The 144179-nt window shown below is 29.8% G+C and overlaps 1 protein-coding gene across 1 annotated transcript; it reads left to right on the top strand.

The window, feature by feature from the left end:
- Positions 1 to 40056: 40056 nt before the first annotated feature.
- Positions 40057 to 103422, top strand: LOC116771453 (neuropeptide CCHamide-1 receptor-like). The gene is made up of 9 exons (XM_061523389.1): positions 40057 to 40257; positions 78220 to 78407; positions 80009 to 80235; positions 98756 to 98886; positions 99367 to 99555; positions 101367 to 101470; positions 101652 to 101789; positions 101969 to 102082; positions 102313 to 103422. Exons 2-9 carry the CDS (start codon positions 78232 to 78234, stop codon positions 102368 to 102370), a joined length of 1137 nt encoding a protein of 378 aa, XP_061379373.1. The 5' UTR covers positions 40057 to 40257; positions 78220 to 78231; the 3' UTR covers positions 102371 to 103422.
- Positions 103423 to 144179: the final 40757 nt, after the last annotated feature.

Consider the following 144179-nt stretch of genomic DNA (forward strand, 5'->3'; position numbering starts at 1 on the left):
GCATCCAGACGTATAAAAACCTGAAATTCCTCGCGTCGACTTCCAGGGCATTCCACCAACGATGGACTAAATAGATTGTCATACTAAGAGAAAATCGTCTAAATCTGCACAAGGACCTGATGGTATCCCATATATAGTATTTAAAAAATGTCCATCGGTTTGTAAACATCTTAGAAATATATACGGTAAAATCTGGTCAAGGAAGCAAATCCCAGAGTCCTTCGGGAAAACAATTTTTGTCCTCATTCCCAAAAAATATCGGGTTACGGATTCGAAAGATACTAGACCGATAGCCTTAACAAACACCGTAGCTAAAATCTTTTTCTCGGTCCTGCAAGCGAGAATGACGCGGTTCATGCTCAATAACAGGTATTTTAGGCCAAATTACCAGAAGAGTTTTTTACCTGGGATTTCTGGATGCCTAGAAAACAACACTTTGCTGTCGGATAGCTTAAAAGATGCCAGAACAAGCGAGAGGCTAATAGCAGTTTATTGGATAGACTTAGAGAAGGCGTTCGGGTCGATACAACACGAGCTAATGCTATTCGCACTAAAATGGTATAACTTTCCAATAGTAGTTAGTGATATGATCGCGTCATATTACTCAAAATAAAAGTTTTCTATAATATCTAAAGAAGGCGTTTCAAAATGTTTGATATATATAATGTAGGATTATTTCAGGGCTATTGTTTGTCTCCAATAATATTTAATATTGTTATTAATATTTTAGTAGATAAACTTATAAGCAACGAAGAAAAATGGTGTATCGGTTCAAGTTCAATAAAAAATACACAGAATCCATCTTAGCCATCGCTGACGATCTCGCAATACTGACATGTAACCCCAAACACTGTCAAGTTCTATTAGATGAGGTGGATAAATTCTGTGAGTGGACGGATGGATTGAGTACAAAACCAAATAAATGTCACTGTCTGTGTCTCGGTTGGCGGAATACAATATACACCTCATATGATCCGGGATTATCGTTAGGCGGTCAATGCGTTTCTACGGTTACGGAAAATGCTCATTTTAAATTTCTCGGTCGTAAGATTGATAATATAGGTCGCATTCGTTGTAAATTTGTACGCGGTAGAAGTAGGAGCGAGAGGTATAACAGCCAAATCTCTCTACAACCTGCTAAAAGACTTAGGCCTGCCAAGAACTAACATCAGTTCATTCTTGGAACGTTCGTCGAAGGCAGCCCTAGCAGGTTCGTTTCATATTTGGTTAGGTAGAGAGAGGAGCTTGGACAGTGGAGGTGAGCATTTAAAGCACGTTAGATAGGGGCCCCTTAAACCTACTCCTGGGTCGCAAGTCCCAGGCACTGTTGAAGCTCCTCTCCCTGCAACGCGATGGAACCGGCACTCGCACAGTGAATCCATGGAATGTTGAGAGGTTTCGTCTCATTTAATAGATTACTTTTACCACGTCTACTTGCAGTAGAAATCATTAAACATGATATTAGGTATACGATAATAACAATCTCCTTACTGTTTAGAAACTAAGATTAAATTCAATAAGGGCATGTGAAATACTATGACTTCACAGTTTCTTAGACATCATACACAAAACTGAAACAGATTTGGTTCTTAATAGTCTAAGCGTTACAAAGATCTTTTGTATTACTAAAATTAATCATACAATTAAAAAAAAAGTAGTACAAAGTAAATCCAGTATATCTTTTTCTCATTCCTAATTTAATCCCAGTTATTCCGAGGGATTCGTAAATTTATATTACGGCTTATTGCAACAAGATCCCTCAGACTATGAAGCTTTTACTTAGTTTCTGACTATTAACTATAGATTATTATTACATATAACATTTTCTGGTCTATGTATTTTTTAATCCTATACAACACAACCTTTACAAGTTGGTTTTGTGTTGAAGTGGTAAAGGAATTAAAACACTTTCCCCCCTTTCATTTCCCTTACAATGCAATACTTGATCACTGAGTTTTGTGAGCCAGTGTGTTTTCTATAATGAAAAATTGCAGTTTATAGGACAGTAAGATATATTTTTTGACGGAATATAGTTATTTATTTTTTCAATCAGTGAATAACGTCATTGTTAAGAATTAATCAAGAATTAAATATTCCAAGAAATTTCTTGGAATTCATTAGGAATATTCGAGCACAATGATAAATGTACAAGATTTTATATTTACAAAATGAAAATGAAACAACGGTTTTCGGGTAAGTACGCGATTTGATTATTTTATTTTAGATCTTCCAGACGGATTACCTTACAGCATCCGTGTTTATGTAAAAATAATATAATAGAAACAAGCGTTTGTATCCGAAAAGCATACTTTCATTTTAACTATTGGAGCTGTTTTGATTTTGATATTTTTCATATATTCGAAAATTAAAAAACACTGCCATAAAAAAATGAAAAGTTTAGAGGATTAAATTTCAAGATTTTTAACAATAACTTTTAGTGGGAATAAGTAGGGTGTAGTAAAACAATTTTTATGTTTATCCGAAACTTATGATGTAGCGTTAATGATAGATGGGAATTTAGAAAAAAAAAAGTATTTACAAAATAAAGAGGAAAAACTGTAAATATAATAGTTCAGAAATTCAAAGGTTTCATATAAATTAACTTAACCGTGAAATTATAACATAAAATTAGTTTTGATGCGTAGATTCATCAATCTTTAGCAGGCACAAGGGGCTTAAATGAAAAAGGACCGCGGGACTATTCTTTAACTCAAAAAAAACGCTCAGTTTAATCACATTATATTTAATCATATCTTACAGTATTTCTTGATTTCCGCTAAATTATTCAGTAACCAGAAGCTAAAATAATATATGTTAAACCAATATCACAGCATCATCAGAACAGTACTTAGCTAATAGTTATACATATACTTATACGAGTATAGCATGGTGTCTTTCCAATTGCATTTGGATATTCACTTTGCATATTATATATATCGGCGCTATCAGCTTGAATGACGAATGCAACATGAAAATAACTTAAAGCTGTCATCAATTATTATAACAACTTATTGGTCGTCGTTAATATTGTTAAAAGTAAAACGAAATCAAAGACTGTTTAAAAGGAGAATAGAACTACGTTTGAATTCTTGTATAAATATGACGTCAGGACGCACGACAGCAGACTGCAGAGTTCAGCGAGTGCGTATCTTAAAGAATGTGATTATGAAGAACCTTCGAGAAATACAAGAACATTTAGAAGAATTGAAGTTTCATTTTAAAATATCTGGAACGTACTGAAACAAGTGACATTAGTGACGTCAGCGAGGCTGGCGTCTCTCTCTGTTTAAACAATTAATTTGTAATAAATCTGATATAAATTATATATCTCTTTGTCATAAAAATTATTTGATGAAGGCAATTTGAAGGTTATTAAGATATTGCATAGCTTTTATTTTAATCAAAAAATGCCCTAAAGAAAATAAACCTAACACCGTTTTTTTTATTTCTAAGGCAGCAAACAAACAGATGGCCTACCTAATGGAAGTCCCTGTCACCCATGGCCATCAGCATCATTCCTTATGTTACAGATACTTTTCCGACTTTGATTGCGGAAGAGGGAGATGAAAGTTTTGGAAAAGGAAAGGGTGGGAAAAGGAAAAGGGTACCCGCTTCTCTCACTCATCAGACGTACCGCATCCAACAAAAATTACTTCACGCCGATCTTCTGTGAGAGGGTGGTTCTACCCACGTTGAGCCAGCCCATGTTCAAGCTATGTTTATTAGACCATAGCTAGACTCCTATAAAAACCCACCTATCGTTGAATGGCGTTTCAGTTCGGCACATCTCGCTACCGTGTTTTGTGTGCGTGGGACAATTGATTCATAACTGATAAAGTCATAACTTTTTCTATATCTAAGACACAATGCTAGACATTGTGCTCTTTGGACGCGTCCACGAGTGAGTTCACTTCAAAGTGTATGCATTTGGAGGTTAAATTTAAACTTGCTTAAAAAAGTACTCCATGAATAAAATATATAATTATAATTTCATCATTTGATAATAAATTCTAGCTTGTGTGAAAATGTGTGAAGCATTGCAATAGCTCCATTTTCATTTTTGATATTGTATTTATTTATCTAACATAGATATATAGATTTAATTTACTATTGTCATCTTCCAGAAAATCTGAAAATTAAAAAAAATGAATGTTCTTGCATTTTTTTAAATAGATAAGGAAAAATGTTTCAATTTACATGTGTAGGGCTGTGTATGTAAGTATTTGCTAAAGTAGTAAATGTTGAATTAGGATACGGGTATGCGAAGGGAATACAATCAAGCAAAGTCAAGTCGAAGATATCGATTAACGAGCTTCACTGTTTATTAGTTTTGATTAAAAAGAGTAGTCGTGTTATGACCGTACAGAGATGGAATTATTAAATAATGGAGTTTGTAAATAAGAGATTGTCTGATTTGAAGGAAATAAAATTATGAAGAATTTACAATGTACAAATACATATTAAAAACGAAGCTTTCGATTATTTAAATGATGAAGAGAAACATTGTTATTATATTTTTGCTGTAGACCAACTTGAACAAATACAGTGGTTTGTATTGAAAGGTAATGTCAATACGGCTACAAGAAACCCTTTAACGAAAATGAAGAGGAGTTGTCTGTGTTTGTAAAGGGTTTAGCAGAATAAATATGACGAGTCGGCCCCCAAATGGAGAAAACCTATTTCAAAAGTTACGCTTCAATATCGACTTGATGAGTAAACGTTATTTATGTAAGTTTTGTGATCAGATTTCGTTTTGACCTTGAGATATAGGAAAAAAAATAACCGTTGCGCATAACTATCATTTTTGAATAATATATGTATAGCAATATATCTCAAAGGTAATTAAGCTAGTGAAATGAAATCACTGCGAGGCTTTGGGTTACTTTCCAGAATTTTCATATATATACATTATTTTTTTTAGAATAACGTTTTATATAAATAATAAATAAATAAGTTAGCATTTTCTTTTTGTATCTTTGATTGTTAAGCTTCTGTAAACGCACTATTGGTCATAAATATTGCGTAAAATAAATTGGTGCCACACTTAGAAAAAAAAATGTGATTTGCTCTTTACAGTAAGTACTCTTGTGCTATAAAGCCCATATCAAAATATGTTTTAAAGTATAAGTAATTTTAGATACATAATAACAAACAGTGCACAATATTTATAACTTTTGTCAATTTTATTACTTTTCGTGTAAAACATAAGTTTCTTAACCGGTTTTCATTGACAAATTTATCCTCCTATACCCAAAAAGTTTTTGTTTTAATGTACTATAAAATAAAATTTAAAACTTATAATTTTTATAAGGATTCCCAATGAAAAGTATATCAAGGAATGCTAAACAATTATTTGCCTCTCATTCTGTAGTAAACTGAATCTTGCTATACAATACTTGGGACATACTGTTTATAGGAAACCCACACTTACGGATAGGTATCTCAATGCTAACTCACACCACCACCCCATCCAGTTAGCTACCGTTAGCAAATCTTTGTTACAAAAAGCTCAACACCTTTATGATGCTAAAGGAACATATCTCAGACATTTAAAAAAAGGCGCGCGTCGAAATCGGCAGTGTGTAAACACACAATGGATAAACCACACCACTACGTTCGGTTAGATAAAATACTAATCCAACTTCTGGGACCCCCTCCTTAAAAATATAAAAACCCATCTCCGTGACCCCACCGCAGCACAAAATTAAGAAATCATTGGCGGTAGATGATAAATAACAAGACCAACTGGCAGACTAGTGATCTGATAAATATTAGTTTCATTTAAATGAATACTCGCGAAAGTCTTAGATCTCATTAGATCTTAGAAAACGAGATGAATCATATTCAGAAATCTTCATTCTGTTTTTTTTTACATCTTGTAATATTTAAGCTGTTTTAATTAAAAAAAAGTTTTTCGGTCTTTTTCTGATCATTATCTCTTTTAATGTTCATGACTGTTGTTTATATTTCCGTAAGGATTTATTATAGTATTGCATTCATAAAAAGATTATAATATGAGGAGAAGACTACTAATAATAAACAATTATGTTATAAATACACATTTAAGTATGAGAACTAAAAAGAAGAAGCGAGAAACTTTTACTTCAGACTTAATGAACTTTGCGTCGTTAAACGAACAAACTACTTCTGAAAGGCTTTAAGTTGTTATAATTGTACATCATTTTGATATTTGCCTCTTGCTTAGTGGCAACAAAGCGGGTTGTTAGCTTAGTTACGCTTCAGTCTTTTACTTTGAAACAAGAACAATGCAATTTAAATTATATTCCAAAGTGGTCTTCTACATTAACAGATTATTTAATTAGAATAAAAGGTAAAATCTCGACATGGGGTGTTTTTTATTTAGTGAAAGTTTTTGTTTTTCTAGTATTTAAAAGATAAGAACAATTCACGTTTTTAGCTCTTATAAATATTTATGTCTGATTCCATAAGGGAATCAGTTTTGATTCTCTCTTACGTAAAAGGTTCTATTTAACTTGAGGACTATAACCCTAATTTTGGTCGACATAAACTCGATCCAATTTATCTCAATTACAGTTTTAATCTTGTTTGTTATCGGGTACTTGTGATAACATTAATTAATTGGTATAATGAAAAAAAAATATTGAATCTCATTTTGGACTGACGTGTTAAATTTCCATACATATTATATATAGATTTAACGGAGGTTAGGCATTTTTTTTAAAGTTTCATGAAGAAATAAATCATACAATTCAGTGGTAATATTAATGAAACAAAAGCACCTAACAAACGTTAGATTATTAAAGCATTAATTATACAGCGCATGACGAGATGTTTTCATTAAATAATGTGAAGGTGAAAATCATTTATTATTAATGACAACAAAAAGGCAATTTTATTACAATATTTCCATTAATTTTACGTGTCAAGTTGTTTTAATCAATTTAATGATGTAATTTGAAAGGTGAATTATTTTTATAGCATGTTTAAGTAATAATTAGTATGATTATATAATAATTTTTTAAGCAATTACCTGAAAATAAACACTCCACGTTGCGTGCAAGTAAATGCTTTTGGAAGTCATTGGGTCATGGTAAATAATTGTATCAACGTCGGAAAGCTTTTAAAACTATTATCACAGTGTTTTTCTAAACATAACCTTTGATTTTATGAATTGATAATATTTTTTTTATTGTAACCTAAAGCTCTAAGATGTAGTGTAATTTGTTTTAAGGACAGCTACAAGTTTATACTTCTAGGTGAAAATTTTAGCATTGAATTCTATCTAATGGGGAATATTTAGAGTACATTAACACATCCAACAAAAAAATAATCAGCTTTCCAGTTACATTTAAGAGTGCACTGAAAGATATCTTCAGATAAAATTAACTGGCCGTTATTGTTTACTAATTATTTATCTCCATTAAAGGATTAAGAGATGTTTATAGTGTACTATTAATATAATGAAAAATATTTGTGTAAATGTATTATAAAAATAATTAAACTTTAAAGTGGAAGTTTTTTTTTTGCTAAACTAAGTTAAAAAGAAAGTAACTGAAACTCTGTAATAAAATTCATATTTCGCGAAGAAAAGCAAAGAAATACATATTACGTGAACATCCCTTCTTTTGTATGATAATGTACTTCCGGCCGCGTATATTGTTAAAAAGGCAACAATATCGAAATGATTGTATATCCTGCTCGCAGGCATAGATTATATATAACCATAGAAAATTTATATAAAAGGCACCTAAAAATAATTTATGAAATTCTTAAAGAAGTCAAAGCAATTGATCTGTAATTGAATAAAAAATTTCTGTCATTCGTGGCTAAAGGAACTATAATATCATTAATGTATTAACTAAAGTATTGATAAGTCATAGTGAATATCACGAGGTACCTCATATACGGGTTAAATACACCAAAAATGGTTTAAGTCGGTAACAATTTATTCCTTTCTGCCTACGATGAAAGACGCTTCGTCGATACTAAGTATTCTAAACAGTAAATGAAATAGAGAAATGAAAATAATGAACCTTTGGCGTTGAAAATTGTCTTCCAAACAGTAAAAAATACGTTGTAAATGTAATAGATTTTTCCATGTATCTATAAAATATATTTAATAAGATTTTCCATACCACAAAACAGATTTGAACTGTTAGTAAAATTTTCTCATTGAAACTTTCTATAGTCAATGCAGCCGTAACAAAGATTATTTTGAATATATGTTTAAAAGCATAAATGATCCCATTTAATAACACTTTGACCTCTGTAAACTTTATTCCAAAAGAGTGGCTGAGAGGTTCCGTGCTTAAGATAAAGATAAATAAAAGGTCTGATATTCATTGTTATACAAATATATTTTTCTTATTTTCGTCACTAAAAATATATAAAGACTAAACATATTATGAAAAGAATCAAATTTATCAAGATTCCTGTCTCTTTTGTTTATTTATAGGTCAAATCGTTTACAATTGCAGAACGTTAAGTCCGTTTAGAAAGTAATAATTCAGTGAGAGTCTTACGCTCCGTTTTAATTACTATATTATTTGATAACAAACACTTCTAATCCTGCTTCATTTACCGTCTGGAATATTTTTTATATTGCTATTTATATTTTTAATATGTTTGTTGGGTGAATTGTGTTAATGATTGCGAACTTTTAACTTTAATAAAATAATGTCTTTACTTGTAAAGTGGTTTCATAAAAGGAATATAAAATAATAAGTAGGAACCATTTACAAAAAATACCCACAGGTCTCATTGAATATCTATAGCTAAGCCTCATAAACAATAATCTGTTAATATAAAAAACAAAGCAACAATACAATACTCCCCAAACAGACTGTTTCTTTTGAGAGTGAATGAGCAAAACTCTAAAGATTAAAATCTCATCAACACATAATAAAAAAAATTTATGATATATTTGCTATTAAACTCAAAGTTTCTACAGAGGACATTTATTCATTGTTCAGTTCAGTAATTTGATTCAAAATAAAAGTTACTCGAAAAGATTTTTTTGTGTATTTGAAATTGGTGCGGTGATAAATTTTAAGACTCTTTCCAAATGTCAACATTTCTACCAGGATTCTATACCGCTTGGACCAGCTTATTGTCGAAATGGCACATGTTTGAAGACAATGGAGAGTATCTCCGTTCCTTTTTTATTTAACTATAAAATATTATATAGAAAATAAAACTTTGTCAATTTTAAATCGATAGCCCTGGCGAAAAGCGCAGCAATTTAGGCTTCAACACTTGTTCCAGTCAGAAACTTTTTACACGCTTCTTTGCGGTATGAGTTACTGCATACTGAAACATACACTAATAAAATTTACTTATAACTAAACCATGCATTATTCTGTGCTTTCTTGTTCCTGGAATAAACTTGCTTGTTATTCAATAGCCTTCAAACTATAATCATTCCGAGTCTCGCACACAGAGGTCTATCTACTAGCCTAGAAATAGAATAAGTCTCAGCTTACTAGTATACAATTGGCACCCTAATACTCTTTATAAAATCTTATGTGTGTGAATATGTATGTATGTACCTGTGATCAGAGGTATGATTCTGACAAAACATTTGAATATAAAATGTAAATTTTTATTCCAATAAATATAAAACTTTTTTGTTCCAACAAAATCTCTGTCAGAACTTTTAAAAAATATTCGGGAAACTTTCAATTATCCTCATTATTCAGAACTCCTTTTTTATTATAACTGAATCATTGTTTCAATGAGGGGCGTCAATATTTTATATCATATTTTACGTAGGCATTAAACTTGGCAAACAGATTCGAAGAGAATTTTCCAACTTTACTAAAGTTACTTAAATTTTCAGAACTAAATCTGAAATAAAAATTGACGCCAGTTAGATGTTAGCCAACAATGAGACTAATGATTTAATTAATTTTCTAAAGTTACCATTCTATGGAAATGTCTAGTTTGGTCGGAGCATAGTACCGTCATCATAGTTTTCATAGTCTACTCTATGCTAGTAGTTTTATATTAAAATCTAGATGACACGAACTTGTACTAAGTGTGATACAAGCAGTCGTGCCAATTACTTTTAATTTAATCACAATAGATTCAGCCAAACAAAACAGAAATAAGGGTTCTATCAACGTAAAGTGGTTCTATACATATTTTTTTAATTTCATTACAAGTAATGAGTTCTTAAGAAAAAGGTTTTATAATAGATATGTTCACGAGGTGTTTTTAAATTAATGGTAATCGTAAAAAAAATAAGATATAAAGGAAATTCGATAATTCTTTCAAACCGTTGACGATATGTCAAGTACTTAACATAGAATCTATCCCGGTTGTCTCTACGTGGCTGTGTTTGGATTTCAGATATATCCAGATTTAGATTATATCCGTCCCACGTGTTCCGAGATAAATTTTACATTCATAAACAGAAACTATATCATAAAATTTAATTTCACAACTTTTACGTGCATGTTAACTATAGAAGGAAGTGACATCAGAATTAAATCAAAAATCGTTACGTAATATTATAAAAGTTTAATTATTAATTTATCATATATAATTTTGTGATCAGGAATTAATTAAAATAACAGTATCTAATATTCCATATGGAAATGTTCTGCGGGGACAGTAGCAAATTATAATAAATTTACGAATGATATCAATGTTACATGGTATCAGATTAAATTAGTTATAATTATATTGTATTCACTATATTAAAATCTGTCTATGTAGATATCAAATTTAATATATTACTTCAATAAATTTATACGGAAACAGACATTCACATTCTGATACTATCATAATTGTACTATGCATTTAGCTTTATTTTCACTTAATATGCTTAATGTTGTGCATGTAATGAAAATGTTCAATCTCTCGGCTATTCTACTAGCTTTTATCTATAAAATACGCAAATTGTAACTTATCTTTTAATTTCACAATTATCACAAGGGAACCGCTCGAATAGGATTTTTTTTTGTATGAATCACTGTAACGCCTCGTTTTAATGATAAATTATATATATATATAATAATTAAAATAAATTAATATTTAAAATAAATAAATAAATATATATATATATATATATATATTTATTTATTTATTTATTTTAAATATTAAAGTTGGCGAGCTCGGGGAAGATTCAATACAAGTTTTTCTCACAATTGGTGATTGTGTTTCCATTTCAAAGTGAAATTCTATCTATAGGGGAATATTTTCAATACCTACATAATAAGACGTGTTTGTGTTTCAGTATGTGGGCGTCTGTAATAGAGTGCAGACATAAATGAAAATAAAATTTTTTGCTTTATATTTTTTTTAAAGATGTTATTTTAATATGTTACGAATGATTAAGTTAAACTAGAGAGTAATCACTCCACTGATTTACGCTGTCACGTCGTCACAAATGACGTCATTCTATATCCCATAAAGCTAAAAGTTTAAGAAAAATATTGTTTAAATTAATTTACGTGTAGGTTTGTAATCCATATACACTGTTAAAATTCTCAAAATAATGCTAGTTTTATTGATTATTTACTTAGATATGCGTGTTATGTTAGTGTGCACAGTCACAGCGGGAGTTGAACAGAATCGCACAAAGTGATTTTAGAGGCCTCTAGCTCTTAATTTAATTGAGATGATTTTATAGAATTGAACTGAATTTAAATTATAGTAGTTAGACAAAACTCTCAGTATTCCATGGATTCACTGTGCGGGTGCCGAGTCCATCGTTTTTAGAGAAAGGAGTTTTAACAGTGTCTGGGACTTGCGAACCAGGTGGAGGTTTAAGGGGCCCCCATCCATCTATACCAGCAGTAGGATACTGAACAATACTTTGTACCTTAAAACGTATCTTCGATTCATTTGATCTAAACATAAATTATTGTCAGCGATAAGATAGATCAACGTTAACCAGTCGTTCACATCGAGCATATAAAATGCTTCAAAAAATTACAGTAATATTTAACCAGTCTGTTCGTTTATAAACATGGATACATTTTGTGTTAATGTCCACAGTCATGGATTTTTTTAGCAAAGTTGTATTGAATATTATGTACATATTAAGCATCAGCAGAACGAACTTTGAGTTATATTGGAACCATAAATAATCTGAACGGATGACATCTCAGCGTCCTGTTGAAGTGTAAACGCGATGATTTATATCTCAATAAAATATTTCTTTTTTGTTAAATTAAAATATGTCTTAGTTTTCCATAGTATTGCTCTGGATGATTAATTGGTTGATGATATTTCATTATCCTTTGTTTATTTTATAAAATATTTATCAAAAATAAACATTCTACTTCTACATCCACTTTTGGTACCTATATAAATAAACATTCTTGCAAATTTTAAAGGTATATTGATTATAGTAATGGTTTACTATTGGTATAGTAATGTTACTTGACACTAAGTTTCTTACCTGAACTTAAATCACTTAAATATTAGCTTTGAACATAGTTAAAAATTTACACATATTTATTTCGTTAAATTTATTTTAAAAGTTGAAAAAATTTCTTCGGATACCCATAAGGACGCAATCATCATATTTCTAACTTCAGTCTCGTGGAAGGGAGATTGGTTTTCATTTAGTTAATATAATTTGTGTATATAATTAATTACATCTTTCCTATAAATAATATTAAAACTTTATATTCATTTAAAATCATTGCTTTTTATTAAAACGCATAAAATTTTACATGTAACTTAAAATTTGTATTTAAAAAATTCAATCAGGAGCAGAATTTATCAAAATAATCTTTGTTTTATGAAGGTATTTTTGTAACAAGTTATTATCCCTTCTTTTTGATTTCGTGCACTAGACTCAAATAAACTGATATTCTTGATCTAAACATTGCAATTTAATTAATATTTAAACATACTCTCTATCAGTAGATTACATCAGAATATTTAGTAAATTAAAATAATCTTAATTATCAAGTTTAGAAAACCCGTGAAGTTTTTTATAATATTGAAATATTGAAAGTAACGACAGCAGAAACTTTTGTTCTTGAATAATTATTTTTGGTATAGAAACTAGTTAACATGGATTCAGAGTGAAAGTTGGTAGAAATACAGTTACCGTTTTAAATTTATATGTGTTTAAATCACTTTCGTAACGAGAACAGTCAATTAAGATTATAATATATAAAGAAGTAAGATCATCTTCATCAAAAATAACAAACTTTGCCGTAGAAAAAATGTGTAAACGTAGACGGGAAACATTATTATTAAAGTTTATGACAGAGTTCCGTCACTATTTCATCTCATAATGTTCGCCACGAGTTCCGCAGCCCACAATTAATTAGGATTTAGGAAAATTGTTACAAATAAATTTTGGTAAATGTTATAAGATTGCTAATTATAGATAAGATTTCAGTTACCTGAAAGGATTTTATGCTTGGGAATTCAGCTTCATATCCGTCTGTGATGGGGAAGTTAATTAACTTTGGCGTTGAGGTGTAATTATCAATAACAATTTGGTTATAAGAGTTTTTCAATCGTTTCCCTTGCTCAGTAATATTTTATAGAAATTATATAATTATATAACTCTAGATTAAATGAAGTTTGATCTTGTGTCTTTATAGACGTATGACAATGTATAGTTGCTAATTTTTACATCTTTATATTAAACAATGAACTGTTATATAGATTTAAGCGACATATTGTGAAGTATGCTTTTTAAATTTGTTTTATTGAAAATGTTCGAAATGATATAAAAATATACAATACATAATCTATCTTGGTGCAGGCTACAGTCAGACAACGTTCCAGGAAAAGTTAATAAACTTACTTAGACCTATGAGACGAAACTTCTCAGCATTCCATGGATTCTCCATGCGGTTGTCCGGTTTATTGCGTCGCAGGGAGAGAAGCCCTACCAGTATCTGGGACTTGTGACCCAGGTGTAGATTTAAGGGAACCCTGTCTAACGCGCGTTAACCGCTCACCTCCACCATCCAAGTTCTTCTCTCTACGTAATCAAAGTAGAACCGTAAGTACTAGGGCTGCCTTCGAAGTACCTTCTAAGAATGTAAATGCCCAAGACTTTTAATAGGTTGCAGAGAAAGATTCAGCTGTTATACCTCCCGTTCCCACTTCTACTGCTTACAAAGTTACGTCGAACCTATTTCTAGTGGTAGTTACTGACCTCGTAATACTTATTGCTCTTGATGGCATGGTCTTTGGGGATGTTGGTTTCCAAGGAACCGTAAGCTCTATTTATACAACGCCCTTTAAATTTCGTGAATACATAAATAGGTCTGGTTTAGACGCCGACGCACAGATATCCTCTGGCATTTTATATTGTTTGTCATGCGTATCGATCATTACAGTCCAATCCGGAGCCACTGAATTAAAAAATTACAAATGTTAAATTTATTACCTATACTTAAGGATGTTTATTACTTTCTTTAGATTTATAAAACGAGTATGTTATGTCTTATTTGATATAGGGAATTCCCTGCAGCGAGTGAATATAGAAAAAAACGCCAGTTAACGACATTCCGTATTCTTTAGGTTTTTTAAACAAATGTCTAGTAAACGTAACATAGAGGTTAAAGAAGATAAGAATAATTATAAATGCAATATGATTGGAAATTCAAATGGTGAGCCTTAAAGCCGGAATCGATTCCTTGTAGATAACCGTATTATAGTTAAAAAATATATAAAAAAAAATTAAGAGAGTTTTGCTGTGTGAGGTACGATTTTCACTAGTAATAATAAGAAATCCCTAATAAAAATTAATTACCGCTAATATAGTGTGTAATATAACATAAATAAATATAAATAGAGTGCTAACTAAAAGAGTGACATATTATTTAAAAGTCAACTTAATATTTTTTAAAGTAAGTGTTTTTTTATATCGAAGAGAACCAGAATCCAAAATATTATTTCTGAGTATTTTAAGTTAATCATTTTATTCGAAAAGCACAAGTCACATTTTGATAAATAAAAAATAGTTCTTCAAAATCGTATCACTTTTGCTTGAATATGAGTAAAAATGGGTAATATACATATACTGTAAACAAATAGTTGTTTTGAGAACCTTTTGCTTTTATAAAGTCTTTAGAATATTTATAGAACTTAGTGAAATACTAAAGATTTAAAATTATAATAAATCTCAAAATTAATATTTACGAGGAAAATACATTATCTTTTTCATAATCAAGAAAAAATTTGCGTTGTCTTTAAAACCAAAAAAAATATTTGTGAAAAAGGTCCTCTCACAGCTTAAAGCAAAGCAATTCAAGGCTGAAAGCTTGTCACGTGAAGGAATTTAATATTGTTCATTATACTTCAATCGGCCGGAATTCAATCAAATCAAACTTATCGGCGATCAATGACAATAGACTAATATTTCAGCAGACTAACTTTTCAGCAACCGTGATCACGGGGCATTCACATCTCGTCTGCTCGTGATCACGGTTGCTGAAAAGCAACCGAAACGTCGGGAGTATGTAGTTGTAACAAAATTAAAGCACGCGTGGTATAACCGAAAAATATTAGTTTCATTTAAATTATGATTCATCAGCCTGAATTAATACCGCAATTACTTGTAAAATATTTCTCTTGGTTAGGAAAGCCTGAAAGATTGTGTAATAGAATTACTGTTTGATAAAAAAAAAATGCAATATTATTGGCTACTATCTCTTAATAATTATATCTTTTTTATAGTACGAAGTAAATGTAAAAGTATGTATTTTAAATAAGGATCATTACAAATAAGTAAGAGATATAACTGTTTAATTAGTCCATTCGATATTGATATTAATGATTAACAAATTATTTTTCGTGTTTAAATTTTTTTCCAGAACAGATTACACTCAAACTAATATATGACAGTTTCAATCAAGGTTAGTCTAGACTTCTTGTAACGTTGACCGGATAATCCGTATTCTTAGTCGGCGGCGGTCACCGAGATGAGACTCAATTTAACGTTTCCATCAAGACGCTATATTTATATCGCTGCTTGTTTGCATTTAGAAATTTTATATAATTGTTGCTAGAAGTTAATTTATTTGCACATTTTTATTACCTAATTTATCACCTCTATAAATATACGTATTAGAAACCAATTGTATATCAAAAATATTTGCATTTAAATTGCATACAATATATTTTCAAATTCAAATTTACGTAACATATGAATTTTGTGTCGAGTGTCTAGCGACTCCTAACAAAACAAAAATAACTTTAAAATCACTTTTTTACAAAGAGATTAGTTACCAACTACAGTTTACTTTTCACATATGCCAAACGATAATAATTCTAAAAAATATCGTACAGAAAAGTAGACAGAAATCTCTTATATTCCACTCTTTTATTTTTGTACGTAAACAAAATATGTTTCCCCAAAGTCTATGCTAAAAATTACTAAACTATATTTCTTACTTAACAAGTGCTACCAAAGTGACCCCACCAGATGTTGCTACTCCGACCTAAGGAGACACGTTTACTATTAAGTTAGTTTTTTAGTTTCACTTTGTCTTGTTACATGTTTAATTTCTACAGTTTGAAATAAAATAATTCATTTCAAAATGTCGAATCGGCAATTTTTCGCATCTCTTTTTTCAAGGGATAAACAAAAGCAAGTCTAATTAAAAAAAGGTAGAATTTATAACGAGTGATATTTAAAGAAATCAAATTTTTTTTTGTCGTATAACTAACGCAAAAATTTTTGTTATTTAAGATATGAGATAGGATATTTATCATATTTTAAGTCAATTCATATAAACGTTTTTTATTATCCTGAATATTCACGTCTGTCATAGTCACGTCATTAGATCTTCTTTACTTAAATGTCTGCTCAAACATCTTATAACAAGTTTAAAGAAGATAAAAAAAATATTAACTGACCACGTGCTTACAACTATGAAGATCGTAGATGGATATGGGCGGAGTAAGCTACATAACATCATTTCGCTTACCAAAAGTTTGTGTCGCCGTACTGCATGGTAAGCATTTCCCGTTTTCCATTCATAGATCTCCACACACGATATCGATGTAGATACGCTTTAAAAAGTTAATTTAACAGTTATGCAAAAAAAAAAAATTTTCTAAATTGCTTAGTTGTCTTCTGAATAATGACTTAATAATATGAATTATTAGAAGCATTTTGAATCCGATATTCTAAAGGATATTCAAATCAGATCGTGGAAATGAATTTTTAATTATTTATTTTTACATTTAAGTTTCAGCTCAAAGTTGATTTCATGTTAAAAACATATTTTTACGAGGTAAAAGATGTTTGCCTCTGGCACATGTCTTTTTCTATTTTAACTAAGTCAATGTAAACAACCATTAAAAAAGTTTTTCTTTGCTCTGCTTTAAAAATGTTTACTTAATTATTTTCAAATTTTGCAGACATTCTTATAAATTACTTTTAATATCATTGAATTTTTTATTCTCTTTGATTTGATTTATTACTTTTTTTAAAGGCTAACTAGATTTTGGTTTTTCAGTACAGACACTAGTAGATACTCCTAAATTATACGAACTATAAATAAATAATTGATATATTTCATCATCATCATAATCACCAGCCTATCCTAGCCCACTGCTGAGCAAAGGCCTCTTCTGACATGGAGAAGGTTTGAGCATTAATCGCCACGCTTGCTCAAGATGGGTTGGCGATTTCAATCTTATAATTTGAAATTATAAGACCAGGTTTCCTCACAATGTTTCCCTTCACCGTCTGTCAGTGGTGTCTAAATACTCTAAGAAAGTATATATGACTCGGAAGAGATCATATTGGTACTTGCCAGGTTTCGAACCCGCGCCTTCACGTATGAGAGGCGGGCCTTTAACCTCCAGTCCACCAAAATTTTTTTTTGATTTGTTTGATTGATATATTTATAAATAATATATTAGTGAGAGTTTTTTATTCTTTAAATTTTCATAGATTTTTTGCCGTCTAAAAATAATATCTTTTTTTAATATAAATTTTTATTTCAATTAATATTAGTTTTATTAAAAGATCTAAATCAAAAACATAAATAGACAAGTTTTCAGTGGTAAACACTATTTCTGAGAAAGTAATCTCTTTTGATCAAAATCTTTTTATTCCTGGAAAATACAGTTTACTTTATAGCATTTTCTGCTAGTAATATGTTTGGTTGCGTTGGTTGGAAACAAGGATTGAGCAATATATGTAATAAAACAATATCAAATTTAATTGCTGTTTTTCTAATAACTATATACGGAAAATCTATATAGAGAATGTTACTGTATACATAAATAAGATATTTGTGAACGGACGTTAAAAAAAAATTACGGTTTTTAAAAAATATTACCTAATATTAACTTCTCTCAAAATTTCGTTGGCTTTTTAGCAATCGGATTTATGGAAAGACAAGTTGAAAGTGGCTTTCTAACTTAGTTTAAGTTACAACAGTTAGTAATGAGTTAGTTTTAAATAAAGAAAAATACCTTAATTTATTAGATATCTAAACGTTCTTCCTGCAGGCGTACATACCCGACAAACATGATAATATGTTGTATGTAATATGATAAGTAATATGTAGGTATAATTTTAAGCATATTTGATATTTTGAAATTAGAATACATAAAGATCTGAAAGCTATTAGTTAATAAATCTGTGGTTACAAATATAAGGATAAGTTTTCCAAGATTTTGAACTTTATAAATTTCTTTAATTTAATAAATTTGTTAGAAATAAATTAACCTGTGTTAGACGAACGATAACTAAATATAAAGGATGGATTTAAGTCGGTTTTGTCCTAGACTTAATTAAAAATAAAACAAGTTTTTAGTCATGTATATATTTCATAATAGTCGTGGTGGCCTGGAGGTTAAATGCCTGCCTCTCATACCTGAAGGTAAGGCTTTTCCGAGTCATATGTACTTTCTAAGAATATTAAGACACCACTGACAGACGGCGAAGGAAACATCGTGAGGAAACCTGGATTTATAATTACAAATTATAAGTTTGAAATCGCCAATCCGCCTTGAACAAGCGTGGTGATTAATGCTCCAACCTTCTCCATGTGAGAAGACGCCTTTGCTCAGCAGTGGACTCGGATAGGCTGATGATGATGTATATTTTTATCGTAGAAACAAAAAGAAATCAAAAGGGAAGAAAAAACTTGAAATAAATTTATGTAGCAAATTAATCCATAAATCATACGAGTGTAGTATCCCAGGGATTTTTTAAGATTTCCTTGTGTAATTGAATTAATCTGTTACTTCTGATTCATTGAATAGTAAAATAAAAGTATCAAGTAATAAGCTTTCAAATTCATAACAAGTTGGTAACTTTTTATCTTGTTTTCAGGATGAAAAGTGAAAAAAAAGCCAGTGTTAATGTTCCTTTTAGACACATATTATTTTTCTTTTATTTTTTTTTTCATTTAAAAATATCTTTTACTTACTTAATAATTTAGTTTTAATGAAACCTACCAAGTAATGCTATTACTTAAAAAAAAATTTGGTATATTTTCGTCATCTTAAAGTAAGATTTATTTGCAATTGGATAAAAATAGAAATGAAACAATTTAGATGGAATTAATATAAAAAGATTAACTATTGTTGACCCTAGGGACCCAGAAGTTGTGGAAAACTCAAGGGTCAAAATGATGAAGCGATTAATGAATGCTGTTATTCCGTGTCTTTCGACACCGCAAAGTATTTATTTTAAAAACAGCATATATTAAGGACAAATTTCAAAAGTGTATATTATATATATTTATATTATATTGTTCCAAATTAATTCTTATACAATATAATTTTAATTTAAAAATCCTATTTAAAAATTCCAAAAAAATATATAATTCAAACTGTTTTACCTAAAATAACTTTATTCCAAAGCAGTTTTTTAAAGTAATAAAACCAACGACACGTATTGCTTCATCTAGTCTTTAAAATAGCTTTTAAATTTGGATTGATCCATAAAAATCAGATCACTAAACAAGACATCCCTATAAAACTATATTATCAAGACCAGATGGCTCCAACTGAAAACAATTACACTGGACTATTTTAAAAACAAATGAAATGTTACTGTAGTGAAAGAAACTATAAGTACATTTATATATAAAGTTTTTGTTTTCTATAATTGAACAGTACCAGTTTATTTTATTTTTTTACTTTTGAATTTGAATCATATCTTTAATTAATACATGTTAATACAATTAATTTTAGTTTTACCTGAATAATGACAAAACGGTTTCTTACATAATATAATAAATAAAACTTTTATAAATTCTAATTTAAAGATACATGGATTTTTTTTTATTAAAATAAATGTATTAAATGAGAGTAGTAAGTTATACCTAAACTAGTGAATTAAAAACTCTAAGTAAAAGCTATTTGATAGATATCATTTTTTTATTAATATCTTATGTGATCTATAAAATATGAAAGTAAAAATATAATATTCTAAATATAAACAAGAAGAATTCAAGGAAATCTTTCTTAATACTTAAATGTCCTGTGAATATAATTATAAAACTGGTCACGTATAATCAGGACTGCCTGATCTGTCCATTAACGTTAAAAGTATGACTCGTTACGTAATACGAAGTCTTTTTGGCATGGTTACTTTATTTACCTTCCTTTTAAGCTCTTTAATTTTAAAAGAGCACTTCAGTTCTACTTTTATAAATACGAAAAAAATACTCCTGTTGACTTTTAAAGATGTTAAAAAGGTTTTTGTTTACAAAGCTTTGCATGCAATGTTATCTTTTTCCTATCACAACTTGAAATGTTAGATAGTATGAAAATATTTTCATATGCAAAATACTATAATCTCTATTTATAATACGTATACTATGTATATAAAATATTATTAAAATCATCCTCCTAAAACTCACTTCTATACAGCTATATGGAATATCCTGTACAGATACTACAGCGTCGGGTTGTCGCCTCTGGATTTCGTCACATCACCTAATTATTCGCAAGTTTCGAAACTCAATCTGATAACAAAACATGATCGTTATAATATTTGCGTTGTAATAAAGACGTGGTTGTCCATGAAGGGTGAGAATTCCTAGCCCTAATAGTCTGGTCTCAGTTTGGATACCGTGTCTGCATTAAAGAACATATTTTTGTTAGTTGGGACATGTAGAATATATAAAAATGTTTTATTTGACTGCTTACGCGTTATTATAATTTTTTTTTGGTTGAAAAGAAGTTCAACATTATCGTTTTATGTAACGAAAATATGTATCTGTAAGGGTCAAGTAATCTTGTTATAGAAATCAATCTTTAAGAAATACAAAAAAGGAATTTTGAATATTGTGTTGATATTCATGTTAACAGACAGTTCACTTATATTTATGTAGGAATAAATTTAATATGAGATCAGACACAAAATAAATGATCAGATTTTAGGAACTAAATATTACACTTTAGTAATCACACAGATACTTCTTATAAATTACATTTGAATAGAGAGACTCAATCGTTTTTAAATTGATTAAGAGATTCTGCGAGGTATAGACGACGGATAATTTTACTCCAAGAAAAATAAATGGTATGCCTGCTTCAAAACCTTTTAATAGGGTTTCGGAGATAATCTGCCTAGATTTTTATAAAATTATTTCAATAATTGCTCTAAAAATTCCCTAAATATGAGTAAAACAAAAAAAAAAAAAATTCTTGAGATAAATGGGTCCTTTTCTAACGCTAATGTATAATACATTTAAATAATTTTCTCCCGAGTACATACCACAGCATTTAAAATTTTCGTCCTCCAGGATCCTTCATAAGTGCTCTTGCGTTGCACAAAAACTTTTTCATATGCCCACCTTAACTATAAAATTCCTTTGACAATTCTTCTTTGTCCAAGGAGCTTTACTTTTTAACTCACTTCTGTTTTCAATTTACAAGGAATGTCTGAGTGTACATTCTTATACTACACCACATTATGTTAATAGTTGCATATATGTCGGGACGTGACGACCCCATCGCCCACCGGGGAACCGGTGCAATCAGTCTCGGGGGGGGAGGACCTCGACCTCCGTGTGGGGTCTTGGTCCAGGGCTGGGGGTCAGCCCATGGAAGAGGCGGCCGTTCGCGGTTGCCGCGTTTGGCGTCGGGACGTGACAACCCCATCGCCCACCGGGCAACGGTGGGGTATATGAGGGGGGGGTTCGCCGCTGAATGCGGTGAACGGAAACTCAGGCCTCTTCGGAGGTCAGGGTCGCTTGATGGCTGGTCTCCGCTCTGTCTGCCGTTGGACGCTTGCGCTCGGCGGTGGGTGGTTGGAGACTGGCCGCGTGGGCTTGGGTGGGAGGGGTAAGGGGTTAACCCTCTCGCGATTAAGCAAGCTCGCCAGGCGGGGGGACGCTCCTTGTCACGTGGAGTGAGCCCTTGGGGGGAGGTGGCCGTTCGCGGCCTGCCGCCGGATCGTCGCGGATGCATGCCTTGAGCGATTCCCGCGTCGATCCACCAGGCGGTGAGGAGAGTGACTGCTGGTGTTTTAGTGGGTACCATGGGCCCTTCTGGCCCGTGAATCCCACATAAGATCCTCCGTCTCCCCTTGACGGAGGGGTAGGTATAAAACCTTTCACCGCGTTAACAAAAAAAAATAGTTGCATATATTCTCCCGATGCTTCGGTTACTTTGCAGCAACGTTGATCAAAGGTAGACGAGATGAAAATGAAAAAAAAATCGGACTAATGTAGCTTAAAATATTAAAAAAGCGAAGTAAATCCGAAAATATTAGATTTATTTAAATAATGCCTTAATTCACCGCCCGATACTTCAATCAAAGGAAAGTTATCAAAGTGGTGTAAGAAATATATATGCACAGACCAGAAAAATCTCAGTAAAGGTTGATAATCCTAATAGAAAATTAATAAGTATAACTGAACGTGCAGATTTGCTTTGATTTGAAGGTGCTTTGTCCTGGTTTCCATTCATTAAGTAACCTGCGACAATATTCTCGTTAAAGCCATAAAACGACTGATATGTGGCATATTGCTGACGGAAATAATGTAAAAGAGGCCCTAAATGAACTCAAATTTGATTTCAATTACATTTTAAAATGGTACCACGATGTCTGTTTAGTTTAAACACAAACAAAGCAAATTGGCTTGTATAAGTAACAGTAAAAATGGAAGTACTTACTTACTTCAAAGATATGGGACTGATACCGTTTCCTTGTGACTGCAGAGAAATTTATTTCGATGGAAATGATTTACTTAAGGCTTGTTATTGATAGTTAACCCGAGCGAAAACTGCATATAAATCAAAAGAAGCTCCAATCTGACAATATCGAATTTAATAATCATCAAATGCATGGTTTCATCAACATTTTGTTAATGCGTGAAAAAGCGGAATGTGACATACTAATAGAGTTAATGAAATTCCAAACGTAATTGATATCTTATACGTACAGACAGTATAATAAAAGGTCAAATAATAAATAAAATTTTTTTAATACCAGAATATGTCATATATTGATGTATTCTGTTTTAGAAAAGTTTAGTGGAGTATTACAGTTGTTACGTAAAGAGAATATCATAATGTATTTAGTATTTTGTAGCGAAATTATCTATCAATTAAAAAATATATATGATAGCCTTGTCATAATATTATTAATAATAAAGTATTAAGAAGAATATTATTTTAAAATATAATTAACATAAATGTGAAAGTAAAAATGTATCAAAATTTAGACTCACACTTGCAAATATATTAAAGCAAAAAAAAAATTATACAATTATAAGTAAGGCTTATGGAGCCATAACAAAAATTGTTAAAGCGTCACCTGTGTTCTCTGAAACTTTCCCCACGAATAAGTGGCGTGAACCATAAATATCACTGCTTGACCGGTTACGATAACACCCGTATTATCCGTACACCTAGTCACCGAGAGAATCATTGTCTTCCATTAAAACTTGTCTCATCAATGTGTCCGATTAATACAAGTTGAATGGTTGTAAACACGTTTCCCACGTCATAACTTTTCTTGCTGAAAGATTTCAGATGCATTGAAGAGTCTTGGGCAGAATAATTTAAAATAAATTAGAAAGTCAAGAAATCTAAATTCCGAAGAAAAATGTTAAATGTTTGAAACTGTTAGAATATTTTTAAATATTCAAATAAATTATAGCGCGTCTACAAAGCAACTTTTATTTCGATTGTTGGGTATTAAGTAAGGATTATTTTATTTTTCGGATTTCAATAATGTTGGAAAGAGGCATCCTAATAAGAAATTAATAGTATACTCTAGTAATGTCTACATTTAACTAAAATATTTTTATTCATTCTGCTATAAAAATTCAAAATAATTTATCATAATATATTTTCAATTAATATCGCTAAAATCTAGAGCGAACGAGTAACAATAAATCTTATACTATCTAAGATAAGTAAAACTCTTATAGGTGTCATTCACATTTTCATTTACTTTCCTCAGTATGCGTAAAACCTGCACAGAGATGATCAAAACTTGCACATGTACACGCCCTTATAGTTCCAACAGTTTCACTCAAAACAATCTTTCTTAATGTAACAGGCACCGATAAATACTCAATCGAGTACCATGAAAAAAAGTCAACTTATTTTATATTCATTAAAATATTTCTTTTCATTATAAACCCTGTTTATTTGTTTCGGTAACTAGAAAAAAATATATATATTTTAAGTTTTCGAAACAAATCTTAACTCGACTGCTTTGAAACATAGAATTGCCGACCACCAAATTTTCTGCAAATACCAGCACATAATCACGACATAATTTGTTTCGCGGTTTATCAAACCTTTCGTACCAAAGGTTTGCTAATAAATATTTAATCCATTATGTAAATGCTACAACCACTGTAAGGTGTATTACGCATTATTAATTATATGGAAATGCATAGCGATATCTCAATACTCTCTAAAAGTTAATCCTGGTTGCTGCAAAGGAACTGAAATATCGGTATTATGTAGTTTATAAAATACTAAAAAAAATCGTAGTATCATCCGAAAACCTTCGTTTGATTTAAATGAGTAATCACTTAAATCCATACTCCTATATATTCTACAAAACTCTTAGATTATTAATATAATACAATGTTTATTGGAAATACATTGTGAAGTTATTGCAGCCGGAGATAAGTCAGTAATTTTAATTTATGTTTGATTTAATTTTTTTTTTAAATAAATTTAATGCTACAATTTAGTTATTTATCTCACTTCTTACATTGTATTTCTAGTATAACTAGATCTTATAAATATAATGAAAATGTGCCGGATCGCTATGTACATGAGAGATATATAAATAAAATATGCAGATTTGTATAGCTTTGCGTGGCTCTCTCCCTTCGTAGGAATTCTAGCAACCTGTATGCTTTGTTGTCCAATGGCTGTCACTCAAAGATTGTGAACAGTATTATTGTTAACTATTTTTTAATGCCAGAATGACACCGATAATAATCAAAATTAATTCAAAAGACATAAAAAAAATACTGCCCGAAGTAACTCTATTCTGCTCGGAAAAATTCGTCGGTAGAGGTAGTAAATAACAGAGATTTTCTTTATTTTCCACTTTTGTTTTAATGATTCATGATAATTTATTTTTATTAAAAAACCTGATCACTACAAGTAGATACTGATCGATACTGGTCCTTTAAAACGTTAAATAGTCCTCAAAATAAACGATAATAAAGTATATAGTGTTAGTTTATAAATTTTTTTTTTGTTATTTTTTGATACAAATTCCATTTTGTCCATGAGAAAATAATTCAGTTTATGCACTCTTGCTTGATATACATTATAATATGCTATGGCATATTGTGAGTTGTCAAAAATAGCAAGCAACAAGAAAAAATTTGCATTATATTTTTGTTTATTTCAATATTTGAGGACAGGTACATGTTGAATGTCATGTATCTAACAGGTTATGAACCGTTACCTTTACCATGGCTGTTAAAAAATTCATGTCATTACTACCATTTATTATTACAACAGCGTTAATATTTTGATGATAGATCACTAAAAAAAGCAGTTCGCATAGCCAATTTTTTTTGGAAAAGTAAAAACTTTCTCATTGAATCGTACTTAGAATTTTTTTTCACTATATTGGAAGTGTACAAACAATAATTTAAAAACAATACAGATAAGGGTATATAAGAATCATACAGGGAGGCAAACATTCTGTCTCATAACTAGCTTTCATAGGTTTGTATCCTGAGCTCATATAATCTCATAAGTTGAGCACTAGAGGGTGCACATAGAAGTAGCAAAACGTCGAAATCATATTATCACATAACTTTACACCTCAAAACAAATTATAAAAGCAGAAATATTTCTGTGATCGCAAATAAATGATGTATTAAATTTCTAAATAATATAAGTAGAAGTAAATTATTGATTTTTTTTTAAATTTCCTCTTATTCCAAATGTTGCCCATTAGCGCAGTCCTCGGCATTCCCAGTCCTGGGCATATCTAGTGCTCCGACTTTTGCCTTAAAAAAGTTCCATTTAACTTCGCTTTTAATGTTATAGCCATAGAATTGAAGTTGACTCATAAAATTAATTGTATAGTTCTGTTGATTAACGAAAAACAAATATTATTTTAAAGACATTCTCATTAAGCAAAGAGATAACAATATGAATGAAAAATAAAGGGCAACAGTGAGATGTTATTAAATAAAATGAACATCATAAAAGCAGTAACGGCAGATAATTGAAAAATTTTGCGTTTGTTTGCCCTCGTCTCTATTCCATTACATGAATAAATGTTATTGTATCTATAAATCTCTTCTAAAATTTATATTAAATATTTTCTTAGAATCGTCATATTCTGGTTTTGTTTAATTACATATAATGTTTCGAAAACCAGAAAATTCAGTTTACAAATACGGTGCTTTTAGTTGTGTAATTTTTTTAATATTTTACATCTGATAGGTGAATAAATATTTCACTTGTTTCTTTTATTGTTAACAATCATTAAGTTTTGTACTAGAGAACTTGTGGAAACGGAGATAATTTATTTTTATTTAAGCAAAAATATACTGAAAGTGCAAGCTATAATATATTACTTGATATTGATGTAACAATTTACATTAAAGAAATATTTTGAGGTGAATTTATGTACGGACATATTTGTGTTTAAAAGTTTTATTAAGTATATTTAAAAATAAATAATTAATTAGGACATCTATGGCAATTTCACATCGGACTTGCCACAGATGAATACTTTGTTTAAACGTGGGTAGTATGTAGTTTTAACAAAAAATAAAGAACGCGTAGTGTATCCGAAAAATATTAGTTTCATTTAAATACTTTATTAGTCTGAGCTTGATTCTATAGGGACGAGTTTTACCGTACACGAACATACTTATATATATAAACTAGACCGTAGAAAAATTAATTCCTGTAGCCTGCAAAATCTCTAATTTAATATTTATAAGTTATTCACCACGGTCCTCGAGTGTTTTTGATTAAATAAATTTTATTATAATTAAACAAATATTTGCTATGAAAAGTTGTCTATGAATTTTTTAGATGGCACCTTTTCTATATTTATATATCTAGGTATCTTTCTAATACTAATCTTTCTAGTACTTTATAAAAATCATTTGAAATCATGGCCATTTATATCGCAGAGAAGTAATTCGATTGATAAATTTATTACTTCAAACAAACAAATTCATTCAAAACAATCCGTGATTCGGAATGTTTTTTAGATATAAATAAAGCACAGAAAATTCTTGAACAAGTTAAATTAAGATAATATAAATAGCACTTGTGTTAGAATCTTAGAAGGCTGTTTCGTGTTTCTAAAAATTAGAAGGCCAAAGTGACATAACGACTGATACAGATTTTAGCCAGGATATAATGAGCTTTACGAGAGAAACAAAAGCTTGGAGAGTGTGCTGTTTTTTTTCAAAACCAATTACACGTTCGAACATTCCTTGAAAAGCTATATATATTATTAAAATGGAAAGGATCGCTGTCTATTCATTAAATATACAGACAAGAAAGATATAATTAGAGCTTTTATGACGCAATTAGAACCCAAAATCATGATGGTTGCAATTTTTATCGGTTTGTTGGTGCCTCCGTGGAAGCTTATCTCAGAAACTGCTAAATAGATCATTACGAGATTTTCACTTAATATAAATCTTTGTAGGCTTTACTTGACATTCATATAAATGGTAAATAACTGAAGTTAAACATTATTATTTGAGAAATTTATTATCAGAAGTGAGTTGCTCGGAGATATATGAAATTAATAATGTGAAATAGGGCTCAGATTAGGCTGGAAATTCGTAGGTCGAACAAAGAAACTAAGAGATTTTTAACAACCGAGCTCAGAGTCGTACATTTTATATATAAATTTCAACTATTCAGTCATTGTATGTATTTAATAAATGCTGATTTGGTTCCAAGTTAGATTAAAACGTCTTATAAGTTCATTTTTACTTATAAAAAAATCTTCTTAGCAATATCATCAGTGTATAAGTTTTAATGCCCAATTTTAAAACAAAACAATGGTCTCATAATCCAAAATAAACCGAAAGATGTATCCAAAAAATGACTACCTAAAGGCGCTATCACACTAACAACTATGATTTTACATTCATTTCTCTACTATTCTTTTCTATTTTTTGTTGTACAGAAATCGGAATCAAAGTAATATTAAAAAAAAAACAAAATATTCTTAGCTATGTCTATGGTATCCACGGTGTGAAATGGAATAACAATAACAAGGAAGAGAAAACGATCTTTAATACAGATTCCGCTGACATTCAAAGCTAAGCGGAATATCTTAAGAATAAATCAAGTGGAATTTATAGCGAGAACCCCGAATATTTTTTATCTTTAAATGTATATTCGTGTAAATAGCTATTTTAATGTTAATGTGAAATAATTTTGGCTGGAGAATATTTAAACAAGAACCCTTTATATTGTCTTTTTATTATATTTTATAAACACTAGATGATAAATTCACTTGTAATAAGTTTGTCTTTTCATTTTATTACGATTTCACTGACTTGACTTTGTCACATTTGGAATAAACATAAGAAACGACGGAAACTGTATGAAATCTTTAATTCGACTTAACGTGATTGACAAATCAATTAATCTTTTACTTGAAATCTATCAATCAAATTTACATATAAAACGTGATAAACTAAATGCAAAAGCTTTGCTTGTTAAAATTTTAACGAAAACATTAATTATGTTTTACAAATACTTGACTTTGAAAAATTTTATATATATAAACAAGAAAAAAAAACTTTTGTACATCCAACAACTTTCTATCATGTTTTAAATGTAGGAGAAATAACATGGGAATAAATATAATAATCGCCTTTAAGCTTTGATGTTCCATTCCTTGTGAATTCGTTTTATCAGGGTAAATAAGAAACATTTATTAGAGAATGTCCGACCCCAAAAGTATACATTTAAATTATTAATTTTATTACAAAATCCTAACATCCATGAAGTTCTAGATGTACCAATGATATTATACTTACCTGTATTTCAATAAACACCGTCATGACAACAGCCGTTACTAGTACTTACCCTGTAGAGATTTGATATCTTCTCGATTCAGTCAGCGGTAAACTGATGAGTGTAGAGTCTCTTAACATTGTCTTTGGGATGCAATGCAATTCTTTCTAAAGCTCTCTATGATCCGAGAAAAACAAAACAAATCAGCTAGATTAGTTCTCATATAGCCCAAGATAAGATTAATTCTTGTTAATTGCGATTCTTTCGTTGATTTTAGATATAGATGTTAGATTTATTCTCTAAAATTATTATTATTTATTCTATAGTTAATTAACATACTTTTTAGTGTCTGATAATGCTGCGTATAATGACATGGGCGCAACTAATTGTTAAGTAAACATTGTTTATCTCCGGTATCATTAGATTGAGATGTTCGTTAAAAAAAAAAATCATCATTATATGTTTTATCAGTCAAATTACTTAATAGAACGGGCTAAATGTATTCATTATGTATACATTCTCATAATTGTATATGCTATTCCTAAGAAAAAGGCATCTAAATATTATAAATATTTGTTTGGATTGATAAAGAGATAGTGTCAGTCTCAAATAAGAACGCATTTATTGTTTTTAATATATTTTTGATAACATGTGGCATAAACGCAAAGAAAAAAATAAAAACTCAAAACAAACTCATTGCCATAGATATCGATGCCATTCTGGAATGTAATAAAATTAAACTATTTTTGAATTCAAAGAAATTAAAGTTAATCTACAACGAATGTTATTTAGCATACCAAGGCGTTCAGATAGGTTGAAAATATTATTTAATTATTTAATACTATTACAAGTATTCAATATAACGTACAAAAATTTAAATCAGCGAATGCTGTTTGGAAAAATTATTATACTTTAACAAATTAAAAATAATACTAAACGGCCTAGTGTTAGTAAAGTAAACAATAAGGCACTCAGAGTAAACACTGCTTCGGGCTAAATACAAACGATCGCTACACCCTCATTTATTAAGAACGCGCCTTGATTTGAACAAAAGAATTAGGGTGTAGTTTGATAAGTAGCGCAAGTAATTAGTACCTCGCTAAAATAATGGCATCCTGTGATAATTTCTTTGCATAGTAAATTATTGAAAAATAATACCATAAGGAGACAAAAAAATAATCTTTATACTTAGTAACTTATACAAAGAGGAATATCCTTCACCATATATGCCTCACAGGTTTTAAATGATTTCAATGATAGCCTATAACGACTTGAATGACTCTATGCTTAGAAGAAAAAAGCTTTTTTACTTTGAATTATTAATATATTACACGATAAGCAAACAAAAAAATTTTTTTTTGAAAAGTCTATAGTTTATATTGTCTATAAAGTCTTTTATTGTCTATTAAGTCTATATTGTCCCATATAAATTGTTTTAAATGGTACTAGAAAATCTAACTGTAATGCCACTAATATATAATTTATAGTTTTCTAATATTCCTTTAAAAATTGTGTCAAAATCGCTTAACGTGTTAAAAGGAAGTATTTTTAGAGTAACAAAAAGCTTTTTACATATATTAAAGAATTTCTGAAGTTAATTTTATTTTTCATTACTGGCTTTTAACGTCACAGATATGTCAACTCAAAAATAATCAACACCTCAGTTCATGCGTCCAGAATATAATTGCTAAGCAAAATTTTATATTTTATTAGATGGACTGGTATGTGTTCATACAGCAAAACGATAATCCTATAATGTAAACTAAAATAAAATCGCATAGGGTTATATAATAAAAATCAGATCATAAACTGGCGGTTATCCTCTTGAGTGATTTATTATCCCTAGATCTTAGTGGATGCTAGAAATTAAGATATTTTGATGTTTTTTACGTTTAAGATTGGTGAGGTTTATAATAGTTTTTTTATCCTGTATTTTTTTTATAAACAACTGGACGTATACAGAGAAGATACCGTAAAATTTTGCCAAACAATACTTAAATCACTTTTCGAAAAAAATATGTGCTCCTTCAGTCACTTTTCCCTTTTCTTTACGTATCTTGTAATACAAATTTATATACTTACTTAGTTCCTAGTGCAACTGGTTGAAATTTCTTCTTTAATAACGGTTGTCCAATTTAAAAAAAACCGCTTTAAAGTAACATTCGGATAAAATAAAATAAAAAAAACTAAAATAAATAAAAAATAAAAATAAAATAATATATCGTAATAAAATCTAATAGTAAATTCGATAAAAGTAGGTTTATTCTAAGTATAATAAAAATGAAACAATTATAATCATTTAGATAAATGTAATCATAAAAATACATACCTAATAAATATAGTCATTTAGATAATAAACACATATAAAAGAAACTTACGACACTATTTATTTACAATTAACATATCAAATCAAAAAACTTATATCTCGAATCATTTTCCCGAAAGTATCAGGATTTAACCACGACATCGTCTGATGGGAGCCATTGGTGCCAACGTATTCGCCCTCGCTGCTTCAGTAACCTTTTACTTCAATCTCTACTGTCACATGCGATGGTTGGACTAAAAAAATTGGGGTGACATTCATACTCATATTTGAAAAGTTCCACATTAATAACCTTATTACAAATTATATTCCATACTATACCCGAGTTTTCTTATGAAGAATTAGTAGGTTGATTTTCATAGTGAGTACAGAACATCCATGCCACTAACAGAAGAGAGATAAAACATTATTGTAATATTTTATACTTAAGTATAATTTTCAATGGCACTCTTTAATCCTATTCTTGAAGATAGCCAAATTATAAAAAGCAAAACACAGCCACAAGTAATTTTTTTCAATTTCTTGCTGTACGCATGAGGAACAAGGAAGCTTCATTCATGACTTCAATATTATCAATAAAAATTAAGTTACCTCAGGCTAAGCGAAATATTAACAAGGCAAAGTAATAACCACATAAACAGGCGAACAATAATTACAAAACAAAAATGTACTAATACCACTCCGTTTTAATTGTAAAATTGTCAAATATATCAATTTAGTATTTAAATTCCTGTGTACCACGCACTTTGTTTATTTTTTCCTCCTCTTGCAAGATGTATCTCATAATCAATTAAAACGTGTAATCAAAAACCAGTAATTGTATATTCACTTAATTGAAAAGTATGCTTTTACCGTTTTATTACCGGAACGCTGTCAGTAAAACTTAACGGAGCTTCAGTACTAATTAACTCTTAAATATAAACATCACTACTGGAATACAGTACTAGTCACATAAAAAAAATACTGAGAATATCAGTTATCACTATATAATTTATAGTAAGTTAAGAAGAACAGACAACATTTTCGACTGTTCTAAATATCCACATAACTATGTGGAGGAGCCAGCAGTTGGGGTAGAATAAGTCCATACGCTTTTGGTATCTGCTAATAGCACAAAGGTATAATTGAAAATTTTACTCCACATTCATTTACGACTTGTTCTAAATATAACGCTTTATTTTTCTGTGTGTAAAAATTATTAAATAACTTCAATGAGACAGATGCATAAATTTGTTAACCACAAAATGTAATATTTATTTGTTTCGCTATATTTTTTAATACTATGGACATTATAAGCTCGGGACAATAACTTTTAATGCCGTGCAATTTCCTTTCAAAATTTATATTAAAAAATAAAATATTCACGATACACTTACATATTAAAGACTTGTAAAATTTTTTTTTTATCTAAATGGAATACAATGTTTGATTCACAAATTATAATATATTGTTTGAAAATTATAAATATAGTTCACCAAATTCAAAATAGCATGCACTGTGTCACATTTAAAGTGATAGAGTGATGCTAAATGTAGTATTTTATTTTATAAATTTAAATTATAATATCTGACAAATATCTCATATAAAAGCGTTAGTTTCGGAACTGAATTCATTAAAATTTTATTACGAACTGCAACAGAATTAATTCGTGTTTGAGAAAGTTTTGCAATGTAATTATTCAAATATAGTGAATATTTTTTCTAACAGTGTACATGATAATATAGCAACTTTAAATAGATAAGAAAACCAAAAGAAGTATCTAAATTCAACTCGCGATCCAATTACTTTGATTTGTAAGCTCTTAAAAGAGCTCCAATCTACTTTGATAACTTTAAAACATCTGGCACGTTGGGACGATTGGATTATTCCGATCAAAGTGCAAAATTTCAAAAAATAGATGATCGTGTAAACAAATTGTTAGTACGTGAGGATGAGTAAACATTTTGTATTTAACAGCCATCTGCTAATAGAGAGCCATAGTTTTAGTGATAAATAAGGTGTTAATTCGTCCAGCTATCTGAGAACAAAGATTGAGGAAAATCTATTGAGTATATAAATAGGTTTACGCTATAAAGTCGAGTCCCTTGAAACAGACAAAGTATAAATAATTGCTATATTATTATAATTTTAAATGGTGTATATGTTACTAATAAAGGGTATTTATAAATAAAACATGAGAACAAAAGACTATTCCAAACCCATTCGAACATAATCGAGGTATCTCTAGATTCCAATCAAAAAAGTTATATTGGCCAACCTTACCTGACCCTATTTCGGTTACGACCGCCTTAAACATTCTTTAGTTAACTTAATGCATCAGTTTTAAGATATTTGTTATTGTTCTAAATATATCAAACATGTTTTTATAATACATTTTAATCTTGACTAAAACCTAATCATTCTTTGTGATCTTGTGTAGGAAACATTTAATTAAACTAATTTGAGGAATCTAATAATAATTATTATGACTGAATTTATAAATTCGCTTTTATAACTTTGTTGCAATACAAGTTTTTACGAATATTCTTCTAATTAACTAAAATTTACTTGCCGTGATTACGAACTGCATAAATATAGACGCGTCTGTATCTCTGCGAGTAAATATATTCTCTTAAGAGTAAACAGTTTTAGATTGTAATGGTTAGAAACTAGTCTAGATATAGATTTAATTATGAAAATAAAATCGAAGTTATAATCAAGCAACATGAGACACAAAGTTACGTTGACCAGTAATATTTTATTCATTTCTTCAATTCAACCAACTTTATTATAAAATTAGGTTTTCGTAAATATGACAAGAACAAAAAAAAACGGAACTTTTTCTTAAAATTAAATTAAATTAAATTTGGCCCGTTTATTTAAAAAAATAGCTCGTATTTCTTCTTCTTCTTCTCTTTTGTTGTTGTTGTTGTTGTTTTCTTCTTCTCTTTTGTCTTATATACATCTGATCTATGGAATCCTTTAGCAGTGCTAAATTTATTTTCTTCAAAAATACAGTTTATACATAGTTTCTAGTTTAGACAATCTTGAGTCTTGTGCCATTGGAATACATGCTAACTACGTACTTTTACTCGTTTTTTTTTCATAAATTAATCGTTTCCTTTAGTTTCGTATCAATGGTGTATTTAGACGCTGTAAGACAGAGCGTGTTTCAGGTCAACGGGAGATGATTCATGAACATATTATTAGTAGGAAACATGAATCAAACAAAATTACGGCTGCATTTATAAAATTCCCTCAATTCCTCGATTGAGACAGATTTAGGATGTGATTCTTGGAAATACATGTACCAGATGCTGACTCGAGAGATGAAATTTGTGGTTTGTTTAAAAAGTATTACGGCAGCCGGGGGATGCAAAAAAATTTTTACAAAGAATATATTTTTAGAAAGTGGGTATAAATACATGAAAAAAAGTATTTGTTGGTTTTCATTCTGTAAATATAACGGTAATTAATATTACGTTAAAAAATAAATATATATGTATTATGGTATATTAAAAAAAAAACGTGTTTCGACATTGCACATTTATGGAATCTGTATTAGTATATTTAGATTCTTATGTTATATATGTCGAATATATTAATATGTATCAATAAATAAATTATTTATATTAGGTTTACAATAAATCAAATAAAATGAAAGTATTTAATTTTTTTCAGTAAATATACAAACGATTGACTTGACTATTTAAGCAACCTTTATTCTGTAAAGGGGATAAAATCTTTATTTCATTCGCAACGGCATCACTCACTTAACTGGTATGGCACTGAGTTAATCTCTGTAAGGCATTTGCATCTTATTACTTTAGTTCACTCTGTGACAAATTTAAAAGACGTTCTTGAAGGTCACAGTTGAGATTATCGTTATGAAACCACATTTTCTATACAACCGTAAATGGACTGTTGAAAATATAATAAGACTATTTGATACCCCAATAAGATAAGTCATTAAATTCACAGGTGAACTCAAAAGTTTTACTTTATATCTAAATATTTATTTTCACACAACAAAGGAAAGCGATTCTAACTACAAATTAAAAGAAAAATAATTTGTTAGAGGCCCCGCGGTGGCTTAATGCTTTACTGCTCGACAACACTCCTTTTGTTCTGTAAACAGCACTCAAAGACTCTTAAAACATAACTGACTTCAAGGCAAAAGTATTTGTTTTTCAAAGAGTCTAACAGATAAATACCAATAGAGTCACAAAAATCTATGGAGATTTGAAAAAAATATGAAGTAACTTTAAATTAATTACCTACTGATACTTTTTGGATTACTTAATATTTGTTTCTCATGAAGCATGACTAAATTCTTAATTTTATATAAAACTTAATTGGTATTTTGAATAATTAATCTTAAGTAATTCATAAGTTATCTTAAAATTTTGAAGTCGGTCCAAAGTAACGTAATAACTAGGTGTATTTAAATTTTTTTCAAAAACTGAAGTTTAATTATTGTTGAATAACTGTTCTGTGTTCTCATATTGTCTTTGTTTTAATTTTATTATTATTCCTGTTTTACTAGAAGTTTTAGTGATTTCTATTTATATAATACGTTATAAGTGTAAGTATAACGAGTAACGCTGTCAAATCTTTGGGACTAATAGCTACAGTCAAGTCGAAATTAAAAAAAAAAAAGATTGAAAACATTCTCGATCGTGAAATTGCAGGGATTCCTTCGAAATAACGGCTTCGTCAGTCCTTCAGTAGCCTGAGAGTGTGGCGACAATTAAGAGTAAAGACATTTGTGACGTCAGTAATGCTGCTTTTTAAAAACCACAGTTTGGACTTTTCTATGGCATATGTAAAAGTTACCTTGATAGTAAATAGGAATATATCTATTCATATATTTTCCTAATAGTATAAAAGTGTTTTGATACATCTTATAATATTGTGTCTAATTTATAATTTCATATTGTAGTAATGGTGTTGTATCATTTACATATATATTTATACTAATACATATATATGTAAATGATAAAACTAGTGTTTTTGCCCGCGACTTCGTCCGCGTAAATTTCAGAATTAGTAATATATAGCTTTTACCCGTGACTTCGTCCGCATTGGATAGTTTTTATGTATAGTAGTATGAAAAAACCTGAGCTGTACTTTTTTGTACGTATGTTTGAATTGTGCCGAGATGGGATGAGGCCATACTAAGTGTGATTGTCATAGGTTAGGTTAATACATTTTAAAAAGAAGATAAGTTACTGTAATACATTTTTATATACGATGTTTTTTGTTTTTCCTTCCTGGCCAGAAAAGCAATTTTTCCCATGGGAATGCGTTGTTTTTCTGCGGTCAAAAGGAACTCATGTCCTTTCTTAAGTCTCAAACTATCTTCTTACCAAATTTCATTTAAATCTGTTCAGTAGTTTATGAGAAAAAGCGATCGGCCCGCCTGAATTTTCCCATGGGAATGCGTCATTTTCCCGGGGTAAAAAGTTGCCAATGTCCTTTCTCGGGTATCAAAATATCTCCATACCAAATTTCGTGCAAATTGTTTCAGTAGTTTATGTGTGATTGAGTAACAGACGGACAGACAGACAGACAAACAGAGTTACTTTCGCATTTATAATATTAATATGGATATGTAATTGTATAATTAACCCTTTGTAGAAATTTCAGGTTCTTATAATGAGATCTACTTGAGTTTCTTGTTTGAAGTCGATTTTTGTTTGTTTAAAATTACTTTGTTTAATGAGATCTAAGACTTTCGCGAGTTTTATTCATTTAAATGAAACTAATATATTTCGGATATACTACGCGAATTTTATTATTTTAAAACTGCACAATCCCGACTTTTAGGTTACTTTTCAGCAACCGTGATCACGTGCAGAGGAGATGTGAATGTCAGTCAGTTGGTCCTGTTATTTATCATCTACCGCCATCAATTTCTTAATTTTCTGGCGTACCGCTCTGGATGCCGGCAGAATGCGCTTACGGTGTCGCGAGGTCCTGCGGTTACTACTTTACTAGTTATTACTTTGATTTTGGTTTGAAAGGGACTAATGTTGAGGATTTTTGAATGAGATGATGTTGTGATGCAACTTGAGAAGAAATTATCTGAATAGCCATTGGACTGATAATATCTAAGATCTTGTGTGTACATATTTTAATGAAACCGAATTTTTTGGATAACCATCAAAATTATGAAAAAAAAAAAATAGTTTGATTTAAACTACTCGACTGATTTGTATGAAAAGAAATAGAGACCTTTCTTCTATAGAGATAGAGAAGGTTTTTTATTGCAAATGTTCCAAAGGGACGAGAACTATTTGTAAAAAAATTGCATTAAAAATACCTATAGGTTTTGTATGATTTCCGAATTTACTATAAGTCTCGAAGGTACCTTTCGATTTCTCTAGGAGATTTTTCTTTTCAGACCTGCTATTTTTATCATAGGACCACCCTTTGGATTTCCAACTTTTCCAACTTTATACGAAGTATTTATATGCAAGCAAACAAAACGAGAAATACTTTAAAGAATATATTTTTGGTACAACTTCCTCGTATAAAGTATCATTTACGACATTAAGTCTTTAAATAATTTAATTAATAGTCTTTCTTAAAACAGGTCATACAGACACGGGGCACATGGAACAAAAAGATGTCCCTGTGATAAGGGTAATATTGTGTAAAAAAAAGTTATCTATAGACTTATGAAACGGTAATAGGAAATGAGGGTAGGATTTAAATCTTGCGACATTGTTTTTAACTTTAGCAATAATATTACGAGGATATTCATATTCCGTGTAAACGTAAAACTTCTATCACGTTGTTTTGAGTATCTGATGGTAATTAGTTTTCCAATTGCTCATTGCAAAGTTTTTATTTATCACTTTTTACTTTTAAATGTCCAATCAAAGTTAGCACAATATTCACAAGAGAATATTTTTTTTTTGGATTCTAGTTAGATTCTATATAGAATTCCTGGGGCAAAGAAATACAAAAGACGTTCTTGGTACGTATATCTTTGTTTACGTTTATTTTTTTAATGCCTAAATTTTCTTTGTTTACGAAAAAAAATTGTTAACATATTTAGTCTTTGTTCCTCTGTAATTACGTAAGCAATTTATTAAATATCTAATAAATATATAATTAATTAACTATTAGGCATATTTCCTTTTAAAATATCTAAATACAACAATATTAAATTATAAAATGGTATACGAAATTATCGTCGTTTAATTTTTAAAAATTGAAAGCCTAATGTGATATAATATATGTACTATCGCAAATTAATTTATATACACTTGTCTAACGATAAACGAAATTACATGAGCGTGTTGACACAGGCGACGTACCGAGCTCCTGCCGATTAAATGCAACGTTATTTTAAGAAAAGTTAAAGTTTCTTAAGTTTAAGATAATTTGAAAAGCCCCTGAAGAATTAATAAAAGTTTCTAAGCAAATTATATGCATAATAATGAAGGAGTATTATGTATGTGCTTTCCCAATGCGAGGAACTCTTTATTATTCATGTATTTTTTTTTCTACTGACTCAGTTGTGAGCTAATTTAAAAAGATCAACTTTTAAATATTTATCATCTGGGAAATGTTATGTAAATAAAAATATATTAAAGCGACAGACAACTTTGTAAAAATAATGTAAAAACGAAAACCTTCTATTTGAAATCATTAATCGCTACTAATGAATACTAGTAAATATTTAAATATTTTAAAAATTGTGTTTTTCTTTTTTGTATTTGTTGAAACTTATTTTAAAAAAAGTATCTTTGAGTCGGTAGTTTCTATAAGATACTACTATTAAGACGGATAAATAAATATTATGTGAATATTAAAAGAATTGCGAATGCAATTAGTGTTTTCTAAAATTTATCACCTGCCTTATTGGAATTTCACTAGTCAGTAGCAATCGGCAAGCAGAGTATATTTAGAGCTCTATCATAAATGAAACGGAGGCCAAAGTTTTAACATATATAATCTTTAAGCGGAGATTTTCATAGACGTTTTGAAATAAATACTTATACTATAAAAATTTTTGGTATTTTTTTGGAGCTTTCAATAAAAATATTCTGTCATATTCAAAAATTATAAATGAATAAAAAATAAATAGTGGTATTGATGGTTTACAGGAATCCTAAGGTATAAAATGCAATCATACAACAAGTCCATTAACCCGTTTTGTTTTACTTATTACAATGATTTCATTCAAAGAACTATCATATTAGAAATGTTCAGAAAAATAAGAATTATTGTGTGAAATATTTCGTTTCTTACAATTTATGCTCGTGTATCCAAGGCGAGCAGAACCAGCGGACGTAAGTACTTACAAATCCGCTCCGTCATTCTGCGATCACAACAGTCGAAAACTAGCTACCGACGATACAGGGCGGGCGCTACTAACGTTTTGAATTAATTCCAAGTTACATTTTCGTAGTCGCGTTAGTACTGCTATTATTATCGTGATGTGCTTATTTAAAGTTCACTCTAGAATATATAAGCTTTGAAGTGGAATATTTTCTAGTTTCATAACTTAGTGTTTTGGATGTGGTCAAAGTGTTTTTTAGCAGTTGGGTAAAGTAAGTACAGTTGTTTATTTAAAACTTATTAAAAATATATTTATGTACATAGAAATCAATTTATATTTCCGTATATTTAAAGTTTAATACACGTACAATATAGAATTAAATAAATATTCACGTTGCCTATTTAATTATGATTTTAAAGACAATTTAATTATAATTAATTAGTATTTAATATTTATTTAATATTCGTTGAAACAAACGTTATTTAAATTTATTAAAAACCTTAATAGAAACGATGAGAGCTTTCATGTTCCACTGCGTTATTCTTTTAATAACGTGTCCTTAGATATTAAGTTGAAACTGAAATTCCAGCCTTGCGTGTATTTTACTGTAAAAATACTTGATTCCTATTAGCATAGTTTAAACTGTGATCTAAATGAAATACACACATACATATCCACATATAAATAAATTAATAAAATGCTTTGATATTATTTTATTTTTGTTTTTATTTATAAATCATTGTAGACTTTAATTTTATTTAATAATCTATTGTTTATATTCATTCAAACGAAAGAAAAGAAAAGTCCAGTGAAATGTAAACTAGTAAGATTTTTGTAGTTGAATACCAGTGGTATAAAAAAAAAATTACACTACGGCATTATTTTCAACGACACGATGTTCGGTTCCACATCGCTTTTTATTTGACGAAGATTTATAGGACTTAATTTAGTGTCAGGGAAAATTATTTAGTTTCTGTTTTAATTTAATTCTTTTAAAAAGCAAAAATACTTTTATAAAATAAATCAGGATTTTGACAAATTGTAATTTAGTATCATTTGTATGTAATAAATTGGTGACACTGATCTGTTCAATGAATTTTGAGTAAACTATTAAGATCCTTCACTTTTAGATAATTGATAGATTATAAATGTATATTAACATAGTATAATTCACTTAGATAGGTCTTATATGAATAACTGATGTTAGTTGGACTCAAAGGGCACCAATGACGCTAGGATCAGAGAGGGACAGGTAAGGTGCAGATTACACCATTCCCAGAACCATTCGTAAATGGGTTAATGAAGCAAGAAACAAAGATCATCGGATCTTTGACGAAAAATCTTATAAATGTAACCTTTTGTGTATTAATAGCTTTAATATATTTTATTACACTTTTGTTTCATAGTAAGAAAATAATTGAAATTTTCATATTGCAATAGTTTTGTAAGTAAAAATGTTATTTTGTATAAGATGTATTATTTATTATTTTTTATTTCTTATCAATTGCCATAAAATTTTGGCCATAATCAGGCAGATATTATTATATTATATTAAGAATTTAAGCTGTCGAATCGAGTGATGAATTTGAACACTTACCATAAGTAATAAAAGTTAATACTGACTAAATTTTTACTTATTTTTATCTACGGTTATGTAACTGTCAGTCTGATTATGTTACTGTTATTCTGATTTTCATTTGTTTCCTTCGTTAGAGTATAAACGTCCTCAGGAGATTTCTAGTAATCAGAACGCGGAGTGATTAAGAGAATATTAAATATATATTGAATTTTAAATTAATATACAAAGGGAGAAAAGTAAAAATTATAGACGCATCTATTTGATAATGAAAGACGAAGCTATTTTAGGGATTCATTTTGAAGTTCCAGGTCGTTAAATTAGGATGATTTCTAATTATATGATAACAAAAACGGGATAATGGTTATAGTGAAATATTACGGCATTGGGGGTAACTTTACATATTCAATCTGATATTGTTTCCAGTCATTCTACTTTCCATATGATATATCAAAAATTTTTTCGTATTCATAATTATCATAGTAAATGTAGGTTTCTCCCAAAACTTTATGCTTCCGGATTTTTTATTTTCTCATATGTTAATGGTCTCTCTCAATCGATATAACATTAATAATCCACATTTTTTTTTCCAAATTGTGTGACAGTTAACCAAATCTAAATAAAACTATAAATAAACTTTGATCAAATCAGCTTAACTCAGCGTCGCGTTGTGACAAAGACAATCTAAACTTAAGATTTCAACAGGCTGTTAAGAAGCGTTCTATTTTTCTTCATTTTCTGTGACGTTAAGGTCACGGCTTATCTTGAATTGAATATCATTTAAGCAAACATTAAACAAGTTTAAATGTATGTAATAGACACAAGAATTATTTTATATGTCACAGCGAAATATAACGAAATACTTTACGTCATACATCAATAAAATCAGCAAGTTAAAAGACAATTAGGATTATGAAAATAATGTTCAGCAAAACATATTAAGTTTAAATTTTAAAAAGATAATAAACATGTCCACGGTGACAATTAACGTTGAAGATTTCGGTTGTTACATGTCACAATGCTAGAAAAACTTTGGCAACAGAAATATTTTTCACGCCAAAAATGTTCTTTATTCTTTATCGAGGTTTTGATCGATGGATAACTGCCTCTAAGAACGTTTTCCGGCTTTGGATACGTGATACGGTTGATTTTGATGAGTTAACAATATTTCAGACGACATAAAACAGATATAAGTAAATTGTGATACTGTCTCTGGATATTTTTTTATCTGAAAAAAGTTATGAATACATCATGTGACATAAAGATAATTTTCCTACATGAATTCCGGTGTTACGGTTAATTATTTAAAGTTATAGCTGTTTGTAGCAACTGGCTGGTTAGTTGTTTAAAAAAAGATTAAATGTAAAATATTTTATATGTTTGAATAATTTCTCTTTTTGAAAATATGCTTTTAATGAACTTAATTTGTGTTTCAACTCGTCTACATTGTAACAGCAGAGTGATGTGAAATGATGATAAAGTATGTAAATAAGCATAAGCATAAAAAATATTTTAGAAAAAAAGAACCAAGAACTTTTATTAAAAACTTCGATCTGAAAGTCTTTTTTGAATTTTTGGTTGAGGAAAACTGTTCAGTGGCTGTAAACTCTGGAGTATGCAATTTTACATAAAGCAAAATAAAGTTGCATATCCGTTTTAGTTGAGTTTGTCTTTAGGTTCGTCTTTTTTATGTAAATTGTTTGAATCAATACTGATTTCGCGAAATTAGTAAGCTCTAATTTGAATATAATTTAACAGCAGAAATAGAAATTTATTAATAACGATCCCTGTGATTAATATTTTGATCGTAAAAAATACATATTAATTTTAATATATAAATAGCCTCACCTCATACCATCACATCACTCTGGTAATGTAAATGATTTAAATTGACGTCATATTTCATTTCGAGAGTATTTCAACCAGTTCTCATAATAAATGATGAAAAGGACTCGAAAAGTTAGAAGGAATAAAATGTTTTCCGCTTACGTTTATTGACTTTATACCAATTGAGGATACTTCATTATTTTATCTTATACCCATTCAGTTAGATACATCTTGATACTTGATTGATTGATATTTATTTTACAAATAAATAAATCAGTCTCCTTGACTCTGTTTCCAACATTTATCGAATACAAAATATAGTCAGCTGTAAACTTTGAGGACGTCTTAGTAACCCTTCTAAACTAATTTGCATGTTCAAGTACAAATATAATTTAGAGAGGTTAACGACCGAACCCTTTTAATTGTTAACATGTGTGTGTTAAGCAATTCAATAGGGTTTGTAACACTTAATAAATTAAATCAATTAATTTTAATTCTTATATAAACATTCTCTTGAATAAATAAAAAAACTTTTCATAAGAGTTTTAAATGTTATTGACATATATAATAATAACTGATCAAGTACGCATCTTCAATCATAAGGTAGTGCTACGAGTGACCCGTTCACTGAGGAAGTTTTTTATTCGTCACTTCCCTTCATTGGACATCTGGTAACGTTTTAAATGTTCCTATAATTAATAACGAGGCCTATTCAATTAATTTATTTTCTTTTTTCTCTTTTTACGTGCCAAACAGGAAAAATACTTGGGTCAAGGCCATGTACACTGATGATCCAATGATGATTTGTACAAAATCAATGTACTTTTGTTTTACCTAACTACTACGTTTATGTGACACAACGAAGTCAATGTCTAAGTTTGCTACTCCTAAACTTAACACTTCTAACAGACAAATAAAATTAGTATTTCGGAGGTGCTTTCGTGTTTTTTTATCATTTTAAACTACATGCTCCCGATGTTTCGTTTTTTTTTGCATCGATTACGTGATTACGGGCAGACAAGGTGAAAATACACATTTTCCAATAAAAACGTACTTCCGAAACGATTAGTTTTATTTAAATAAATACTTGCGAAAGTCTAATATATCATTATTTACAACAGTCATTTCAATACAAAAATCAATTCTCATTATTTGGAAACGAATTCCAGAATGAAAATGAGTTATTTGTTATACAATTATATAAAACAATTCGCGGTAAGGAGCCTGATGTTTGGTTCGTGATTTAGACAATTTTCTTTTGTAATAGACAGAATATTCTTTTCGTTTTGAGAACAACTATTTTTGTTTTAAAAACAATGGAAAAATGTATGTTGTAATCGCCTCTACAAAGTTTATATATATATATATGTATTTTTTCCCTTTTTTTTTACAACTAGAATTTTATATTTTGCCGTGACTTGTATATAAAAAAGTATTTATTACATGGTAATTTTCAAAGTTATTCGGTGTTGATATTGTGAATTATATTTAATACTTTTGAAAGGATTAGAAACGGTATTTAGTATTTTTACTTAAAGATTTGAATTTCTATTACGGTTTTCGACAGAATACAACTGAGGCGATAACCAAGTAGAGCGAGAGTGAATTCTGGGGACAATAGTGAGAATAATTACACATCATTTATAAGACAATTTGTAACGTAGTGTACTATACCACGCTTGGACTACAGTAGACACATCAACCTGTCCAATTTACTTCATAAACAGGTGACTAAAATTGCAAGGAATTTCATTATCTTAAAGGAATGCATCTCAGTATTACTACATATAATATAAATATTTTGTAGAGAGATAATTATTATTTAAATTACTTCTCATCCACACAAGGAACTAGTTTCATAAAGGTTTTTTCGTTGCATTATTGAAAATAAATATTGAAGTTGTCATTTATATATATGCTCAGTTGCTGAAAATGTATTAACACGTTCTATTACGTATTAATAAGGTTGTGACAAATAGTATTTTTATACATATTTAGATTTTGATAATAAATCATGCTTAGATTGAAAATAGCAAAAATTTTATTGGATTTTAAATTTATAAATTCAAAGAATCTTAATAATAATTATAAGAGAATGTGGTATAGTTTTCTGGTCTAAAAATAAGAAATATTCGGTTTCTTCTAACTATTTTTATTCATGTTCAAAGGAGGGCAGATATGAATTGAAAATAAAAATTAAAACTTCCTATTACCTTTGTCTGACCACACATATAATATTATAGGTTTAAATAAAAACAATGAACACCGCGACCTTTGAAACACGTGTCGTAGTTTTAAGGACAACTTTCAATTGTTCGTTACAACACATCGCTATTCTGTCATAAAAAAATTTAAATATTATATTTTCTACTATAAATAAATGAATATAAAAATGGAACAATCAAAACATCAAATGAATACTTTTTTATCTCTTGAATATATTATGCAGGATTAAACAAAGATATCTTTTTGGCAACGGCTTAACGACCAATTTTAAAATATAATTATTGTTTTATTTTTGTTCAGATTGTGCTGTAGGTGTCTAAAATATATACGCAACATTTGTTTCAACAATAATGAAATGGCATTAAATGTTCATTTGAAAAATTTAATAAGCTAATTTATTTAGTTTAAACTTCAGCCGGCACTCTTAGTTTGATTAAATGTATATATTTTGCAATCCAACACAAATATTTGCAAGTCTTTCTATCACCGCACTATTTCGGTATCTAGATAAAATTAAAGTTTACCTATTTACTTGTAAGTGTAATTTATTATACTCAAATGACGGCTCTGGTTATTGTATGTCCGTTGCCGAGATTTCTGGTATTGGAAATAAATATTTTTGATTAAATTCGGATGTGTAAAAATAACATTTGAATAAGTGAATTGATTCTCATTTATATTAACATTCTATTTTCAGATTTCCTTTGTATGGTATCGTCAATAATGTTGTAAATATTAAATTATTTCTTTCGTGATTTCAATCATTTTCATTCATTTGACTGTTATGTTCCTAATTTTTGTGTTTTTGTATATTTCGATGGGAAGTTGTGACTGCGGCCGCCAACAAATTAACACTCATCGAAAAAATCATGCTATGAACCAATTCTTTGGTTTCCGGCATGTTGCATGTTAAAGCTCGTAAGAAGGGTGGGTTTGAACAGTTGGCTTGAGACTTAAGCCGATTACAATTTGCGAATATTTTCGTTATCTTTGTTGGCTTGGTCGCTACCAGTGTTAATGGACTTAAATACCGGTCCCTGATAATGCCTGGAGATAAAAATGGAAATTTTTCAGTCGCTAATGCTTTCCCAACTGACAAAGAAACCTACAAGGATACCGCATAACCGACCGTTCGACCATACCGCTAATTGCCTAGGAAGTCTATTGATATCAGATTCTTGCCTATCAAAATTTCGTCATTCCTTCATAACGTCCTTCATACATTTCCGAAGCTTCACTATAATAAGTTATTATGCTAATCTAATTTATATGAGATGCGTTTTCACTTCCGTCACTGACATACCCACTGGTGGTAAAACTCGCCTCTGATAACACAAGCATTTTTGGTATTTTTCCTGGGAAGATGCTTACAACCGGAAAACTCTGAATGTTAAATATAAAAAGAGCGTTTTACGCCCTACAAAAGAGCATTAAAGGAGGTTCGTTCGATTTATTCAATATTATGGCCAGAAACTATCTGCTTAACCTTTAGCCAGCTAGAGTTTTCTTGTTTAAATGATCCAATGCCCAAAGGATCGAGAGAAATTTCTATTTGTGCATAGCCTATGGCTAAACCAAATGAGCTCGCAACCCATACGAAAAACCATAACGAGAAAGTAACACTACTATAGGAGGCTTCTTATTATGTTATATGTGCATATTTGTACTTATTCGGTCCCCGAGAGAAATCTGTCATTAAGGCTCCGTTTTGACCTAATTTTGTATCCCAAATAATCCGCGTCTCAGACAAGCATATATTCATAATGAGATCCAAGACTTTCGGGAGTTTTTATTTATTTTTTACGCGAGATACTCACATCTCGTGTGTCCGTGATCATGGTTGCTTCAAAGTAATCGATATGTCAGCAGCATGTAGTTTTTAAAATAATAAAATACGAGTAGTAATCCGAAAATTATTAGTTTTATTTAAGCATATAATCAATTTATACATGACGTCTCTAACTGAACCCAATCCATCATATATTTATCCAAGCGTAAAGTATCTCGTCGAGATAGTTGTTAATTAGGCAAATTAATTCATTATTAAATCTTAAATTATTTTCAGAGCTTAGTAGAGTACGACTATTTTTCTATTATTCTTTTCATTTATTGGTGAGTACAAAAGGGTATTTCAATAAGTTATGACATAATGTCCACCGTTCACAATGAAGCTATGACTGCTTGCTATATAAGTGTAAAATTATTAAATTAAGCTTTTTTATTCATAATTCTTTTCTATATTAAATTTAATAGTATTTTTTCTGCATTTTTAAGATATTTTGAGTTTGTATTTATTGTTTATAGAAATTCGAGTATTAGAACATGAATATCATTCAACACAATACTGTGAACACTTTATTAGATTACTCAAGGAAATTGTTCATTTGTTATCTGAAATAAAGTTACGATAAATATTTACTGTGAGAGATTGATTATTTTTTGAGCCCATTTTGGAGTTATATCCAAATCTGTCTAAGGGCTTTTTAATTAAAACAACTTATTAACATAGAGTCAATGTCAGGACTACTGACTTCCTTCCATTTACAAAATTTGAAGAAAGTTAGAAAATGATAAATTGCCGTTTTAAGGCTAAGAAATTCCTCTGTCTAGCCCACCACGGTTACTTTCTTATTTAAACGTTGTAATTACTTACTCTCTTAGTTTCGAAAAATGATAACTTAGTTACCTCAGGAACATGTGATTAACTGTATATAAAAAAATATTAAACTCTATATAAAACAAATGAAAGTTACGCTCAATGACATATTTAAATAACTTAATTGGGTTTGTGAGTTTGAATTTGGTTTGATAGCAATAAAGTTAAAACTGGTACGTAACACATAATTAAATAAAATATCAACAATTAACTAGCCCTTATTTGACTTGTTTCTATGTTAACGTTACAAATAGTACTTATTACAATGTTACAATTTAGTGGATTCGTCTCATAAAGTTATGCCTTCAATTGTTGACTCTATATTCATATTTTATAACGTTATTATAATCCTCGTTGTTATTTAAAGCAATTATTAAAGTGATTAATTATGAATAAAAGTGAATACGTATGATAAAAAAAAATGTCTTTAATAGAATTATGTTATCAATAGACTCAAAAGACGATCAGTATTGTCATCAAATATAATTTCTCAGTACAGCAAAATAATCATTTAAGTTTAATTAATCGGTTATGTCATATTCTTATATCTTTTCCTAAATGACACTTGTAGACTCCCAAATATATAAAAGTATTTGTAATGAAAATGTTGCTGGAAATTTCGTAAATATGTTTGTAACGTCGAAAATATATGAATAAAATGGGAGGAGTGGTACGAGTTCATGTATGTATATGTTCTTTGACTTATGCAAATTCAACAAAATGGGAAATTTTATCAAAATCAATACTCTGCTTGTTCTTCCGTGCTTACATGCAAAAATCGTACTGAGATAAAACAGTCAAAATGATTATTAATTCCATAGTTCAAACGACTAATCGCTTGGTAAATAATTGAATTGTTCTTGCCGTTCTGTTTAATGTTTCCTGTTTAACATACAAATTTATTTCAGTTAAGTATAAAAAAAATCATGTTTTTAATTTAATCAGTCATAGGTGTACGTGAACAAAAGTTGAATCATGTACATCACAATATACATAAAAATATAGTCTCTCCTTATATTCTATTATAAAGTTGCGTTGTTTTGGTTAAAAGTAACTGTATATTTTGGCCTCAAAAATAGCTATTTAATGTGATAATATATTTTACAATGCATTATCTACTTCGATAGTGCGGTGTAACCAAAGCTCCTTTGCGTTTTATTACTAGCACGTCCACGGCCGAGAAAGGTTGAAGCCTAACCTTTGCTAATTAATAACGTGTAGGTGTGAACTAATTTAATTATATTATGTTTCATAAAAATTTTAACGGAAAATATCGTAAAAAGTGGAAAAACATTAATCCTGGTAATTTTAGTTTTTTATTTTGTGTTTGACGTAGCAAGGAAGAAAATAGAAAAAAATTCTGTTCATTATATAAATTCTTTTTACGTAACCGTCTAGTTTAAGTTAATTTTTAATGATTCAAGGTTATATTGAAAAAAAATATTAAAATTATTTTACAAAATAAATATTCTCATAAATTGTAAAAAAAAACCTCTATAAAATTTAGGAACTTCATGTTTTCCGATCGAAAATATCTTTTTTTTATTTTTTAAAATATAAATTTGGCATATAGTTTCCCGGAAACACTTTTCGGAAGTATTAACTTTTCATGGTTGTTGGATTACATAATCCTGCCAGTTTGAAGGTATATTGTTTTTTTTGCTAACTAATCTCATTTAATCTGAACCACTGCTACTTTTGGTAAACGTGCTTACATTACGCACAATTCCAATTAAATCGAAAACTCTGGGATTTTTTAAATTTCATCTGCTCTTTATATTTTTGATTATGTATTGAGCTATGTTTACCCAGGTGTAAGAAAATTGTATTTAATTCCCAAAAGAATTGTGTAGAAATACAAACTTCCCAAGTTTACATCGTTTGACGTTCGATACTCCAGGGATGCATAATTTAAATATTCTTGAAAAATATTGTCCATTCATTGATTCTTTAAAAATAAATTTCTTTCATTGAGAATTATTTATTTCGTTTAGTGTATACACAATTAATACGTATTTTTATGAAAATATGTCTCTTTTAGAAACCAACACACCTAAAAGACCATGCCATCAAGGTCAACAAGTATTACGAGCTCACTAACGAACGACGAATCTATTCTTAGGGAATAGTTTTTTGACGAACCTGTTCTTAGTAAATAGGTTCGTCGTAAATTTTTACGCGGTAGAAGTGGGAGCGAGAGGTATAATAACTAAATTCTCTACAACCTACTGAAAGAAATGGTTCTTCCAAGTTGGTTCGTCTCATATTTGGTTAGGTAGAGAGAGGAACTTGGACGGTAGAGGTGAGCGTTTAATGCTCATTAGATAGGGGCTAGAGCACCCTAAACCTACACATTGGTCGCACGTTCCAGGCACTGTTAAAGCTCCTCTCCCTGCAACACTAGGGTCGCACTATGAATCCATTGAATTCTGAAAAGTTTCCGTCTCATGGATACATATTTCGCCAATGAAACCGAAATTATATTACGATTTCCTTAAATATCAACATCAAAATTGCTAATCGATTCTAGCAATATAAGGACTCTCAAACTTGTAACTTTTGAAATATGCAAAGGCAGGAGTTGGAATTAGAAACAGTTTACAAGAATGCATTTATTGTGAATAACAATATTATTCTTTGCCTATGGATTTGGTAATAGTAAATTCAAATTCAACTATGTCGTTAAGGATCGCCAAATTCCTGCGAACGCATGAATGTTTTTTGCAGTCTGATCCTTATATCTCTTAAATTTTAACCCGCAAATGAAATCAATAATCATTTTTTTAAGCAATTTTAGTGGTATGGATATGAAACTTTTAAAATCGGATACGAGAAAATAGATTTGTAAGTTATTCTTCAGATTGCTTTATTTTACAATCAGGTTATACTGCAAGGCGATCCTTAAGGGGTCTTTTTCATTAACTTGTTCCTATCATCCTTATAATTTTAGATTATTATGTCTCTAATAAAACCTTCCTATCAACTTGGAAAGAACCCCAAAGACCATTTTTTAAATTATAAAGAATGCTGCCAATTTCAGAGTAATATGATTGGTAGTTCTAAATTGTTAGGTAAGGATAATCGCTCCAAATAACCATCTCCAGGGATTGAGGGTGTTTAAGTCCAGTACACGAATAAAGTTAAAATCTAGGTATTCGTTTTGACCACCACCTATCTTGATGATATAGGTAAAAAGATGTTTGCCTCCACCAATTCCTTATAAAGACTGAGATTTTTTTTCCTCACAATACCTAAAGTTACGATTGCAAATCCTCCCATTCTTTCTTTTTTCATTGCGCTAGTTCATGATTTGTAGAAGGTAGTCAAGAAAAGCTAAATAAATTTGAGGGTCTCCAAAATCTGTATGAAATTTATATCTGGTATTACGCAATTGTGACCATGTGTCTGTTTTTAGCGAAAACTCAGGTGACTACTAACTTGCTTTTGAGGGAATACTCACATTCTCTGTTTCTATAGCACTCACTATCCTTTTCAAACCATACAGTACTTCCTATCTGAAAGAGCGGTTTTAGTTTCTTAAAGACTCTCATGACCGTTCGCTTAGTTTTTCTAGAAGCTTTTTTTATTGTTTCTTTGTATTTATTCCGAGGTAGTTTTAAAGTATAGAATATAATTATTATTAGTATCTTAGAAGCTTAGACAAAATTGACAAATTAATATATGAAATTATTAACCATGAATAAACTAAGACGGCATTTTTCGGATTATTACGCGTATTTTATTGATCGTGACGTGACGTGCTGCAAAGAAACGAAACGTGGGGAGTATGTTTTTTTGAAAAATAATAAAATACGCTTAGTATTTAAATTAATACTCGCGAGAGTCTTAGATCTCACTATGTGAACCAGTACCCACTGGAAAACGCCAACAAAATACTCCAGTACTTTAAGACGAAGACAACTAAGAAGGCAATTAAGGTTTCTGTAATTTATTTGAGGGATCTGCAATTCAGCGCCTCAATTGTGGTGGAATTCTGGCAACACAAATCATGAATAATCTTTGAAAATAAAGCAGTTATAATAATCATTACAATCGAAACTGACGGCTTACAGATAGCGGGCTTGCCCAAAATGAATACGAAAAAGAGAAATAAATCATTCTATTTTATACAGTTAAGTATTATTCGTGGGGTCGCATAATTATGTCTTAGGTATAAAAGCTATGTTGAGCTAATAATTAAAATAAAATTTAAATGAGAAACAAAGAAAGGAAAATCACAAACTAGAATGAGATTTTACGGAGGTGGTATAGAAGAATTTTTCATTAGATATTTTTTTTTATTTTAAAAATAATAAGTTTTTTGTATATATTACGTTCTGATCTCAATTAATTTGTTACCGAAGTAAGAATTTGTAAAGAACCAAAATATATGAAATATAATGATAATACAAATGAATATATATTTTTTTATTAAATGTAAAAAAAGAAGTGGTAACATAAACCGATTGGCAATTAAAACGCAACTAAACCAATGAAATCGATACCGAAAGTGCTGAAGACCAAACCTTTTGGATCATGTTACCATTTATTAGTTGGGTAATTGGTAAAAGTTCCTTAAATCCTCATGAGTAGGAAAGAGATAAAAAGATAAGATTTCCTATGTATGGTTTATATATTTTAGTTAATAAAATAAAGTGATATTCAGAATTACGTTCTTAATAAAATACGGAATAAAAATATTCTCTAAGATTTTGAAAAAGATCTTATCTCTAAGATTATGAACAGAAATTTAAACAAAATTTAAATTCATTATAATTTGATAAATGCAGAATAATAAAAATTCCTGGTAGTGATACATTGTTGAAAACTTAAAAATAGATTCAACTTTTGTTCTTACAAAAACTTGTTATTAAATTGGGGTTCTTATTACAATTTTTTAAATGGTAGGGAAAATTGATGATATTGTCTTATTATTGCATACTATTTTGACATCAATTCTACTTCCGAATATATAGTTAAAACCGTCGAAAAACATGAAAGATGCAAGACCTTAAGATATAAAGACATGCTCATTGAGACTTCTTTGACGAAATAATAGACATGGCAAAAACTATAACCTAAAATTAGAATGACTTGTGGTAGTAGTGAGGTTTGAGGTTTGACTGCATGTTTTGTGTCACTCATGAAAAGAATAATTTCAATATGGTCATTCAACTTATAAAATATATTTCGATCAAGCATCACTAGTTCTTATTTACAAAAGTAATCCTAAAAATCCTAAGTGCTAAGTAGCAGTGTTATTGTTACAAACTTTGTAACAAAGGGTCCATAAAGTTTGTAGGAATTTGTTACTCCTGACCTTTACAAAGTTTCCTTGCTAACGAAAGCTTCCTTTTTCATAATATGTCACTAACGTGCTACTCTGTTCGTGTAAGATTTATTTTTTACATAAGAATAGTTACAAATGTTCACCATTAATAATATATATCATAAAACCGACTAAAAGGAAGTTTTATATTCTACTCACATTATAAATGCTCTTTTTTGTGAGGATGTATGGATGGATGTTTGTCATTCTCTACCAAAATATATTTAAAAGATTTGGGTGTAACTTCATAGTAATATCATTAGAATAAGATTCTAATTCCAATTTACAGCAGGATCAGGGCATTGCAATTAGAATTACTTGTCGCAAACTTCAGATGTCTCTACTGGATTATTTAAAAATTCATTTTTAAGACTAGTTAAGAAGGGTAGACCGATGAAGTCGCAAGCAAACACTTATTCTCTATGAATATTATGAATATTTGTCATATAACTTATTATAAATATTACTTATAAAGAAAATAAAGAAAATATTTCATAACAGATATCTTGAGATACTTTGAGCCACGATTTCTTCAGACCATTGAAGAGATGAAAGACAATATTGAAGTAATATTACAAAGAAAACACACAAAAATTTCCCTATTCACAATCTTTATGTAATAATTACTTTGATAACCCGTTCGTTTTGTTACAAAAACATGAACCCTACTTTTATAGTATGATACAAAGTTTTTAACCTCAGAAACCGAGTAGTCGATGGAGAGATACAGTAATTTATTTATTACAGTTGTCGTTGTTGACATTGTTCAATTTTAGTACCACAGACAACGGAAAGATTGTCGTCTGTCTTTGTGTTCTTGTTGAGAACAAAAGATATACTCCGTTTTATCCCAACCTTATGTAGATACTTGTGGTCAGCTGTAGGTTTTAAATTTAAACAAGAAAAGTTTAAACGAAAATAAGAAGAAAATAGGTTTTAATTATAATAAAAAAATTATAATTTATTCTTAAGGATACTAACTCTATTAGAAAACATATTTATTGAATTACCATATGTACTTCTTTTATATAAATGTTGAAAACCTCACTCAGTGTTTGAAGTTTATTCCTTTTGTCATGTTTCATGGTTCTCAAACAATTTTGATATTTAATTCTATCCGATTGATAGAAAACCGGTAAGCAAATGATCATCAGAAAAGGATTTTCAAAGTATGCAGCAGGAATGATTACTTTAAAATAAATTAAAGCAAAACTGACATTGATTTAGTAATCTTTAATCAAATGTGTAATTCTAAATCAAGAAATTAAAATAAATACTAATATAGAACGATTGGTAATTATAGGTTTTTGAAAAAAAAATATATACTTTTTAGTTTTACCTCTACCATTGCCACAACATCAACAATCGTTACAAGAGTAATACTATAATATTAACTGTGTTCTTAGTTAACTAAAAGGCAAATCGTTCTAAAAAGCTCTAATCTCATGACTTGAAGCTTTAAATCAAATCAAAGTACATCAAACGCCAACCACAACAAACAAGATTCCTGTAAAATCCATTGAGGAAAATTGATACAGCAGTTATAATAATTACTATAAGCATTGTTTATTGAAGTTCAATCAAGCGTTTGATGGAAATTTATTGAGTTGCTAGTTTAATACATACATTGACGTTGAATAATCGAATAAATAGATAATGTGGAGATTTTAAATAAGACAAGAAAAATGCATATTTATAATCGGCCTGACCTGTATAGTTCGCTTGTGTACATTACTCTGTAATTTCACACTCCCAGTCTTTACTTACTTCTGAAAAGTAGTTAAGAATTTGACCGCTTTTTAAGGCTACACAAAGAAATGAAATTGTATCAAAGCTTTATATTTGGAATTTTAAGTGAAGATCACTAGACTGTATACAGGAAACATTTTATTCTTTCCTCACAAAGCATGCTTCGTTAAATATTTGACAACAATAAAAATGTTTTTATATGTTCAGTCTCTTAAAATCGTTCCATTTTAATTTTTATTCTGTAGGCATATTCTTTGTATTCGCAACTACTGCATCATTTAATCTATTTTAATCTAAATTTAACTGTACTCGAAAAGATTTATGGGACTGAAATTTGTGTCTTGCGAGGGTACCTTGAAATATATTCTCTGTGTCGGAATCATTCCATTATACGATTATTCAATTTCATTATGTGTATATGTTATATATAAGGCAAACTTAAAGCCTTACAATATTTCAAACATGTATGGTAATATAATATTATTTATGAAATTAAATATGTCGATGTACGTTTCGGTTTGAATTGACTTTTAAGTGACAATCAACACTAAAGAAAATATGTATATCTTCTAAAATTTTTAATTGTTTTTATGTAATATAAATCTCTGTCATTCCAAATACAAAATTTTTCCTAAAATTTAATTGTTAAAGTCTTCGATGGTGGATAGCTCGAGATAAATCAGCATTCAAATGTCTTTAGTAAGGATTAATAGCATTCAAATGTCTTTAGCAAGGACAGAAAAATAATTAAAAAAAACAAGTATTATTTTTAAAAACTGGATTTAAATTAGTCTCAATTATAGAAAGTGGGGATGGGAGACTACAAGTTGATTGAGCTATTAGTTGAAGAATTCTTAGACATTGAGTTTCGCCACGACTGAAGTAAGGGCTGAAACGAAATTTTCCTTTCCGATGGTACTCCTAAATATGTTTAAAATCAATACACCATATGAGTTTGTGAGAATAAGCTCTAATATCAGTGATTTTAGCTTAGGAGTAGAAATTGGTCTATATTTAAGTTAGCATGTATGTATCGTAAGAAATCTTTTTGCAGTCTTTTAACCAGCTATTGTATATACGTCATATATAAAATCATTACATAGTCCATGGAAACAGAACAAGTTACATCTATTGTATGAAAAATAAAAAAATACTATTATATCTGGTAATATTTTTAATGACTTCATTTTTAAGATTTTTATGATTGTGCTACTAACCCGAATCAACTTCCAGTCATACTCATTTTAATAAAAATGTATTCGAAAAAGTCAAACTCAAATAGTCTAACATTGACTATACTATTTGTGAACAATCAAAATTCAAAACTCGCCACTAGGGAATAATGTTTCGAGGATGCCTAAAACTTTGCATAAATTGGAACAGATGATGATACATCGAAACAAACAAGTACCGACAAATTGTTAACCAACAAATTATTATATATCAATGAACAATCATTAGGTATAATTATAAAATAATGAGTGTGGTTAAAGTACTCGTATATTTTTATATGGTTGTTTAGTTTTTAATGAGTAAAGGGGTAATAACGAGATTAGCTCCACCTGTTGTCAAGCTACCATGCCCCATAAAAATCTGCAATATAAGGGTAATTGCGAATGTGTTGCCACCCCTACTGAGTGCGTACAAAGAATCTATAATATTAAAAATTAAAAGTACAAAAAAGGAAAAAAATAACTGATAGAACAATATGTTTTATTCTATTACCAATAAATTAATATAAATTTATTTATTCTGTGAAAATTCTTAAGGCTTACTGGCAGAAACTGTCACGTAACAAAGGGACTAACAATTCTCTCTTCAATAAACAACTGATTTTAATTTAAATCCTTTTCACTTTTATCAGGAGTTTAGAAACTGTCCTAAATTATTGCTAGCCTTTTGGCGGTAATACTTACAATAAAAGGCGATAAAAGAAAATTAATTTCGTTAGAAAAAATAAAAATATATAGTGTAATAATACTTTAATTAAGAAATTTGTTTCGAATTATATAGGTAACCCTCAAAACTTGTGTTATTCCAAAATTTGCTGGCCATAGTTTAATAGTCGTTACAAAAATAAACGTAGAATGGAATATCTTTTATTTAAACCATTTTTATTAAAAGTTGTTCGTGTAAAAGTTTTTTAAAATATAGTACAAAAAGTAAACCATTTTTTGCTGTGAATTTGATATTTCACCTCGAAATTGCCTTATAAACGAATAAAAAAATTTCGAATACTGTAAAATTTTAACCAAGCATTGATTCAATAATTTGGTCACATTCAAATTCAGACATATGTTTCCTTTTTAATTCTCTTTATCAGAAAATAAACATGCCGTGTTGAACGTGAAATGTTGCCATAAATAATCGCTTGAGTTAAGAGATGCGTCGTCGGCTCATTATTCTGTTATTAACAAAAGAAACCTTATTTTGTCAATAAATCTGTCAGTTATTATTATTTTTTTTATTATTTAATTACTCAATAAAAAAAGTTTATTTTAATAGTTATCATGCTATGACGTGAACATCTTCCATTTGCATTGCGCCGATATAAATTGTTTTATGAATCAATATAAACTTATAGCTTTTTTTAGGTTTACTGCTTTATAGCATGGCTATGTATAAGATTTTTATCATTGCGTAATTTTTTCAATTTCTGTTTAAAAAACGAATTTCTAAAAAAATCCAATGAATAAGCAGAAACCAAATTAATATGAAAAGATTACTAAAATTAGTTTGCCAAATAATTAAGTATGTATATGACCGAACGCTAGAAACTTAATTCTTATTACTACGTAACATTTTCTTCTCATTTTATTAGAACTTTCATCACAAAAAAAAAATAAGATTTGAAAATAAGAATTCTTTTCTGTAATTCAATGAAATCTCCTTTGAGAAAGAGAATGAGAAAGGGCGGAATATATTAATCAGACGTCAATCACGTTCATCGCTATATTCAAGAAAAAAAATTGACTTTGTTATGTCTCCATATATAGAAATGAAAATTATATTGTATCGGTTTTTATACATTTCGCACCTTCTTTTATGTAAAATATTCAACTTTGTTTTATGTCAGATATGTTTCTTTTTATAGAGTGTATTTTTTTATTATATTTAATAACGAAGATTATCAAAGCCTTATCTACCTGTACTTCGAGACAAATTACGTTAATTAATTCTAAAGAAGAAATTAAAAATCATTGAATCGTATTAAAACACAATTTTTATAAATACAAATAATTAGCTCCTTGGAGTTTGTGTAGTTGTTGGGGGTCTGATTACGAACAAACTTAAACAACTAGTTACATAAACTACGAATAGATGATAGCTAATACAAATTTCTATTTAAAGTTGTAATGTACATTTATCAAAAAAAAAAATCTAAAATAGACGTAATATTATTATAAAACCTCTTCAGACATATTCTGCTTAACTTTTTAAATAAAATCACTGTCACCTTTTTGAAACAGTCCACGATATTCATGTCTTGAAAATTCTATATAGAAAAAATTATTAGTTCCCTAGGCTCTTGTAGATTAACTTTATTTAAATAAGTGTTTTTGTAGAGGATATACAAAATCACATTTTTGTCACGTTTAGGCTACGTTACTGGAGGTCAAATAGTATTTCTCAGAGACATTCAATTGGGCAACTTTATTAGAAATAATGACTTTTACTTTCACTTTACTTCTGAATTGATCCTAGTACTTAGTAAGTTATCTGATAAAAATTATATAAAATCTCGACTTTAAGTAATGTTCTTAATATGAAAATTCATATAAGTACATATTCATATTACATCATCATATTTGACATACAGAGGAAAATATTTCGATCACTGTTTAGATTTTGCAGAAACCGAAATGTTTAACTTCCAGCTAATTCTGCGGAAGCGTTTAATCGGAATAGCTTTAACAGATTAGCTTAATATGCGCTTCTGCGAACATATCCATAATTAGATTGCGAGTATAGAACTGGTCATTTTAATGTCATTAGTAATAAAATTTTCTATGCCTACAAATTAAATAATGTGTACATATATAATATAACGCCTATTATCACATGTCTTGAATATTAATTTAAAAAAAGTGTATTCAATGGACTGGACGTATACTAAATATCAAATAAAATTTTTGCATTATTAACCTTTAAAACATTATAACGAAGTATGTATCTATAACAAAAGCTTTTGTATAACAAGGGTCATTGCATTTAATACTACTTTGAAAAACTATACCTTTTTCTTATTAGACCACAAAAGAAGATAAGGAAGCTCTTGAAAGGAAAAGGTATTGATCGGTACAATGATTGTTTATAAAAAGAAATTATAGCGATGAATGCGAAATTTATATAGAGACACAGTATTCTGGATTTAGTGGCAAAATAAATGTTCACGGTTTGGAACTATTTTTGTTATTATTGAGATCGAAATTACACATTATTTTCCTCAATAAGAAGTAATTTTAAAACGTTAATGGGTGCAGGGATATGTATGAAAGGCTTTATTGTTTTAAAGGACAATAAAAGAATATACGTACTTATCAGCTCTCTTTTGTGTACTAGCATCTTCTATGAGATTACTTGCATAATGTTGTCTTCTGACGTGTATCGTGCGTTATATTCATTTAAACAACATGGATCTTATTGGTTTATCTATCGTTTGATATATTTATAAATATTATTGTTGCATTTAAAACATATTGTAACGTTAAGTAGTTATTGCTTCCATTTGTAATCGAAAGTATTACTGATAGTGAGCTGCACTTTCAAAGAGAGGATTTGCAGCGTCTTTATAATTTTACTTTTATTTTTGTAGAGAATAAATATTTGTTTATTAGTAATGCTCATCTAACAACAGATTCCTATTATTATAAAGAAAAAAACTTTCCTGTAACCGAATAAATCACTAAGATTAAAGGAGGAAACAGCGTTGGATATCATAGAGAAAGACCAAAGAAAGTTTCCGAATATTTTTTACTCAACAATACTCAATTTGATTCGGTTGCAATATTTTGAGCTGAGGCTACTTTGAAGGACTGGAATTCGTAATGACTTAATCATAGGAATGTATTTTGTACAGCTGTTGCTACGTTATTATATATATTATAAGGATAATTGCTCAATTAAGCACATATGTAATTATTGTCTAACGGATTGATGTTACATGACTAATGTTGAGTATGTTTAGAAACAAAATAGGTTAATTTTCACTCATACTATCTATTTTGATAAAAATTTTATACTACTATCATGTATTGTAATCTAGTAAATTGAATTATAATAATTTTTGTATAATAAAATTTATACGTTAAATTTTAAATTAATATTTTTTCTTTAAAAATAAGATATAGAGGGTAGCGTTACAGTGGAAATAAATGTTTGCACTGACAAACACATTTTAATCTCATGTGCGAAATATATTTCCATATGCTATATTACATAGAGGTGATTGTGACTGACCGGATCAGATTTCATTATCACTTGTGGACTATAAGCTCTAGAGGCATTATTGGTGACGCATCCTTTTCATGGCTATAATTTATTGCGAGGATAAATTAATTTTTATTGTCAGTTCCTTCCATACAAATCCTCTAATAGGAATCCAAGCGATCCGTATAATCTTTCCCTTTTGATCCAGGTTGACTTGTGAACGCGATAAACGTTAGCCAATCAATAAAGTGAGTACGCGTTTTGCCTTTCAACATAAATAAATTGGCAGATCCAACTTAAATAAGGATGAAAAAATAAATATATTTTATCCTGTTTAGGTGTAAATGAATTAATGAGAGCAAATTATTTTAAAGATTATTTTTTAATTTAACAAAACAGAAAACAACGTTTAATAATTTGATATTAAAAAATATTATAAAAGAAATTAATGAATTATAAGTTATAACTTATTATATTTGCGACAACCCCTTTTAATTAAAGAGACATGTGGAGTCCAAAAAAAAGAGCGGTCCTTGATTAAACTTATGTTCGTATTCTTAGTAAGAACTAAAATATTAGAAGAGATGACTAGGGTTGACAATTATTATTAGAGAGTTCGTTTGTAATGTTTATTATTACAAATTAAATCCCATGTGTCTATATCTATCTACTTTTCTATTCATGCCCTCTTTAGCTGTGTCGGAGGTGGTAGGGAGAAGATTATTATAAATTTTCATATATTGATACTTTCAAAAATGATTCACCAATGACAAAAAACTTTTTTTTAGAAACTAATTACAATATATATTTGACAATAGAATATTAAATTTAACAGAAACTAGTGTGTTAATAAATTCTTGTCGTAACTAGTACTACGGTTTATACTTTATTATTAAATCGGACGTAATGAATATTTATATGAATACAGTAATCGTAGTAGAGACGAAACTTACCATAAAAATATTTTATGAAATATAAATGGGAATCATCCCAGAATGTTGACTATAAGTGAAAATCTTTTAAGTTCATTGTATAAGTTGTTTATACTAAAAGTTGTGTAGTAATTTTCACTTAATTAACATTTATTAATAATGTAATTCTGTTTTTGCTGTTTAGAAGTAAATTTTCATCTGAAAACCATCCATTACCAAAATTAGATCAGAATATTATTAATCATCATCACAAAACAGAAATTTATAAGACATAGTCTACTCAAACTCGCGTATTATTTTCTTAGAGGAAGAAGAGTGCGTCGAGAAAAAGTGTTAACAGGTTTTGTTTCAGCATTCTGCTTAAACAAATGCACAGATGACGAAACTTGTTTTTATTTTGCGGAATCCGCGTTATCTCTTACATCCAAAATGATTGTTTATCAGTTTTTTTTTAATTTAGCAGTCTCTTCATTTATATACTTCAAATGGTATAAACAAATAAGTGTAACAAGTTTTACAGCAATCCTCATTCTGTAATAGGTCAAGTTCCCAAATATCTTTTTGGTATTTTGCCATCATGGATTTGCAAATACCAAACTTTTCTATTTATAACATCACCGAATAATGATTTTTCTTATAGTTATACCACAATATCATCGAATAACCAGATATAATAATTTTATCGGATTCAAAACTAACTGTTTTTTGCCACTCATTTCCTGTTTTCATATTTCAAGTAACGATCACGTTTTACTTTCACAAAATTATAACTCCTGCTATTATGTTTAAAAATTTTTGTAAAAAGTAAAGTGTTGTAGTTAACAAAATCGTTATGTGTGTTTATCCACGCCTGAGTGGATATTGAAGGGAGGTTAAGTGTTTGCAGATCTATAAAACAAGTGTAGACCCATTTTCATCAAACTCTGTTCGGTAAATCTAAACAAGGCGTTTACTAGTGAACTTTTAAAACTATAATTTTCTATCAAAATATTTACATCCCACGACGAAAAGTTAACAACGCATTATTGTACGTAACGTTAATTGAACGACTACCAAATCATTCGTACGTGTTACAAGACGACCCAATTGAAGTAATAACGTTTGACACAATATGTTTGCTGTGATGCACCACTTTACCTCTTGACCTTATAATACGTAACTTGTAAGGAATTTTATTTGCGCTGACGTTGCATAGATTTTACACACAAAAAAGCTTTCTTTTCAGTTTGCTAGGTTTAACCTGTCAAAGTCGTGTTGTGAATTGTGACTGTTTTGAAGACTATTGTTATTACCTATAGTATATATAAAGAAAAATACCTACAATTCCTTTGCTTGTTTCTTCATACAGCGATATTGGCGTAAATTTTGTTCAAGTCAAAAGTAAAGAAGATAATAAAAGTTAATAAGTAAAGAAGATAGTACCTAATTTGTAATGTCAAAGAAAAGCTGCGCGTCAAATGTTTTATCAAATGAAAATCACATCTAAATTAACCTTATTAAAAAATACAAGCACATAGTCGTAAATAAAAACAGACGCTCTTACTTCGTTAGAAACAAATGAGCGGCTATTGACATTTGAGTTTTAGCAATACAATAGATTAACAGTTCATCGGCCATTGAACGAACGTCTAGAGCAGGAATTAATATTAATGCCTTGTTAGGATACTTACATAAACAGACATTAGATCTAGATGCATCTAACAGTCCATCAAATACCTCATGAAGACATCACTTATTTAGCATTATTGGTGAATCTGGGTCTTTTCTTATTATAAATCACTAGTTTCTTGAGGACCAGAAGTTATAAATGCAGTAATTTGGTACCTTTAGTAGTATGAAATTTCATAAAATATAACTGAGAAATACGCAATCTTAAAAATATATTAAAAATATACTTTGGTAAAAACTTAAAAGGGAGAATCAGAAATTAATGACATTTTTAAGGAAGAAATATGTATATCTACCAAAAGAGATTCTGTCTTTCCTTTGGAGTCTTTTGGATGTAATGAAGAAAATGCACAGACACATAAGAATTAAAAAAAAATGGATTTTAGTAACTCCACTGCTAATGCGCAATATATAGCGCCCAAAACAGAAACATCCCCGATACTCGAATTTATACCATGTTAAAACTTGTCTATAGACAAATTGTCTATAATTATAAACAAATCTTATATGTTCGATGTATTACTTAGCGCGGTAAAAATAAAACCCTTTGCATCGTCGTGTTTTATATTACATATAGCGGATGAACTTATCGAGCCCTGGTTGTGATGAAACATACAAACAGTGCAGGAGATCTAAGAGTTTAGCGAGTATTCATTTAAATAAAACTAATATTTTTCGGTTTTACTACGCGCTTTTACTTATTTTAATTACATATTCCCGACCTTTCGGTTACTTTGCAGCAACCATGATCATGGTTGAGCATCTAGTTTGAATATCGAATAGTAATCCTTTTTTAGTAATATTAGTTTTACTTATACAAACATCGACTTTGACTCGTGACACCAAGGTCATGGTACATAATATTCTTGATATAACACCGCATTTAGATGTTCCTATTTCTTTTCTGTCAAATGTGCGTAAAATGTGATATTTATGCACATCAAAACTCCGCTTGATGAGCAAACATCACTGCATCAAATGCAAACTATACATTTGGGGGCCTCACAACGTTGATAGTTGTGTGGAATAGATTTTAGTTACTGTTTTGTAAATATTTTCTTTTTTATTGATCCAAAAAACATACAAATGTCAAAAGTTTCTACAGTTAATAAATATTTTTTGAAAAAAAAATGCCTCCCATCTAGATGTAGTCCAGTCGTCGAAAGTTTAGTAATCATGTAACAATAAAAACCGTTTAGTAATCTAGGTTAAAAAAATAAAAGAAGGATTTGCCTAAACGTAACTTGACAAGGATAACATCTTGTATTTTTTTTTACTTACTAATAAATCATTTTCAAATTTTTGAAGTTTATTAAGATGTAAAATTAATGTATAAATGTATTTTACTAAACGTCTTTCATTATAGTTTCTCCTCTTATATTAAATTTCGAGGTTTATGTAATCTAATGTACATGTTTATGATATTAAACTTCAGAATATATCTAAGCATCACATAATTAGAAGCAGAACTGTGTGCTTCGATTATTATGTTTTACACTAATACATAATATAATATATATTTTAAATGAAACTTGCACCGTGCTTAGTTTTTTCGATTGAAAGTCATCGTTCAAGCCAGTAATTGGCTATTAGGGAGAGACAGCTGTGCCAGCGACTTTTTCAATGTTTAGCTTTCTGCCTGCCTAAAAATGAATATAATATAATAATAATAAATCACAGTCACAATAAATGATATATTTTTTGTGAGAATAAAAATTCTGTGTAATAGATTTATTTATTTATTTATTTATTACTATAAAAAGTAGAAAGTAGTCTCTTTTTAAGTCATAAATTTTTATAAATCCGATTAACAATACTTTTCTAAAATATCCTTTTCATATCGTATAATGATCGTATTGGAAATTCTAGAGACGACGCATATTGTTGAGACGAGTAAAGCATTAACTCAACATTGCTTGTGTTAAAAACATAGTTATACGAATTTTGTGAGATATCTGTCATAAAGAAGAGCTTTATTGAGCAATTCCTTTTAATATTTTGAAGATTTTATTCTTTACGAATTAATAGTTTTCAGATCTTTGTCATTGCAATTAATTTTTCATTTGAAGTAAACATTTCCAAAACAAAATTTCACTATAGTAGAAACTTGGTTGTCAATCTATAAGTGAAATTGTAATTATAACGAGAATAGAAGATGTATTTGCTTTATTCTTTTGATTTTAAGAGTAAATTATTCTTAAAAATGATCTATAAATATTTGGGAAGTATGGAAAGTAAAAAAAAAATTCAAACTCGATAAAAATTGTGTTAGATTCATAAATTCATAAATTTTGTACGCATAGTTTACAAAAATGTGTGGTAAAAACTGATTTTATTTATATAGCACTAAATCATTTCCTAAAAAAGCCATTCGCCATCCGTCATAATCGTCATCAAACGAGTTGTATCTTTTTTTTAAAGAAAACAAATATATAAATATATATATGTGTATATATTATTTGCTTTATTTCTTTTATCGGTAATATGTTGATGCGCTGAATGTGTGACATAGTTCTTTAAGGGGGCGTTTTATTGGATCATAAAAATTATGTTGCATAAAGTGATTTATGATGGCAATGAGAAGTTAATTTATCTGTGACGTTTATTATGAACCGGATTTATGATGTCAATATAATATTGAGAACAATGAGTTAAGTCTTCTTAATAGTTTACCAAAGAAATGCGTCAAGTAGTGTATAAAATCGGTATAAGAATATAAATGTTATTAAACTTTTAATAAAATTGTCTAAACTGTTCCAAAGATATATGGAAGACTGAAAAGCGTTTTATGAATAATAGTTTTTGAATGGAAATGTTACAATATTAAAGGAATATTTTATCTACAAACAGGAAAGCGTAAGCTAGGATAAAGAAAATTCACTTTAAAACACCTGAAAGTGATCGTAACGATTATACTGAAATTATTCCTTTCTATGAATATAATATAAAGTCTTATAACGCTAATAAGAATTTATTTAAATAATAGCAAGGTTTTAAAACAACACAGCAACTATAGGGTTTTCCATTAAGGGCGCTTGATCTTTGAAATGCAAAAAAAAATACATGTAGGAAAGATATTTGCGAAATTTTTTTTTTATTTGGAAGGTCTATCGACCCCATTATGTATGGAATATGACATCATTCAAATGACCGCCACGGCTTCGGTTGGTGGCGCGCACACGAAAGGTCCAATTTTCGATGACTCTGGCGCACAAATCGGACTGTATTTGATCGATGGCGTGGCTTATGTTGACTTTGAGGGCATCGGTGGTTTGCGGCTTGTTGGCATAGACCTGCGACTTAAGAAAACCCCACAAGAAAAAGTCCAGCGGGGTCAAATCGCACGATCTCGGTGGCCAGTTCACGTCGCCTCCGCGCGAGATGACCATGTCCAGAAATTGCTCGTGCAGAACTTCCATCGTAGCGTGTGCTGTGTGGCACGTAGCGCCGTCCTGTTGAAACCACATGTTGTCCAGATCCATATTCTCGATTTCAGGCCAAAAGAAGTTGGTTATCATCGACCGGTATCGCTCACCATTGACGGTGACGGCCACACCATTATCGTTTTCGAAAAAATACGGACCAATCACGCCTCCGGCCCAAAATCCGCACCAAACAGTCACTTTCTGCGGGTGCATTGCCACTTGGTGAACCTCGTGTGGATTGGTCTCGTCCCAAATACGGCAATTTTGCTTGTTGACATAGCCATTCATCCAAAAATGCGCCTCGTCGCTGAAGATGATTTTTTTGCCAAAATCGGCGTCAACTTCCAACTGCTCTAATGCCCAGTCAGCGAACACACGGCGCTGTCTATGGTCATTAACCTTGAGCTCTTGGGTCAGCTGGATCTTGTACGGGTGCAGGCTCAAGTCACAACGCAAAATTCGCCAAGTTGTCGTCTGCGAAAGGCCGAGTTCCTGTGCGCGACGCGGAATTGACTGCCGCGGGTTTTCGAGGACACTGTCGCGCACAGCGGCGATATTCTCGGCAGATCTCGCGTTACGTTGACGCACGGGAACCGGCTGATTGTTAACTGACCCGGTTGACTCGAATTTGTCCACCAATCGACGGATAGTCGACTCGGCAGGACGATCATCGCGACCGTAAAACGGGCGAAGTGCGCGGAACGTTGCTCGAACTGAAGACCCATTTTCATAAAACAATTTTATGATTTGCACGTGCTGCTCGACACTGTAAACTGCCATGGTGGTTTGGGAGGACGGAATGAATATAACACACTGCATTTGACAGCTGTCACTCAAACAACATGGCCGCAATCAGCTGTCAAAGTTCAAGCGTCCCTATTGGAAAACCCCATAGTTATCTCACACTGATCAATAGGATTGCAACTTTCCCTGTTTTATTATGTCATCTATATTCATAAAATCTTTTTTGCGTGAACCAGAGTGTGGTATGGAATGAGTTGATTCTATTTATTTTTGCATTTATTTATTATTACAATGTACATACATACATACAACTATCAAGACATTATTTACCACACTCGGTCAATACATTGTAAGTCGACTTTAATTGCTGGTAACAAAATATATATGGTAACAACAAACTAATTCAAAGGTAGAAATAAAATTTTTAAAGTTCATATAATGAGTATAAATTGTTTAAATTTTACGTAGATGTGAGTTAATTTATTAAAATTTCTGTACTATGAACGCATATATTTTTAAATTATATTATTTTACCCAAAGTTAAAATGTGATTATGTATTTACTTTAAAATGATTAATTTCATCTCAAACAAAATTTATAGGTATACAGCACTTATGAAAATTGTATAAAGTTCACACAGAATTACCATTGTTCGTTTCGGATAACCTGATTTTCTACTGGGGCAGGTAAAGAATTATATTAGGGAGCGTAAACAATTATATCAGGAGTTTAAAGGGAAAAAAATAGACAAATGGTAAAATATAAGGAGTTTGTATTATTTTGAATTTTATTTAAACTATCCTGTAACTAGAACGAAGGTTTAGCCAACATTGTGGTGGTATTCGTTAGAATATGATTTTAAAATTAAGGCCATATAAATATTACCTGTATAAAAATTTCAATAGAAAATTTAGAATAATGGTAACGAAAAAAATCTATTGTCTTATGATTTGTCAATCAGATTTAGTACGCTTTGTGCTAGATGAAGCGGCTGGAATGTGATGTTTTTGAACTATTGTTGAATGCTAGAACGAAAATTTGACGATAGTACAAACAGTTAGAATTATAAAAATAATGTTAAAAACGAGCTTTTAAAACCTTATTTATAGTAAGTGTAAATATAAGATTGTGTACCAAAAGAGAGACAAAGTTTAAATTATATAAGGTGGCAACCGGAGGTTCCAGGAAAACTACGAAACATACTTATATGTATATTATAATTAAAAAATTACATATTAAAACTTATAACCTATACCTAAGACTACATGATTGCCCCGATGTTAGGATAGCAATGCCATTCCATAGCTTGTGTGGTATCAGGAAACTTCTGGTTCACACGGCTGGGTGTTCGTTCCGCGGAGTCAGCGGTGTCACCAGTTATATGATATTTTATCCATACAACAATGTTGCCCCGGAGATGTTCATTTATTTTATAATATGTAGCGCGTACGTAACATGTATAATAATATTTAAGCTAATATTTTTTAGATAAATTTAATTTGAAAACAAATATAATAATAATGATGGTTTTGTTTTAACAAACAAATGAAGACAAATTTATCTACGTCTAGACGTACTACTAGACGTAAGTACTAGTACTTATGTCCTTCATTTTAATGATTCCTTATCTAAATTCCATGAAACTTCTAAAGAATTGTATACTTATATCTCAAATAATTGAATCATAGAATACAATATTTAGAATATAAAATATGTTTTAAGTAAAGAAATTATTATGAATTTTCCATTCTATAGTTTTGTGTCAATCAGACTCATGATATTCTAATACTAGACTAATAAGAATACAGGACTGGTCGAGAATCATATTTTCGTATTCCCAATAAGTCCCATTCGAAAAAATCAAGGTTATAAGTACATTAACATTATTTATTCAATACTATTATGTTATATACGTATACATATACATACATAATTAAATGAAATAGAATAATACCATTTAAAAAGGCATGTTCCACACGTATTGTGTATGTGTAGTGTAACGAAAGTTACTGAGATATTAATTCTGTGTAATGCTGTTTACTCGTTTCACACATTTAAAACATTCAAAGCTTTTGAAGCATAATATATAACAAATGTTTATTTAATTTTAATACTCTTTTAAAGCAAAAAGCTACATTTCAACTTCTGAGGATATAATATAATCGAAAAATCCCCTTATACGCCATACATCGCCATCCAGTTTATGCGTATAGCCAGATCATCGCTTTTATGAGTAATCATGCTTATATATGTGGCTCCTTAAGTCACATAATGTCGACAGATGTAATAAAAGTTGGTTTATTCAGTTTGTAATTAGTTGGATATTAACATTTTTTCGGCATAGCAATAAAAAAATTGTGAATTGTATGTACGGGTGAGTTGTGGACACATGTACTTTATAGGTCGAATTCAGACTCTCTTTTTATTCAAAAGACCCTAAAATGTTATGATAATGAGAAATCGTATTTTATGAAATATATAAAAAAAATATATAGAAGATTAAGCTTTTAATCTAAACACCTAATATAATCAATGAAACGCCTTTACTGAATTTGTATATTTGATAAGTTAGCACTTAGATTATAATGATGGATTGCTCTGAATTATAAGTTTTTGATATTTGTTGCGAGACTCAATACTAATAATAAAAGTGAACATATACAATTTTTTAAAAGAACATAAATAAAGAACCTATGTATCTATATCATGATATATAATATCACAAAACTCACTAACAAAATAAAGTAATTGAACTGAAAGTATCATGGAAAATTGTTTTGAAGTCATTTTCTGTTGCAGAATTTCGTATATTCATATATAGGGTTCGAAATAAAAAAAACCCTTATAAGTTTAATAAGTCAAAAAAGTAAAAACTAAACAATCTAGAATTTTTAGATTAAAAGAGTGTATGAATATAGATTTAAAGACACTTTATATCTTAAAAACTTATAAGCAATTTTATCGACAGTTACTATCAAAGAAACAGTTACACCTTAATGTAATTTTTATTCTAGGAAACGGCTCTAGAGACAGTGTAGCAAAGAAATATAAATTATTTTTAGTATCACATGCAATACAACAGAAGGTTTACTACGTTTGTTCCCAAATTATCAGCCAATCGCGTCTTAAACATCGATATTAGTTACAAATAGAAGAATCAATACGGATAATAATTGTTAATGATGATTACGTATTATACGCAATATAAAAACCCAGAGGATATTTGTGCGTCGGCGTCCAGACCAGACATACTTTTATATTCGCGAATTATAAAGCGCAAATTGATAATAGAGCTCACGGTTCCTTGGAAAACCAAACAAACCAAAATACCATGCTGTCAAGGTCAACAATTATAATGAGTTCACTAATGAACTGACTAAGAAAAGGTTCGTTGTAAATTTGTACGCGGTAGAAGTAGTAGCGAGACGTATAACAGCATAATCTTTCTACAACCTACTAAAAGACATGGGCCTGTCAAGAACTAACATCAGTTCATTCTTAGAACGTGCATCGAAGGCAGCCCTAGTATGTTCGTTTCAAATTTGGTGAGGTAGAGAGACGAGCTTGGACGGTGGAGGTGAGCGTTTAACGCGTGTGAAAAAGGGGGCTTCTTGAACCTACACCTGGGTCGCAAGTCCCAGGCACTGTTGAAGCCCCACTCCCTGCAACGCGATGGACCCGGCACCCGCACGGTGAATCCATGGAATATATAAGAGATTTCGCCTCGTCAGTTATTATTTTGATAGCTCCAATTAAGGTTTTTATTCTCATGAGACTATTAAGAAATTTTAACTTAAGAAAGCAACTATTCTAATTCATCTTTATACCTTAAAGCCGATTTTCTCTTAGCGGGATTAAAATTATTTATATAATTAATGAGGATATTATTTTTGTATAAAGTATTTTAATGAACACAAAATGAAAACAGTGGGTAGGATTAAAGTATTACTCAGTTAATGGAGAATTACGCCAATATTTTTTGTCGTCTTTGTAATTTGCACTCTAATTTTGTACTTCTTTCGGGAACAACCGAGCGATGAATTGAACGTTTTTCCTCTTTGACATCACCGTGATATAATTGGAGTAAGCTCAAGCATTGTATTTGAGAATGTAATTTATAATCATACAATAAAAACACGTTTCCTTATTTAAAACAAAGGGTGAAAATTATTGCATTTCTTTAAGGCTTATTTTGAATGATAAACGAAAAATATTCAGCACCATATTAAAGGAATATTTCGTTACATACATTCTTATTATATAGTTTTTATACATACATATTTAAGATACAATGTTCCGGTTTAAAAATTGGTGACGATTTCGAAATTATAAGTTATATTTTTTCGTTTAAATCTAACAATATATAAGATATTAACAAATTAGAAGATATGAAATAAAACAAAGCAGTGTTATCTGCTTTTTTAATTAAACTTAGCTTAACAATGTTAGTTTTATTTAACGTGAACTATATCTAAGAATAAACATAACAATTTGGAGGTAGGTGTAAATTTTAGGCACAGTTGAAAGTACACATAATTAAAAAAAACTTTATATGATGTTAATAATAAGTATGCCAAAATTTCCGAGTATTACAATTATTAGTTGAGATAAAATTTTATAAACATTATAACTAACTTCCTTACAGGTACCAGAGATTGTAAATTGCCACTACAAACGTATCTTGATAGAAATATTTTCACAGTATTTCTATTTACGTAAGAAAAAATGTACACCTACTCGACATTATTCATATTCCTTAACTAGAAACTCCTCATTATTTGCTTTCCTTATTCAGAGGTCCAAAATAGTCCATCTCCTATTAAGCGTTAGGATATCATTAAAAATGATTTTAATTTAATTAACTTCAATTTACAGTTAAGTCAAACATTCACAGGCGATGTCCTCGACATACTTTTCCAAGTGAATAGCGTTCGAGAGTTTCCACTTAACTTCGACAGCATGTCGCGAGAGGCATTCGTATTTTATTTTATTCCTTAATTGTATGACAGCAATTAATGATGAAGCAACATCAACTTTCGTCGTGTATACATAGTATTAGATAAGAGTCCTTTTATGATTAAAAATTTATAGTTGTCCAATTTATAGCTCGAAAACAGGTTTTTTTTTAAATATCACTCGTATCTTTTCTTTACCTGAACTTCAGTTGGTGGGGTAATCAAATAAGAAAGTCAATAAGGATGTTTTAAAGACTTTGCATTCATAAACTGAATGTTAGAATTCAGAGAAAATTGTTCGATGTTCACGTTCAGTCTTGGTTTTTAATGTTCAGCGTTACTTCCAGTTATGACCTACAAAATGGCTGAAGCTAGTATTTATAGTTTTCAAATACAAGTTGATACTTAAATGTTGCCATTACAAAATAACAATGGTTCAGTATTATAATTAAATATCATTAGTCATAAAAATAATTCTAAGGATTATAGTACATTATAATTAGTACGGCATGGATGGCGCCACTTGTAACACAATATCGAAATAAAATATCTTATTAATGCTTTCTTGAAATCATTTAGCAATTTATTGTAATAAAAAATAAATACTTTGAAAGATGTGACCAAAATGTATCGGTTTTTCATTTAAATCTATTTGGCTGTTTTATTTCTTCTATTGAATAAAATTGATATAAATTTTTCAAGCATCTTGCATCGATAGAGGAATAAAGAATGCAGTTGTTATTCTTTTCATTTGTTTATCAACCTTTTTTATAAAAACAAGAAAAAGGGGAAAAGCTATGTCAGGGTCCAAGTTGGACTTAATACATTTTCATGTCACTCTATATTAAGTAAGATAGAATACAGAAACTCTTAGAAGTTCATCTAATTGACGTGTCCTATTTCTTGATCTGGTTGACATATGAGTCTATGGTATTTAATTTTATAAAAACCTAATGGAATTTGGTTTTTGTTAGTGAAAATATCAACGCATAGATATTTAGTTGCACATAACTTTAACTATACTGAAAATTTTTATTGAATTTCAGATAAATTTTAAATGTCTACTTAAGAATCCTAAACTTACGATAATATATAATTTTATCTCGGTTACGTGTCGTTTTATCGCTTATAATTTGCTATATTCAAATTTTAATTAGTTCGAATCCTGATGTAACGAGTTAGTAGTTGAGACTGATAATACTGAAAGGTCCCGTTGAGATTCCTCACCAAATTGTTGATGGGCAATGTTCTTAAAAGCTATAATACGGTAGTGATTTACTCGTCAGTATATTGAAGAAAATGCCGAGTGCTTACATGGGGACTGGTTAAGCACACGAATAAAGAACTTTATGAGTGAACATTTGTATAAAAATTTTATTTTCGTCACAATAAAAAGAATTGCTTGTAACTAAATCATTAAATTTTAAATGTTTATTCTCTTTTTAATAAAAAACTTTATCTCATGTTCAAGGTCAAAGTATGTTTATTTTTAATATTCTTTTAAATTTCACTGTGTTTCACTCAAACAATGGCTTCAATAAAGTAATTCAACTCAACTGCTCTCTTGGTTCCTCATAATGAAATAAATTATGCTGATTTTTTTTGTTTGAAGAATATATGTTGTTTTTTTTACTGTTCGTGGTTGTGGCCTCATTCTCACTCTCTAACTAATTATATAAATATTAAATAAAGCCTATACACTCGTATATTCGGCACTGCTACCTTGGATACCATAAACTAAATTAAATATTCACTTACAATGTCTAGTTTAAGCCGATACTAGGTTTTATAACAAATGTTTTTCCGACCTATAAAGCGTTATATTTATAATGTATATACTTTTTAAATAGGAACATTAAGGTTAAAAAAAATCTAGAAAAATAATAAGGGATTCATATACAAAATATGTTTTGTTCTCAATACATACATATTTATATAAAGGGTTTACCTATTTATTTTAGATTTATATAATGATAAAGTTTAGCTAAAGTAAGGCTTCTTTTAACACAGCTTGGTCGTATAGAATGTATGAGTAGAATCGCCACCTGGAGGCCATTCGTTACGTCAACTCTGGAAAATATAATATGCAATATGATCTTATTCAAAAGAGTACAGTTAAGGAGAATATTCAACTCCTACCAGAGACATACACACGCACATATTTTCCATTTTACTGTACTTCATTTCTTCAAATTTCTTGAAAAATGTAATTAGTTTCCTCGTAAGAAATCATCATCATCATCATCATCAGCCTATCAAAGCCCACTGCTGAGCAAAGGCCTCTTCTCACATGGAGAAGGTTAGAGCATTAATCTACCCGCTTGCTCAAGACGGGTTGGCGATTTCAATCTTATAATTAGAAATTATAAGACCAGGTTTCCTCACGATGTTTTCCTTCACCGTTTGTCAGTGGTGTCTAAATACTCTTTGAAAGTACATATGATTCAGAAAAGATCACATTGGTACTTGCCAGGTTTCGAACCCGCGCCCTCACGTATGAAAGGCGGGCCTTTTAACCTCCAGGCCACCACGACTTTTTCGTAAGAAATAACGTTATATAAAAAAATTATGAAAAGAAATATATATATCTAATTATGTAAAATTTTAAACAACAATATTTAATTATGTAATAATTATAAATTTTTTGTCGTATCATTAACAACAAACGTTTAGACAGTTTCATTAGAAAGTTATATTATGTTTATAACTTAACAAATGTCGTACAAATCGTTTATGCTTATACATTATTGAAAAGACAAATTCCTATCAAATAACTTTGTATGTATTTGAAGTTAAGAAATGAGTTGCAAACAATTTCGAATTTATACTAACTTTGTCTTTGTGGAATTAAGAAAACATGCTCGAAATATCAAGTAAAAAAGTGGATATGAATTACATGCAAAAATATACACGACCTAAACAATTTGTCTCCTTCTTATGTATAAGCAATGGACATACATATTTATAATATGAAGTAATGAAATCCCATATGCGCTGCCAGGATCCTCGATCTTTTAATTTCGTAGAATAATACAGCGAGTCTGTAATTAGAGCTGTAAATTTTATGCACTTATAATGTATGTTATAAGCGTTTCTATGAAATAAAAAAGTTATGAATGTTAATTCAGATCATATTTTGTATGGAATTTAAACCATGCTATGCATGCTTTTGTGTTGGGATAAATTTTGGTTATTCGTTCATAATTAATTATATGTGGAAATAGCGTTTATGTTCACTGATTCACTAACACACAATTTAGTTAGTTATTTATAACATTCCGCAAATTCAACTTAATAAAGTAAAACAAAGTTAATGCAAAATGAGGTTTTTAAATATTTTAACCGTGGAAGAATAGCGGTATTTCAGATCAAATGAGTTTGGCACTGTTCCGTAATTTCGAATGGATTTGGCAAATGATTTGTTTAAAGCCAAAACATGATCGTAATAAATACATACCTAGGGACTAAATATTGAATTATCACACTTTGATTATACTGATAGATACTCTACAGAAGTTTAATGCACCAAAATGAATATATATATAAATATATTTACATATATATAAGTTGGACTTAGATCTACTTCATTGTTTATAAAAAGAGGGACGTCAGCATAACTGACGTCACGAATGCCTTATGTTCTTGACTATCGTCAGGCTCTCAGAATTTTGAAGGTACCCTCGTAGACGGTTTGACAAATCCTTTATTCCGAAGAGTACCGATCCTTACAAAGGCTCGAGCGAGAATGTTTTTAATCTGTACTCTCGTTTCTATTTCTACCAACCAACACCTATTATTGTGGCTGCACTTGTACAAGTGACTACGCAGGTGGTTATGCAGTTGACACCTTTTTTTTTTTTTTTTGTTGATGACGCATGGAAACTCTCTTTACGAGCCGTCTCACCGGCCTTGGTGGGACCGGAGAGGATGTGTGAGACTCGACCTGGGCAGGTCCCTACTCACTAAAACCACTGCGAAAGCCATCGGCCGCTACGTTGATGCACCCCGGATCTGTCAGCGACAGGGTACACCAGCGACTGGCCGGTCCTGGTAAAGACCGGACTTACTCCCTCGGAGAAAGGAGGCGATCCCGGCAATTAGGATCGCCCCGACGACGCCGGGCTTTCACAGGAGCCGGGTTACCAGCCCGACCCCAGCCCGTAGTGGAGGGGCGCTATTGGAGGCGTTGCGAATATCGCCTCCGGCGCACCCCCGTCCGTCGTCTGCGGAGGGAGGGTGCATCTGCCGCAACCTCCCGTTCCCGTTCAGATGCCTCCTTCGTGGACATGACCGTCTCACAGAAAGAGGACACCGCCATCCAGGACCTGTCACTCTCAAGCATCTTCTCCGCGACACTCGAAAGCGACAAGCCCACTCCGCCGAGCGCCGCCACAAGGTCTTGGCGCTGCGATGCAGTTGAAACCTAACAATTTTAACCATCTATAATTATTAATTACGTAAATAAAAGTATTCGCTCCTACACGGCCATTCTGACGGGTGGAACGCCTTCAGTACCATCCCGCTTTTCTAAGACTCTTTCATGTTTTTTTTATGATTATAAAAAATACTCCAACAATATAAATGAAACCCTCGTTATTGCCTTCTTTAAATAGTAACAAGAGGAATCCCCTCTTAATAACACCATAGTATATGTAAGTTTGTATGTGTGTGTTTTTACAGTATAGAGCAAAACCTACGAAACGTAGCGTGGCGTTTCGGGTACTACGTATACAGGCGAAACCTAAGATATTATTACTAAGAAACCAGTTCAAACGAAATACGTGTTCTTAAATTACCACAGTACTGAAATAACATACGACTCGATTTTATTCCATTTCATGAATCCCAATAGTAAATTAAAACTCGTGCAGGGTTATAAATACCTTGCTATAAAATAAATAAACAATATATTTAATAAAAACAAAAAAAAATATTTAAACATAAGACACCTATATTTTTATTATTGCGTCATATATTCATAAAAGATTTAAATTACTGAACATTTTTTATTTTAAATTTATTAAAAAAAAATTACAATGCCGTGTCAATGTAAAAGCCTTAATGGAAATGAACGCTCAATATATAAAGGAGTATATTTAATTAATATTGGAAGTCAGTTCATTGGACATATATTTTGTTTTGACAGTTTCAAAATGATATTATAAAAACACCGACACGTTTTATTAAATTTCAAATATTTTACACATGTGAAATGTTAATAAAGAATGAAATAAATGTTAATATTTATAGTCGTGGTGCCCTATAGAGCGGGTTCGAAACCTGGCGAGGAAAAATGTCATTTTTTCGAGTCATGTGTATTTTCCCAAGAGTATGGTATAAGAATATATCTAGACACCACTGATAGACGGTGAGGAAAAAATCGTGATGTAACCTAGACTTATAATTTTAAATTATAAATTAATAATCGTCAATCCACCTCGAGCAGGCGTGGTGATTTATGCTCTAACCTTCTTCATGTGAGAAGAGGCCTTTGCTCAGCAGTGGGCTCCGATAGACTTCACACAACTTTTATTTATTTTGCCAACATCTCGATAATAGATTATAATATCTGATGTTTAAATTTGTTGAAATTTTAAAATTATTTTTTTTCATATCATTTTTATGATATTAATATGATACTTCTTTATTCAGTCAACTTAAAATAAATTCTACAACTACAAGCACTATAAAAGTTAAATATTACAATTTATTGCAGATAATATGCAGCATGGACTATAACGACACTGCGAACGTAACGGAGACCTACAAGCCGTACTATGAGCGCCCTGAGACATACATCGTGCCGCTACTTTTCGCGCTTATATTTATAATAGGCGTTGTCGGAAATGGGACCCTTGTCACCGTCTTTGTACGACATAAAGCGATGCGTAATGTGCCTAACACGTAAGTTGAATTTTATTTAATAAATGAACAATGAATGGAACCAATAATATCAGGCTAATAATTTACCCCGAAAACGTTGAAATTAATGAGAAGATATATAATTAATTAAAATCCTTTCACCATGTTGTCTGATTTTAACGTCGATTTAGTTTTAATTAGATAATTAAAATAATTTATTTTATTCATAAAATAAATTATTGTAATATGTTTGATAACATCATTTGATATCTTCAGTCCTCATCACATAAGAGGACAAGGTTATGTTACGTATTGACGTATTCTGTTTTCTAATTATTATCTTTCAGTCTTAAAATATACGTTTTTAAAAGGACACGTTAAAGTCTGTTTAACTATAGTTGGTTGTATTCTATAAACATTTCCTTCCAGTGTAACCGAGTTTGACTAAATCTTCCAGAAAAGTAAATCCAATTGAAATCTGAGCCAATAATTCAGGCAAAACCATAAACTGCGTTATATACTGCGTGTGAGAATACAATGAACAACTCTGGTTGGAATTGTTCCAGTATCAGCGTAATCTATTTGAATGGCATAAAGCGTAAATCCCATCTAGTTGAATAAACAAAGAAGCTTTTAAAAATAATATTTTACAAGTTCCTCCTACATCATATAATTAATCGATAGCATTCTTCGAACTATTTTCTCCTCATAGCATCTGAATTTTTTCGCGATGACTTAAAACAAAAAATTAGAAATATCTCCATGAAGTTGTTAATGTTTACTGTATTTTAAATACAAATTATTTATATCAATATTAATTTTAAATTTTTAAGCAATTTTATAAAAGGAGGCTATATATCCGATTTACTTTGTTGCTATTTATAAAATGACTTTAAAGGAAACTGACGCACTGAAAATCTGAATGATATTTCAAATTCCAATGGAATTTTTCAGAATTTTGTTGAATTTATGATACAACTTAGAAGTAAATCCTGTCTTTTCATATTATTCCCTTGCTGTATGTTTATTGTTATTGTTGTTTAAAGTAAAAACCCGACGGTGATATACACCTTACAAGTAAAACTATTACTTGCAACCGAAAATTAAGTTTTTTTTTTTTACTTTTAAATTTTAAATATATTCAAGCATAAAAAATAAAAACAATAACTAGTAACGCCTTAGAATGAAACGTGGTATAAAATCTAAATTAAACTATTTGCGTTTAACCACCCTAAGTACCTAGTTTAGATTGAAATTAACAAAAGAAAGAAAGACAAATAAGAAGTTTTAATTGTGAGCCCCAAGCACTACACTGCTATTACATTACAAAATGCATAATAGTGTACGCAGTACATTACTTTCAGCAAAATATATTATTATCTTTGTACGTTTGGTAAACCCCAAGTAAGTGTCCAAAAATTAGGACCTTCATAAGGGAAATCCAATACTACGATTAAATAACGTTATTAAGATATAACACCCTTATATTTCCCCTATAGAATAAAATAATATTCTATTTTGTTCGCAATTAGCATAGCTCTAAGCTAAATGTAACGTAAAGCTAGTTGAACATTTAGAAAATGAAATAACTCATTAAAATAATGAATATTTGTATTCAAATTTGTATGATTTTTTTTTTTCAGGTATATCCTATCACTGGCTCTGGCGGATCTGTTGGTGATTATCACGTGCGTTCCATTCACGTCCATTGTGTACACGGTGGAGTCCTGGCCGTGGGGTGCCACGGTCTGTAGATTATCAGAGGCTGCTAAGGATGTCAGTATAGGAGTGTCAGTCTTCACTCTTACTGCGCTCTCCGCTGATCGTTACTTCGCGATCGTAGACCCACTGAGAAAGCTTCATGCCACTGGTAAGTTTTACATCTATTCACGGTTATTACTTCTTCTCCTTTAGAGAAGGGTCAAAAAACCTAATCAGTCGGTTTACTTATTATTGAATTGCACATACAAGATAGATAAGAGATATGTAGGAATTATATACTGGTAAATATATGGGTAATGCAAATTAAAATCTAAAATCAGATGTCGTAAGCACGGCTAAAACAAACGAGCACTTGTTTGAAGTTATGTAGCCTTATTAAGGTAAAATATAGTGAAAGTATTTTTGGCTTTGAGCCAAACATATGGGCTGCCTAAATAATGCACCATAATATTAGACTTTTTCGGAAATATAACTCTCGTTACACTTTCAATTTATTTTAAGTGACCTTCAGCGTATTTATAATGTTAGTATTTTAATCGTCTTTTGTATTTTAAATATAAATATTAATTACCAGTAAATTAAATTTTATAAGATTTACAATTCAAATGTCATAGAAAAAGTAAAACCTTTTTTCTCATATAAATTAGTCAATTTATTTATTTATTATTAAATTTAATGACTTTCTTCCAATTCTTACAGAGGATCTAGAAGATCTTAGTTTCCTTGTGAAATATTGTTCCACCCGGAAGTCATTAAGGTTGTTAAAATAGTGTCTAAAAACTAAGCCGATATTGTAATTATTTTTATATAATTTTTTATACAGAAAAATGATTTATTCATAAAAATAACCTTTTATATTATAACGCCTGATTTGCCTCATGTCCTTTTTTGTTAAATTAAATGTGTCAGCGACCTTAAGGTTTCGGAAACGTAACGAACCATGAATTGACATGAAAGAAAAAAATTTAATGTATTCAGAATTTTTTGGTAGTATTCATGAAATTTTATAAGAAAAATATGTTATACATTGATCCAAGTCTAATTCAGGTCTAATACAATCACTCACTTTTTTGAATGAATTTCGTATGATAATTGTCAAACGTATTGTTTCATTAGAAGGTTTTTGGTCTGATTCATATTACCATTTTATGTGTTTCTGATTTAAAATATATCTTCGAAGAGCTTTTTTTCGTTCTTAATGCTTTGTGTCGTTATCCTTAAACAGGCTATAAGTCATTTCCAATTTTCACCGTAATCCTTCTGCTGAATTTTGAGATATCCCTTACCTATTCATAGAAAGAGAGATTTTGTAATCAATTTTAACGGCAATTCAAAGAAAACGGTGATGCTCGTTTTGTCGGACCGACTGTGTGTTATTGGTTTTTCAATTTATGGTCTTGGAATCTTAAAATACTTTAATGCCTTATCTAAATTGAATCCTGGGTGAAGCTGTATTTTAAATAGAAAGGTGCTATTAAACAGTCTATATAACTCGCACAACATAACAGCTTAAACTCTTATTTAAAATATTTATTACCCTTAATATGTTGATATGTCCTATTTTCACTACTATATATAGAAGTTTTCTCTTCCAATCTTTCCAGACAATTTCATTTTACCAACAGTAACTACGTATTTTTAATAATAATATTATTCAAATCAGTTAAACATTTTTTACATACACTTACGAAGTAACTTTTTCACTTATAATATTAGAAAAGAAAATAAATATATCTTTAGCTACAAAAACTTTATCATTTCAAAATGAATGAGATTTGATTTATTATTTAAAATATTTCTTCTTTTACATAATAATACAACAAACCTAGGTTGAAATGAGATAAAATTTCATTTACAAATACGTTTATTGAGCAAATGCGATTGCTATTTATTTATTGAGGGGCCTGTGTAAAGAATATAGTAAACATGATGGTGGAAATAGACCAAATATGCCGACTTCGACAAACAACCGAAGCGGAAGACGTGTCTGAATTTTAGCCTATTGCATTATTGAGTTTGATTTTAGATTTATCGATTCTCAAAAACGTCCATTCCGACGTCATTCCGTTGCACAATATTAATAGCAACATATTTATTTAATCAAAATATTATGATTAAATTGTTGTACAGTATTTTTTAACAATTCAGTAATCCATTACTGAAATGGATTAATATGTATATGAAGTGTTCATACGATTGGGCAAATATACAGATATCTACATTGAGCTGATTAAAAAGGAACACTCATATAGTTTTAATGATACCAAACACGATAAACTTTCAAGAGCATAATGGTGCGTTACGAGATATAGCGAAATCTTAAAATATACACTTAGTGTGTTGAGTGCAGTGGCGTAGCTATCAAGGGACTAGGCGGGGCAGTGCCCCGGGGCCCTCAAACTCAGGGGGCCCTCGAATTCTTACCAGAAAATCTCAATCGAACTCAACTTTTGAAAATTTTTCCCGTTTTCAAAATAAATATGACAGGTGGCAACTCGAGTTTCATCATGACAACTCAGATGTGAGAAATTCCAAAGTTGTAAAAAGGGAATTCCCCTAAATTATTTTTGTGGGTTGACAGTGTTATTAACGTTTTCATCAATTTGTAGGATATCAATATCTGCATATTATTATTTATCGATGTGCGATTTTGTGATTCGCGACTGTGAACTTCGAGCCAAGATTTTTTTTTTTGAGAATGGTTAAAAAGTTAATGTATCAGGAGTAAGTAAGCGTATGTCAATAATTTTTTTGTACTGGTCCATACAAAAGTTAAATTTTATTTGATTATAGTACGTATACATATTTACGTAAAGAAATCTATATCGATTACTTGCATAATATATTATATTTATTTTTAAGCAGTAACATGAATACAATTAATTCTTGTTCAATTAAATAATAGTTATTGATTTTAATAAAATACACCACAGCGGGTGGCCATATAAAAGTACAGTGGCGACCCCCGGATTTACAACTTTTTATATAAACGGATAATTTTTGTAAATATTTGCATTGTATTGACGATGGGTTAAATAACTGTAAGCTGGTGCAACGTTTCTATGAACAAATAAATAAATATATATATAATATACCCTTGAATCTTTTCTATTTCGTTTTATTGCCCAATACCTAAACCAAGTATTAAAATAATTGTAATTTATGTTGTTAGTGTTTAATAGTTTTATGACCTGATTTTACTTCAAACAACCTTACCAGTTTTGATAGCAGTGGGCCCCATTTTTTATTTGTCACAGGGCCCTTGGTTACCTAGCTACGCTACTAGTTGAGTGTATTGATTTTTTTAAAATAAATAACAAACTAGATATTATTTTTATAGCTATTACAAGTCAAATATCTGACAGTTCTGTCAATTAGCGTTAACACTAAATAAAATAGTCATGGTACTTGGCAGATATGACACACGAATTTAAATTAAGAAATTAAGATAACCAACAAGTCAAATATGTGTCACCTATTTCAAGACTTTTTTATTTGTGGCATAAAAAATATTAAGCGAATACTTGAGTCCAAATGATAAAAACATCGCTAAATGAAAACATTCTTCATAAAATTAGGAGCGGGTGGAAATAAAATTACTTGTCATAGAATCTTTGGCGGGATTCGTTTCCAATTTGTGTCATCAATAATAAATAATTATGGCTTCAAGAATTCTTATTCCATTTAAAGGATTATTTTTTTGTAAAGGGTTTCTAAATAATATCTAATTAACTTATAGTAATATACAAAAATAAATGTGTCCTAAGTGAAGTAAACATGTCCTGTCGTCAAGAAGTCCAGCGATCAGATAGTATTCAATCTATTGTGCTTAAGACGTGCGCTCCTGAATTGACTTCGGTTCTAACATACCTATTCTCGCTTTCTTATGCTAAAGTCCCTCTTTGTGGAAAGTGGCCAATGGTGACCCTTATCCCAAGAAGGGTGACAATACGGATCCGTTTCATTACAGGCCTATTACGATTACGTCCCTGCTTTTAAAGATGATGGAGCCATTCGTCATTACGCAACTTTTGGGTTGACTAGAAGATAACCAGCTTATATATATTAGCGACAGCTAGCATGGTTTTCGCGACGGAAAAAGCGCTGGGGATCTGCTACTATCCCTTACGTGTCGAAGGGCTGAAGCAAATGAGAGCAAAAGCGGAGGCCAGGGCGGTTAACCTTGGTATTGCAAAGGCCTTTGATGGGGTCTGCCATCGCGCATTGCTATCGAAGCTACCATTATGTGGACTACCCAAGAAATTATGCTACTAGGTAACCAGATTCCTTCATGAGCGGAGCATACCGGTCGTTGTTGATATTATAATTCTGTATATTAACGACATACTGCGAACCAGCAACATTCGGTGCTATGCAGATGATAGTACTGGTGACATGTACTAAATAAGTTGAGCTAATATTCCTCATGGACAAGTAGAAGCGGCAGAAAGAGACTTTTGTCTGAAATTGAGTCCTCCCTGGAGCACCTGCTCCTGAAGACCTCTCCGAATGGGGTAAGCTGAATCTTATTCAGTTTAATCCCAAGAAGACACCAGTTTGGCTTTTACCACTAAGAAGATCCCATTTACTGTAGCTCCAACATTTCAGGACATTCCACTTAAGATCAACCAGAGCATACGGAATTGAGAGATTGGGGTTGACATAGCGAACGACATTTAATTACGGAGATATTTGGAGGAAAACCTAGCCTCTACAAAACTAGGGTCCCTGAGTAAAGCGAGGCAGTACCTCACACTGGGACACTTTCTTTTAATATACAAAGCATAGGTTCGTCCTTACATGGGGTATTGTTTTTCCCTTTAATCCGGAACCCCACAGTACTACCTTTTTCAACTTGACTCCATACAACGTTAGGCAGTTCTTATTGTTAACGATCTCATACTCGCCAATGATTTAGACCCGTTAAGTCTCCGAAGGGATGTGAGCTCCCTCTGTGTTTTATCATTTATATAAAGGGGAAAGTTCAGAGGAACAGTTTGATATAGTGCCATCGTCACCATTCCACAATCGTACTACGGGCGTACGGTTGGATTACATCTACATCACCTAGATGCATTCAGTTGTAGGACTGTACCAGCTTCGCGGTTCTTTTACACAAATGCAGGAGGTAGAATGATCTTCCGCCTGAGGTTTTACCGAAATAGGGTCTTTCAAACATCAAGTTTCAGGTAGCTGCTCCACAAACAAGGTAGGCAAAGCATCTTAAACGCCGTCTAAGTTGCAGTTGTTAAAAGGCGACGGTTACTACTTATCATCTTGAAATAATAATAATACATATTTATGATAGAAATATAACCAATTATAGAAAAGTAATATTTTATATTATTGATTCTTTATTATTATATGTCACATCAAATAATATGTATAATTTTTAGAAAAATCCATATCTATTTATCAAAAATACTTTACCTACGGTATTTTTACGTTACCCATGTGTATACTAGGAGCAAGTATAAACATATAAAATAATAAAGATGTTTCTACAGTACAGACCAGATGGCTTGCTTCGACCGACAACACTAACTGGATTAATACTATTTTATCAATAAAACAAAAATACGACTCTATAAACAGAGCACTGTCATAATCTGTGTTGCTTGGAAAGCGTTCAAAACGTCGATGTGCAAACTCTCAGTGAATTTCTATTTATGTCATCAATACCAAGACCAATATTTCATAGACCAATGTCAGCTTATGTAAGGTTATGTTTAAAGTCATGAATTATGTGAAAACCCAGCTTCGTCGGAACATTGCAAGAAAAATATATAATTTTAAGACATAAAAGATTATAATATGAGTCTTCTAAGCTAGCAGATAGATAAGAGAGAAAAGTATTACAAAATTCAAAAGTATGTTTGGGTGGTTGTTCAAAGAAATTAAGGACTATGGATTTATAAATCTATGGACGCCTGGAGGCCTGGATGCCAGCTTTTTTAAATTTATTTATATTGAAAATGGACTGAACCGAGCAATGACAGAGTCAATAAAACTTTTTTGTTTTCACTATTTCAGTGGTTTTTAAATTAATAACAAATAAGTGGTTTAACTTTTAAAAGTGTCGAAAAACAACAAAATGCTCTAACAACTTTTATCGATTATTTTGGATTATAAATTGTTACAACAGAGGAATTTAAAAAACAAGCAAAACAAAAAATAAACAACTTTTTTATAGGTAGCGCTTACTTAAGTTGTGGTAGCTTCATATTTTAATGAAGTATATTTTGATTATTCCACTTAGAATCACTCAAATGTTTGAAATATGATTATAAGGATTTAAGTGGCGGTAATATATTTTTAAACTGTAAAATAACATAAGATTTATTAGAAATACGTAATTAAAAAAGAATGGGACTTCTAATTAATTCATCCTATACCAAAAATCAGTATTGAATAATAATAGAGCACTGGGTATCAAATAATAGATTGCAATAATAAATATTGTTAAAGAAAATACAATTTATGTTTTGTTAGTCAAATAGATTCTGGCTTCGTAAAAATCATTTAACCTTTTGATTTTTGAATATGTGTCGTAGAAGGGAAAACGAAATAACGGGAATTACTCGCACAATCACAAAACAAAACATCCATTTTCAAAATTAGAGGCCACACAGTTCAAAGTGAATAATATAAACTTTAAACTTAAAAAAAGTACACACAAAAATGGAATTAATTACTCGATATAATTTAAGAAATAAAACACTATAATTTATTTCCAGTATTATGTATGTCGTATAAATAACTTATTACTAATATAGTTATAACTAATAAGATGTCCAATAATTAAAAATAATATTACGCGACATATTAGGAATTTATCGACCATAGCCGAAGCAACACCGTTTAGTGGTAAAATATCATATCACGACTGACTAGTATGCACCCTATGTCATTCGTTTAAAAAATATTCACAAACTTATAATGTTCACTTCTAGACACTGTCGTTAATGATTGTGTACTATTTATATAGTTTATATTACAAACTTGAACGTTTCCTTTAAAACTTTCTTAACAGACCCAAACCACGTTGATAACTTCCTAAACGAGTAAGCTTTGGCTTTCCCAAAACGAGTTTCAAAATAACTTTTGTAAGTATGGTTATGTAGGTTTTAATTTCAAATGACCTTTAATATAAAGAATAGTTTCAGTACTTTAGTTTTTACTAAGTAATGTATAAACTATTTTATCTTTATGACCAGTACTATAGCTATATAGGTGCAACATCTCGTTAGGTAGTTTCTACGTGATTATTTATTAATAAAAAACACAAACAAAGAAACTGTGGTTAATTCAATTAAGGTTAGTTAGTATGCTTCATGTGAAACCGTTATCCAGAGTCAATGAAGTTAATTAGGCAAAATAAAATAAACTTATAAAAAAATATATTGCTCTAGTTGTAGTAAAGTCGTGGTGGCCTGGAGGTTAAAGGCCCGTCGCTCACACGTGAGGGCGCGGGTTCGAAAGCCGGCAAGTACCAATGTGATCTTTTCATATGTACTTTCTAAGAGTATTTAGACACCATTGACAGACGGCGAAGGAAAAAATTGTGTGGAAACCTAGTGTTATAATTTCATATTATAAGATTGAAATTGCCAACCCGTCTTGAGCAAGCGTGGTGATTAATGTTCTAAATTTGCGACTCTTCGCACGCGGAGAAATTTGCCTTTGCTCAGTAGTGGGCTCCTATAGGCTGATGATGATGATGATGATGATTGTTGTAGTAAAGATCAATACTTGCACTTGTAGTCTATTTAAAAAATATGTATATATATATATATATATTTTTTTGATAGTTAATTTACTAGATATACATTTCTTTTTATTAAAATCTATACGAATTCTCAATATTAGAAAAATAAAATTTTCTTTCTGAGAAAATCTTAGGGATATTTAAAGTAAAATATTTTATAAAAGTCATAATAAAAGAAGCCTTCATAAGTATTTTATTACTCTAAAAAGTAAAACAAACTTATTTTTAGAGCCTTTACAAGTTTCTTAAGATATCATTTCACTATTTATTCTTTCAATTTTCGGAAACCGAAACAGCATGGGCGTCAAGAAACGTGCCATAGACTGGTAGACAAATAGTTATTTCTGTTTCATCTTCTTATTAAGGACTAAAGGTCACAGGAAGGATCCAATATTTCAGGTAAAGAAAACGGTAAATTTCTTTACGATTATTACAATTTTATTCATTTCAATATTCCTTCCCTTCTCTGTACACAATCTTTGTTATATGAATATTCTAAAAACTATTCACGTACAAAATTTCGAAAAATTTCAAACTTGTTTTGTTAGCAACGAATTACTTTAGTCTCAGGGACAAATTAAATAAAAATTAATAAAAAATCTCGTTGATCTCAAAATGACATTGCAACGTTATTATCACGATATCAAACAGGGCATTTTAAGTAAAACATAATTTTAAGTGCATAAAGTTCTTTATAAAAGTAAATTTGAAAATATCTAGTGATTTCAGGATATGAATATTTCATGTTTGCTTCAAATTCAGGAAGGAGGACTAACAATAAAAAAATAATGCTATATAATTTCTTTAACAATATCAACATTTATTGAATACTTAAATCATAAGAGAGTCACAGTAAAATTAGTCATTATTTTTTCATAAAAAGTTTTTATAACTATGGAATTTTATTATGTTTCTAAGTGTCAGTTCTGGAGCTACTAAATTGATAATGGCCTGGAAATATCTATTTTAATTTTATCGGCGAATGCTTTTAACACCACCCGAACGTTTTAATACACTAATAGAATTCACTTGTTTTTATCTTTTACTCTTGTTTCTCGTGTATTTGCTATTTCCAGCTACACTTCATCTATCTTTTGTTTTAGTATACTATAAAGTTGGTTTGAAAAAAAAATGAAATTTTAAAAATATTAAAATTAAGCTTTTGAATAATAAAATTTATATCCTATTTCACTTCATTACTTAACAAGGAAGTTAAAGAGTATTGGTCATTAATTTTATCAATTCAGGTGAAGATAAACTTAGTAAATGTGAAAGCCTCAGCGAGAATTTTTAAAACAGATTTCAAAGTACTGCTATCCTTAGAGCAAGTTGACAGTGATTAAGGAGTTGTTTTTAACAAGTTGTGATAAATTTATAAAAGGTATTTATTTCTTAAAACATTTTTAAACTTTTAAAATATATATTGCTTATTTCTTTATCAGTAAGGTACCTTAAGTGTATCCCTTTCCAATTAGAGACTGAGAAGAGGATCATTTTAAAAATATTTTGAAAACACCCTGTTCCTTTACATTAAAACGATTTGTTTTATTTGTCATTACACCTATTTTTTGATAATTAAAAATATAAAAAAACTACTTTATGTACATTTTTATAATAAAAGCAATATATATAGACATATATATATATATACATATATATATATATATATATATATTTGTTTTTTTATAAAGTGACAGAAATCGCTCACAAAATAAGCTGATGAAGTCGAAATGCGACGGGTTATGTTTCTAAACGATCGAACGAGCTGAGTTGTGTAAGAATAGATAAATGTAATGTTAAACACCCTGTACAACGATAGACCGACTATTTGAGTAAAACTGGATTTTATCTGCCCAGGAACAGGACAGTGAGGGCGAGGACCTTTGGTTTGGTTAAGACATTTTAACCCAAGCGGTCCAAAATTAAGTTCCAAAGAATCAAATACAAATACTTCTAGTTTTATTATAATTCTAGTTCAAAAACAAACAAGATTAAACATGGTTTTGAGGCTAAAAACATGAAGTTAACAAACTTACCAGGATAACAGATGTCCTTCTAGAATGATTCGTGTTCTCATCAAACGTAATTAGCATTTGAAACACCTTCATTACAAAAAGGGCATTTGAAAGCTTCTAGTTTAAACACCTTTATTCTCTTTTGTAGACACTTGATTAAAAGAATTTGAAACTGGGAAAATGTAAATATATAAATTGAGATGTGTATCTAAATAATATGAAAATGCTTCCACCTTCATGCATAAAAAAATATAAAAAACGTAAAAAATGTCACAAATAAGTTGAAAGATACAAGAGAAAAAAATTGTGGGATTTGAAGCTCATACCCTCACACGTCTATTGATATAAAAACTTAACTTCTTAATATCCTTAGTATTGACGACGTTCATATTGACTTTATCAGCCCTAATACGATCAATCCTACAGTAAATATTATTTCTATATTACACTTACTTTTATTTATTTGATCTTTACCTATATAAAGGCTATTTTTGTGACCAAAGCCTAGGTAATAGGCAAATAATATTCCGTTAAACCTCTAATATTACATATTTCTTTACAAGAATTTCCTTTGAAGTCTAATCCGGATTCAAACTTAATCATAATCATAGTATGGCCTCATTAATCAAGTTAATCGATGACATATCAGTGAGGATGGCAAATCAATAATTTTGACTCTATATGATTTCAGCTATATTCTTATCATTTGTCAAATAATTTTCAATATAATGAGATCTAAAAATTGCGCGAGTATACATTTAAATAAAAATAATATTTTTCGGATTATACTACGCGTATTTTATTATTTTAGACATCTCGTCCGCCAGTGATCACGGTTGCTGCAAAGTAACCGAAACGTCGGGAGAATGTGGTTTTTCAAAAAATATTAGTTTTAGTGTCTAGTTTTCAAAATGGTTAAAATATATAATTATAGTTGAAGCGTGTATACTTAAAAAGTGTAGATTTTTTATTAATGTTTGTTTTAGTTATCAATAAATAACAAATATTAATTGATATATCTATCACGACTGTTTAATGATAATTAATATGTTTTAATTATAAGTCAGTATTTGTATTGTAATCAATCAGTTGAGTATAATTCTTAGAGTTAAATTAAATAACTCGTATTTCGATCAGTATTTTAGAAACACCTTATTAGTATTCATGGCGAGATATTCTATTTCAAATACGAACTTGGAAATTATATTTATAATGAAGAAAATTGGTTTTGCAGTGTTTTTCTTCTTTTTTTGGATTTGTTTCGTTATCGTATTATGACGAATCGTTTTGTATAAAACATATTATAATTAAAATATAAAAGGATTTATCTCAATCAACTTCAATAAAATGTACGGCGTACGTGATAATGATTAAAATAACTATTTATTTTATGAAATTACAATCCAATTAATATGAGCCTGCATTGTTGTTCATAGACTACTTTGTAATATTATCCTTTTTAAAAAATAATCGGTATCCCATTGGATTGTTTTTGAAATTATATTAAGTCCAGAGAGCGGAGAATAAATTTCGGAGACTACCTAATTCTGGTTATTCTGTGTATTTCTGTGACCGTCCATCAATAATTACGGTAATAGGGTTACTGTTAAATGGGGATATATAGTTTCTGTATCTCCTTCAAAATGGTCAGACTAGCGACATCCCTCCGTATAATTGTCAGATTATTCTTCAGGAGGACTATGACTTCAATTTCACATTACTGCATAAAAATCTGACGCGCTGGAGTATCTCAAGATTACCTTTCTTACACGTACAAAGTCTTTTATTAGTTTGTGTCACGTCCAAATCATAGAATATCTTTAATAAGACGGTTTTTAGGGTGGTGCACCCTTTTTGAATGTGTGTCAAGCTCAAATAACTTTTTTTTCAATATATGTTTTTCGTTTGGTTGTTACTTTTTTGTCGTCAATTTGTTGTCAATGTTACAATTTGCCGTCAGATTAATATCCAATAGTAATTAGAAATATAATGCAAGTACACCCTGTAAATGACTGACGCACTCGAGTGTTTCTATGCAATCATTTCCTTTTTCAATTTTTAAAGTGATCGCAAAATCTCCCTCCACTAGAATAGAGAAATTGAAAAAAACTGTTCTTGACTTTAAGAATATAATCTTTACAGTCCAATAGCTCCCCAGAACGTTCGAGTAACTGCAAAATTTTTTATTCTGACCGTACCTCCTATAATAAACAAGCTAAACAATATATCTTTCTATCAACTTTCTCTTAGGATAAAATTAGACCGGTTACCTCTAGTCTATTCAAGAAGATGATAGTTCTCGTATAATATTCACTTTTCAATACCAACGAATTACTCTTCATTATTCTTTTGTTGTTTAATTAAACACCGTAAGATGTTTTTGGGTAATTTACTCAAAGCATGTGATGTGCATTTATTGAGCTCTCGTCATTATTATTAAGGTAAATAAAAACTAATTTCACAGAAATTATTAATTATTTAAAGTTTAAAATGTTTTAAACATCCACGTTTTAAACAAAAGGGGCTGTGAGATAAATGTTTTATAATTAATGTTAATTCCTGCTTGGAGGCATTGAATCAGATTGTATAAACAATTATATTTAAAACATTTAATATATTTTCAATACATTATTAAATTCTGGTTTTAACTGAATTCAATTTATTAATTAAATAATTCCGGCACTAAGTCTTTAGTAATTGAGAGATTTATAACTAACACAATAAATGTGAATTATTTTTAATTAAATTTTAATTAAAATTCAAATAGAAAATATGAAAGCCAAATTCATTAACTCAAACATAAATACACACAATTGTTAAGCGGAAGTACTTAAATAATAAAGCGGAAGTACTTAGGTATATGTTTTTGGCAGCATGGCTGAAATACCATCCGGGTAAACTGACTTTGTTCATATCAAAACTGCTCATAGTTTATAGTACCTATTTATTAGTAACGCAGGCCTTTGTGATAGAGAAGCCACAGTAAGGTAAACCAGGTAGTCTGTGATTAATGTAATGTATGCGTTAGTTTTGGATGAAAAGAGAAAGAAGTAGCTTTTGTCCTTGCTCTATGAGCTAATATCCTATAAAGTTTATAAAGATAAGGCTTTGAAGACTTATAGAAGTTTTTCTCTACTATTTTGGCTAAGAGCCAGGGAGCTCTTCTGCCAAAAGGCTGTGCAGAAAATTTCAAGCCATAATAGTTAATGCGATCGAGATAAACCTTCACAAACATTATTTCACATCACAAAAATTCAAAGAAAAAATATTGTTTAAATATAAATAATTTATTTACATAAAATAAAATTCCGTAGTAATTAAGTTTTATTAAACCTATAAAGGAACCATTTGAATCGCTAGTTACAAAACCAGCGTTAATTCTCTTTAAATTTATGAGTCGGAATTTATGAGAAATATCGCAATACCATGCGAAGTGTCAATAATATACCGTTACACAACAAGTCTATGGAAGGGCTGTAACTACATTTATTATGCACATTTATACAATATATAATAAAATATTTTTTGTAATAATTATCTTTGAATTGGTTTATATAAAACTGTGGACGGATGGAACAAAAAAAATTGTGGACTTTAAAATTTGATAAAAAAGATCTCAATAAATGTAAAAAAAGTCAAATAACTGATATTGTTATTATATGCAAACATATTGGAAAACACGGATTTTGAAAACTTTATTTTACACCATCTATCATATATGATAGAATATTTTTTTTTTTGAGATTTCTTTTAAATTAATAGTATAAATGTGTTACAAGAGCAACTCTTAAGATATTTGTACCATGCAAAGGGTACAGACGTTTACAAATTAAACATATATAAAAATTTAATGATTTACGTCAGAATAATATCCATTTATTTCTGACAGAAGCAAACTGAATTGTGAAACGATTTCTGTTAAATGATTAAAGAAAATAAGTTTATAATTAGCGTGTTTTTACTGCTATTGATGATAAATATTGAAGTAAGATTTCAATACGCAAAATATATGAATACACAGAATAAGTGGATAAAATATTGCTTTAAAATTGCAATACAAAATTCACACCATTACACTAACAATACCATATCTCCACGACGGAAGCACATGTAGATAAATTACCCATTAACTTGGGTAATTTGATACAGTATTCGCAATATAAATCCTAAAATGACTCACCAGTTGTATAATTTTATTTCAACCATGACTCATGTTATTGCATTAATCTTACAAATAAATTTCAACTTCTTTAAGTAAGATAAATATAATTTTCAATTAAAGCATAATTTTCCTGAAAAATTTATTCCTATGAAATTATCAAAGTAGAATATATGAAAGTGCTCGGTATAAAGAAATGATTCAGTTTCAGTTTGTTCATATCGATAAATGTGAACTAAGCATATGATTAAACACATGTAAAATAAAATAAAATAAAGCTATTTATATTTTATCATGCAGTGTTAAGAATATGTATAAAACCAATAAATTTTTTATTCATCTTATTAAGTATGTGGTGACTTGCGAAATATTGAATGAAATTGTTCAATAAAAATACTTTAAGCTCTGTGAAATGACTTTGTCTTTAGAAAATCTCTGACGACACACCTCAACAATTAATTTGGCAATTGAAAATAGACAAACTTGATACTGGAAGAACAAATTTAGGATATTCTGTTATCTTGCTATATTTGTTCTATATTATTTTTATTATTTGTAATTGTATTTGTAAACATAAATATATGTGGCTATGTAAACTAAAGTCTAATCATACATTTTTATGAATTTTACCGCACCAACCTGTTGTCGAGAAGTGGTAAATCTTTCATATCCAATCTTTTGAACAAATAAGAGTGCTGCCTGCCATACTCCATAATTTCTAATCAAGCAGAAAGCTCCAACAAATACCAATTTTTTTTAATATGCTCGGGTCAATTATTTTTTATAAGAAAATACTTGTACTCTTTCCTAAAAAGGACAAAAAGGGAAATAGCCTGAAAACGGGCTCTTCAGAGGTTTCATTCTTGCTTAGTGTGAGATTTAACTCTATTAATGATCGTAGCTTGTCCGAGACAAACGAATTACACACATAAGACCGGGAATAAACGAATTCTCGAATAGTCCGCACTAGCCAAGCAACGGTATGGAATCCCTCTCAGGAATGATCAGATTAGAGTTGTAGTATCCCAAACATCTTCATTAAAAAGCTTTTATGAACTTAGTTGTGTTAATATTTTAAATAAATAACTACATGTTCTTAATAAGTACTCGTATTTATTAAGTTAATAACAAGAAAGTGTTAAAGGGTGATAACGTAGAAAGTGTTTAAGGCAAATTTTTTTTTAGGCATATGTTTATGTGAATTTATAAAATCTATCAATTTGCATTAATATTTATTAAACTACATCTATTATATACGTAGTGGCTCACGTTTATAGCGAACAAAAATAGAGAAAGAGGAATTACCAATCAATAAATAGTTACCAACTTGCATTGTCACAAAAGCTATTAAAATATCCGTTATATTTCCTTATCATATTCGAATACTGTTGAATTAGAAAAATAAAACAATTTAGTTTAGAACATGAGACCCCAACTAAACTTTAATGTTCCCTATAATTTAGAAAATAAATGAGCTTAGTAATAAAATTTCATAACTAAATATACCAGTTGATGTACATAAGTAGATAGGTGCAAGATTAGATAATGTTGTGGAGCAAAATTCAATATCATGATTGACTGAAAGTGTTTTAAATATCACACTTCAAAAGAAGTAAATAGGATTCTATAAACATTATTTATGTTTTTTTTGTTATAAAGTGAATGTTTTAATAAAATTATGGATAACTATTATTATTATTTGGATCTGGAACGTTTTTAAACTCTCGCTGATTCCAATATATGAATACAATTGTTTTTTTTAAGAAACAAATTTTATTTTTATACTGTGAATTCTGCTTCATCTGTACTTGATGTACACTTAAATTGTGTTCAAGATTAACTTAAAAATGTCGGAAATGCAGCTAACACATTATGTAAAGAGCTGAATTTATTAAAAAGCTTTCAGAAAATTTTATCTTATGTTACTAAAATAAATTAATATAAAATCCGAAGTACACTTCGACTTTGTAAGTTATTATCTAAAGGATGGATGATGGAGGGAATTTATAACCCGAAACATTAATTTAAGAGTAGAGAACTAAATTTTCTAATTACATACGATATTAAGAAACAGTGTGTAGTCAAAACTGAATGTCAAATTAAGTGAAATCATTTTCTTATAACCTTTTTACGGACAAGTGCATAATTTTCATTTTTTTCCTTAGGTACGTCAGTTTTGACTAAACCTGCTATCGTGCTAATGTTAAGCGGTCACCACTCACCATAAAATATAGGGTATAAGTTGTGGGTTGTTAACCCTCTAATATCAGTATAAAATCGTTCTGTCATTTGCTTAAAGCACATATTTTATGTAATATATTCTTAGAAATAAGATCAAAAATATATATTTTTTTTTCAATAATTTTCCAAACAATTTCACTATTAAATTACTTGACTTGCACAAAAACAAAAACAATTAAAATTTCTGGACATAAATTTCAACTGTCTTTATTTAAATTTGTCCTGAAACTAAATCTGTGTACAACACAAACGAAAAATTTGAAACGCACTTCTAAAATCCACGATCGATTAACCTATCACACAAACTCGACGCGCGTTACGAACGAAAAGAGAGTCCTGATCTCGTTTGACAACTGCTTAGTTTCGTATGTGTGTGGTTCGTCCATGACCTACCCTCATATATCTACAATATATTATTTACAGTATAAAATATATGGATGTAAAGGAAGAATATTGTATTTAATAAAAATATCTAATTCTATTTTTTAGTAAAAAAGTTTTTAAAATATTTGATTAAAAAATATTTTTTGACTATACTACCCTACACGTACTTACGTATTTAGAAATTTAAGGTATTTGCCTTATAATAGATTCAATAAAAAGATTATTTTCAGTAAGTTACTATTTATAAATGAAAATAGAATATAAATTCCATTTAAAGGAAATTGATGCAATGGAGTTTTGTTACAATATTAGCTTTATCTAAAAACAACTTTCTTGATTCCAAATACAGTAACCCTATAAATATCTTAGCTTCAGCTCAGTGTTTCCTAAATTTATCTTAGAATTATTATTGTCTAACCGAGAAATCTCAAAGAGGACGTTAAGTTTCTGTATTTGTACAATTAAATTAACTCATCTTTAAAAATAAATATCATTGAAAATTATTCTGAAAACATATATTTAATTGTTTGTTATATCTAAAAATTTTGCAAATCTGAGCGTTATTGGTCTATAGCATTTTACTTAAAATTATTAAATTTATAAAAACTTCATAAAATTCTTTGTAATTTATGTATAGTAAGTTTTTTACTTAGAATATTTCAGATAAAGATACAATATGATGTACGAAAATATTATAAACAATACATATAAAGGGTTTTCCAATAAGGGCGGGTAGATTTTGGCGGTCCGTGACGGCCATTTTGTCTTGATGACGTTTGTCAAGTCTTTTGTTTATTATTCAGTTATTTATGCCAAATCACCATGGCAGGTTACACGATTAAACAGCTCATACAAATGATAAAACTTTATTATCAAATTTACGGTAGACGTGGTGGCCGTTCACAATCGACTCTTCGACGTTTGGTGGCCAAATTTGAAACGCCCGATTCGGTAATCGATCTGCCCACACCCGTACGCTCAAGAAACGCAAGATCAGCCCAGAACATCGCCGCAGCCCATCAAAGTGTACAGCAGAACCCGAGACAGTCGATTAATCGAAATGTTCTCTCTTTCTTCGACACGGTCTTTCTCAAAATTCAACTTGGCGAAGTTTGCTGTGACGCTTAGGGTTACACCCGTCTAAGATTTAGCTGACCCAAAAGATCAAAGTTCAAGACCACAGACAAGGCCGTTTGTTCGCTGACTAGACTTCAAATAGTTTGGAAAAGGTTCCACATTTTGGCCAAAAATGATCTTTACCGACTAGGAACATTTTTGGATGAATGGCTTTGCAAACAAAATTGCCGCATATGGGACGAAACAAACCCACACAAGGTTTACTAGGACCATCCTCAAAAAGTTACCGTTTGGTGCGGATTTTGGGTCGGTGATTTCGTTTGCTACAGGTGAACATAACACAAGCCGTCACTCAAATTCAGCCAGATCTATGCGGTAGAGTAATTGAAAATTGGGCCACTCGGACCCGTGCCACTGTGAGAAACCGAAATGGTCATTTGAATGATGTCATCTTTCACACTTAATGAGATATATGGACCTTTTAAATAAAAAAAAAATGTTAAAGCTTCACACACAGATTGTTTGATTTCGTTCCAAAATCTACCCGTCCTTATTGAAAAACCCTTTAGATGCTGTCAAAACAAGCATTAATGATATTTTTTAGATGATACCAAAATAAGTACCTAAGAGAACAAGGTATTTTTTACGTATTACATGAAAAGGTCTTCGAATAGTAGATAATAATAATATTTTGTTCGTGTCTAGTCGAAAGCCAAACCGAGTTATTTAAATACTGATAAAAAAATCTCATACTCTAAAATTTTGTGCAGTAATATATGGCTAATGAGACGATAATGAGATCTAACACTTTCACGAGTATTCATTTAAATGAAACTAATAGTTTCGGATTACTACGTGTTTTTTTATTATTTTTAAAAACTGTATACTCCCGATGTTTCGGTAACTTTGCAGCAACCGTGATCTCGGGCAGACGAAATCTGACTGTCATGAGGCGATGTTTGATATCTATAATAATTCCCTTATTACTTTATTTTGATGTTAATTGGATCTGTTCCTTTGTCAGGTGGTAGTAAGAGGGCTACACGTTTGACGGTTGCCACAGCTATCGGGATATGGATATTGGCAGCAGCACTCGCCACTCCAGCTTACTTTGGTTCCTATTTGCGAGCTTTCGTAGTAAATCCTACAACTCAGGTATGTTAACTAACGTTGTACGAAAACTCAGATTGCGTTAGAAAATACTGAACTATAAGTCATAAAATTTACAGACACGGTTTTTTATTTAGAGAGTTTTTTCGACAGTTATCTAAAACAGCCCTTTTTACAGTGTTTTTTCAATCTGACCGGAGTAATTTCTTAAAATTCAGTATTATATTTCAGTAGAATAAAATAGCAAGAATATTTCAAGTATTAATGAGTTATTATTAATATATGTATATATTTATATTATCTTTTAACGTATTTCTCTTTAAAACTTTTAAACTCCTATACATCTAAAGTTTGAAGTAAACAATTTGAAAATATTCTTCAGCTTTGTAGTTATTTGTTATAAAGTGGCACCCTTTTCAAACGTTGTACACTATATATCTATTATGTATTGCTTTTTAAAATCTTTAAACTTCATTCTAGTAATTAATTCGTTCAAAAATTATCGTAGTAAAATAATTTCAACAGTTTTTGGTATGCTACCCATATCCTCAAGAGTGGGGGGAGTCATATGCTCGCACAATGGTCCTCATAAGATTCCTCGTATACTACTCCGTTCCTCTTGCTGTGATTGCACTATTCTATGTTCTTATGGCGCGCCATCTCGTGTTAAGCACACAAAACGTGCCTGGAGAAATGCAAGGAACCCAAAGACAGGTTTGTATAGAAAATTATTCTTTAAAATATTTAATCGCTAGCCATTGGTGCCGACTTCATTCGCGTTGTCATTATTATCCTTTTCAAAGAGAAATCAATTATGTGCACTTTATTAGATATGATGACTGTCAGCGCCTGCTAACATCAGTATCATTTGACTTTATAGTACCTACATACACAATAAAGGGAGCAATTATAGCCAAAATGTTTTTTATACAATTATTTCATCAAAATCAGGTCAGCATTTTATATGAAAAAGCAACAAACACCTAACAACTTCACAAAGGTTAGCATTTTATATATTAGATGAATATTAATGTGCACTAACCGCATGATACCTGTAACAAGGGAAAATGTATTTATCAATATCATTAATTATTCTCAGAATTTATGATGCGACTTAATTAAGATTTTGTGTGATCTTGATTTAATAATGAATGTTACTCACTGGGTATTCAAAGACAAGCCTCATAAGCAACCAGTTTCTACAGTTATATAACCAATTTAAGGATTTCTGTTTTGGGATCGACTTTGATGTATCAAGTAACGGCCTATATCCTGATAACCGTCCTACTTGTTATTTGATTTAAGAAAGGATTCATTACAATTCTGGTTAAATCCTTCAAGGACTTCAAGAATCTGCGGAGATGAAATTATACTCTCCTACCTATCTTTTATTTAATATATTTGTCTTTGTGATAAATAAAAAATAAAGAATATGGTAACATTTTCCTATTAAATATAAAATATAATATGTTTTTAGTGTTTAACATTATATTAAAGTTGTAAAAGTTTTGATGTATATTAATGAAGCGTTCGTAAATTTCATTACTGAAGGATTTTAGAAAATTTTGCAGACACGTAAACTATGATGTGAGTGAACGTAATCACTTCTATAGTTCTCATATTCTAGTAGGATGGAATATAATAATATAAATAGCATAAATCTGTAGTAAAGAGGCTTTCAGTATGGGGTACAAATGAAACCCAACACAACTAAGGTTACAATCTCGATTTATTATAATTCTTTTTCAGGCATGTCCACCGACTGTTTTCGATCCTTATTTAAAAACTCTTCGAACTCCCCTATCTTTTTCTCTGACATTTCTTTTCTTCATTTCACTTTTTTTCCGACCATTTTGCCAGAGACTAAAATTACAATAATTCTCCTTTTTATAAACAAAATCGAATTAGTTATTTACAATGTTTGAATGGTCTTACAAATAAGTTTTGATGACAATAATATTATTTTAAATATAAATTATTGACATTAATTTTCCCTCGGATATCATTATTTTATAAACATAACCTTACAAATTTTATACAGTTTTACCTTCATACATACGATGACAAGTTTATATTTTAAACTACTTAACATAAACCGTTTTCGTTAGAAGTTTATTCAGCATGAAAATTTTAAAATTGTGTTGATAACAGGAGCAGCCATGTTATGAAAATAACAAAAAAAAAGACAAAGTTTTACCACCATACCTATTTATGAAGCGTGCAGTTTTTATGAAAATTTCATCATACAGTAATTCAAAAACTCAATAGTACATATAAATGAAACTTATATTTTTCTGATTACTACGCGTCTTTTATTAGTTTTAAAAACTACATTCTCCCGACGTTTACGTTACGTCGCGGCAACCGTGATCATGGGCAGACGAGATGTGAATCGATGATACATATTTAAGATCTAATTATTTATATAATACACGATATGAAAGAAAAGAAATCCATGTTTGTTTGTTGTTGCTAAAAATTCAGTGGGCTATTTTTATACCTTATTAATGCAAAGACCTTTTCAGATGCGGGCGAGAAGGAAAGTAGCGCTGACAGTATTGGCGTTTGTGCTCGTTTTCGCCGTTTGTTTCCTACCGTCGCACGTTTTCCTTATGTGGTTCTATTATTGGTGAGAAAACTGTCCAGTCAGGTCATATCCGACTGATACCATCTTGAATTTTAATAAAAGATAGTTTATAACATATTATTTTTTTATTAACTTTTAAGATTAGTTTTGTGTTATCTTAAAATTAAAAATCGAGAATAGCTATTGAGTAAATATAGTTTATTTTCTTTTTAAAATTTTACAGCCCAACAGCACAAGACGACTACAACATGTGGTGGCACAGCTTGCGTATTGTCGGCTTTTGTTTTTCTTTCCTCAACAGTTGCGTGAATCCTATCGCTTTATATTGCACCAGTGGTATATTTAGGAAGCATTTTAATAGGTTAGTTGATATCTAAATAAAATACAAAAATATATATATACTATACTATATTTGCCTATTGACGTAACAGATGATTTTTTTTTTAAGAAATTTAAACTCAATCTATTTACTTTATAACGGTCTATTTTTATTTTCGAAAGAAATTATTCTGATAAAGAATGCGTTTCTTATCTGTTAAGGTATTTGCTGTGTCGCAGCAGCCCAGTTCACGGTCAACGCGGCTCCCTTTCTTTGTCCACATCTCGACGGTTACATTCAAGCAGGAAGACGAATATTAGTATGGTACCGCGAACGTAAGTCAAGATTTATAATTACTACTTTGGTCTTATGAATCATCATAAAAACACAGAATTAATAAAAATAGTACAAAAGTAACACATCGGTGATCAAAATACGTTGGCTTGAGTGACTTATAATAATAGAATATGGAATTAATTTAGACAATGATTTCTATCTTACAAACTACTTCTGTTTTATTACTTTTAGTATTAAAACGAATAATTAAGAAATAATTTATGACCAGGACTAGTGTGGGTCGCGACAGCAGCATCCGTCTATTGAACAATGGGTCTAATCTCTGAGACCGGCGTTCGCGTCTCGCGAACAACAACGAGCGCACCAAAGAGAACTACAGCAAATGTCTGGTGTTCAAACCTGATAATGTACCGCCCTTCCCTAAGTGCTGCGAGACTGATGTGAAAGAAACTAATCTAGACTCTAAAGATATTAGTACCGAGAGCTTTTTATTGCCTATCGAGGGCTTTGGACGTGGTTAGTATAATAAACGTGCCTACACATGTTTAGAAATAAGTAGCTTAACATCATTGTATATATGTACATAAACTTATTGTTGTTTAACAGATGTCCTTACTTTATTCTTGTGAATATTGTGCGATTATATATGTTATTAAAAAATCACTAAAGATTACGTTTTATAGGATTGGGGATTCTATATATTTTTGATTAATCATAATAGTAGTTGTACACTTATGCGTTATGCCAGTGCATGTAGGAGCAAAATAATTTTTCACTGTATTCCGCAGCAAATAGCTCGTCATGTCTCATGTTCTTTTGACCTTTGACGAACTTGTAACAAATTTATTTCAACTTATTTAAAATGCAAACACGTTTTATTTTTTAACATAGTTGCACAATTCTGTTAATATTAAATTATAAATTATTAAATGACTAAGTAGAATATAATGTTAGTAATTAAGATACTTAGTCGAATGTAAATCAGTCAGATTAGAGAGCATCGTGTATTAATTAATTGTTTATCCCGTCACATTAATCTGCGAGCAAGCGGTTCAATTATGTTCCTAGTGACATTTCATTAAAGTTTCCTCTTCCAAAATATTTCATGTTTTAAAGTAAAAACGCATTTTTTAACGCAATAACGAAGTAATCAAGAATAAAATATATTTTATGATATTAGTATTTCATTGTTTATCTATATAATAAAATGTATAACTGACCAACTGTACGATATATATATATATGTGTGTGTAAATTACAATATTTGTATTTGAAATAGTTAAAATAATAAGGAAAAAAATGTCATGTATATAATTCCTTGATAATATTAATGTTATGTGAAAGTGAACTAAGTGAAAACTGTTGCCACTTTATTTAAATTATGACATATTAAACTTTAATGTTTTGGCTAAATAAAGAAAATTATTTGAAAATATTTATTGTATTAATACGTCGTATAAATGTTTGCATTTATAACTTCGTTTTCACCTTTGCGGAGTTTTTCTGATTGTTAATATTTTTTCCAATTTTCCAACTGCAACTAAAGTGTGACGCAACAATAAATCGCTCAAAAAATTTTAAATAAGCTTCTTGAGGTTATATTTAAACAAATATCTTGTTTGAAGTACAGTATTGACCGATCCTGTTCTTTTACGAGAGTGATTTAATTTTTTCTTGCTGAACCTAGTTCATCAGATATTAGAACATTAACATGTGTTCACGTATTACATTCAAATGATACAGAATGTGATGAAGAAAATGAAATTTTGTACTTTCCAAGTTCATAGACCATTATTATATTCATATTTATGTAAATGTATTATAATACAACGGAATAAAGCCTTGGCGCCATTTTATAAGTCACGTGCGTGCTACGAATTCATACATTCCTTTATTATTAAACTGTTATTAGTAAATTAAAGATCCTTTATTACAAAAGCTGTTTTGCACAACTTTCTATTCATCCTGATAAAATGAAAATTAAAACTCTTTCTGATATTAATTTTTAAGGGACCATGTAAGCGTGTAAATTTTTTTTCTGTAATCGGCTAAGAGTAATAGATCACAAAATACTTCACTCCTGAGGGAACGTTCTAAATATCCATAAATAAAATAAGTGCAGCTCAATTGTTGAACTGTTACTAGATGGAACCTTAGACGCTCTTCCTGTCCCTTGTTTGGGCTAACTCCACTGCAGCAGTCATACTTTCACAATAACGCCTTACGCTTTCAAAATATCTGCCTTTAATAATGTAACTTAAAACTTTATCACAGAAATTTTATGTAATCAACTTATTGACATTGTATTGGCAATAAATAGCAATACTGATTATCACAAATAAACAGCCTTTCAACATTATTAGACGTACATCCAAACCATTCCAGATGTAGTAATTTAATAAAATTTAAGTACTTACTACCTCAAGATTATTAAAAGTAAGATATGATTTTTTCACAATTCAAAAAATCTCTTATAGGATATAAATTTTTTATAAACTCAAAGGAAGTTTAATCTAAATTTTAAATTACTGTAATATTTATATTCACCCAAAATATAAAGTTACATTTTGAAGCACAGCTGCTGTGGGTTTGTTAACTTCAAAAGTCAAAACTCTCTCAATGGAGATAAACGTGACACAGCTGAGTGCAGAGTGATGCAACTTTAACAATTCATACTAACTTTAAGAATGACGAAATACCCTCTTTTGAAGTTAGGATTATTCATTCTCAACTTCTAAGTCCATTTTTAAAGAGCAATAAAAATACCTAATTTTACGTTTACATAACAGTTATAATTATTGAAGAAATAATCTTAAAACTCAGAATTTATAAAAATATAGGAACATAATATTTATAAAAATATTAAGAATGAATAAAATAAAAATGATTCCATTATAGGATTTCGTCTAAAAATATAGATGAGAGTAATTTACATAATCGTAAAGGGTCACAAAATGGTCGTAAATCGAAAGGTCGGTAGATAGTTTTGTCCAGACCTCGCTGTAAATGTATTGTTGGTCCAATAAGTACAGCTTAAACCTGAAAACCCTAAAAGGCCCATTTTTGATATGTAGTATTAACATAATATTAGGTTTCCTTTAAGCTAAGAATATTTTTCTTTGTAAAGTTCTCTAGTTTCACAAATTTTCTGAACAAGTAATATTGGTTTGGATAGTGATTTTAGAAATAAATGTCATCAAATTTAGATTGGGTACTTTTATGTTTTCTAACCCTTTTTTCTCTTTAAGGTTTTTCTGTCTATATCTATTCTTCAATAAAGAGTCGGGTAAATTCATTGAAACTATGTTTCGAAAGTTTTTTTCGCATGCATCAGAAGACATGTTCAATTGAACTAACCACTTAGGTACGAGAAATGGTCGAGTCTGGGGTCCTTTATGGTAATTGGAGTGACGTTACTGTCGATACTATAACCAAGTTAACTACAATATAAATCCTGAATGCAAAATGTGGTCTTATTTGTAAATGCAATATAAGGATCTGAAAAACTAGAATATTTTATATTTTTCAAATTTTAATTCCCCAGATATTATCCATACACAACATTGATATTGTTGTAATCCTTAACTTAGTTTTACAAGGAATAACAACTTTGTTATTTATGCTGTGGCGATTACTGATATAAAGATATAATGAAGAGGAGATGAAATAAACAAGACAACAGGTATAGGTCTTAAAACATGGTCCGCCCATACTGATTCAGATATTTAATGACAAATTTCGTTAATAAAACGAGAGTTCTGATACGACGGAATCTCGACATAGATAGGGTTATAGAAAATATTAATTCCCAGTGATCTAATGAAAAAAAATACCATAAGAAACTTTCATCTTATCCATATAAAAGCAAATAGTTATATATATTTTTAGTATTATTTAGAGATTTATAAAAATTTTAAACTTGACTATTAAACTTTTTAAAACATTTTTATATTCACTCGTGTTTTTAAAGAGTACAGATGAAGCGGTAAAGTGTATTCGTTTAAAAATAAACTTAATTAATTAATTACTTCAAATTCAATATTAGAATCGAAATGTCATTGTTTGAGATTCAGTACCTACACGTGGATTAATCTTTACTAGCTGACGTCAGCTGTTGGTCAATGACTCAGTAATGCGTTTAATGTTTAATGGTAATTGTTCCTGGTTATGTGTAATTTGATGTACCTAATTCTGATATAATTTAACGTCTTCGTCCTTTTTTACTCCATATAAGTTTTAGTGTGTCAAATTTCGCATTCCTTTTTAAAATTCTTTTGAAAAGGGATACAATATTTTAGTTTATTATATTTGAAAACAAAAGAAAGAAATATACACTAAGTAAAATATAGTACATTTTATTTATAGAATAAATAAATGAGAAACTAAAACTGAAAACTATGAACCAAAATTCGAGGTGCAACATTCGGTCTTTTTTTTTTGTAATCGACAGTCAAACGTTATGTAAAAATGTGTAACATATTATGTTTTATTTTTAGGACTATTAATATTTTTAAATAAATACACGCAATACATGTACAGGTACGAATGCACTATATCGTACTATTATGTAAATAATCTGTGAATTTTGTTTTTAAAACCATCGAGGTAGTCGACTGACGCACGCTCAATTCCTTCGCGAGAGTTTTGTTTGATTGTCCATTTTCGAATCTGCATGTTACCTATTCAACCTTGACATGACATGTTTTAAAGGCTATCACTGCAAACAATGCATGACTTTTAAAATGACAATTAGTCAATGAGATTCGATACAAAAACGAGATACTCACCGTTATGATCGGACATTATTTTTTAAGAATTGGTCATGATAGGCGACTTGTCACTGTAAAGGAAGTCATTATATCCGTCTTTTTACAAAGAATTTTTAATGAGATCCAAACTTCGTAGTGTAATTACGTCATAATAACCGGTTGTTGAATAAAGGCGGAGTCATAATAAACGGACTATACGTACATTCTATATTACTTAATAAAAACTGCAGATTTGTATAGCATACAAAATACGATTTAGCCCAGTACATAAACATCATCCTTACGAAACCTGCTTCATAAATCTACCCTTTAAGAACTGTTAGGACAGCTAAAATAATTTAACTGCTTATTTCATCATATTTTGTTTGAAGGTGCTATTATTTATGCAGCCGAAGTCTCTCATGATGATTAATGTAAGTCTTACGCCCTTTTCAATTCAATTTAATGAAAATATAAATTCTTTAAGCGTTATTAAGAATAAAACGTATGTATTTCTATATTTATTGTAATTTTCAGTTTTACTTTTTAATATCTAACATTTGTATGTGTCTTTGTTTCTCTTATAAAGGTAAAAAATAAATAATGTACGTCGCCGCTATCATCACCAATAATGGAAGCAATATAACAATAACTTGTAGCCTTCATCAATTATTACAAAAACTTATTCATGATTATTGTTAAAAGTAAAACGAAAACAAAGACTGCTTAAAAAGAGAATAGAACTATGTTTGAATTTTGATATAAATACGACATTTAGACGATACTCGAGTTCAGTTCGTACGGAAATTCGAAATACACAAGGCCATTCAGAAGAATACGAGTTTCGTTTTAAAATAAAACGGAAAGTGTTGAAAGAAGTGACGTCAGTGAGGCTGACGTGTCTCTTTGTAAAAGCAATGAATTTATAATAAATCCGATATATATATAAAGCGAACAATAATAAACAAGTTCCATACAAAATACCGCACCTTGGGATATATTTACACGGCAAAAAATACTCTATTGTCTGCATTAATACCAATATACTTTCCAAGATTAAATTATATTAATTAAATTACCTTAATTATAATAATCTTATCTTTTAATTCCTGTTGATGTTTGTACAATTCGTTCATTTATTTTTAAAGTTAAAAAGAAAAAATTTTGACATAGAAAGATCATCCAACATAATTAGAGCTATTTGAAATAATTAATTATAAGCAATAAAAAATTAACTAAATGGATGTAATCTTTATTTGAGTTTTTATGTATCCCACTTTATTTGCAAAAGTTTATCAATGCCAAAAGCTTTATGACTTTTATTTTAGTCCTTTTGTCTATTTTTTTTAACAATTCATTATATTGTTCCGGTTTATAAAAACATAGTTCCGACATCCCGCCCACAACTAAATACAGAACTCCATAGACATTTGTTTACAGAATAACTAATAATAGTAATTATTCCGAGACATGCTATGTTAAGTATCCTTAGCCTTTCCTTTCACCAAATAAGATTAGGCTACGATTTACATTTAGCAAAGACGACGAATGTTCATGATATATAGAAAATCAATTACGCGAAATTATGTAGACAAACAGAAACTAAAATAAATAGAGTTTTCCACATGACAGCGGATTATGTCTTGATTTCCGAAATATTACGTCCCAGTATTTTACATAAACTATAGTGCCAAATTCGGTTATTTGAATAAAGTGTTCCGTATAAAATTGGTATAATATAATATAGCGTTTCAATATCAGCAAAATTGCGTATCCAGATCCTTTTCTGCTAGTTTTTATTATTATTTCTATAATCAAAAAAATTTATGATAATATTTGCCAACTATTGACATATATGTTCATTAGTAACATATGTTATTTTTGAATGAAACTAAGGTTTTCAAATAAAGAGAAATTCATCTCGTCTATCCATTAACACATGCTGTAAAATGACTGAAATGTCGAGTAAATAGTGATGCAATAATTCGCGTAGTTTACTAAAAAATAATAATTTAATTAAAATTTGTAGTTACAAATATCTTAGATATTATTGAAAATTAATCTTAATACTCTAATCTCTAGTAATCTGGTAATGTTATCCTAATCTCTAATAATCGGGTATAATATATACTGCCCTATTAATATTACCATGTCCTGACCCAACCGTCTCCGAGACAACGTTTACAATCACCGGAATGCCAACTAGAATACATATCAGATGATAAATTATTTTGCGGTCAACCAAACCTTTCGTGACGATGGATTGCCAATAAATATTCAAACAGCTATAAATCTAAGTGCAAAAACCACAACATTAATGTATTTACAGATTTAATATATTTCGTCATAATTAGTTTTGAAATAATAAGATAGTTATTTGTTTATGTGACTAATAAAATACATAGTTAGGTTTTTAATGATTAAAGGTATAGCAGAAAAAGAATGGCTTAGGGCTTCCTTTAATTTTTTTAAGATAAATAATGTAGTAAAAAGTTTAAAAAATATTAGAAACCTGTTATAAAACTGCTATTTTTTTATGGAACATAACAGAAATTATGTTGTTTACGCTAAAACGGCTGCTAACACGCTAATTAGTTCCAAACGAGTTTATTAAATTTTTATCACATCCGATGTCGTAAAAATGTATAAAATTTATATCTCTGCATTTACAGTTATAAAATTGTGGAGTTATAAAAAGTGGGTACAAGATCAAATTTTTCTGACTCTATATTAAATCTTATTCCTTTAAATGGAAAATCTTACTATTGGTTTTTAAGACAATATATAAGAGACACTAACTGTAGTATAAATAATGTTCACAGTTTTCTTATTTACACCTTAATATTTCATTTAATCAAAATTTATATAGCATTTTCGTTTGACTTAACTTTGCATAAAGTTTCGTTGCTTGAGCTTTTACAATAAAAACTATTATTATTATCGAAGTTACGCCGAATCGCTAATGGTTCCATAGCAAAATTTTCTCACTTATGATATTTTGATGACATTATGATCGAATAGAAAAATCGAAAAGAAAAGGTTTTAACGTTTAAAATGTTGTTTTTGGATATTTACTTAAATTTTTATCTCTTATTACGCACACGAAAAGAATTTTAAAGATATTGAATTTTTGTAATACTTTGTAATAGACTTTGGAAGTCCATTAATTGGATCTAGAACCGTAACAGACAGATAGTTATGCTTATTTTATGTAATTAATATACAGGAGGTCTTTACATTTGAATACCTAGCACTTAAATGGGTAGTTTATATTACAGAATGATAGAAAAATAATATACAATTTACTAAATAAATGGATTAATATATCTTAAAATATCTTTTCTTTTACCCTTTTATAAGTTGTTGTGTTCATACTATCGCAATATTAATAATATTATATTATACTAACATGATATAAACCCATTTTTTTAAAACCATAAATAATCTATGTAACAAAAACTTAGAATGTACAACTTTGAAATGTATATACATATTTTTTTTATTACAAAATATTGTAAAGCTTTACAATAACTTCAGATATTGTACACAAGAGTAAAGAAGAATGATTCCGAATATACGTAACATGTTAATGATTATTGTAAGTTGCATTGCAATTAGAAAATTTTATTGCAAAACAATTATAACTGAATTACCTCCTAACTATTTTGATAAGCTAAGGAGGCAGTATTGAATAAATGGTACATATCATTAGGTCACCATTGCCTCTATGTTAAAAAGATAATAAAACGATTTAAGGTTCGGTTTCAATGACAATCCATGGTGTACTTGAATATTGAATTGTTTATCAAAAATAGAGGACAAGTTATTTTTTATTAACTTCTATTCTAGTCTATGAAATTAAAGGATTTCCTGAGAATTTATGACAGCACAATTGTGGAGTCGTATGAACCCAGTCCTAAGGCCAGTCGGGATCAATTAGAGTTAGAAAGAGAGGTCACGGTAGAGCGTGTTTATTGCTCACTTCAGGCAGTCTCCGAATGGGACAGTGACAATCTTATGAAATTTAACACCTCCAAAACGCAAGCATGATTTTTCACCACCAAGAGGAGCCCCTTTTACCCTGACTCTAACTTTTCGGAGTGTATCCTTGGAAAACTCTGACCGATTTAGTTATTGTGGTATCTTTGAACCTTATCTTTGGGTGGTTCATTGTTTTCAAAGCTAAGGCAGCTGCAAGGAAAATCGGAGCCCTGACAAATGTGCGGCAGTACTTCACGCTAGGACAGCTTCTTTATTTATACAAAGTACATGACGGGTCGTGTGTGGAATACTACTGTCACATCTGGTCAGGTGCTGCCAAACCACTTCCCCTCACTTGTGTGGACTCAGTGGAAAGACATACAAAAAGACTTTTTGGTGTTCACAACTTTGTTAAATCCAATCTCGTCAGCCTAAAGCACAGGCAAAAAGTAGCCAGCCTCTCGGTAGAATACACTCTGGAGAGTGTACACAGGATACACGATTTAATTCCCGCATCCCCTCTATATCATCGTATAACCAGACGTACGGTGTGTCTTTATCCTTTCGTTGCAGATCTTCCTCGCATCCGGACGTAGCGATGCCCTTTTTCGTTCCTCATGCGCAAAGCAAATGATTGGCACATTTTGCCTGCGTCTGATTTCTTCGAGTTATAATTTGGGTGTCTTAAAAAAAAGGGTGAATAGACTACTGAGGTAGTGCTTTCACTACTTATAAATTTTTTTACACCCTCCAACGGGTGAAATGATAGTAAAACGTGAAAGTAGCGGTCTTGGCTGTAACTATCCAACTACTATTTAAAAATAAAAGTACACTTGTATTGCCTAATATCGTATTATCGGATTTCTTCACAACTTCATGTAAAATCACACACAATTAACGAAATAAAAACAATTACAAGCTAATAGCACGTGTGCAGTTTTTCCTTTGACGGTTGTCGATAGAATCACCACCGTCATCACTTGTAGCGACGCTTACTACTCTATTTCGGAGTACCCGCTCATTATTAAAACTAGTTCAAAAACGGCAGGCTAACATGTATATATATATATATGATAGCTGAAAGTGTATATATGTATGTATATATATATATATAAGAGCGTCAGGATGGTGCCTCATGACGGCCTTGGCTATACATACATACCCATAATGGGCGTTGTAACGATTGGAACTCAAAATATAAGCACACTTGTACTGTCCAATATCTTATTACTCGATTTCTTTGCAACAGTATTTAATATTACACTCAAATAATAAGATGAAAATGGATTATGAGCCAATAGGTTAGATTTGTGCACTTCGTTTGAGGGCTGTCCATAGCATACTGGCCGTCCTCACTCTCAGTGACAATAGCTACCCTATTCGGCACTGGTCGCTCATATTTTTTATGAAACAAATCGATTCAACTAATTATTAAACTAATTCAAAATCGACGCTCCGTCATATATATATATACGCTTTCAACATTGATTTAATTACATAATTTAAATGATATAAAATATTGTAGCGAGGTCGACTGGTTATAAAACAATGAAGTTAAATCATTTTATTGATTGGCTTTAACCATTAAAATTGATACAGAGTAAACACATGCACTTAAATAGCTTTTTTAAAAGCCACGTACTTTAAATTTCAGAAAATCCTTAAGAAACAAATGAGAGTATAATTCTTTTTTTCATTTTAAAAACCAAAAAAACGATCCAACCAGAAACACGAGTAGATAGAAGTTACTGAACTAAAAATAACTTAATTGAATATTATATATAGAAGTTAAAATAAATTTGTTACTTTTTTATATTGTTTTTAAATTTCTTGTTATATTTTTTCTCAATTTTCGGCACATTACAGATATTGAACCCCTACAGGTGTTCATAGTGATTGAAGCCTAGTAAATAGACTCTTATAGCTATAATATGCAGTGTTAGGAGGTACGTCGAAATAATTACATATTTTTTTATAATTAAATAGTTCATTTAACTTACCAGTAAGATTCGGACATTTGATTTTAATTGAATTTAAATTAAAATATAATCCGATTAAAAATCACCATTAAACATGTATACAAACATAAACACAAAAACATAATAATTATAAATTATTTGAAAAGTTATATTGTATTTTAAATAAAATTAATTTTATTTGATTCATTCTTTTGGACTATTAAACTACCTGATCGAAAAATATATCAGTAGCTTTAGTCTAAACTATGCTTTAACTGCTTTATGACCAGAACGTTATAAAGCCTTTAAGACCGTAACGTCAAAGACATAAAAGAAACAGAAAGGAAAAGGATATTAGTTTTAATTGTTATATAATATAAACTAAACATCAAATAAAATATATACGGAAATCTAAATAATACAAGATTAGTGATTAATTAATAATTTTTTTTTCTGGAAAACACTACTTGACATATTTCTTAAGTGGCCGATATCTATTCCATCGAAGTTTCTGGATAACATTCGGGAGCAGTTCCATGGAATTTCATTAAGACGATGAAGGTGACTATTGGGTTTTAGGTATCATAGATCGTGCATCCTCCACAACCACTTCCGGCTTTCAATGGACGAAGAAGGTAGGTATGAAAAAATCGTTTCTATATAAATATTGAGAATAGCTTGTGACGGAATAATGTATACGTGAGTTACGAAGAAAATTCATGTAACTCATTTTACATGTAATTAAATGCAATAGAGCCTGGGAATATACAATTTAAATGAACACCTTAACTATGAATGAAATTGTTGCTGCGACTAGCAGTTATTTTACTTATTTTAAGCTTGCAAGGTATTAGAATGTGAGGTATGTATATAAGAAAAAAAGTTAAATTCACTCTTTAATTTATATACATACATATAATACTAATATATGTGTATAAAAATTTCTCTGAAATATTTTTTTTCTATTACGACTCAATAACGCGGCCTTTAAGTACGTACTCACAATTTTATTTTGATAAATTGCGCACAGAATTTTTAATTTATTTTATTAATAGCTTTAGTTATTTCGTCATCGTGCGTCAGAATCTCCTTGACTTATTACTTAAGTAGCTTAAAAGATTATAACTGTTGAACTTATTTAGATTTTCCAGACATTTATAACAAATCCCAAAACAGATTTATTTTTAATTCGTTTTTTTTTTTAGTAATTTTTTTTTTATTTTATAAACGTCTGTGCAATGTTTTCGATCGTTTTATAATATAACGCAATGTTATATAGCATTACTTGAAACTGTCATCATTCATCAACGTCGATCCAAATTGGAAACGAATTAGGAATATGATGATTATACAAGGTTCTCTTAATATAGCCCACACTAATGGATGATCTCAGATATAACAAATGACCCTGCACAAGTATCAGAGAATAAGTTCCATCAGTTAAGTTACTAATAAATTTTCATTTGTAAGCTTTCTCTATATTTCAAGAGAAAAATATCTTTATCCAACTCAACATAGTTCAAGTGATAAATTTGAGATATAAAAAATGCATTGTATTAAATATAATAAAAATACGGCACCTGAAAACGTTAATCAGTTTGTCTAAGTTTATCTAGACTTTTTTTTTAATCTAAAATATAATAAGCAAATGAAGTTAGATTTAATTGAACAAATAACTATGAAATAATTCTAGATGAAAATATATATTTTTTTGTGCTATCACTTCAATTATATAAATCGATTCTGTACTGGCGATATTGTATCAAAATATTTAGGCAGTGCGTTAAAAACACGATTTCTCAATTTGTTGCAGGTAGAGCTGTGATATCAAATAAAAAAGTGTCGTAGTAATTGCGGATTGCATTCCAACACATATTAATAAAGTAAAAGGAATCCCTTGATTCTGGTAATGTAAACGTGGACCTATTTTTATAGTTTAATTGTTAAAAACTTCTTCAGATATCCTAAAGTAATATTGACGCTCTACTTACTCGGTCTTAACATTCCATACTTTTAATTAAAAGAAGATGAAAATCTTTAAAAGCATGGAGGGCGATGTATTAATTGCAGTGAATTAAGATTTAGGTAAGAGAAATGACCAAATTCATTTCCTCTCTTTGACTGTTAAAATAGAAGAAAATTAAACAAAGGGACACATAATATTTCACTGATTCTATTAACTTATATATACACACACACATACACACTCACACATATACACATACACATACACACACACACACGCACACATATACACACACTCACATATACTATATGATGGACGCTAGACATGCAAATATTGTGGTAACATTTATGAACTTTAGTCCGAAATTCAAGAAAATATATACAAGTGAATTTAACTATTACATTTTATCATTGTATTCTTTTATCCCAAATTAATCAAATAATCTCTATACGGCATTGATTGGTTGTTGTTGAAGAAGAGATCGCTCTGCACTCCATATTACTTTTACATAGTTACGATCAAGTGAACCAATGTGCAAATAAGGAAAAGGAACACCTTAGAGTTTTTTTTTTCGGGATTATACTAAAACTAACGTACTAACTCCTATTCTACCTTTACTAACCAAAAAAAAACATTACTTACAAAAAATTATCTAAATTGACGGACTCTTAATATTTCAGTGAACGTGTAAGCTGTTCAGATATTCCACAAATTACCATCAAATCAACAGATTATAACCAACTGAAATCTTAAAAGAAGAAATTAATATTTATTTGTTATAAAATAAAAACAAAACCTCTTAGATGTCAAATATCTTACAAAAACTCAGGTGATAGAGATGCATGCTGTCCTAGGATTTTAAAATACGTGACAGCTTTGAGTCACTTAAGTATCTGATCTTTTAATAGTTGTCTATTAAGAGTCGAGAAATATAAGTATAATATAATTAGCAAAAAGGAATTAATTTATTAATTAATTAAACGATACGTCTAACCGCAAATTAATATTACGTTTATTTTGTACGTGCTAATTATTCTATATATCTTATAAAATACCAATAAAATGAGAATTTAAAATCTTATTTATATATATAAGTTTGCTTTATAACAATTTAAATTTAACTTATATTCAAGCTTTTACTTTAAAACTTGTAATAATAATACCTTCATGTTAGGTCGGTAAAATTATGATCCTATAAAGCCTCGTAGATGTTAGGTTTATAATAATTAATGTCACCTTGGAGTTGTACCATGTTATTTGTCTTAATAAATTTACATGAATATAGTCCAATAATATATACTGTATATAATATATATAGTCCATACTGTATATATATAGTATGGACTGTAATGATTGATATCTGTAAAAAACAATACAAAATCCCAAAAGATATTTGTGCGTCGACGTCCAAACCAGACATATTTCTGTATACGCGAATTGTAAAGCGTTGAGTTAATAGAATTTACGGTTCCTTGGGAAACCAGCATCTCGGTTAAACAAATCAAATTATTTATAACTGTGTATAATCTGACTCTTCTGCATAGATTACACTAAACTCGTCAGGCGAGTCCTCTGTTACATGAACAATCAATTCATCTTCAATTATATTGTCAATTGCAAAGTTCTGATCCCAATCAAACAATGTAATTTTTTTTAAAATATGTGTAAATATAATGAGATCTAAGATTTTCGCGAGTATTCATTTAAATGAAACTAGTATTTACTGTTTATAGGAAACCCACACATACGGACAGGTATCTCAATGGTTACTCACACCACCACCCTATCCAGTTAGCTACCGTTGGCAAATCTTTGTTACAGAGAGCCCAACATCTTTGTGATGCTGACCACCTAGAGGCCGAGCTGCAGCATGGAAAACATGCTCTCACTATCAACAACCTGCCCGTGCCTCGCCAGCATCGCAAGAAGCACCTGAAGCCACCCACAGTTGAACGACAACCTGCGATACTACCATATGTGAAGGGAGTTACTGACAGAATAGGCAACATCTTGAAGAAGGTTTCCATTAAAACTATTTACAAACCACATAAGAAAGTGAGCCAATTCTTGAGACCAATCAAGAGTAACATTCCTTTGCAACAAGCGGGTGTATACAAACTCGATTGTGACTGTGGCTTGTCATACATTGGACAGACGAAGAGGAGCATCGGTACTAGGGTTAAAGAACACATCTCGGACATCAAAAACAGGCGCGCGTCGAAGTCAGCAGTGTGTGAACACACAATGGACAAACCAGGCCACTACATTCGGTTTGATAAACCTCAAATCCTCGCTCGGGAAGACAAGTATATACCGAGATTAATTCGCGAGGCTATTGAAATTAAAAAACATCCCAATTTCAATAGAGAAGATGGCTGGAATCTTTCAAACACCTGGGACCCCGTTCTTAAAAATATAAAATCCCATGTCCGAAACCACACCGCAGGACCTCAACACACCGTGAGCGCATTCTGCCGGCATCCAGAGCGGTACGCCAGAAAATTAAGAAATCGATGGCGGTAGATGATAAATAACAAGGACCAACTGACAGACATTCACACCTCGTCTGCCCGTGATCACGGTTGCTGCAAAGTAACCGAAACGTCGGGATTATGTAGTTTTTAAATAATAAAATCCGCGTAGTAAATCCGAACAATACTAGTTTCATTTATATGTGTAAATTTTTCTATTTTATTATTTAATTATTTCATATATAATTTTATTGTTATTTGTACTAAATGTATGTGAAAATCGATTAAAAGTTGTTCTTAAATAAAATTGATAATTAACTCAAATCGAATCGGTAACATATAAGGACGTTACTATAATTCAAATTTTTCTCAATGTGTCAAAAAGAAAATAAACGAATGGACAGAGTATAGTTAGAGAGAGGAGCTTGAACGGTGGAGCTGAGCGTTTAATGCGCGTTTGATAAGGGCCCTTAAACCTACACCTGGGTCGCACTGTTAAAGCTCCTCTTCTTGTAACGCGATGGACCCAGCACCCGTATGGTGAATTCACAGAATGCTGAGATGTCTTACAATACTTATCCATCACTTCATCATTTTCTAAATGATTCCAAGACTCATATTAATATAAATAATATTAACTGCCCAGTTTTTATTGTATCTGTAAATTGTATATATTTGTATAAAGTAAGTGAGCAATAACAATATTTCGGGTTTTGATGTACAATACAGTGATCGTTTTTTTATATTCTTTGACATAAAAGACTATTTAATGAAATTCATTCTTTTAGAAACAGATCATCTGGCTTAAAAGTAATGAAGTAGGTTTTCTTTGAAGGCTCTGATTGAAAAGTACGGTTTACCTTTGTTTGTAAATTAAAATCGTTCTATGCAACAAAGGATTTAAATCAAAGCTTCCAGCGAGCTTTCAATTTATTTCCTTGATAATAATTAATTGCAATACTTTCATAATCAAGCACGGGTTTAATTTTTATATTTGATAGCACATTTCTGAGTGTCTAATAACATTTATGTTAACAGCACTCTAAACAAAATTTACCAAGATTCTTTCCTTTCTCCGATATTGGTAAAGTTCGAGAAGTAATTCGCTAACGTTGATTTCTACCTGATATTAGATGAAATAGCAGAAGTGGAGTTTAAAGTACAAAATGAGTACAGACTTTCAGTATGTTGAAGTTAATTGTAGTGCCTTAGTATTTGTTATTAATTAATGAATAAGATAGAATTGAACTGAACTAATTAAGTTATTTTAAAGAAGAACCTCTAGAAGACGTATAATAAAAACGAAGACTTTAATGTTTAAAAAAATAAACTTAAATATAACATCCTACATAAGTTTTCGCGATTCATCGTATATCATGTGTTTTGTACAAATTATTATTTAAGATGGATGTAAGTATGGAATTTTTTTCAGTAGCATATTTCATATAGAAAATAAATTTAATAAATATTATTAACTGCATTTGTTTTTTGTGTATTAATTTTTTATCGACACATTAATAATTTCGGAGTTCCCTTTTTCCTAGCGGTGTAGGTTTGCCAAAGCTTTGTAATGTTAAAGATTCTGTTCATTTATATATTCCGAAATGTATTTAACATATTCTTGTAACTCAATTGATATTTATTCTATTGTTTATTTCAAATAAAAAACATTGAAAAGGCAAAATGGAATTGGGCCGATGATTTCTGCTATTCGCCGTTTATCTACTACGTACAATTTTCCTGCACAGTGATCCAAACGGACTCAAGGCACAGTATAATGCCTCATGCTTACTTGAGTCATGGATAAAAAATAAAGTGGTAAGAAATAAATATGAACTAATTATTATTGACGAATAATATAATGAGATAAACACAAAACTCCCTTCAAATTAAAACATTGAAAAATTTTAATGTACAGTTTTATCACTGCCATATTGATTGTAGAATATAGTAACAATATAATTAAGAATAATGTCTTGCCCGGTTTAACATTTTTTACGTTAATACGTAATACATACAAGATAAAACCTGTGATATCGAAGGTTTCCTTTGTAATATCTTTAAACGAGCAATAATCTTCACGACTTTGAATCGAAAGTTAAAATTACAATATAAGTTAAGATCTTTCAAGAGCTAAATATATTTTACGTTCGTATTGTTTACCATAGTTTAATCTACAATAAAATTTTTGATTATATATATTTTTTTATAAATTTTAATCTTTAAATACCTACAATAAAAAAAGATATGTACAGTATAGTACACGTGTTTAGTACCACAATGATAATTATCATTGATATAGAACTTGCAGTTGAAGAAAAAATGTGCAGGCTACTTCATATACAAAAACAAATACATTTTTGATTTGATAACTTTATACCGATTAGTAGGAATTTCACGGAGAGTCTGCAATTAGACCACTATATGTGAATCTGATATTTTTTTGCCACACATTCATTGCATATTTTAAATATGCTTAATTTTTTGATACTCACCGTAGCTTTTTTTTCAAATTTCATATAACCATTATGTTCACATCGTTTATAAAAAATGTAAAAGTGACCTTCACTTTTATTTTTTTGTATACATTTACTTGCGTCCATAAACCTTAGTACATTAGACTTGTTGGGGATTAGAAACTCGACAGTGAGTTTGCTTACCTTATGTTAGAGATCTGAGATAAGTAATCCGATACTAAGGATAGCATTTTTATATCAATATTAAAATATAATTTAGATGAAAGGTATTTGATGAATATTTTAAAAATGGGTACCTATATTTTATAAACGTACCTATATATTTCAATGGAATACAAATATTATTTAAATTATTACAAAATAAATAAAAACAAAATAGCAAAATCTTGCATAAAACAATATTAGTAAAAACCTGCAATGTCAATTTGGTTTTAAATAAAAAGGAAGTTTTATAACATGTTAACAAGCGAGCACTTTCTTAAAGTAAGTCCAATTTACATTGCTAGTTTGTTACAACCCAACAAATTTTTTACTATTTGAGCTTTAAATGTCACCAGGTCACTAAAGTACTTTAGAAGCACAATATATTTAAGGGAAACGTATCTAACCTTCACCTTTAGTCGCTCACTGATGTAACTTTTTATTGAAGTCTTTATTTTATGATTACTGTTACTATAATATCCCACTTAATCTGGCTGAGCTAGGTGAGAACTCAATGAATGTTAAATGTATGAAAGTTCATATAAGAGACTTGAAAGTTATATAGAAAAGGTTATATTAGGTATAACAATTATTGTTGTAAAAGTAAAAGTAACTAATATATAATAAATTAGTCTAATTCTAAATTTCATACTTATTAGAAACGGTTTATTTCACTTTTATAACAGACGATGGTATTAATAACATGCAAGTATGTTTTTGTCTAAATATTCAGAACATTCTCTGGCTAATACAGAACACATTTACTTAAATTTTATATTTGTATGTATATTTCAGTACAGATTAATTATCTATCACAAATATATTTTATAATACTGCTAGAATATCATGGTGACTATAAAAAATCAGAAGGAATAGACATACGATTGAGTTCTTTTAAGACAAGTGTACAATTTAAATCAGTATAATAAAATAAATTTTAAACTGATGCTTGGCTCAAATGCACACCAATAGAGGTACTTGGATATTACTTAGGGCACAAATAATCTGTTTGACATTTAAATCAAATCTTAAATATTAAACTTTTTTTTATTATGACTGGATAGTGCTTGATCATGATTTTACCTATATATTAGTGAAAATGAAGTTTCAGGCAGTAACCACACTATCTCAGTAACAGCCTATTCACTCAAGCTTTGATCACAGCCAAATAAGATATTTATTGGTTATATATTTATTCATTACTTTGTTTATCAACTGCAGAATTTATTTCAGTAACTAAGGACGTATTAGAGGAAAGTGAATATTAAGACAGAGATACATTTTTGTGCTTAAAACATATTTTGTCATACTTATATAAGTAATAATGAGCAACATTAATTTGTTACAACCAACACTTCTAAACAGCATGTAACCTAGTAATTTTATTTGGGGATAAATATATAGTTTTGTAAAAAAAAATTAATTTAAGTAATAAATGAAATAAGTATTGAAATAATAATAAATTTAGAAAAATTCAAATATTTCCATGGCAGTATGTTACTGATACAACCTAAGTTAACTTCTCATTATGACCTTTGATTGTGGTATAATTGAATTACTTTTAATATCAATCCCGGTAACGGTACATAACAAAAGAATTATAATCTTCAACAAAGTAAAAGATTTGATAGAAGATTTTTCCTAGCAACTTTTACCATTTAAGAGAAATATTACTCACAATCGATTCTCTTTTGTTGCCATTCTACCGAAACATAATCAGATTCGATCGCATATTACAATGCAAGACGGATACATGTCATAATGATTATCATTAACATAACATTAGCTTATCATATAACATTTTGGTAAGTCTGATTTATTTGTAAGATAACAATCTTACCAAAAAGAAATAGACACTATACTTCTACGTAAAAACCACTATTCGCACAGGCAAACTAATTTTGCACTATTAAACCGATTGGTGTGTTATATTGGGCTATCTATTAAAACGTTTTTGTTTCATATAAATAAATCAATTGTTTGAAAACGAGTTTGTAAAATTTGCCAGAAAGAAATCATATCTTTTCAGATTAATTTGTTGAAAAATAACTCGTTTAAATGTAGATCAATTCACATGCAATGTACATCATGTTCACAATACATCATTAATCATACAAATATTTTCATCAGGATTTGCATGAGAATTGGATATAAATAAACAGAGAAAATTTACTGTCCGAATTATTTCTCTACAACATAATTTTAATAAATGTTATTAATGCATAAGGCACGCAGGCTGCATAAGTAAATAAACAATGTACTCGCGCAACCAAAAATTATTTTCCATAAACAAACAACACACATGAACTTTTTAGTGACAAAAACATAAACCCACACAGCTTCCATGTTTCAGTATAAAATTCAAAATGCAAGAAACACTATGAAACTTTAAAATATAAAGGACATTGAGAGTTTTGAACCAAAAATAAAACCTTTGAAACAACTGCATAAAAAATTTATTTAAATTTTGATGAACATATTAAATAGGTAACGACATCAATATAATAAAAGATAGTTAGGTAACGACATCAACATATTTTGTTAGTACGTACAACTTAAATTTAAATATTAAATTATTGACATTAAAAATATTTTTCTATGTCAAATGAATGTTATTTAATTATTTAGAGGTTCTGTTTCTATTTTTTCTTATGCTGAGAACAAACCGATACATTTGTAGTGCTCTTGAGGAGTAATAAAGGAACTTATTCGTTGAAGATAATTTAAGAGCACTATTGATATCCACAACAATTCTCGTTGAAAGTTCTTCAAACAATAACATGCTTTATTAAATTAGTTTTAGCTATCAGTTTTTTCTTCGCAAATTTTATGTAAAATTTTGAAATGATGTTTCCAAATATAAATGTATAAGTAACAGTAAGTGTTTAACATGGATATATAAAAATATACTCACTGTTTCATATTGATTTTCATCAAATAAGAAACAATATGATTCATTTGCTTTGAGGCCTTTGCTCAGCAGTGGGCTTCGATAGGCTGATGATGATGATGATGATGATGATGATGATGATTCATTAATTATATTTTTTTCATAAACGTTAACATTAAACGTGGTTTTATTACGATTTTATTAATAAAGACTCATATAGTAAAAGAACGAAACTCTATATCCAAGAAATAAGATACGATAAATATTCTTATATATATGTGATCACTTAAAATTATAATTTAGTATAATGAAAACACACACCTTTATAGTTATATGTTCCTGTTTCTAGGAATACTGGAGACAGTTACGTGTATTGTAAATTCCGAATTATATCCTGTCTCTCCAATCTGTCTGTTATGGTGGAGTGATTTAATTGACCTGTTTGCGTTATAGACGTTATAGCCTCATTGTTTTGGGTCACATATTATTTATTCGACATTAATCATAGAAAAAACAAAGAGGTTACACAAAATACCAATCACTACCTTTTATAAGTCGTAAAAATAAACAAATTAATATAAAGGTGTGTATTGAAATCATCTTCATGCAATCAAAACTTGGCAATAATGATAAAAACAAACTAATTTTTCATTTTTATTCCATGGAAAATAACAATAAAGCGAGAAATAAACAGTTATTTGGTTCTTCGTGTACTAATTAAATTTCAATATAGCTTTTCAATATCTTTTAGAAATGTAGCTGAGGCAGAATTAATTACGTTGATCAGAGTACAAAATATGTTTATATTTTATATTAAATCCGTAGAAGTATTTGAATATCTTCTAACACTTTCTGAGAGTTAAGAGTTTACCTTTGGGGCGACTGTAACGGAAAGGTTAAAAGGAAACAGTTGAAAATTTAATTAAAAAGATCGTAAAGATGTATTTAATACAGTGAAAAACTAATAATACCACATAAAAGGACACATATTTTTGTTTCAAATGGATGAGAAAATTTCTTGAAAATTTTTTATTTGCATAAACTGCGAATAATAGTTCAAGTTATTTTTGTATGAATAATTTGCTTTTAACTTTTATCTGACGCTTATTACTTAAAATTTACGATTAACCTTTTCCCGTCTGAAATATTTTTCTCAATCTGTTTTTGTGATTGTGATGAAAAGGAATTTTCACAAAAATAAATGTAACAAACACAAAATTAAAATTTACGTAAACATTATTTGAGAAAAACATTAAAATTAATTACATTATGTCTGTATTAATTTCTAGTTGTAATTAATACGTAACATACTTTTGTGACACAGTAAACCACAGTAAGCTTTATCCTTTGACAGTTACGTGGAATCGTACGACATTGAAATGACAAATATTCAGGGTTGCCCTTCAAATATTATTAGACAATGTTTTGAGAGATAGGAACTTATATCTAAAGTGAATTATATTTTTTTTCACATCTTCGTATGATTTAACTGCAACTCAGTAATTTTATATATTTTCTATTATGTCAGGGGTCGCATAAATTGTGGAAAAAAATTTAACTATTGTTTTTCAAATAATCAACAAAAAAATTATAATCACTGATAAGATTTAAAAGATGTTTAATTTTATTACTTTAAAAAATATATATTTGGTCACATATTTTATTTTAAACTAGCTCTGAAAACCTAATTTGTTAATGTTTATTTGTTTTAAGCTGTCTTAAAAGTTTCTTAAACTATCTAGAATATTTTCAATCGGTTAGAATGTTAATATACGCTTAAAAGCTTTCTAGGTCATTTGGAACTACTCTAGGTCATTCTAGAATTTTCTAAATCATTCTTATTCGACCACGACTCAACGTTTATTTTAGAACTTCCCAGATCATTCTATAAATTTCTAGATTATTCTTAAAAAAATCTGGATTATTCTAGAACCTTTTCATTTCATCTGAATCTGAACATATTACTTAGAACTTCCCATATCAGTCTAGACCTACCCAAATCTTTCTAGAAGTTTATGCATGATCTTAGAATATTTTAGAGCATTCTCGATCGATCAGAACACTGACATACACATAAAAAAATTCCTAGATCATTCCAGAAACTTAAGACCAACAACAGTTACACATTTTCAAAGCTAACCACCACCACCGCACCTTTCAAACCCTTATAATTATCGACTTTCAATCACCATAATGCACGATGGGAGCGTTGTACCATTTGCACCATACAAACATATGGATACACCCCCCATTATATCTTCTATATAAATGAAACTAGTATTAAATCCGAATAATACTAGTTTCATTAAAATGAATACTCGCGAAAATCTTAGATCTCATTATCTTATATATAAAATTCTCGTGACAGAACGTTTAGCTTTAATGTTTGTTTCGGCTAATATCTAAAATAGCTAAACCGCGTTTAACGAGACTAATTGGCAGGTAGCTGATGTAATAAAAAGTTACTTAGGGAGGCAGGGCGCTTACGGGGCTTTAAAGTTTTGTCATAGTTTCTTATTACTTTTCTTACGCAGATGGAGTCGCGTGTAACAGCTAGCATATATATATATATATATATATATATATATTTTAAACTATAAATTATTATTTTAAACTATGTAAAATTTCTTACAGCTAGTTACTTGTTATGCTTGGACTTATATATATGCAACATATGTTATTCTCGTTCGTTATTTTAAGAATATGACAGATAACATTAAGGTTCATTTGCTGACTTGAATTGAACTCGTTTCGGTGCACGTCTATTGTATATTGTCTATACCAATAAATATTCATTTATTTACATAGCCTAACATCGCCACAAGCGTAATTATACCCTCAATATAATTAGCATAATTTATTTCACCCTCGAGGTTTCACACAAACTGCAGAATAATGTTTCATAATCTAAAATCGTGTATGAAGTTATGGTAATAAAATAGTTACGCTAGAATTCATGAAAAAAGGAACGCGATTAAAAAAAAATATGTATGTGTTTATTTGAAAACTCGTTTCGAATTATAAAGTTTGCGCCGATATAAACGAATTTATTTGTCAGAACGCCGGGCTGGCCGGTACCATGGTCAAACAGTACGCAGATTGTGTATGGTTATCGAGCGAAGAGAACTTAGGAATACACAATATTATTATTAGTAATGCTTCCAATCGAAACAAGCACTCGAATGCTACAGAGATTTATCATTCTTTTTTTGTAATTATTTAAAAATAGCATATTTAAAGATAACGTTTTTCGGGTCTTTTAGGTATATACATAGGTATATTTTATTTAAAATAAATTCTCATAAGTGCATAAAACGTTTATTTCAAAATGTATTCTAAATTAAAAACCTATGTAATAAAATAATCGTACATAGCCAGATTAAGACACCACAACCTGGATAATGTTATATTTTCCAGCAAAGACGATAGTTAATGATAATATTTAAAGCGTAACAAATTAAATGTTTTGAGGTACCTCATCAATCTTCCATTAAAGTAAAGATGTTTTAGGAGTTCATATAAAAGTATATATATATTTCAGAAGCTCTATTTTGTAACGATATTGTAACAATAAAACTGTATATAAACTTTAATTATCTTTTTTATCCTAGAGAAATTTCTCGCAGTGGAGTACTGCTGAATAAGTTAGGGAAAAGTTTGTAAAAATGTAGTATTATTATTCTGTATTTGAGCTTATAACCATGTATATAACGTATTTGAAGAGCATTTACGTCACGGCCTCTGAACAGATTTCTTAGAAAGACATTACAGTTAAAAAAAGCTCGGAGAACACGAGTGGAACCGTTAGTGAAGCTCGTAGGCTCGTAGATTAATAAATTCAAAACATACTACTGCATAAAATAGTAACTGGGAAATGGGAATTGGAGCGTTTATTCCATACATTTAGATATTTAAAATGACAATATAAAATCTAGACCGCTCGGTCAAACGTCCGATTTTCATATTTAAAGTGTCTGCTGTTTTAAATTCATGTTATATAGATGCTAAAGTCGTTCGAAGCTTTACCAAATATCTGGAAGTAGCATACATTTTCATTATATGCGATACGTAACTAATATATATATATTTTGATTAGTTTCTAAAAAATCATCATTAATTGGTATAGGAAAAAATATCTTCAAGATAATTATTGTCTTTTGTAAATATATAGCTCATTAATTAGTGAAGCACTGACCATAATAGTTGGCCCAAACTATTAATTATGTACAAAGAAATTAATATTATTTGAAGATTAAACAAATACAAAGTAGACATTCATCTATTTTGCACTGATTACTCATATAGTGTAATTAATTTATAAAGAAACTTTTTCCGAATCGCTGTAGAATGAAGGTTATAATATTGCTGAATAATGTTAAAATATACTAAACCCGTAATTGTCTGTTCGGCTCTAATTGTAAGACGATTCTTGGTAAAATAGTTTTTGTTGTTTTCTTGTATTTTAATTTTAATACATTAATGTTCATTTAGTTAACATTTTTAAGGCTTTATTTAACGGCATTCCTTTATATTATAATTCACTCTATTCATAAACTGTAAAATTTTGAGGTTGAAGAAGCAAGTTGTAAAAGCGGTTGCACGAATTCTCACTAAACGTGCACCTTACTAATATCATAGACCTGCATTTAAATCTCTTACAAGTCTAACACTTCCTAAAGAAATTAAAAACACACTTGCTTCGTGTTGGAGGCACAGATTCTATGTCTAAACCTTATATGCCTAAGTTACATACGTAGGCAAGTATGTAGAGTGTTTGCAAGATTGCAGTATTTATATTGAACGGACACTTGGTAGCACGCCTAGAAGCCAATTGTCATTACAGTAACCAACAACACTGGTTTCGACCTAATACGAGTAGATCCACTGAGGATCTTCTGGTATAGGTACAGGTTACATATTTATGGGAGAAAACTGTAGGAAAAACTATAAAGCCTTAGGATTTTCATTTAGTGTCTCGAAAATTTTGGACTGGGTCCAGCATGCAAGCCTAACTGGTACGCTCTTTATTCAGAGCTATTGGTATCTACGACATCTCATTTATCTGATTCCCTGGAATTTTAACTTTTTGACGGTTCGTGCTTTACGAGCCAGAGTTAATAGCTGCTCTTCTTAGTCATAAACCTAAGGGATATGTCCTCTTTGCCTTTATTTATACAACAGATTAATGACCTGCTTTTCCGGGTGTTTTGGTAACACAGAGAGCAACTTAAAGTCATGTCAATATTATGAAATTTAACACTACCAAAACTAAGCGTGTCCCTTGACCGCCCTGAGGGATTTTCAAGGGATTTACAAACTAAGTATATAAAGTCTTCTTTTTTAAAGGGCTTCAAACATCATCGAGACCGCAAATATTTACAAACAATTGAACTAAATTAGCCTTATGAAACTTATGTAAATAAAAATAACAATTAATCTAATAGTAAGACAAATTTAAAATTGTAAAATAATAGTGCACACATGCGATATTTCCAGTTCCATATTTGTTTTCAATGAGGCAAGTTTAAAAACAATTAGTTTCAAATAATTGTCAGATTACTAACACCTATTACACATTTTTGTTCTGATAATAGCCATACTTCTTTGTGTAACAATGTATACATATATATTTTTACAAGCTCGTCTATCTGTCAAATTAAGAATAGTATCAAATGTCGAATTCTTTTAATACTAAAGAATTAAAAAACTCTCTTAATAAAATTTAAATATCGTGAAATATTTATTTACATGAAAGTTAAGTAATATCCAGAATCCGGAATATAATATCAAATGAGTAAAATTTTGAAACAAGGATACTAAACTATTAGAGAGCAAAATAGATCGAAAGTTTGACTTGATTTTAGGTATTTCTGCCCTGTTTTAGAAAGGACAAATTATTATTCCGCTCATGTAAAAGATATTTGCTTTGGTAGAGATAGGGCACTAAGTGCTTTGGTTGTACTTATTATCTGGCTATTTTCTTCAAATATATAAATTTTAACTTGTTTGTATTATTTTATTCTATTTTAATGCTTTCAAAAATATATACGTGGGCAAGGTTTTGCAATAAATTAAACAAATATTAGGATTTTTTACTCTAGTCTTTCATATTTATCGAGTATAATTATATGGAGTTTTGTATTTTTCCATCTTATTAAGAATATGATAAAAGATTAACTTTAATAACCAGCTGTATATATTACTTATTATTTGAAATAAATAAATGTTAAAGGAAAAACAAGCAAATATTACACTTAAATTACAGGTCAACAGTAAATATTATGTCTCTATAAATAGATGTTTGTTAGAGTAGAATCTTGCAATTTACGGCGATATCTCTGACCGATTCAGCTAAAACTTTGTTCACTAATGTAGTAACATATTAAATCCATGAATTCAACCTAAATCAAATATCCTTATCGACCTACATGAAAAAGTAAAATTTTATATGGGTATAAAAGAGGCTTGCCACAAGACACGAATAATGCTTGTTTTGAATTTTTTATTGTTTATCACTTACCTAAGTCATTGAAAACTCCTAAAATCTATTTATTAAGACAATCTGGCAACGATGTGATTTATTTATGTCAAAGGGGCAAACGAGCAGACGGTTTACTTGATGGGAGGTTGTCACTGTCGTCAACAAACATCTGCAACATTAGGAATGTAACCGATGTGTTGCCGCCCTTGATTGTGGAAAAGCGAGAGGAAAGTGTAGGAAAAAAGCCAACGGCTCTCTCACGTATTGGACAAAGTGTATCCATTTAAGACTATTTCTTACTTGGGACTTCTCCGGTCGAGCCAGCCCATGTTCGAGCTGAACTAACTTGACCATTGCATCGCTAGGCTCTACCATCTTACAATAAATAAAATAATATCCCATTTGTATGTATTAATGTTATAAAATATATGTTAATAGTACTATCAATTATAAAAACAATGAACCTATTCTAGTGAGATTCGAAATTTTTATTCATTATTTTAGATTAATGTTAATGTACCCAATTCTATTAAGATATATTGTTTAGCTTTCCTCTAGCCTTCTATAAATTTGTATGCATAAATGTTTATTATTTATTATCGGTACTCAGAAGAGAATATTTAATCTGAATTATTTCGTAGTTCAGTTTCAGTTTTTGTGTACTATAACTGATACTAACTCACGTTTCCTATTAATTTTTTATTAAGTTAACTCTGAGGCAAATATGAAAATAATTGTAACACATAGGCCTGTATATAAAACGCATAAGCAGTCTGTGGGTAAAATTACAAGGTGCACTAAAATAGTAAATGTACCTTTCGTAACATAACAAGTAATAGCTTCAAATCATGCAAAGAAAAGTTTTACAATAAAAGTTCTGAAACACGATTTAGATGTAGAAAACAATTACAAGGTTTATGTTCTCTTGGGTTATAAAAATAATAAAGGTCAAAGGATTAAAGCGTGAAACTATTTATACAATTTTATTTTGCTTAGTTTTAAGGTCAATGCATAAATATCAAAGAACTTTTTGCTACAATCTGGCTACTGTCAAGGCTTTTATTCTTGTGATTTTAGATAGGACTCATTCACAAAAGCACTTTGCATTCATTGGTATACGCATAAGATAAAAAATTTCGAGTTTATCTTTTAAAAGAAAAAAGAGATCTTTTATCTTAGATCTCATTAATTTGGAGTTTATCTGCAAAAGTAACAAACAAAAATAGATTCAACAAGTCATCTGGTCAAAGTATTCTCTAAAACACTTAAAATCCACCGAAGCAATCCAAACAGTATTTTTAAATAAAACATTAATAGAAAAAGTATACATACGGTATAAATACAATAATGATGTACATTAAATACATAAAAATAATAGCGTTATCGCGTGCTTTTTTTTCAAATAATTTACACATTTTATTCTATTTTACTCTAATCTCTTCTTGTGATACCTTAAGTTTTTAATTTTGTAGTAAATGTTCTTTAAATTCATTATTGATGTTATAAAAGTATGATCAAGGTTATGATAATATTCTACAAAATTTAATATACATCAGAATAACCACATTTCTTAGAATTTAGACTTCATTCATAATCAAAGGAGTCGGGATTTGAATAACTACTCATATAGGGTTTTCCATTAAGGGCGCTTGATCTTTGAAATGCAAAAAAAAATACATGTAGGAAAGATATTTGCGAAATTTTTTTTTTATTTGGAAGGTCTATCGACCCCATTATGTATGGAATATGACATCATTCAAATGACCGCCACGGCTTCGGTTGGTGGCGCGCACACGAAAGGTCCAATTTTCGATGACTCTGGCGCACAAATCGGGCTGTATTTGATCGATGGCGTGGCGTATGTTGACTTTGAGGGCATCGGTGGTTTGCGGCTTGTTGGCATAGACCTGCGACTTAAGAAAACCCCACAAGAAAAAGTCCAGCGGGGTCAAATCGCACGATCTCGGTGGCCAGTTCACGTCGCCTCCGCGCGAGATGACCATGTCCAGAAATTGCTCGTGCAGAACTTCCATCGTAGCGTGTGCTGTGTGGCACGTAGCGCCGTCCTGTTGAAACCACATGTTGTCCAGATCCATATTCTCGATTTCAGGCCAAAAGAAGTTGGTTATCATCGACCGGTATCGCTCACCATTGACGGTGACGGCCACACCATTATCGTTTTCGAAAAAATACGGACCAATCACGCCTCCGGCCCAAAATCCGCACCAAACAGTCACTTTCTGCGGGTGCATTGCCACTTGGTGAACCTCGTGTGGATTGGTCTCGTCCCAAATACGGCAATTTTGCTTGTTGACATAGCCATTCATCCAAAAATGCGCCTCGTCGCTGAAGATGATTTTTTTGCCAAAATCGGCGTCAACTTCCAACTGCTCTAATGCCCAGTCAGCGAACACACGGCGCTGTCTATGGTCATTAACCTTGAGCTCTTGGGTCAGCTGGATCTTGTACGGGTGCAGGCTCAAGTCACAACGCAAAATTCGCCAAGTTGTCGTCTGCGAAAGGCCGAGTTCCTGTGCGCGACGCGGAATTGACTGCCGCGGGTTTTCGAGGACACTGTCGCGCACAGCGGCGATATTCTCGGCAGATCTCGCGTTACGTTGACGCACGGGAACCGGCTGATTGTTAACTGACCCGGTTGACTCGAATTTGTCCACCAATCGACGGATAGTCGACTCGGCAGGACGATCATCGCGACCGTAAAACGGGCGAAGTGCGCGGAACGTTGCTCGAACTGAAGACCCATTTTCATAAAACAATTTTATGATTTGCACGTGCTGCTCGACACTGTAACCTGCCATGGTGGTTTGGGAGGACGGAATGAATATAACACACTGCATTTGATAGCTGTCACTCAAACAACATGGCCGCAATCAGCTGTCAAAGTTCAAGCGTCTCTATTGGAAAACCCCATATTTACATCAAGAATGATCCATTAATAGATAAAAATATCTAAAATTTTCTGTGCGTATGCTGAGTAAATTTAATAAATATGAATTTGAATGCTGTTTTAATTGTCGTTAAAATTAACATAACTGGGTTTGTCGCCTGTACAAATTATGATGAAACTCTGTTTTTCAGATAACTAAGCGATTATAATTATTTAATTTTTAAAATACTCCCGACTGTTCGATTTCTTTGTAGCAACCGTGATTTCAGGCAGACGTGATTAATGTTTCTTGTAAAAATTAAATAATAAAAATTTCATTGTTATCCGAAAAAATAAGTTTTCTTTATGTCTTTAACATTACTACTTAATGTTACTTGAAGGTAACGTAATTTTACGACTTTTTCCCGAATAAGAAAATGTGTTTTTATATACTTTTTCTAAATATGTTGTATTAATTTAATTGATACAACTTTTATACACATTTTAGATACATCATTGTAATTCGAAATGCATCTCATATTAAGTATGCATGAAATTTTAAAACTGAATCTCAAAAACTAATTGAAGGATTAGAATATCGTGTGAAATAAATTTTTTGAACTTTTGGATATAGCTGACCAGATTATCTAGAAAATTGGTTGTTAAAAAAAAAAAATAATATATAATTTCTTCCCCGGTTCTAGTCCGTATGGCCTTTGTTTGTATTTTTTATTGGCCTTATAATAATATCAGGTTTATTAAAGCTTTACCTAAGTTAAAATTGTTTTGCAACTGCGACAGCCTACACAGGATAAGGATTAAGAAAATTCTAATTATAATTATAATTGCCAGGCTATAATAGAATAGGCTGTTAATAAGAGTGTTTTCACCTACTACGACTTCACTTCCACCAACCAACGGTTGGAGTGACACTATGCACTATGCAATATGCAAAAAATTTTTCAACATCTCTCTGGTAATTTCCGTCCGATTGAGCAAGATACATTTATATATTCTTATTACTTACATTTGTACTCCTGTAATTACATTTAATAGTTTATTTAATAATTAAAATGGGGCATCATAAATTGAAAAAAGTCACTTTTACTAAATAATTGAATAATATTTTGACCTCCCAGTGACAGTTGGAGCACAAGTACCGTTTTTATGTTTGACTTCTAACGTGACCTGTCCTAATTTAATTTATACGTCTCAAAATGGTTTCCAACCGAAATATATTTGCAGAGATCCTTGCAGAGAAATTTGGAAACAATTAATGTTTCCCTATACGGCTGATGAATACGAAATAGATAGTATAATTATCACGAGTATGTTTTCCGGCTATAAGGGTAATTTTTCTATATGTTATAGTTAACACTATGAAGTTTGTCTCTTTAGTAATAATATTCCCATTTTTATGTGTAATATGTATCCTTCATGTACAGAGGATGTTCGATAACTGTTTAAATTGTCCTTGACTCTGAAACAGTTACGTAAAAGGAATTCGAAGTAGCTCCCACTTTAACAACGACGTTGGACGTTTGACTGAAAGGATATAAAAAGATACACGCGTAACAGGAAATATTTTTAAACTAATTTTTGGACTCTTTCGTTAAACTATTGTTGACCTTTTAATTTCTCATTGCTTGTTACTTAAACCAGATACTTTATGATATGAGTTTTATAACAAAAAATATATTTAATGAATAATTTATCCGTATATAATAAGATCAGCTACTCCGAGTGGATCAGTAAATTGTTATTTCTTGTGAAATAATCAATTTGATTTGAAATATTAAGTTTAAAGTTTTCTATACTGTTAAAAGTTCAGAACGCAGAAAACTCTTTACAGAGTATCACCAAAGAATAAACAATTCTAGAAAGAACTGAGCTTGAGCTTTGCTTGTTAAATGCTGAAAATCATTATGAACATAAAAAGAAATAAAATCTTTAATAATAATAATTCTTTTCGTGGGAGGTCTAAATAAGCAACACGTATAATTTTTGCTCCACTGTTTTTTTACATTTTAAAATTCAATAATAAGTTTATTAATGCAATACTAAGTGTCCCACTTACGGGGCTTCCACTAACTCTCTAGACACATTCGTCACTAATCGTTTAAATTCACAAATGGTTTTGCACACTCAATTCAGCAAGAACATGGAAGAAATTATCGAACTATTTCAGTCCAGAATGGATTCCTTTGATAGGGAACTAGCACATTGTCAAGTATACTAAATCTAACTAGTAACTAAATCTTCAAGCCTGTCAAGATTGTCTCCCGCGGTGAGTTGAAGGACTTAATTGAGAAGTTTCCTAATGGTGCATCACTAGTGACTGACATTCTAGACCACATCGTTAAATTAGTTCAGAAAGTTAAATGACTATTTTTCCGGCACTTTCCTTTCTAATTAACAATGTTGTGATATTTGTTTCGTGTGTTTTTTGCGGTGACATTTATACTGTGATTTCTATAAAGTGGTGTTCGGATATTCATCAACAAAACTTTATCATTGCCACAGTTTACATGTATATATTATGTTTTTTAATTTTTTTTTAATTAAACAGAACGTGTCTTAACATTTTTATCTTCTGATATGTAATTTTTGTTTATTTACACTTTTTGTATATTATTGTGTGTATATTTACGTACATTTAAATGTTCTATTATTATAATATATATTAGGTCAACTTATTGTTTGATATACCTGGTTCTATAAAAACTTGGAAAAACCACAGTAACTAAATATTCTTCATAACACACCATGACAAGAGAAGGCTAAACTGGTGTTTGAAGGGTCATCAATACATAAGTGATAGCCGGGTAAAAGAGGCGTTAACGAAGATCGCTTCACATTAAACGAATTTAGCTTAAGACAAACCTAATGAAAGAAAGAAAACAGAACAAAATTCACAAAAGTTATAATGAGATCTAAGATTTTCGCGAGTTTTATTCATTTAAATGAAACTACTATTATTCGGATATACTACGCGGATTTTATTATTTAAAAAAAACTACATAATCCCGACGTTTTGGTTACTTTGCAAACCGAAACGTCGGGATTATGTAGTTTTTTTTTAAATAATAAAATCCGCGTAGTATATCCGAATAATACTAGTTTCATTTTAATCAAAAAAGTTAAGTTAAAATAAAGTTTTGTTTATTGGGCTTCTAAATAACTTTTGTATGTTTAAGCACAATACATTAAAATTACATTAAAATTTTTCTTTAATACTTTAAAAGACTCTATCGCTGCAGAAATAATATAAACCTTGAATTAACAATTTCATCACAAAAAAAAAACGTATTTGGGTAAATTCCAATATTGGTTATACGGAGTGCTATACAAACAAAATAGACGGAATCAAACAAAATTCCCGAAGAAATTATTAACGTTGAAAGTTCTTAAGAACACAAAAAGATTATTTGTTTGCTTACTTATTATTATTTCATGCTTAATAAACATAAATAAAACCTCAATCCTTCAACATAAAATATATTTCATGTGTAGTTTATTTTTAAATAACTTGTACTAGATAGTGTATTTATCTATTAATAACATCAAATATGATGTGTGTAACCCAATACAATATAAATTTATTTCGTCTATCACGCAAACAGAGCAATTAAGTCAGTCAACTATAATAGACACACGTAAAGACAGGTTCTAATTTACAATATACAGTTACAGTAATTGTCTTCAGATTTAGATAACAGCAGAAACGTGTTACAATTAAGGTGGAATGTTTAAATTTTACCAAACATAACGTTTATTGCTTGTAACACTATCTCTGTTTAAATAATTCATAACAAATACATAAATAAATTAAATGTTTGTCACATGATATCTTCAACTATATTTGTTAATTTATAACTCTGTTCATTTCATTTGTACTCCTATACTTTTTATTACCACTAGAAACATCAATACATAACTTTAAGTACACATTTTTTTATATTATTACGTTTCTTACGAAGTTGTTAGAATTGACGCACAGTCGTTCAATGTTTGATATCAACTCATTCATTTGTTGATATGAAAGCCTTTTTCATGTTCTTTTAAATTCTTGACTTTTTTTCAAAGCTAATTCACATAGCCCCTTTTTTAGTTTCAGAGCCATAATGTGTATTAAAAATTTTTTGGTAGCTACAATTGAAATTATTTTAGTAGGTATATCCTTAGTATAAGGTTTGAACGATGTCTTTATTGGTTAAATTATCAAATGGTATAATAAGATAAAATATGACTCTGCTATCATTTATACATTTTAAAGTTATCACAATTCACATAAATAATTTAGAATGATTAATCTATCTAATAAGATCTAAGGCTTTCGCTGGTTTTATTAATTTAAATGAAACTAATATATTTCGGATATACTACGCGGGTTTTATTATTTTAAAACTACATAATCCCGACGTGTCGGTTACTTTTCAGCAACCGTGATCACGTAATAATTTATTGTCACGACCAGGATGAGAACCTTCAACCTCATGAAAATCCTTTTCTCTAGTTACAATTAATCTATGACACAGTGCAGTGAAAAAGCATTTTATATATTTAACCGCCATATGTATATGTTTATTCTTCTTACATAAATCCTAATTATTATTTTCTAACTATGAAATATACAAGAAACTATAACCTTCAGTAAAAAACGTCACTTTATAATAGTAACTATTAATAACACGCCCTTCGGCCCCCATGCAAGGAAGACATTGTTTTAGTAATATCCGAAAATGCATAAAAAGTAATAACTTGTACGAAAAATTCTTATGATACATAAATATAAAAAAAAAAAAATCTTGTATATTTTTATTAAATTTCAAACTTTTATATGAGTATCATTTAACCTTAACCTTTGAGCCTTTGAAAAAAATGAGTAGGTATTGTCTCAACAAAGATCACCTTCAAGCATTGCCTAAAAATAAGCATTTTCATTGAATAATATAATATTATTAATACAATTTATTTATGTCTGTAACATTCTAAATTAACTACAGTCTCGTCTTCTATCTAAAATTAATCCTGACCCTCAAGAATGACCTTTTAAGAAGGATAAAATAATTTATCCACTTTAATAAAAACACATCCCTCAGTTTTTAAAATTTACAGCTATGAATAGTGTTACTAAATCAAATGCAATCAAATATCACTTTACTTCACTACTCTTTCCAAATGTTGCGATTCGTAAATCACTGTCATTAAATATTATAATTACGAATATATCTATCACTGTCTATATTACAAAATCCAGAGGAAATTTTGCGTCGGCGTCTAGACGAGACATCATTCTGTATTCCCATATTTTGGAGCGAGTTCTGTTAAGAGAGCTTACGGTTCCTCGGCATACCAACTTCCCCAAAGACCATACCATCAAGGTCTGTTTCTGTTCGTTCTGGGTAATCACCTAACATAATGGTTGAAATAAAACTTTTACTATAGAACTTTGTAGAATAATGTTCGAGTTTATATTGCAAAAACATTGATATTTTCTTATAAAAACAAAAAAAAAAAAGAAACAATCATCTAATATTATTATTATAAATTACTTACTGAAATTATAAAGCAACTTGATGTTTTTAATTTCCTGGAGATTTTCTATTAACAACAATTTAAATACAAGATCAAAAATAGATCGAATATAAACTTATTTATCATTCACCTATTCCACCTCCCAAATTGTCCTAAAGGAAAACTGAAGAAATTTGCACAATTTATAACAGGCATGGATTCTTTTGTGTGTCAAAAATGGATAAATGAATATAAAAAACTAATTAAATGCAGGTTCTAATTTAAGTTGGATAATTCCTTCAATACTATCATTTTCTTTTTCATTAAATATGTTCAATTATATCATCACTTCAGTCAATACCCCTAAATAGGGACCTATTGGAAAATTCTTCATGCTCCTATAATTTGCACAAATATAATGCGTCAAAATAGGATACAATTGTGATTCGCATTAAGATTTAAGAGTTTGACTTGATTATCATTTTAAAAAGGATTACCTGATAATATACAGGTGCTAAAGCTGTGTTGGTCATATTGAATAAAACTTCGAAAAGCTTTGACACGACCTTTGATTTTCTTGATTTAGTCGAATACTTTCTCACAATAAATATAAAACTCATTAAATAGCACATCGTGGACTTAAAATAACTATGTTTAAATTCATATACTTTCATAGTTTGTACCTTTTGCAGGCAGCTGTTATTGTTGCTTTTGAAAACAGTTATGCAAAGGCAATCTGAGCTTTATATAATCTCTAAAATTGTTACACCTTTACAGGATTACTTTTATTGGCCTGAAGCCGATGATTTTAGTTCAGCGGAAGTTTAAGAAAAATATTTGAAGACAGTATAAAATTTCTAAATTACAATCGAAATATTTGTAGCAATGATAATGTAACAAACTCAGTGACTATAAATTATATATACGCTTAAACAATTATTTTTTACGAGCTGATTGATCTTTAAATGACAATAATTTTCTAGTAAATCTTAATATATTATTGTTTTCTGACATCAACTTTGAACTGAGAAATGAAATAAATTCAGTAACTTCAGATTGGACGGCTAAATGACAAATGACCACAAAACAAACACGTTGAATTAAAACCTTCCACTTTCAATGTTGAAATTATTTCATTTGTGTACTTTCCATTCCATTTAACAGAGATCGAATGATTTAATTAACAAATATGAATTAACTGTTACACTTAAATGTTATATGCTTGTATTATTTTTAAACCGAATTTGTAATTTGAAATAATATTCTAAATATAAGTTTAGAATTCCATAGAGGTTTAGGCTTTTTCTTTGAAAACAAAACAACATTGAGGATAAATTTCCTAATTATCATTAATTCCAGGTATTTCATATCAAAAATAATTCTCAAAAAATAAATGTCAAGATCGGTTTATAGATTATTTCGTTACAAAATATCTAACATTTGGCATAAACAATATTAATGTCCTAATTATATTCAAATTATTATCATGAGGAAAATAATGAAAGACTTTATTGAATCAGAGTAGATTTAGAAATCTATTTCATATTCACTAGATGATATATGTAAAATTACGAGTAAATAATTGTTTGCACAATAAAATTGCTTTCTCTGTTCACAGTTGGCAAGATAACATTGTTATATGATATCCTAATATTATCATTACGACATGTATTCGTCTTGCATCGTAATGTGTGTTCAGATCTGATTGCGTTTCATCATAATCAAAACAAAGGAATATCGTCTGTGAAAAACGACTTTTCTCATTAATACCGCTCAAAGAAAATCTTCATTAATGACTTTATTAAATGGATTTTCATTATCTACATTTGCTTTTAATGTTATGTCATTGTTTAAATTCTCAATCAAAAATTCACTCACGTCCAAATGAATGTATTTATTGTTGCAGAATTAATATTACTTTGGAAATATATAGAAACTTTTTAATTACATGTGTTCATTAAGAATTTTAAAACAACCCTTTTAAGAAAATTAAATATTCATCCCTTAATTAAATAAATTTGTAATGAGTTGTTTAGAGGTGAATCTTTAAAATTCTGTGTGTTTAAAATTATGTGTTAACTTATGTTAATGTATGTACATATTTGTTACTTTTAGGGAATATAAAAATACCTCCTTCACCTTTTTCATATTATACTGCAAGAAGTTGAGCGAAGACAATTATAAACGTAAACTTTTCTTCAATTAATTTGGCTCTTTATATCTTAGTAAATACTCTTAACTTATTACTTATACATATAAAAATACGTGACTATTTCTAATGAAATAGAAAATGGTACAACAATTTTTATTTCTTTAAAGACAAACACCAAGATAATCTGGTTGCAGTATTAAGTCAACGACATATCGTAAAAAGGTGTTTTAAATTTTACAACTTAGAAATTTAACAAATATTGGAGGGCAAAAACTGTTTTACTAGTAGAATATTACATAACGAACGACCTTGCTGACTATAGGAATGAACACCTGGCTATGTGAACCAAAAGATGCCTGATTTGCACAAGAGTAAAGTTATTTGCAAAGGTTAGAAGATTTATAAATATAATTTTTATTATTAGTAATATATTACATATATGTCTGAGCAGATAATTTTTTTCCTAGAATCTGTAGATGGTCGTGTTTTGCTGTATACACATATTTATAAATAGTAAGATAAATCAAATGCAGCCAGTTTGATTCCTCAAAAAAGTCGTATGATCTAGATAAATGCATTTATAGCATGTGATCTAAATAATAAAAATGTATTATCAGTACCTACATAAACTGTATTTTTCCTAAAATTATTTCGTTTCCAATAATGTAAATTTTATGGTCTAATATTATAAACAGATATGTATATTTCAAAAATTACCTTGTAATAAATGCTACCGAACTAAATCATTCAGTGAAATGTTATAATGATGACATTCATAAAAGATATTTTTCTGACATAGTATATGGCTGAATGACAGTCCATTATTTCATACATAAAGTACCACAGGCTGTTCTATTAAAGGTATCTACAATTATAGTTACTTTAATGAGGTAGTAAAGGTGAAGACCTGAGACCTTTGATATTAACTCCGGAGCACTAAAGTACTTTTGTGAACTAGTGACATTTATAGTCGTAGGATATTAAAAATGTTGTTACTCATAACAAAGTAACCTTGTATTTTATTTGGATTTAATTTACTCATATAATTTCATGAATCGTAAGGATGGGAACAGGTTCTAGACCTTTTTGATACTTTCTAAAAATATATACTCAGATCAAAAAAAAATCTTGTCTCCAAGAATTTTTCTTAAAAAATTTGAATTCAACATCTACATATATGATTTGAATTTTATTTCATTAGTCTTCATTGAATCTTTAAAGATCGCTACAACTATCTAAATGTATGAAAGCTTAAGAACTTTGTATTGGCTCAATAAAGTATAAGACATTTAATTGAAAAATGACACGCATACACACACGTTCTTCTTTGTGTTATATGATTTCAAATTTGTTTTTGGTTTGAATAATACGTACAATGTCCATTTTTTGATAAAGATCAAGATATTTCTCCTAAAATAAACCAAGTAAGTCCGTCAAGAAAGTACTATTACACTTTTAGTCCAATATGGTCCACTTGTTATACTAAAATATGTGTGAAAAAAATCAAACAAAAATATATTTCTTAACGTTTTCGTGCAAATTAAACTTATTCTGAATGTAAAAAAAATAGCATTACACCTGATTTTTTGACGAAAAATTAATTCATTCAAATTACGCTTAAAACTGCTACTTCCTCTTTTCTAATAGTATACCATCCAGCTTAAAACAGCATTAGAGTATAAAAATTATTAAAAAGTAACATCTGATATATTCAAAATGCAAGAAATTACTTTATCCGGTGTATAGGCCATTATAACTATGTAAATTTTACCTTCTTTTCCCAGTTTCACAATCCTGAATCAAAGAATATATATTCAACAGACTTTGAAATAATTGCTTTTGTATTATGAACTATATCTGTCGGCAAATTACTTTTTAACTATGTACACAATGTGGTCGCAGGTTTTCTTGCTTAAAAGTTAATTGATAATGAGATAATCGCATTATAAATAAGCATCTTATTAACATCTTCGGGGAGAGGTAATGATGATGATTTATTACCCTTTGTAGCTCAAAATTCATTCAGGCGGATGTTAAGTATAAAGCAAGATTTGGATCACGATCGTTTGATGTTTTATATTGATATAAAGCGGTCTTGTTTCTGTTCCAGGACAATAAAGAAACTTTAATTTCAAATATATGTTAAATAAATTCCATTGTGTTTATGTTTTGAGATATACCTTTTTTATTTTCTTTTTATTCCTATCACTGGTTTAGGCAGTCAGATTTAAGTGAAACAACACTTTAATTAGTAAGATCTTTATGTGGCTTATATGGAAATCTGAGGTCGCTCAACGTTTGTATCTTTTATTTATTTCCTAAGTACATATATATTACCTCAACATCTACAAGGTTTTTAATTTGACTTAAAAAAAATATTTGACAACCAAAACCTTGTTCGCACTCATTCGTTGTCAAATAATGTTTTTTATTAAAAATTAAAAAAAATATATAACAAATATTAAATTTATATATATATTTTTTTTGTAAATACGTAAGTTACAGATGCTCTTTCAAACTATCCTGTCGCAGAAGCATAAAACACTATTATATCTAAGTTTTGTTTATTACCAGGAAAAAAAAAACTTGCTCCTTGAACATTTTAAAAAGTTTCAAAGTTCCTTAATATCGTTTTACCGATAGAATGTCACATTTTTTTTTATTTCAAGTTCTTTTACTACATGAAACTTATATTTTTTGGATTACTACGGTTATTTTATTATTTTAAAAAGTACATACTCCCGACGTTTCGGTTACTTTACAGACTGGCAACCAAGATGGTATCACGGTTGCTGCAATGTAAAAAAATATTAATTCCAATGAATAGTCTTATATCTCATTATTTTACTACATTTTTCTTAACAGTGCTATATTAATAAGGTTCAAATTAAAGTAAAAAATATTTTAATGTAAATTGAAATTTAGTGAAGAAATTATAGATACGAATAGGATTGGACTCTGCGAGTTCGGCATATACAATAGACACGTGGATAAACCAAAGTTAGCAGATTTTCCATTATAAGTTCTCAATTTGAATTTCAATCCAAGTTGAATAATTATCAGTTAACTTTGCTTATACTCGAAACGTCAACAAAGAAATAGAAAAACAGTTTTCTAGTGTTCCAAAGTGATTCTAAATAAAATTTAAGATTATATTTTAGATATAAAGAATTTTTAATTATTGATATATTTATGCGTTCGAATGAAATGATGCTAACAACATAAACTACTTAATTTATAGAGGAATTAACCACCACAAGTTACCTAGAATTAATATCTCAGGGATGGATTTTATCTTGAATATTTCCCTGTGTCTAATAAGCTGATGAACTAACTAACTAACTCATGGGACTGTCATTAATATTTATTTATAATTAACATTTAATAATTGACATACATAACAGTATGAGGATTTGGGATACTATAATTGTGTAATGCGTCGCGTCAGTTCGGATCACTGCGCAGGAAAATTATTCGTTAGGAAATAGATGAATACTAACATGAATCAATAATACAATTTTGAACATTTTAATAACAATGAAGACGATTGAAAATAAACAATTGAAGGTCAGTTTACCTACACATTAGTCAAGTAGATATTTAGTAGATAATAACATATTTAAAAGACACTTATAGAGGTAATAATAAATTTCATTACACAACATTTTTATTACACCCTGTAGTAAAATACTTAAACTAAAATTATGTTATAGCTAAACAGTAATAACTACGATGTAGAAGTTGCTTTCAGTAATAAATTTGTAACTTACAATTGGGATTGTAAAAAATTATAGATCGTAATGTGAATAGCGTTGTGTATACCGATCATGATTATTTCAAAAAAAAAAAAAAAAACTAAGACAGCCTTGTACCAAAGCAGTTAAAATAAGGCTGTTTTTTTACATAAAAATGTACACACCACGTATTGTTAGTAATGAAAAAAATATTTAAACTTATATATTTTATGTTTATACTTACTTATACATATAAGCGGTAACATCAAGTGAAGTTAATTTTAAATCCGAATCATAAACGCATAATGTTAAATAGATTGTAAGTATTTATAAAAAAAATATATTCAAATATTAACAAATTATAAAATCCGCTTATATGTAAGCCAACAATTTTCTTTTTCATTAATTTTAGACAGACTGGTTTAATTTAGAGATATTTTTTTTAATTGAATAATTAAGAAATACATAAAACCTCAACCACCAGCTGTGCAATTGTGTTTAAACGAACCAGGACTTTGATTTATGAACATGAGGATTCCTTTATTTTTCCGCAAACAGCGCGGCGGCATCAAACATAGAAAGAATATTTGCTCAACTAAGCTGCTAAATCTTTAACAGATGTATTTATATTAAACTACAAAAATAGTTAGCACATTCGGGAATGTTTTATCT

Source organism: Danaus plexippus, chromosome 17, assembly GCF_018135715.1.
Source record: "Danaus plexippus chromosome 17, MEX_DaPlex, whole genome shotgun sequence".
Classification (NCBI taxonomy): Eukaryota; Metazoa; Arthropoda; class Insecta; order Lepidoptera; family Nymphalidae; genus Danaus; species Danaus plexippus.

Coding starts and splice junctions, on each gene's coding strand:
- LOC116771453 (XM_061523389.1), top strand. CDS start 78,232: ATGGACTATAACGACACTGCGAACGTAACGGAGACCTACAAGCCGTAC. Junction 78,408..80,008: donor ATGCGTAATGTGCCTAACAC/GTAAGTTGAATT, acceptor TTTTTTTTTCAG/GTATATCCTATCACTGGCTC. Junction 98,887..99,366: donor TAGTAAATCCTACAACTCAG/GTATGTTAACTA, acceptor TAATTTCAACAG/TTTTTGGTATGCTACCCATA.